Source organism: Meles meles, chromosome 13, assembly GCF_922984935.1.
Source record: "Meles meles chromosome 13, mMelMel3.1 paternal haplotype, whole genome shotgun sequence".
In the NCBI taxonomy this organism is placed as follows: Eukaryota; Metazoa; Chordata; class Mammalia; order Carnivora; family Mustelidae; genus Meles; species Meles meles.
Genome location: NC_060078.1, coordinates 18,829,737 through 18,973,915, shown reverse-complemented (window position 1 = coordinate 18,973,915; position 144,179 = coordinate 18,829,737). Strand labels below are relative to the sequence as shown.

The following is a 144,179-nucleotide window of genomic DNA, read 5'->3' as shown; positions in this document are numbered from 1 at the left end:
CAGTTACCATTAAACTTAGGCACTTAAAGAGAAGCATTCATGAGTGTGCTCCGTGCAGCATATTCTAAGTCCTGGAGGCCTTCCCTTTGTTTGGGGCATTGAAAGAAAAGCTGGTACATGAAGCTGATACTCCATGCATGAGCCGTTCAAGAACTGATAGCCCAGAAGAAGGAATTTATTTCTTTTTGAGGAACAATCAGAAGCTATAAAAGATTTGGATGGGAAAAAAAAAAAACAACTATGACAATTCCTTTGAGAAGAGACTAGATCCAGATAATAGAAAATGCATAGACGTTAGTAGGAAGATATCGCAGTTGGCGAAAAGGAGATGAGGACAGCTACTTGTGAACGGAACAAAGTCTGCAGATTCCACAAGGATTTAGGAGTTAGAATTGACAAGATGCAATGACACTCTTGATATGGATAGACAAGTGAGCGGGAGGATTCAGGAACAATTTCTGGGTTTCTGACTGATGAAGATGTATGGCGGTTCTGCCAACCGAAAACAATAAAACAACATTTAGAAGAGCAAGTGTTCATCTTTGTCCAGGTTATGTGTAGTTGTCTACATCCATGTGGTCTGGCTTGTAGCCTGTGGAAATGTGGACTCTCGTAATCACGCTGTGGAAGCAACCATGACGAGGTTACTTTGGACGGAGGCCAGAGTGAACAGAAGGGAGGAAATCAGAAAAGGCCTAAGGAACTGCAAAATTTTGGATACAGTTCAGGAAGGGTACCTGGACAAAAATAAGACCAAAGTGGTAGAAGCATTTAAAGAAACTTTACAAGGCGTGTTGTTTTAGTTTTAAAAAGAAAAATAGTGGTGCTTAAACAATGAATCTTGGAACACTGAAAAAATAAAATTAAATTTAAAAAAAGAAAAATTTTAAAAAGAAAAATAAAGTACTTTAAATAAGGAAGGATACAAAAGATATTCAAGGGACTAGATAAGCATAAAGGATTAGAATAAAGAAAGGTAAAGGCACTACTGTATTTTTCCTGCTTTTTCTAATAATTTCAGAATACCATATTCCATATCAAATGTCTCCTTTTTAAGACAACTATTAATAATTGGAGCAAGCCCAGAAGATGGAAGAAAATCTGAAAGTCATATACAGATGAAAGTATTAGGAACAGTTAGATTGCAGAATAGATGTATTATAGAAAATATAGGTGATATTTTCAGATGTTAGTAGAGTTGTATTGTGGAAGAAAAATGAGACTTACCCATGCAAACACAAGGAATCTAACCAACACTCAAAAATTGTTATCATGGTGATGTAGCTTTTGACTCATATAAAAGAAGAACATTTTTTACATTTAGCATACTTTGGGTATGTTATTAATTTAAATGTTATGTTAAGATGAATAATGGGATTTCCAAACAAGAAAATCTTTAAGCAAGGGTTTTTCCCCTTTAATAGAATAAGGCATTGGGTTGAAAGACCAGTTCAGCTTTCTTGATTAAAAGTTAACACGTTAATGCATTTTGACATATGATCCAATATGAGTGTCTTTAGAAGGTACCACGCAAAATTATGACAATAACAACAAAATATTAGAGTACAATTTTTGCTGATACTGTTAGTGCCAGAATATGGTGTTAATTCAGAATGGTGAAATCAAATGCTCATATAATTTTGGTGGTGGCGAGCTATTTTTTCTTAGAGAGAGGATTGCCAAACAAAGCATCATTTAGAATGTGTGCCTCTTCTGTAGAAAGGATTCCCATTTTGGCTGGTGGCGATTTCTTCCTTGCCCGTAGCCAACATGGAGATTTCTCCCCCAGTGGCTGTGGCAGAGGCATCTTAATTTGACAGGCAAGCAGCTCCTTGGGTGGCCAGTGCTGTGACATGTCTCTGTTAGTCCCCTCAGGAAGCTCAGCCTAGAGTCTGTGATTCAATTCCGCATGTGATTCTGTAAATCCATTTAGAACCCCAAAGTAAATCCCTGCCTGCTTGTGCTAAACAGAACGAGCTCTCTCTACCTTGTAGATCTTCCCCATTATATTTAATGACACCCAGAAGCAAGGTGTACGTATAAGTCAGCTCTTCCTTAAAGATACATTGTTGAAGACAGTCTCTTCATAAATGGTGCTAGGAAAACTGGAGAGCTATATGTAGAAGAATGAAACTCGACCATTCTCTTACACCATACACAAAGATAAACTCAAAATGGATAAAAGATCTCAACGTGAGACAGGAATCCATCAGAATCCTAGAGGAGAACATAGGTAGTAACCTCTTCGATATCAATCACAGCAACTTCTTTCAAGATGTCTCCAAAGGCAAAGGAAACAAAAGCGAAAATGAACTTTTGGGACTTCATCAAGATCAAAAGCTTCTGCACAGCAAAGTCAACAAAACAAAGAGGCAACCCACGGAATGGGAGAAGATATTTGCAAATGACAGAACAGACAAAAGGTTGATATCCAGGATCTATAAGGAACTCCTCAAACTCAACATACACAAAACAGATAATCATATCAAAAAATGGGCAGAAGAGATGAACAGACACTTCTCCAATGAAGACATACAAATGGCTATCAGACACATGAAAAAATGCTCATCATCACTAGCCATCAGGGAAATTCAAATTAAAACCACATTGAGATACCACCTTACACCAGTTAAAATGGCCAAAATGAGCAAGACAGGAAACAACGTGTGTTGGAGAGGATGTAGAGAAAGGGGAACCCTCTTACACTGTTGATGGGAATGCCAGTTGGTGCAGCCACTTTGGAGAACAGTGTGGAGATTCCTTAAGAAATTAAAAATAGAGCTTCCCTATGACCCTGCAATTGCACTACTGGGCATTTACCCCAAAGATACAGATGTAGTGAAAAGAAGGGCCATCCATACCCCAATGTTTATAGCAGCAATGGCCACGGTCGCCAAACTGCGGAAAGAACCAAGATGCCCTTCAACAGATGAATGGATAAGGAAGATGTGGTCCATATACGCTAGAGTATTATGCCTCCATCAGAAAGGATGAATACCCAACTTTTGTAGCAACATGGACAGGACTGGAAGAGATTATGCTGAGTGAAATAAGTCAAGCAGAGAGAGTCAATTATCATATGGTTTCACTTATTTGTGGAGCATAACAAAGAACATGGAGGACATGGGGAGATGAAGAGGAGACGGGAGTTGAGGGAAATTGGAAGGGGAGGTGAACCATGAGAGACTATGGACTCTGAAAAACAACCCGAGGGTCTTGAAGGGGCGGGGGTGGGAGGTTGGGGAAACAAGGTGGTGGGTATTAGGGAGGGCACGTATTGCATGGAGCACTGGGTGTGGTGCCAAAGCAATGACTACTGTTACGCTGAAAAGAAATTAAAAAAAAAAAAAAACATTGTTGGGACAGACAGATGTTTCCCTTTGATCACTGCACATGAATTTATCTGATTTTTTTTTTAAGTTTTATTTATTTTAGAGAGAAAAAGAGTATGGTCCAGAGCAGGGTTGGGGAGAGGCAGAGGGAGAGGGAGAAAGAGAGAGAATCTCAAGCTGACGCCACACTGAGCAGCACAAGGCCTGATACGGGACTCGATCCCACAACCCTGAGATCACGACCTGAGCCAAAATCAAGAGTCGGACTCTTAACCGACTGAGCCCCCAGGAACCTCAGAATTTATCTCATTTTTGACCTAGAAGAACACATATTTTTTGAAATGCAAACTGTTCAGTGGCTAAACTATGACTAAAAGAAAATCGTCACTGTATGAAAGTAATTAGATTTACTTGCAAAAAGGCATGGTCTTTAAAAATAATATTTATTTATTATTATTATTTAATAATAATATTTATAAAATTTTATAAATAATAGTATTTATTGCCTTTGTATTGTCATAAGAACAGTGTGTGGTCATAGAATATTCAGAGACAGGTGTGTTTGAAAATGCAGGCTCGGTGCTGCCGTCATGTATCCTGCCATGTGTTTCCCTCCGTTTTGCGAAGACTGACTAGTTGCATAAACTGGGGCTTTTGGGGCACCTGGGTGGCTCAGTGGGTTAAGCCTCTGCCTTCGGCTCAGGTCATGATCCCAGGGTCCTGGGATCCAGCCCCGCATCGTGCTCTCTGCTCAGCGGGGAGCCTGCTTCCCCCTATCTCTCTCTGCCTACTTGTGATCTCTGTCAAATAAATGAATAAAATCTTTAAAAAAGAAAACAAAAAACTGGGGCTATTGCCCACAGGCAGGTCAGTTATCTCACACCAGCTGCTTTGTTAACCTTCACTCTCTTCATACTCAAGTCCTTAGTATTTCTACTTTGCACCAAAACTAACTTCTGCATGACAATGTGTACTGTCTCTCAGGTAGAAACTCGGGTATTGTAACTTGCTAGTGGATCACTTATTTCCACAGTGTCAGCAGTAATGTTGCCTTGTCAGTATTCTGATAAGAAAAATTCTGCAGGGAATGCTCTTATTATGCTATAAATTTCAATGTTATTTCAGAATGAATAATTTGATTTCCAAACAAGCTCAAAGCAATGACTTTTTCTTTAGGATGGAATAAGACTTTGGGCGGGGGGGACTGTTTGACTTTCTTGATTAAAGGTTAGCAAATTACTTCAGTCTTGAAATATGATATCCACTGGTTGTCACACAAAATGACAATAAAAAGGTGACAACGTGCTTCTTGCTGATAGTGCCAGTGGTTTGATTCCATTTCAACTGCGGGAGGTTTCTTATCTCTTGGGGCAATGATAGGCTTCTGTTTATCCTGCAGATCCTCAGAAGCTACTTTCTTCATGTTTCTGAGGGACTGTCGGGAGTTTCCCAACCAAAAAATCACAGAAATACTGCATCTTCCGAGAGCTGTTTTGGCAATTCTCTGCTGTATTGAAAGAACTACCTCAAGGGACAAAGTTCTGTCAAAATAGTAATGTCATCCTGGAAATGAACCAAGAGCCTAGATCACTGAGTTAGAGCCATATCTGTGTGACCAGTGTGATGATTGCTGTGTAATTTGGTGGCAATGCTCTAGAAAAGTAGTGAAAATCAACACCATGGAGACTGTGAATGTTTACTCTATGGCTACAGATAAAGGAAATAAATGACTTTTTATCAAATTATTTGGAACATTATCAATAAATGATTGCCCTATCAGTTTAGTGACTACTGATAAGCAATTGGGAAGAGAGGCCACTGTGGTCTCTATCCTTTTTAGTTCACTTGGTTTGTGTCAGCAAATACATTACTCAAACAACACATTTTAAAACCTAAATGGTACTATTGTTACCAACAATGATAATGATAATTATAGCGAAGGAAATCTTGCTTCACAGATGGAGAATATTTTGGAGTCACTCTTGCATGCTTATCTCCTGACCTGATCTTCATGGTGGCTCCACAACTCAGAATAAGGCAAGACGAAGAAACTGAGGTCTAGCGGCATGAGACAAAGTTCTGTCGGCAGAAAAGTGGGAATGATATCTTTCTCCATGGAGAACATAAATCATCTTTCTGCATGACAATCAGTGAAATCTCCTATCAGAGGGATTAAAATGCTGATCCTGTGTTGATGAGATTCACAAATACTTCAGAATATTTTGAGAATATTTTGAGAAGCTGTACATACGCACAAATGTTTATATTGATAAAGAGCTAGAGATACGTATTTTGATAGATAATTTCTAAGGAAGTCGAAAATACAGTTGAATTATATGAATAACATTTTTTGTCTCTGCAGTAGGCATGTGGGTATATATACCATTTTCTTTATATTGACTCAACCAGAGTTACTCAATTAGTATGTTGAAAGTTATTAATAGTTTCTTCATTTATTGAAAAAAGTGGTCTTCAGTTCAGTGATAATTACATGCTGAATTAAATTTTCTCTTTAGTCCCTTTCCCTCACCAGGTTTTAATTAGATCAGTTGGAATATTTGAAATGCAAAGGGATATTGCAAAGGGATATTGTGCCATAAAAGAGGCAAACATTTTTATTCAGCACACACTTCTGCTTTGGGATTCTCTCTGGTGAAGGTTACATAACCTTAGCTTAGCCAAATAAAGATGTTTTCCTTTGGAGAGATGCCATGTAGCTATCTACTAAAGATGATTCACTTTGTATTTTTGTATATCAAAATGCTTCTTTGTTTCAACATTGGCTAGCTGCACAAATGTTAATACTCTGGAATCCCTTGTATTGCTTTAAAAGTAAAGTACTTCCAAGGGCACCAAAAGTTTAGAGTAATAGCAGATAACTACTATTAATTAACCAAAAAATGGGGTTTCACATATTCACTTTATGGAGGAGACTTCGAGCTGATGTCAAACCCGTCACGTTTTCCTCCTGGACACATAAGCCCACCACAATTTAAAGACTTCACTGAAGTTAGGAATGGCTAAGTGAGAGACTCGCACATTAATAATCTCTCATGGGACCTGAGACTCTGCTTACACTCAAATCGCCTGCTTTCAGAAACATCTCTGTGGGCTCAGGCTAGTGAGAAGCGGACTTTCACTCCATCCTGTCCATTGAAATTTCAGTCAGTGTGGTTGTCACTGCTTTAGAGAGCACATGGTCTCACACCTTGTTTGATCATTTATCTCAGGAAGTGGCAATGCTGAGATTCAGTTACTGTCAGTGAATACAGACAAATACAGATTTTCTCGATCAAAATTATTATCATTCTTAGTAGTCTTGTCATTATTATTATTTTGTCATTTGCTGTATTGGCAAGCGTGGTGATCCTACATGGTTTTGGGAAGTCCAGTTCGCAGACCCAGAGAAATCCACATTTACAAGGATTCCAGTCCTTAGCAGCTAGAGGAACTTGGGAACTTTCCTTAATCTTTGCCATTTTTTCCATTGTAAAATGGAACTTATAATTGTTTTCCCCTTTATAATGTTGTAAGGATTATGTGAGATATTTAAGGTGAAGACTTACCAGAGTGCTTCCTATATAATACCCATAAAGAGATTGTCTGATGTTCAGTTGGAAGTTCTCCAAAAATGCATGATTTGGAAACTACCTTCTCTCTCCCAAAGTACAGACTCTTTTTGTCCATCTTCCCTCATTTATGTCAAGCTTTTTGTTTAAATTCCTGGTTTTTAAACTTGGCTACCTATCAGAATAATCTCTTGAGCTTTTCTCCCTTCCTATTAATAACAACAAAGGAAATAGAAAATAAAATGCAACATTAAAAACAGAACATCTTATGTTAAAATATGTGTACATGCAGTAGCTGGTGGCATATAAAAGTTATAAAGTCTTATAAAAGTTACACTGACGTTGGTAGGGCATGACCTGTGGACAAAAGGGGAAATGTAGGGTTTTGAACTGGAAGCGCTGTGGTAGGATGAGAGCGGGCTGCAGACTACCAAAATGTCCAAAGTGCTGCTATGTCATTGCTATGAAGCGCCATGTTTCTTACTCACTCCCAGACCCTGGAAGACACCTGTCCTCTTCTTCACCTCACACGGAGTTAGTTTGATCTCAGTCTGTCTTTCTTGCATTTGGTGGGTGGGGGAAACTATGTTAGGCTCTCCTCCAGTCTTCACACATAACCTTTCCTGGGTGTGTTTCCAGGGTCATTCTGTTGGCATGTCACGTGTTAGATAATTAGAGTGTGTATCAAAGGCAGACTTTAATTCCCAATTCCTCCTTCTTCCTTTCCCCTCTAGTCGTACTCAACTACCTCCAGTCATACTCAACTACTTGGTTCTTCGGTTATGTAACAATTTTCTCCAGTTTCCAGAATTTTGCATTTGCTGTTCCCTCACTTTTGACATAAATTCTTCCAGGAAGTCACGTTAAGCCTCCCAGCTTGGATTAACTTCTCCATGACTGTTGCACTCAGTGCTTACCTTAAGGGGAGGGACTGGATGGTTGTCTTCCACTGCATAATCTTACATTTTTTTCAATGAAATTAATATCTAAAATAATTATGCAAAATTCCATAATTAGATTAATTCAAAGTAAATGTTATACATAACACAGTTTAAAATAAAATAATATATTAAAATATTTACAGAATATTTTAACTAAATCATCTTGTAGATTCTTTTCTAAATAACCTTTCTAAATAAGAAATATAAATTTTCAAAGGACAGTAATCGATATTCATGGGATGTATCTGAGGCTATTGTGCTATGTCAAGCTAGAAGTATTTGCATTATAGAAAGTTCCACATATTTAGTAGCCTACTTGGTAAATGCCATCTAGATATTTCTAATTCTTTAATTGACTGGACCTTATTCCTAAAGACCTACAAATAGAAAACTTTAAAGAAATCGAAAACATTCATTATGTGGTCAAAATCCCTCTTTTTTCCCCCCAAACTGGTTCTTTCAAATACAGTGAAATCAAATTTTAAGCCTTTTCAAGTAATAATAACTGTGGATTCTGCATAAGCAGCAGGTATCAGTAATAGAGGTAATTTTGTTAAACTTCCAGTTTTGAAAACAGAGGCGTCTCACTGACATTATGCATTATGGCAGTTATCAGATTAAGAAAGGCACCAGTTGGGGATTCAGAACTGGTGTCTGGTCTCAAAATAAAGATAGCAGATGATAATGCTAGATACTAGATACTAAGAGCTCCTAATGAGTAATATTTTTAGAATGGAACTTGAATTTCTCTGAGAGAGATATTGAAAGATAATTTGTGGGAATTTTGACATAAACTTTTGATACCATTTGTGATTTCTGACAAAAATCCAAATCCATTCCAAAAGTTTGTTTTATTTAAAACCGTCCTTGAAATAAATGATTTATGGGGGCACTGGCTAAGGATCAGGTTGAAAGGATTTCTTTCCCTAATGGTCTGGTGCTAATTGTATCAGGAGCTACACTCAGGTATCCCCTGACAGCACCCCTCCAAGAAGATGTAATAATTTAGGATTTTTTAGGGGCACCTGGGTGGCTCAGTGGGTTAAGCCTCTGCCTTCGGCTCAGGTCATGATCCAGGGTCCTGGGATCGAGCCCCGCATCAGGCTCTCTGCTCAGCAGGGAGCCTGCTTCCTCCTCTCTCTCTGCCTGCCTCTCTGCCTACTTGTGCTCTCTCTCTGTCAAATAAATAAATAAAATCTTTTAAAAAAATTAAAAATAATTTAGGATTTTTTAGTGAGCAACTATTAACCAAAATATTTGGCATCTAGTTTCTGAAACAAACAAAAATAAACAAATGACTTAAGTTATAAAAGGCAAATTCTTATCAATCTTTGAATTTTGTGCCTACTTATATTAAAAAGGAGTTAATTCAGTTAAAATGGTTGAGATTTTTTAAAGAAAAAGGGCTATTTTAATCATTAAAATCAATGGTAAAAATTCTTGTTTTTTTCTATGTTATATTTTCATTTGATGAACAGTAAAAATTGAGCTCACTACATCAAATAATGATGTGAGAATCATAACAAAGTAGAACCAGTGTCAGTGAAACTATAAAAACTCCTGAGAGAAAGGGATGAGGAAGGACAGCCGTGGGTATATTCATTGTTCCTTTAGAGCATTGTTCTAAAAATAGATTGTTAGGGAAGAAGAATTTCCTATCCCCTTCAAGGTCTTTCTAGCTGGACTAAGAATCAAATTAACGTGAAACAAATCAACAGGGGAAAATCAAATTTAATTTTGTATATATGGGGAATCCACAGAGACACAGAAATTCCAAAAATAGGCAAAATGAGGTGTGTATGTCATTCTGAACAAAGAAGGGGGTACAGGGTCGGGACTTCAAAGGGAAGGAATGCAATTCACAGAAAGATGAGAAAGAGTACATCTTTGGTCAACAAATGTCTGCTGGAAACCCAGAAACAATGGGACAGAGAGGACTTTGTTTCAACAGGCCTTGCTAAGTTCCTCCCTGTCCACTATGCCTAATTCACAGTATAACATAGTTATCTATGGTGCTAGTTCTTTTCTTTACAGGGCAGCTTCTAAACTCATTTCAGAGGAGGAAGTAAAGAGCTTTTCCTGAATCTGCTGGGTTTTGATTGCCTTTTTAAAAAAATTTTTTTAATTTTTTAGACTTTATTTATTTATTTGACAGACAGAGATCACAAGTAGGCAGAGAGGCAGGCGGAGGGAGAGTAGGAAGCAGACTCCCTGCTAAGCAGGGAACCCAATGCAGGGCTCGATCCCAGAATCCTGGGATCATGACTGAGCCGAAGGCAGAGGCTTTAATCCACTGAGCCACCCAGGCACCACCTGATTGCCTTTTAACTCAAAATAATCTTCGAGCCAAGGTGGCCCATCTTTGGGCTGTGTGCCTTTAGCCCCAACAATAAAGATTCAAGACCTTAGTACAGGTCATCTGTTCAAGAAGAGCCTTTCTTTTCAGTAATGACATAGGAAATATTTACTTTCTGCTCTCAATTGGCACATTTATTTATTACACAACCCAAAGGAATTCTCCCCCTCTGAGGTCCAAGTAAAAATGCCATTGCCTACATACTTATATTTTATTTGTAACGACATCAGTGCAGCAATCCTCAGATTATCTAAATAATTTGATACAATATCATAATAATGCATAATATACTCACTGAGGAAACAGACATACTAATGAGAAAATGATATGGGTTAGAACTATATCTAACATTCGGATTCACAGCAAATGAATCTGAAACACTGGATAATTAATTTATAATTGGTCCTGTTTTCCCTTTCTGGCATATGTGGTCAGTTGGTAGAGATTTTTACCCTTTATTAGCCTCTTCCTGGCTGTTAGACTTGGGGAAGTCACAGTATATTAGGAGCTCAAGACTAAAAGCAGCATTTTAGTGATGGGACAAAAGAAACAGAGGCAATGAATGCTTGAATTATTCCTCTTCTGTATGTGCTCCAAGTTGTTTTTCCTGGATATTTTTCAATGACATGGGAAATTCATTGCTACCAATGTGAACACATTGCATTCCAAATCTATTATTATGAATTCCTATAGACTCCAAGATCTCTTTTTTTTCCCATTTTTTTATTATGGTAAAATACACATCACATAAAATTTGCCACCATGACCATTTTTTAGTGTGCAGTCCAGTGGTGTGAAATGCATTAGTATGGCTGTGCCCCTGCCCCACGCAGGATTCTTCTCATCGAGCAAACCTGAAATGGTCCCATTCTCCCGGACCTGAGACCCTGCCAAACAACATTCCCCTTCCTGTTCTGATGATTTTGACTACTTAAAATATTTGATAGAAGTAGAGGGGCGCCTGAGTGGCTCAGTGGGTTAAAGCCTCTGCCTTCCGCTCAGGTCATGATCCCAGGGTCCTGGGATCAAGCCCCACATCGGGCTCTCTGCTTGGCAGGGAGCCTGCTTCCTCCTCTCTCTGCCTGCCTCTCTGCCTGCTTGTGATCTCTGTCAAATAAATAAATAAATCTTTAAAAAAAAAAAAAGAAGTAGAAAAATACAGTATTTGTATTCTTGAGACTGGCTTTTCTCCTTAGCACAATGTCCTCAGGGTTCCTCTGTCATGGCAGATGTAAAAATTTCCTTCTTTTCAAGGCTTAGTGTTATTCTACTCTATGTTTGTAACACATCTTGCATTCCCATTTATCTGTCAATGGACACTCAGGTTGCTTTCTCACTTTAGTTGTTACAAATAATGCTGTTAATGAACTTTGGTGTACAAATATTTCCTGACATGGAAATCATATTTTATGTTCAAGACTCTGTTTACAATTCTTTTGGTTGTATATGTACGTGAGATCACTAGATCATATGATAAGTCTATTTTTCATGTTTTTAAAGACCTGTCTTACTGTTTTCTATGGTGTCCTACCAACAGTGCACAATGGTTCCGATACAAAGAAGAGAGAGATATCTCTATGACCTCATTCTTATTATGTACAGTATGGTAAATAGTATTATTACTCACACGTATTCACTTTCCATCCATATTAGTCTTGACCATGTGCCTTGCCTTAGCCAATAAAATATTGGCATATGTCAATTCTGGACAGAAAATTTAAGAGGCAGCGTGTGGTCCTATTTCCCATTTCTTTCTGTCATCATGATCATTAATATTTAGAAGCTGTGCCAAATGCCTGGGTACTAGAGTAAATATTACATGAAGTAAGATTATTGCCAAACTGCCATTGACTTGTCATATGCGGCAGAGGCAAACCTTTGTTATTGGAAGCCAAAGAGATGTGGGGGCTAATATAATATTTACCATATAAACTAGTCTGTTCTCACTGACATACTTTCTTCTCCCACTGGCAACTTCTTACCATTGCATGATGACTGACATGTTTGTTTTCTTTTTAAAGATTTTATTTATTTATTTCAGAGAGGGAGAGAGAATGCATGCACATGAGCAGGGGGAGGAGGGAGAGAGAGAAGCAGGCTCCCCGCTGAGCAGGGACCCAGTGTGGGGCTCAATCCCAGGACCCCAAGATCATGACCTGGGCCAAAGGCAGATGCTTAACTGACTGAGCCACCCAGGCGTCCCAACATAAGGTTTTGTTATCCTACACTTGCCACAAAAGCAGGAAATACAGGGCCCTTATCTGAACCCGCCTCTGAGAGTTTCAGTTACAATGTGGAGGTAGGACTGACCTTGAACATGTTGACCACCAAACATTATTTCCATGAAATTTTCCCAGGTAGAATCAACTTAATCATTTGCAAATTAGGAACTGTGGTTATTTCCCTCTAGCTGAAGCAGAGACAAGCTAAGTAAATTCAGTTTATCAATATTCATACTAGCATAGGAGATCTCTCGACAAGTGACAGAATTCAGCACAATGAGGTGTTGGGATTAAATACTTTCCTTATAATAAACTAAATAATGTTGGAAGCTAAAACACAATTTTTAAGGTAACAAGAATATTTGCAATTTACAGATATAAAACTGAGTGGGTTCAAACCAGCAGATGCTAGGGGAAAATTCGGTGGAAGTCATATTAGTAACAGAAGAAAAATACTGCTGGTGTTGATTGAGCATTTAGAATATGCCTAGTTTGCCTCTCATCCTATCATCCAGTTCTCTCCATAAGCATTGGAGTTAAATGTTTTTTTTTAATTTAATGTTATAGATAAGGCTTAGAAAAGTTATGGAAGGTGTCTGCGTTTACATAACTAGCTAGTAGAATATTGAGGATCTGTGCCCAAGGCTACCTGACTTCAAAGTCAAGGCCCCTTTATTTACTTGCTTTATTTACTGTCTCTCTAACATAGAACAGTAAGCTAGTCTGAGAATTATCACATTTTTTAGGAAGGATCAGAGAGCCTGGATTACTTTATAAAAGTGTGCCCTTAAGGGTAAAAGCTTATTATGGTTAATCTAAGCCTTGCATTTTTTTGGAAGGTCCTGTTCTGCTATATAAGTATTAAGATAAAGTAACTCCATTTGGTGTGGCAAAGAGGAAGCCCATCATTACATATTTCAGGAGCGGTCTTATGTAATTTATGTGTATTATGTAATATCACTTTAGCTACAGGTATAGATATATGGATTTAGGTGTATGGATAAAACCTGCCCTAATAGTTCCCTCCTCCCTGCCAAGTACACATTGTGTATAGATGAAATGGTGTCAAATGATTCCTTTCCAATTGCTATGCTCCATTTCAAAGTATTCTGATATTTAAAGTATAGTAAACTTAAGTCATCTGAATAAAAATATTAAAGCACATTTTAATTATTCTGTTTTATTTCCTGCTCTAACTTTAATGCTTAGAATAGTACCTGACAAACGGTAGTGTCTGGCATCAATATTTAGTAAATGAATAGGCAAATAAGTAAACAATGTTGATCAATTCAGTTTACATTTACTCAACCATCGGATTTATTGGCTATCTGTATATGTCAAGAGTATCCTTACCATTATTGTAGTCTGGTCAGTATATCTCATTTGCCCAGGAAAATGAGTCCACTGTAGCTCATGATACGCTTTTATGGTTTTGGCTTACACTTGAAAATAAGCATATGTGCTTAAGGTCTAAGTAGAATGTCTCATGGTAGGCCATCTTCTCAGAGAAAGCCATAGATAATCAATCCAATACTGGAGTCCACTATTTTCAAGGGCAAGAGTAGAGGGGTGGGGTGGTTGAAGGTCTACCTCTGGAACAGCTGTGCTGGTCAGCCATTTAATCCCTGTTCGCCTGTCTGCAAGCACACTGGCATTTACCTCAAAATAAAACATTCCATAAGGAAGTGAAGACAACTGCCTTGGGAGACCTACAGAACCCTAGGTATTGCCATCACTGAGTACTTTCGAGTGGTATCTATGTGGGGGAGTCCTGTCCTTCCTACTGGCTTCCTACCCTATCAGTAAAGTACTCCTCCTCTGTGACAAGCTCATCAGACACGAGCAGAGCAGCCAATTAGATTTTCCATCTGGGGAAAGGCCTCTGAGAAAGGGAGCTGCATATACCACTGTGAAGGAACCACATTCAAACTCCCTGGGCAAACCCACCTTTTAAACATGAAAGCAATTTAATACACTCAGGTAAAAGAAACCCAACCACATAAAAAAGAAAGTTAAATAAACAAACTACTCTGGAGAAGGCCATAATTTAAGGCATATGAGAAATTAAACAAAATGAAATAAAAACCCAATTCTTAGCCTTAGAGGAATTTGAGAAAGTATTGTATATATAATAAATAATAATAATCCACGAAAATATAACACAAAAGAGTTATGAAAAATAGAATATACAATTTCATTTTTTTTTAAATTAAGAGGTAGGTTAAAAGCTAGACACTAAGGAATTTCCCTGAACACAGATCAAAATAACAAGTACTTGAAAATATGAACAATCTTCACTAACTTAAAATTATACTAATAATATTTCCAGAAAGAAAGAAGAAAAAAGAGAGGAAAGATGAGAAAAATAACCAAGGATGTTTACAAAACCTAAAGAAAGTCATAGGGTTTTAGATCTAACCAATATAAAAATCACATATGTACCCACTATGATGAAATGTTCAAATGCCAAAGATAAAAAGAAAACCCTCAAAATCTCAAAAAGAGTATAATGATCCTATTATCCACATAGGATATTTAGAATACCATGAGAGTAATATCTTCAATATTTAGTTGAAGGAAACAGAATGGGATAAGATATTCACAAATGACATATCAGATAAAGGGCTAGTATCCAAAATCTAAAAAGAATTTACCAAACTCAACACCCAAAGAACAAATAATCCAATCAAGAAATGGGCAGAGGACATGAACAGACATTTTGGCAAAGAAGACATCCAAATGGCAACAGACACATGAAAAAGTGCTCAACATCACTCAGCATCAGGAAAATACAAATCAAAACCACAGTGAGGCACCACCTCGTTTGAGTCAGAATAGCTAAATTAACCAGTCAGAAAATGACGGGTGTTGGCGAGGATGTGGAAAAAGGGAAACCCTCCTACACTATTGGTGGGAATGCAAGCTGGCGCAGCCACTCTGGAAAACAGTATGGAGGTTCCTCAAAAAGTTGAAAACTGAACTACCCTATAACCCAGCAATCACACCACTGGGTATTTACCCTAAAGATATAAATGCAGTGATCCGAAGGGGCACGTGCACCCAGATGTTTATAGCAGCGAAGCCCACAATAGCCAAACTATGGAAAGAACCTAGATGTCCATCAACAGATGAATGGATAAAGAAGATGCAGTATATATATATATATACATAACACACACACACACACAATGCAGCCATCAAAAGAAATGAAATCTTGCCATTTGTAACTATATGGATGGAACTAGAGGATATTACACTAAGGGAAATAAGTCAATCCGAGAAAGACAATTATCTTATGATCTCTCTGATATGAGGAATTTGAGAGGCAGGGTGGGGGGGGCGTGGGGATAGGGAAGGAAAAAAGTGAAACAAGATGGGATCAGGAGGGAGATAAACCATCAGAGACTCTTAATCTCAAGAAGCAAACTGAGGGTTGCTGGGGGTGGGGGCTTAGGGATAGGGTGGCTGGGTTATGGACACTGGGGAGTGTATGTGCTATGGTGAGTGCTGTGAAATGTGTAAGCGTGATGATTCACAGACCTATACCCTTGGTACAAATAATACATTATATATTAATTTTAAAAAACTTAATTTATATATACACAGACAAATTGCCAATCAAATGTAAAGATAAAATTAAGGGCACACAAAAAATCATAAAACTGATCCTCCAGACACACTTTCTCGGAAGTAACTTGAGAACTTGCTCCAGGAAAGCGCCTGGAGAAAGAAGAGAGAGAAGCTGGATTTCAGAACTGGTCATCCTCACCTGGAACAGAGCAAAGAGAGCTGGGAGGACAGCTGGGCAGACTGCATTAATCCTTATGTTCCACATATGAGTGAAACCATATGATAATTGTCTTTCTTTGCTTGAGTTATTTCACTTAGTGTAATCCCCTCCAGGTCCATCCATGTCATTGCAAATGGTGGGTATTCATCCCTTCTGATGGTTGAGTAATATTAATCTGAATATATGAACCACATCTTCTTTATCCATTCATCTGTTGAAGGACATCTTGGCTCATTCCATAGTTTGGCTATTGTGGACATTGCTGCTTTGAACACTGGGATGCAGGTGACCCTTCTTTTTACTACATCTGTATCTTTGAGGTAATTACCCATTAGTGCAATTGCTGGATCATAGGGTTGCTCTAAAACGTCTTGAGGAACCTCCATACTGTTTTTCAGAGTGGCTGTACCAGTTGCATTCCCACCAACAGATTAAGAGGGTTCCCCTTTCTCCACATCTTTGTCAACATCTGTCATTTCCTAACTTGTTAATTTTAGCCATTCTGACTGGCATAAGGTGGTATCCCATTGTGGTTTTGAATTGTACTTCCCTGATGGCAAGTGATGTGCCTGTTGGTCATTTGGATGTCTTCTTTGGAGAAGTATCTATTCATGTCTTCTGTCCATTCCTTGACTGGATTCTTTGTTTTTGGGGTATTGAGTTTGAGAAGTTCTTTTTAAATCTTGGATATAGCCCTTTATCTGTAATGTCATTTGCAAATATCTTCTCCCATTCCATAGGTTGTCTTTTAATTTTTTTGACTTCACTGTACCCTTTGCTGTGCAGAAGCTTTTTATCTTGAAGAAGTCCCAGTAGTTCATTTTTGCTTTTGCTTCCCTTACCTTTAGAGACGTGTCTTGCAAGAAGTTGCTGCACCCCAGGTTGAAGAGATTACTGCCTGTGTTCTTCTCTAGGATTTTGATGGATTCCTGTATAATATTTAAGTCTCTCATCCATTTTGAGTTTATCTCTGTGTATGCTGTAGGAGAATGGCCCAGTTTCATTCTTCTCCATGTGGCTGTTCAATTTTCTCAACACCATTTGTTGATGAGACTGTCCTTTTTCCATTGGATGTTCTTTCCTGCTTTGTCAAATATTAGTTGATCATAGAGTTGAGGGCTCTCTATTCTGTTCTGTTGTTGTAGGTGTCTGTTTTGTGCCCGTACCATGCTGTCTTGATGATCACAGCTTTGTAATATAGCTTGAAGTGAGGCATTGTGATGCTCCCAGCTTTGGTTTTCTTTTTCAACATTTCCCTATTTGGGGTCTTTTCTGATACCATACAAATTTTAGGATTATTTGTTCTAGCTCTGAGAAAAATGCTGATGATATTTTGATAGGGTTTGCATTGAAAGTGTAGATTGTTTTGGACAGCACAGACATTTTAACAATGGGAAACTTTTCTTTCTATTGTCCTTGAGTTCATGATATTAGCCTCTAAGAAAAGGAAGCACAGTCCCAGCACCATTCACTTCCACAATGATGGATAATGATATAGTCACGTTCATATGCTTCCTTTTTGTTGGTTTTCAAATTTTGGAATCAGTCAGCCAAAAGAAAGTACACGCAGTGAAAATTATGAAAAAAATATATGTATCATTCCCAACACTATAACAAAATGGGTACAGTTGACAAAGTAGGAGGTCAGAGTCAGAAGCTGCAATGAGGAGAGAGAGCAGAGATCCTGTCAACTGACTGTAACACATCAGAGACACAATGCTTATAGTTTTTTAGCAAAATAGATCAAATTTTGGGTTTATTATTCCAATTACCAATGTTACCAATAGAACTAAAAATATCAATATCTCTCAGAAATTAAGGTTAGGGAGAAGGAGGTAAAGTGAATATAATGAGCAGAATCCTCATTCCATAACAGGAGTATCTGAGATTGTCAAAAGAAAGAAAGAAAAGAATAAGCACATCATTTAGTGCATGAAAAGTAATGAGAGGAAAGAAAATATGAATAGTCACTGGCCTCTGAGTAGAGGTTCTAGGGACAGAGGGATGGGCTGGAAAATGGTATTTCTCATTTTAAAATTTGTCCAAATTCTCTTGATGTTCGGACTGCCATGAAATGCATTTTTTTTAATTGATTTATTTATTTTTATTTGCTTATTTACAGCATAACAGTGTTCATTGTTTTGGCATCACACCCAGTGCTCCATGCAGTACGTGCCCTCCCTATTACCCACCACCTGGTTCCTCAACCTCCCACCCCACCCCACCCCCTCCCGCCGCCCCTTCATAACCCTCTGGTTGTTTTTCAGAGTCCATAGTCTCTCATGGTTCATCTCCCCTTCCAGTTTCCCTCAACTCCCTCTCCTCTCCATCTCCCCATGTCAGAGTTCTTTTTATAAAGAGACCATATTTCCTGCTGGCATTTCTATATTTAAACACAATTTTGTTATGTCCTTTGTCTATTTTCCAAGTAGGAAATCCAAAGTCAATGTGCTCAAGCTTTTCCATACCAAACGGTCGTGTCTCTCAATATAAATATTTTTTAAATAAAAAAATGCATTTCATCTCCCCATAACAAATAACATGGAGGACATGGGGAGATGAAATGCATTTTTTATTTAAAAAATATTTATATTGAGAGACATGACCGTTTGGTATGGAAGAGCTTGAGCACATTGACTTTGGATTTCCTACTTGGAAAATAGACAAAGGACATAACAAAATTGTGTTTAAATATAGAAATGCCAGCAGGAAATATGGTCTCTTTATAAAAAGAACTCTGACATGTTCATAAAAACCTCACCTGGACTATTACTGACAGACTGATAATTGACAGAACTATCTCACTCCATAACATTGGACAAGGCCAGTAATAAAACCAGTAAACCAAGAGGACGAAAATTGCTTCTATGTCAGTGGCTTCTAATAGGCATAAAATAAGACTGAAAATGGTTATAACACTCAAGTCAATGCTGTAGAGTGTTTAAAAACAGAAGCCCACACATTTCTAGCTTTAGGACATTTCAGTAACCTTCTGCCCTAAACACAACCCTGTAATTTGAAGGAATCAGTATTCTTAGACAGGTAATTATCAAGCTGTAAAGAGGAATTCCTTCAATGTCTTTGAAAAGTTAGTTACTACAATTTCTGGCCTTATATTTGGGCAAATCATATTTTTATTAGAATTTGTGGGAGGCAACCCCACTCCAAAAAAAAGAAGAAGAAGAAGAAAAGGAAAGAAAAGAAAAAAGCCATGGAAATGAAATCCCAGCTAAAATTGCTCGAAATTGCCTTTCAGTTGGCTGAATAAATTTATTATTGATTTTGCCCTTCTAGAAGAATGAAAGGTTAATGAAAACAATCACACAGCTTTCATTTTTAGGTGCAGAATATGTAATACACAAATGCCTTGATATGTTTCTCCCTTAAAATATGATAGTGTTTATACATCAACTTTATGTGCTATTATGGTTGGGGATATGTCATGCCACAATATCTTTTCTTGCAAGACTTTGACACATTCATAATACTTTTTACTTTGGATCCTAGGTTGCATTATCTAATATGGAGGACTATTTATTTTTAAGGTAAAAAGAGAAAATTTTTTTCCACATCAACTGGGTCAGTTTGGCAGAGGAAGAGATGGAAGTAGTTGTTTTTAATTTTTTTTTAATTAAGGGTAAACAATAAAAACATATGTGGGCAAACTCAAGTTTATTATTAGCTATCATACAGTGATTTTTCTCAAAAAAATCTACTGATAAATGATAGAAAGTCTCATGCATTTTATTATTTGTTACAGGTGTCTAGAACAAAAACACAATTCTTGAGTCATTCTTTCAAGATCATTATCCATATATTTTACTCATATAATCTGTTTCAACAAAGTTGTTCTATATTTTTCAAACAAGATTGTTGTGGATGGAATGAAAAACAGAAGTAATTATTTGAAAACTTCTGTAAACTAAAATAATTTCATCCACGCCCAGATAATTGAGAAAATATGTATTTATTTGTGTATGTATGTACATATTGGTTAGTTGCAGATTATTACAATTCTTCATTTTAGTTTGGAAAAGTCATCTTTCTAACTTAGAGTTAGCCTTGGTTATTTACATACAATTCTCAAAAATCATTAATTTATTGCCTCTTCTTTCATTAAAGAAATGTGCTACAATAGCTCTCTCAAAGTTCAGCCAACTCATAAAGAATGAAATGTAACACTCATCTTTGATTTGTGAACAATTTTTCCCCAGGCTCATGGTAATTTCCTTAAAAAGAGTTAGTGGGGGAGGGATAGGTTCTCTTGGAAAGCTGTGGACCATGGCAGCTTCATAAAATTAATATTATTTCATGAAAACTGTCTCTTCTTGCTATCTCCCCTCTTTTGATGAAATCCACTCTTACTTTTGACTTTTATACAGAGCCATTCCCATGGAGCAGGGGAACCAGTTCAGACTCCCTACAGTCTGGAATTAACCTTTAGGAAGTTCAAAGAGAACTCATTTGCTATAAAATTCCCTTTTCCATCATCGATATTCAATTTCACATAAGAAAATCAATGATCTTGGTCAAGGGCTGCCTGAGTGGCTCAGTCAGTTAGGCATCTGCCTTCTGCTCAGGTCATGATCTTGGGGTCCCAGGATCGAGCCCTCCATCAGTCTCCCTGCTCAGTGGGAAGCTTGCTTCTCCCTCTACCACTCCCCCTGCATGTTTTCCCTCTCTGGCAGTCTCTCTGTCAAATAAATAAAATCTTAAAAAAAAAAAAAAGATCTTGGTCAGATATGTAATTGATGGACACAGAAGCCCATGAATAAAAGTATCTAAACATAATCAAGTAATGAAATATTGAGTAAAGGAAAACAGTTATCTGGATCAATATTGAAAATATCTACCCATACCAATCTTAAATTTACGTTTAACTGAAGTTTTTCATTTAACATTTGAGAAGCAGAGTTCTTGGCAAAATTGGCTATAATATTTGGGTAGACCCTGAAATACAATGTTTGAAGCAAAGAACATTAAGTAATAAAGTCATTTGAGTGCCAAAAATGTGGTGGAGGCTAAATAGGGAAGTTGCAGTCCCTTCTGGTATTTACTAACCGTTTTTGCGTGGAAACATTCACACCCACGAAGGGTATCTGTGGTTAAGTGCAAACAGTTGGACTTGGAAATCAGGAGGTTCCTGCCATCATGGTAGTGAACATCTACTTAATGACAATGATGTGCCCAGTACCTACCTAAGGGTTCTACCCTGCACACATCATCTCACTTAAATTTTACTGTATTTTTTTTCTAATCTGGTGGTTGTGTTATTAACTTGTTTTAGAAGTGACGGAACTAAATTTTATAGAATTTAGCAAATTGTCAAAGACCATGCATTAAGTAGCAGAACGAGAATTTGGACTCATGTTTAGCCAAAGGTCTGCATCCTTAACAGTGTGCTGTTGCTGCCCTTTCCACCCACCCCCAGCCCACCAGACAGGTCAGCTCCCAAGACCTGCTCTTTCTGTGACCTTGATTTGTGACTTTTGGAAAGCACTTTACCTAGGTTCTCAAATGATGATTTTAGACATCCATTTTGGTCCTAAGAGTCTAGATCTGGTGATGCCATCATAGGGCTGCTCTAGTGAGGAAGATTCTAACCCACATGAATGCCCTATATGGGGATGAACTTAATTCAGCCTCTGGCTAGACTGTAGCTCCCAGGCGGCAAGCTCGGTTGCCCTCACATCGCGGTAGCTCTCCTGAGGGTGTGCCTGGCACAGGCAACACCACCATCGATCCTGTGGCTTCATTACCCCACATTCAAGGCCTCGGGCCTCTTGGGGACCCTTGTGGTAGGGTGTTGTATATTTCCTCCAGCATTAAGAGGTTGAAATAGCCGTTAGAAAGAAAAATGATATTTTCCACTCTCCTCAACATGTGCAAGCACCCGGAAATGAGGGCTGGCAGCGTTATGGAATGAGATGGTGGTTGTGATTCATGCGGCGACATGAATCAGGGACGCTTGTGTCCACTGAGTGTCAGGGACAGTGAGAAGAGTGTACTGATAGGTTAATCAATAACTGAACTCGGGAATGGTGTTTTGGATGTTACAGAATGAGAGCACGCCATGGGCCTCTGGCCCTTCCCCATTCTGTGTATCTGAGCAACATGCCTCACCCCTCAGTGCGCCAGCACCCTACAGCTTTTGATTTCTGTCATTGCTTGGACTGAGGCATACGCCTCTGAAACAGAGCATACCAAGTAGAGCATGTTTTTTTTTTCCTTTTTCATCTTAATTTCATTAAAAAAAATGAGATGGATATAAAACTTTCAAGGATTTAGGTTAAGTAAATGCTGTATAATGAACATATGGCAGAGTGGTTTCTGAATAAGCGTCATAGCCTCCCTTCAAGACATGTACGGTATGAATCAGACAAAAGTGAGCTTGGACAGACTGGAGCAGGATGGAAAGCAGGTGACTCCATCCTCTGAGATGATGTCAAGACGAGCAGTGGTATTTGTACCCTCCATGGAAGGGATGATCCTGCATCTGAACCCAGACAGGGCTGGATCTCGGGTGCCGTCTTTGGTGTCAGGAACTTTGCATTGACAGCAGGTTGGCTGGGATTAAAGGAACTCCAATGTTTAAACACATAGAAGACGTAGAGATTCCGTTTAGATATGTGGTCACCAAAGGGATACATGGCAGTAGTTTCACAAGTGGAGAAATGACAGTTATGGCACCCATATACTACAAGCAACTTAAGTTCTCTGGGGCTTCACCAAGTTCAAGGATGAATGTAACTCCTCAAGATCAGAAGATGGGATTCTGTAACTCTGCCTCTGTTCTTTCACATCCATTACTTTTCTCCTATGAAAGATCAATGGAAATCTAATAAAAACACACTGAATACAATTCAAAGATAATTGAGAGCTAGAGTCAAAATGTAAGTATAAATGTGGGATAAAAGAGCTAAGGAAATTCTTACATGGGGTCAAGAGAGGTAGGTACAGTTATCTACAGCTTGGGACATAATAGAAAGTTCTGTGGGACATTACAGGGGTGAAGAGCTCTTGAAGGAATTCTCAGGACTCAGAGAATAACAATGGGCTAGACTTTCAAAACCTGAGCATGAGGGATTGTTGACAAAGCTAAAATTGCATAAACCTAAATGTTTTAAAATGAGCTAGAGACTCTATAAGGCGCTTCTAAAAAGCAAAAAACAAAAAACAAAAAAACCCTATATTGGGAAGCCTGGCTGGCTCAGTCAGTTAAGTGGCTGCCTTTGTCTCGGGCCTGGGATCGAGCTCCACATCGGGCTCCCTGCTCAGTGGGGAGCCTGCTTCTCCCTCTCCCTTTGCCTGCCGCTCTGCCTACTTGTGCCCTCTCTCTCTATCTCTCTGTCAAATAAATGAATAAAATCTTAAAAACAAACAAACAAACCTATAACTCCCAGAATAGTGTTGAGACTATATAGGATGGTTGGAAGTCCAGGAAAGGGCTGTTTTCAGAGCAGACCAAGACGAAAGGCCAGTCCACGGGTCTGCTAAATTAGAGTCAAACAGGGACCATTTAAGAAATAAAAATTTCCCAGGGCGCCTGGGTGGGTCAGTGGGTTAAGCCGCTGCCTTCGGCTCAGGTCATGATCTCGGGGTCCTGGGATCGAGTCCCGCATCGGGCTCTCTGCTCAGCAGGGGCCTGCTTCCCTCTCTCTCTCTCTCTGCCTACTTGTGATCTCTCTCTGTCAAATAAATAAAAATTAAAAAAAAAAAAAAAAGAAAGAAAGAAAAATTTCCCAGCCTACTCCTGCCAGTGCCAGGGCTGAGGTGACACCTGGAGAGCTATCCATAGAAAACATTTCTCAGGCGATTCTGACACTTAGCCAGCCTTGAGGAACATTTGTATACTACTCATAAATACAGAAAGGTCTGTGTTTAGTGATTCTAGTTGGCAAAGTACAGGGGGGACGGGGGTGGCCCCATGAACTGAAGCTCTTCTAGCAGTCGGTTAATTGTCAATCGCTGATTATGGAGACTTTAAAAATGCAGCACAGGAATAGTACTGGGCAGCATTATCTTCATGCCCAGTGTAATTAGGTCACTGCTGTGATGCCTAGGAATTTCTCCAGGAAAAGCTGGCAAATGGATCATGCACTGGTGCTTCTGGGTGCGACCGAAGTGATCAGAATAGAGGAGTTCTGCATAATGTTCATTTGCAGGCCTTAGAGATGGAGTTCTCAGACTGGATGTCATTAAAAGACAAACGCCATGTTTTTCAAAGAGTCTTTTATTGGCAAAAGATGAGCTTTTCAGTATTGTTTGTTACATGCATATTTATAACTACTAACTTGTTTTGAGTACTTTTAATCGCTCGAGTCCTGGTAGAAGGAGGCAGTGGGGGATTCCATGATGAAGTGCCGAAGGCAACGTGAGGACTGAGAAGAAGGCTGGAGATTTGAGATGCAGCTCTGCTGCCTTCGAAGAGGGAGGAAGGGTGCTGAGTGGAGAACTACAGCTCTGAGAGTGGGAGAGGCGAGGAAGGGCTGGTCCCCTCCCCACTGCTGCCTCTGCAGGGAGCCCCACCACTGACACCTGCCCTTGGACCCAGAGAAACTGATCTCAGGCTTCGGATTCCAGAACCACAGAAGAATATATTTGTGTTGTTTTAGGTCACCAAGTTTGTGGTGATTTGTTACGGCTGAAGTAGGAAACAAATAAAAATCCTTGAATATAGTTGACTCTGGAGTAAAGGCCGACGTGTTCTTGATCTCAACACACAGGTCTCCAGAGGTGCCCTCTGACCTGAAATGTAGGGAACTCCCCCTTTCGTAGTTTTCATTCTGTGATCTCAACAGTTAGCGCTTCAATCATTTTTGAGCCGTGTAATTTTGTATAAGTGTATTCCACAAAGTGACTCAATCCTGGATAGGTCAAGTCAGAATTAATGCTATTTTTAGCAATTAGCAATCAGTTACTCAGTACTTACTGAGCTATGTCGTGTGCCAGCAAGAGCATAGGAATCCACATCCCACAGTCACCCTGGCTGTGGAAACAATATCTCCAGTGATAGGGCACTCACTACCTCACGACCTGCATTAGTGTAGTGAGCTCTGATTAGTAATAAAAATCTTCCCACCCACATTTTCCTTCTTACACTTTCCAAAATGTAATCCTGGTTTTGTCTTACGGAATTCTTCAGAAACCTACCACGTTCTGGGTTTGCTCCGTGGAGTATCTGAAGAAGAATTATGCTTGCATTGAACTGTCTCATCTCTTGAGGACAAACTTCAAGTTCCTTTCACCTCTCCTCTCAGCCGTGCCCTGCACTCTGAGAGCCATGGAGGAGGGCTTCGCATCCTGCCCTGGGCCTTTCTCACCTGTTCTGCCATCAGAAAGTCAGACAACAATCCCAAGACATGTATTGTATGATAGGAAGAAATCAGTGTCAGCTAACAGGTGGGCAGGGAAAACCCCTAGTTACCACTTCCTTAGAATGAAAGCCCTTTATACAGAACAAAAATCCAGATTTCTCACTGTGGGGATGATCGGGCATCTCTTCCCCCTTACCTTCTTCATTGCATTTCATGATACTTCCTGCCAACTACTGCATTACTAAATGAGCCTGACCGGCTGATTGCATCACACTCCCTCAAACCAGTATGTTTGGGGCCATACTTCTTCCTAGGCTCGAATCTTTTCTTTTCTTTTTTTTAAAGATTTTATTTACCGAGGCACCTGGGTGGCTCAGTGGGTTAAAGCCTCTGCCTTTGGCTCAGGTCATGATCCCAGGGATCTAGGATCGAGCCCCGCATCAGGCTCTCTGCTCTGCAGGGAACCTGCTTCCTCTTCTCTCTCTCTGCCTTCCTCTCTGCCTACTTGTAATCTCTGTCTGTTTCAAATAAATAAATAAAATCTTGAAAAACAAATTAAAAAAAAGGATTTTATTTACCTATTTATTTGACAGAGAGAGAGATCACAAGTAGGCAGAGCAGCAGGCAGAGAGAGAGGGGGAAGCAGGCTCCCCGCCGAGCAGAGCGCCAGATACGGGACCCGATCTCAGGACCCTGAGACCATGACCCGAGCCAAAGACAAAGGCTCAACCCACTGAGCCACCCAGGCGCCCCAAAATCTTTTCTATCTAAAGATTTTTTTTTTCAAGATTCACAGAAGTGACGACTGTCCAGGGGTTTCTCTGACCTTCCAGGGCAAAAAAGCCTCCTCTTTCTCTTCTCTCAGCCCCATGGGTGTACCTCTGACAAAAGTTTGTGTGTATGTCTGAGTCCTTCCTTAGATTAGTAGTTTCTTTAAGGCAAAGACCACGGCTTTTCTCTTTTCTCTAGACACTCCTAGGATCTGGCACAGGGTGCAAATTCAACAAACTATTGTTCAATAAATAGTCCCCTTTCACTGATCAGGACATCAGAACTGCGGCTGGAGTTTCTCTAGTAATGATTTTCACTTAGCACAATTATAAGAATGAGAACTGAGGACAAGGGTAAGGCTCACTTATGACTTCTATCTTAAGGTCAAAAGTACCAAATCCAGGGTATTGGGACCACCTTGGACTACCTGACAAGATCCTGTCTCTTCATTTCAGTTTATTGCCTTCTTAAAATCAGAAACTTGTGTTTATGTTCTCCCTTGTTCCCTCTGTGATCTGGCCACAGTCCCCTGACTTCTTTAAGACTGCCTGCACCATTGTTCGGATCTGCCGGATGTTGGAATCTGTCTCTGTCTTGATGCTGCCACATGATATATTTTGTTGAATTGTTCAGCCCTCTTCATGCATTTCAAGCATATAGCCTGCTGAGCACGCCGCCCGCCTGATAAATGCATGCTGCCAGCAAGGCTAGGCTAGCCCGGAAATAGGGAGTCAAAGCAGACTTACGGTTCCAGAAACACATGATTAGTCTGAGAGATGAGAACGAAGGTGACACCGAAGTCAGGTGGGCAGGCCAGACTCAGAATCTACAAGAAATTTTGGAGTATGGGATGCCTGGGTGGCTCAGTGGGTTAAAGCCTCTGCCTTCGGCTCGGGTCATGATCTCAGGGTCCTGGGATCGAGCCACACATCAGGCTCTCTGCTTAGCAGGGAGCCTTCTTCCCCGTCTCTCTCTGCCTGCCTCTCTGCCTACTTGTAATCTCTGTCTGTCAAATAAATAAAATCTTAAAAAAGAAAAAAGAAAAAAAGAAAGAAATTTAGGAGTGAGATCCATAGGCGGGTCAAAAGCCGTTAAGAGAGGAGCCACAAGAACCAGACGAGCCTAAATGCTAATGGCGTACAGATGGTTGGATCAGAGCCAGCGAGGACTTGGTTTCATTAGAGAATCTAGAAAGTTCTTGATACTCCGTACATTAACATAAACAAGCAGCATCACTTGGTAGCTTACACAATGCAGACCTTTGGATCTCACCCTGGAACTCAGTCACAATTGATATTTTAACAAGGTCCCTGGATGATTTGCATGAGAGCCACTAAACTAAGATATTTCTCCCAGGTAGATTCTAACAAGTGAAAGTTTCCAGTAAGAGCATCTCATTGCAAAGACATTATAAGGCTTATAAAGGACTTTTGTCTGGCAATCCTTCTCCATTAGAACATTAGAAGTCTGCTTCTGGGCTGATGGGAAACGTGGGGAGAAAACCCCATATCCCGAGAGCATGTATTCTAGTCCAGGTGTTGTGCTGTGTGCTGGGAACACAGCAGTTAACAGGAAAGTCCCAGTTCCTGCCCCATGAAGATTACAGCCAGTTGGAAAAAGATCTTCAATGAGTAACCACAGGCCAGTATGGGCAAAGTCCTGCAGGAAAAACGGGATGCTTTGGGAGCACAGCAATGGCGCCCACGTGTGCTCCCAGCACAGCCCCAGTGCTTTGGCCGCCATTGTGGGCACTTCCATCTGTCTGCACGCTGAAGTCCTTGGCTTGCTTGCCGCTCGTCCAGGACTACTGTGACGATCTCGGTTCCTGATGTATCTGCTCTCTCTGCTATGTAGCAATTCTTCCATTTATTTTACGTTCACTCTTCATTGCATTCGCTCATTGTCTGCCCCAGACCCTCTCACCTCCAGCCTGAGCACTTCTCATTATCTCAGCTGCCTTCAAACATCCCTTCATATTTTCCTATTTGCTTGTTTTCCTCCCATTCTAGGGCCAAAAGGAACTTCCTTCCTTTCCAGAGCTGGCATTCTCACCTGAGCCTCCCCAAAGCTCGGGTGAGCTTTCCTGTTAGCTTCCCTGCCCCCTTTGGTAGTAGCATAAGTCCACTCCTCCATGTTTACTTCTTCCCAGGCTTTCCTGTGCGCAGATGCTGGTCCCACCTATAGATATTTTGACCAGATCTTGAGCTTCCCTCTATTTTTTTATAACACAAAAACTTCCTCACACCAAACTTTTTTTTCCACTGGAAATGCATCTGAAATTTAGGATAGGGGCCACAAAATTTATCTGTGTTTCAATTTCTTCACCAAGATTTATTTCCCTTTTCTTATCTTCTCGTTATTAGCATCAGTATTAGTCACAGAATTGCCATCTGCTCCCCTCTCTCTGCTCTGCCTTTATGGAAAACATCTCCAGACCTTCCTGTGTCTCTTCCAAGAAATGGAGCTTCCCACAATCAAAATCACTTCCACCACATATGAGGTGTGTCAGAGGGGCAACACTTCTAGCCATTCACCCCCAGAGTCTATCCCTGTAATAATAGGGTAATAATTACACTCGCATCATTTGGTCACTGTAAAGGTTAAGTAAGTTAAACTTTTTAAAGAGTTTAGCAGATTAATGTACAAAGTAACTTCACAAAAATGTAAGCTACTAGTAATTTTCAGCCAAACCTTCTCTCTTATTGAGGTAAATTGAAGGTGTGTAGGTAAGTCAAATCATTAATCTTGTGCCCTGAGTGTAAGTCATAATCAGTGGTAGGGATCGGGCTGTCTTCGGGCAGGCTGTACAGATAGTAGGGTCACGATGCTTGTCTCTCTCAGACTATTTCATGGCATGTGAAGTACAGCTATTACCATCTTTTTACAAAGTCACTGTAGGTATTAACTGGGAAGTTGTGTGTCCAGCACTGAGCAGAGGGCATGGTAGGTGGGCGAATGTTGGATGTTGTCATCCTCACCAACCCTGCTGTCATTCCTGACCCCTGGCACCACTGCACAGAAAGCTTTTCTTGTGTGGGACCTCCCAGTAAGCAAAGCAAGTGGCTCATTTTGAGTCAACATCAGTGACTTCCTTTTTGAGAATCACTTAGTATTGCTTTCAACTCCCACTTTCCATTTCCTTCTTTTCTGACTCATCTTCCTCCTTTCATCTCTTATATAATCATTTCCTGCAATTCTTTGAACTTTTTATGTCAAAAATACCACCCATTTCCTAGGCTTTGATATTTCCATATACATTATTCATACTCCTGGCCTTGATCCCTATCCTAGGGACTACACACATTTCTAAATCTATATGGGAATTTTCCTTCAGCGCGTCTCATAAGCTGTCATCATTAAACATGTCTCATTTTACTAAAACACACCCCCCACCTTGAAAACTTCTGTTTACTTTTTCAAGGCCCTCCTTAACACGATGCATCCAGTTTTTCAATATAATCATTTGCTCAATCCCATTGAATACTCCCCTACACCATCTCCTGCATCTCTCCCTTTCCCCAGTCTAACAACAGAGGATCCTGGCCAGTCAGGTGACAGGGAAATGGGGGACATGCACGGGTCCCCAGCCCTCCCTCTGTGCCCCAGTGTGTACTGAGACCACATCCTCTGGTGGGGGCTGCCTGCAGCGGGGAGGAGGGTTCGGTGACCATCATCACCATCGCGGGAGAGGAAACCAGGAGTTTAAAGTCGCACAGGCACAGTTTGCAGTCCTTGCTCCATGTCCCATGCTGCTTCAACATATGCTACTGGGAGAAAGTTATTAATCTTTCTTACTCTTATTTTCTCATCTGGAAATTGGGAATTCTAGTAAGTCTTAACTCATGTAGACATTGTGCATAATAAACAAAATAATAAAGGGTTTGTTGTGTAACATGCTTTCAACAAAAGGTAGCTATTATGGTTACTACTACACTTACTTTATTGATTATTTAAATGATTGATTATGTACGTCACATGTAATGTTTACACATTTGGTTTTTAATTCCCATCGTCACCCAGGTTAGAATAATGGGGCTTTTGCTGCCACGTTTCTGTAGGTGTAAAGTAGAGTGTCCTATATCAGATTTATATTCTGATCTGATAAAATTTCCAAGAGTACCAGATGACAGTCTCTCCTGCCTCTTTTCACAGATAACTGTCCTCATTCCCAGGCATAATCACCCTCCTAAATGCTAGCACAACTCGTGTATAAACCTTGTGGGTGACTTCCATGGGTAGATTCAAGGTAGACCTTGAACATGGTGTTGGTGAAGTGGCAACAGAGATGTCTTTTCTACCTCAACATTGAAGTCTAGAGACTGTCTCAGAGTAGAAAGTCTGTGTCACAGGGCAAGCAGATTTTCCGAAGGCAGACAGATGATAAATATAAAATGTCTTGGCTGGTCTAATAATTTTCAACTCACTAAAACCTATGGTGTTTTGAAGATTTGATGTCAAGCATATGACTGAGTCACTTTTTCAAGTTTCTAGAACTTCATAAATCATCCCATGAGGAGTCTGTGTTCTAGGATCCTCTGGGTTCAAGTATCGATGCATATTGTATGTACGTACCATCCAACTCTGTTTTGAATAAGCTTTTAAGTACTGAGCAGAAGAGTATCTCACTTCACTTAGTCATTTTTTAGACTAGTAGTGATCTTACAGTATCCTATAAATTATGATAAACAGAAAATAGAAGCAATAATAAACATAACTGATTTATCCTAGATACACAACTATGAACAAACATTAATTTATTTTAGGCTATCCACATTCATTCTGGTGGTAGTATAAAATATTACTAATAACTGGTCATCCTGAAGTAAAGTGACAGGAAACAATATATTAAGAATAGCAATACTCTTGTTAAATAAGCAATACTCTTGTTGTTAAATATAACAACAAAACATAGTATGTGGTTAAAAAAAAGCAAGAAGTCAGCAACTTCAGGGAATTTGGTAATTTTATTTCATTTATTTTGGGGAAAGTCATTTAAAGTAGATATATTATTTCATATATTTTTAAAACTGTAAGTAGGTGATCAGATATTGAAATATTTATGGAGTCTATGCTGAGTACATTTTGTAGACCAAGAAGATAACCAACATGCAAACTTTGCCTACAAGGAAATGTTAATCTCTTTATGATATCAGGTATACATAGTCATAAATTTAATAACAACAAAGTTAAATGATAATATTTGGTAATAATTCTATAAATGTCTGCATAATGAAAAAATAAGTGCCTCATGAAAAGTAAAACCCAGTATTATTAGCTTCATGATTTCAGAAAGAGAATGTGTATCCTTCCCTTGGTAGATGGCCCACATGGCAAATGAAATTATATAAAATGCTGGATAAATGAATAAACATCAAATTGCAGAATAATATCTGGAATGCATTTTTCCCACAAATAAACCCAAACCTATATATTTTTAATTATACAAAGTCAGGTATAAGTATGATCATTGTCATGTTTAAATATAGCATGAAGAGTTTTTTTTCCAATTTCCAAGTTCCAAATAATGTTATCCATCCTTAAATAAACCATAAATAGGATGGTTTATTATTAAAGAACACTGAGTCTGTGAAAAATCCCTGTGTGAGTCTGTGAAGATGTGAGGAAAGAGACAGACACATCCCCTATGAACTTGCCGTTTTATAATGGAAGGCAACTGGACACCTGCTTTGAGCAATGTTTGATCTCATGGAGGAAAATAAATGACTTATGTTCACGGATGGTCGGTGTAATGTAGACAGCTTTGTGTGAGGGAAAGGCTCCCCTGAGGCTGAGTGAGAGTCCCCAAGGAAACACAGAAGACGGAGAGGGAAGACCAAGACTAGAGAGCAAGAACATTGTCATCAACTAATGGGATTAGAAAGATAATCAATACTTACAACATTCTTGTATACATGTTGAAAGGAAAATATACATCCTGAAGTAAAGCAAAATTTGATATTTTCCCCTTGTTTACATAAAAATGTTTAAGAGAGCTAAATGGAAGTATCCTTAATTTATTACTGACTGGATGAAAAACTTGCTACAGGCTCTACACGTGCCCCATTTTTCTCAGCTCAACAAGCATTTACTCAGCTACCACGATGAGTCAGACCCAGTGCCTGCTGAGGACACTGAAACACAAAAGACAACAGATGATATGATTTTATTTATATGAAATGTCCAGAATAAGCAAATCCATAGAGACAAAGAGAGTAGTGGTTACCAGTGATGAAGGCATTGAGGAAAAGGAAGTGAGTACTAACTGGTACCTGATTGCTTTCACTTGGCATGTTTCCAAGGTTTATTTGTGTTGTAGCGTGAACCATGTATTATATATAAGCCTCTATCATGTAGAAGGCATAGGGTCAATTCCACCTCTTAGCAACTAGGATAAGGCTGCTATGAACGTTAGGGTACAAGTTTTTGTGTCAACCTATGTTTTCAGTTCTCTTGAGTATGTATGTAGGAGTAGAATCCCTGGGTCACGTGGTGAATGCTTAACTTTCTGAGGAAACTCAGGACTGTTTTCCAAAGAGGCTGCATCATTTTACATTCCCACCAGCAATATATGAGGGCTCTGATTTCTCCACACCCTCACCAATCTTTTACGACTCTAGACATCCAAATGGTTGTGAATTGGTATCTCACTGAATTTCTCTAAGGATGAAGGATGAGATTCTTCTCATGTGCTTATTGGCTGTTAGCATATATTCTTTGGATAAATGTTCACTCTGACCCTTTGCTCATTTTTTTAAAGATTTCATTTATTTATTTATTTGAGAGAGAGAGACAGAGAACATGAACTGAGAGAGGAGAAGCAGACTCCCCACTGAGCAGGGAGCCCAATGTGGGGCTCAATCCCAGGACCCTGAGATCATGACCTAAGCTGAAGGCAGAGGCTTAATTGACTGAGCCTCCTGGGCGCCCCCCTCTGCTCGTTTTTTAATTGAATTACTTGTCTTTTTAATTGTTGAATTGTAAGAGGGCTTTATGTATATTCCAAACTCGAGTTCCTTTTCAGGATATGATTTGCAAGTATTTCCCCCATGCTGTGGGTTGTTATTTCACTTCTTGAATGGGTCCTCTGAAGCACAAGTGTTTTCAGTATTGATGATGTCCCAATTTTTCTAAGTTTTCTGTCATTTCTTGCACTTTCATTATCATATCAAAGAAATTATTTCCTAATCCAAAATTGTGAAGATTTACCCACATGCATTCTTCTGAGAGTTGTAGTTTTAGCTTTCACGTTTAGGTCCACTGGAGTTAATGTTTGCATTTGGTGTGAAGTAGGCATCCAACATCATTATTGTGCATGTGGATTTTTAGTTTTCCAGTGCTATTTGTTGAAAAAAAACATTTTTTTCCATCCTTGAGTTTTCCACTTAAACTTGAAAAAAATAATGAATAGACTTATATCTGAAATCTCATTTCTGTTCTGTCGATGAATATGTCTTCCCTTAACCGGTACAACCCAGTCTTGATTACTATAGCAGGTTGTCAAATTGAGTATTGTAAGTCCTTTCACAGAGTTCTTCTTTTCAAGATGGTTTTGACTATTCTAGGTCCCCTGTCTTTCCCTGTGAGTGTTAAGACTAGCTTGTCTGCTTCTGCAGAAAATGTATTTGATATTCATTAATCATATGTTTTACTTTAGTTACCAGTTTTTTCTCTTGGCTTGTCTTGTTTTTCTTTTTGTGTGTTGGGACCTCAAGAGAGGTCATTGGCACCCACCAATGTTATTCACCTGTGATCCTAGCATAATACCTGGTACATATAGCAGTTATTCAATAGATGCTTTTTGAGTTGAGTTTGTGAAAGGGGGATAATTTGACAGCTGGAATAATAAAGATTTATTACTATATCAGTTTGTGCTGCTATCATTTAAGAAACTAATGGAATTGAGCTACAACTCTGAATATTTTAACAAATTTACTTCAATTCACTTCCAGCATTATTCAACATTATTTAGAAACTGAAGGGTTATGGTCATGCATATGTTGTTTCTGCAGAACTTAAGCCCAAATCAAAGAAGTGGACACTGAAGGGACACAGGTTAAAACAGTCATGGAACTGAGCCTAGAATTCACCATTTTTACTGCACAAACTTCTCTAACTGAAGGGTACAGTTTTATAACATAAGGAATTGTATTTTCCCTGAAAGAAATTTCATCTAAAATTGTTAAAAGCCCCTTTGGAGCAGACTTCCTTTGCTTCTTTTCAGAAATGTGACAGTTCAGTGTTGAACAATTATCACATAGGGTAAATATGGAGCCCCTGCCAGCAGCCACCCTGCCCTCTGTCCTGCTGCTCAGGGAGAAAGGGGCACATCTGATGAGAAACTCTGCCTTGTAATGCACATGTATGTCCATAGTTCTTGTAGGGCAAAGATTTTTTTTTCTTTTTTGCAAGCAATCATTTGAAAAAGCTAACTTTGGATTTCAGAGATTATAATTTATTATTTTTAAATTATTAATAAATACCCAGGGTCTAATTTTCACCTCTGCTAATGAACAAATATATAAGTTTTGCACTATTGAACATGTATTTGCAAAGTACATCTCCAGCTGGAGGCTCTGATTTAAATAATTGCTTTACATTTTACTGAATCCAAAGATTAATCTTATGGAATGAGCTCACTAATATGAAGCTCAAAATACTGGCTCAGCATCTTGAGTGCTTTTTTTTTTTTTTCCCAAAAGATAGTTATGTAGTGCAGAACTGAAAAATGATATGAAGGGGGAGATTACAGCCCTGAGATCTCTCTTCTCTCATAAAAGAAGCATCTAATTTTTATAATCCTAGAATGTTAGTTTGCCATCTCTAAACACACACACTCTTCTATTTTGAAAATGAAAAATTAAGATTTTCAGTGTATGAGCTTATTAGAGTGAACATGAAATTTGTTCCCACCAAGAAAAACCCTGAAAATGAATTTAAGGGGTGCCTGGGTGGCTCAGTGGGTTGAGCCTCTGCCTTCAGCTCGGGTCATGATCTCAGGGTCCTGGGATCCAGCCCTGCATCGGGCTCTCTGCTCAGTGGGGGGGCCTGCTTCCCCCTCTCTCTCTGCCTCTCTGCCTACTTATGATCTCTGCTTGTCAAATAAATAAATAAAATCTAAAAAAAAAAAAAAGTAACTCTATAGGAAGTACAGGCTAGACTATCATCTAGGCTTTGTCTCCACCTGTGGCAGTGGCCCTGTGAGAAATTGCATTGGCTTCTGTTTGTTTGCACGTTCATTCCAGGACTGTGACAGGAAGTTGTCTTAAGAGCCAACTTAAGGCATAAAATTTAGTAACTTCAGGCATAAAATTTAGTAACTTTCCTAACAGTCCAGGATTTATCACCAGAAAAGCGGCGTTGTGAAGTGATAGAAGAAAATGAGTCGCTCAGTCTCCTTCTCTCTAACTCAAGCATGCTAGACCCAAATAGATATGGCTCAGTGCTTCAGAAAGAGCTTGGCGACTCTGGTCAGTGGGGTCTGGAGGTCAGTTATCCTGGCCTCTCTCTCTACCATTGGCTGTCTGGTCACAGGACATCTGTGCTTCTGGGGTCTTCAGAATAGGTGATCTAGTGGCTATCATTTCTTTTGTTTTTTAAAGATTTTTTTTTTTTTTTTTTTTTTTTTTTTTTGAGAGAGAGTGTGAGAGAGAGAGAGAGAACACAGCTGGGGACCAGCAAAGGGAGAGGGAGAAGCATACTCCCCGCTGATCAAGGGCCCAACCCCAGGGCCCTGGGGTCATGACCAGAGCCCAAAGCAGATACTCAACTGATTGAGCCACCCAGGGACCCCAAGGCTATCATTTCTAATTGCACTATTAGAACATTAAAATTAACCTCTATTTGTAACCAGTTCCAATAATTTCTTGTATATAACCTTAGAAAAATTACTGAAATGTTACGTCTCCATTTCTTCTTTTGTTAAATGTGGATGATGAAGTCGCTGGTCTGTGAGAGCAGGTTCAGATTTCCTCTCCCATTGGGGTGCTGACCAGTTCTTACATCCACACGTTGCTTAGGTGCTGTGTGCTCCAGACTATGCAAGAGAGGAGAGTCCAAGTACTTACTCGTAGAGTTGACATAATAATTAAATAAATTGGTGTGCATCAAGCATTCCAAATTCTGTATGAAGTTTGAATAAATAGAGCCTATTGTTACCTATATGGACCAACAAAACAGCTAATAGATACGAAACATCCAGCCCAGTGCCTGGTTCATAATAAACATAAAAAAGTGTAATAAATATTAACTGTCATTATTATCAGCTTTTTTCTGTTGATTATCATAGATATTCTTGATAATATTAAAAACAAAATATTCCATTTGGAAAAAATTACTTTTAACAAATAAAATTCTAAAAGATGATGGTTGAAATAAAATTCCACATTAAGGGTATATTGATGTCTAAATAAGGTTTAACACATCACGTATCACTGTGTGTTTTATGCAACTGATAAATTATTGAACACTGCATCTGAAACTAATGATGTACTATGTGTTGGTTAATTGAATTTAAATAAAAAATTATTTATAAATGATTACGGGATAGTTTATTATCTCCCAGAATCTGTGAGATAATAAACGTTTGTTGTTTCAAGCAGCAAATAAAGAAATAAATAAATAAGGTTTAATATCCATATAAAACCTTGATAAAATTAGATTTTGTTCTCTCCTGTTCAACAATAAAACAATGACATTAAATTCTCTGATTTTTTTTAGATACTGTTAATTCCCATCCCTTTGTTTTCTAATGTTTTATTTACAAAACTATGCCAATATTTTCTATTTTCCTTGAGTAGAGTTAGGACAGCCTATCCCCAAACTGATTTTTCCTTTGAAAGAAAAAAATCTTCATTATTCTATTTTATTAAATAAATTCTTCAAATCTTTGTTATCATTACTTTTATATTCTACTTCTGTTTTTTCTTTCTTACCTAAAACAGTTAACACTAGAATCTTCATTATAGCTCTTACCGTACCTGATTGAGATAGACAGATATGGAGAATACGTTTAAGTGACAGCCATTATAATTAAAACAAAGGGATCCTCCAAGGTCACTTCATCTTTAGTCAAAGAAGTGTCTTTGGAGCTGATTCAAAAGACAGTCCTTTGCCATTCAAGGTCTTCCCTCTTCTGATTCTAAATTCATCTCTTTCTCTATCCTCATTTCAGGAAAACTTCTTGTAACTGTGGCCATTTTAGTGCAGATGTGGTTGACAAAATCTACAGTCTCAAGTGAGTCTGGCACAGCTGGGTCAAGGCAACAGACCCCATCGGTTCTGCCCCAAGTGTGATCCGTGGCCGGCAACTGTAAGGCCCACTGCCACCGTCCAGGATCTCAAGAACAAAAATCAACCACGTCATGAACAACAGGTAAGTCAGTGGACAAGGCTTTCTCAGCGGAGGAAATACTGTGTGGATTTGTGTTATCCACAAAGGTTGTAGAGCAGAGTAGAGAATTACTGATATAGATCACATTCTCTTTGCTATGATCACAAGCTGTTTTGGCCCTGCACTGGAGGGTCAAATTTTTACTATGTTTGGTTTTGTTTCTTGGTTTCGTTCAATGTCCCAGCAGGAGACCCAGGACTTCACATGCATGGGATTAAGTGAACCAACATGAGACAGGGGAACCCCGGGGCTTCCCCAGTGGGGGCAGCTGCTTTCAGTTCTGAGGCCTGAAAAGTCAGGGGCAAGAAGAGCTCAGGCTGGAACCAGGGCCAGAGAAGATAGGCCTCGTCGATTGGGCTAGTGGCTGTGGCAAAGGAGGGAAGCCACTGTTTCCAGCAAGCGAGCAGCCAAGGGCAAGGGAAGTAGTGTCTTTAGTGTTCTCAATGACACTACAGGGACATTTGGGAGATCATAGGTCATCAAGGGGATCTGACTCATAATAAAGTATTTGTCAACAACAGAGAGCTTACCGAACCCCCCCCCCCCACAAATCTGGATGTTTTAATAATGTACATGGAAGATGAAAGTGGGTTTTGAACCAAACATTATCTCCGCACCATTGTAAGTGCAGCAAACACTAGCAGTTAGATATCCCCCAGGACACATTCTTCCCTGTTCCCTTGTGAAAACAGAAATGCCATGTTTTAACGGAGCAAATGGCTACTCATACAGTCTCTAGCTTTGCTGGACCTCCTTGGTAATAGGTGTGTTTCCATGTAGCTGAATTCTGTGCAGGTGCATGTAAACTAGAGCTACATGTGTAAATTTAGACTGATGTCCTTAAAAAAAAAAAAAGGCTTACCTCCCAGTTTCTGTTTTTTCCTTATTAGGACCTGAGTATGAGTGTGGATGTGGGGAGCCAGCTCTTAGAACATGTAGACCAGGAAAACACCCCTAGAGGACTGCAGGACAACAAGATGGCAGGCCTTCTGTCCATGCAGTCCCCCCAGAACAAAAGCCCCATCAGTGTGTATGTGTGTGTATGTGAGAGACAGAGAGAGAGAGAGCCAGTCAGAGAGCCAGACAGATGGAAGGTGGGCACGGGAGACAGGAGAACTTCCATCCTATTTAAGCCACCAGTATCTGGTGATATGATAAGGCAGCCAAACACATAGAAAAACATAGTTTCCAAAGATTGGAATGATTAGAATAAAAACACAGAGTTATGAGACCAAAGAGAATTTCGGAGGCAACATCATTCAGTCAAAATCTTGCACTCTAGGACCACCCAAAAGGTATCTGGAACTTGTTTCTATATCAGCTGTGTTACCTTTGTTTAATGACTTAACCTCTCTGAAACTTCCTTTCTTCCTCTGGTAAATGAGAGGGAAATGTCCCAAAGTGTTGTGATGAAAATTAGGTAATACATGGAAATTGTTTCACAATGACTGACACATTAAAATCTACTAGTGTTGTTTTCATCAACAGGATCAGTGTCATGAACCAAGTACTGTAATTAACTATTATTTATTATGATGAGTGATACCGGCTCCATCCATTTGGCACAGCTAACATGGAATTGCTGTAGATACATTGTGAAATACAGATCTTTTGATCTTCTCAGAAGACACTGAGGAAGAATTTAATAAGGAAAATAAGAAGACAGGCAAACGAGAAGGAAAGAAGCCACATGGCTCACAGCAGTAGAATTTCCCTAGGATGTATTTTCAAAGATAATTTGGGAGGTACAGCATCAGCCAAGTGTCAAGCCCACAGTATTGCAACAGGTGCCAAAGTCACACCAAAGGCCCCAGAGAGAGGGATGCCTCCCGACGGTCATGACCCCAGACAGGGGCCTGAAGTAAAGGACCTTAAACTCTGTGTGCTTTCTGTGTGCCAACAAACCTCCTAAACATAGTTTTGTAAACCAGAGCGGTCCAGTTGTGTTCAGGGATGAAGGGCGATTCCCTAACACCCCACATGAAGGCAGGTCACTATGCATGTGAGGCTTTGAGGACCAGCTGATCCCAGAAGTCACCCCAGCTCTTTGCCGTTCAGTGTACTAGGGCTCCTTGCCTCAAACTTTCTGGAGCTTGAGGGAACCGAAGCAGTTGAGAGTCAGTGAGAGAAAAGTGATAAATTCCAGATCATTGGTACCAGAGCTGGGGAAGCCTGCATGGGGGCTGGGGCTATGGGGCCAGGTACAGTACCAGTAAGCCCAGAGTGAAAGCTGGGAATCTGTGTTTCATAATACATAATGTTTACTTGCCTCCTTTTCTAAGAATTCTTTTTTTTTTTTTTTAAAGATTTTATTTATTCATTTGACAGAGAGAGAGATCACAAAGTAGAGAGGTAGGCAGAGAGAGAGAGAGAGAGAGAAGCAGGCTCCCTGCGGAGCAGAGAGCCCGATGCGGGGCTCGATCCCAGGACCCTGAGATCATGACCTGAGCCGAAGGCAGCGGCTTAATCCACTGAGCCACCCAGGTGCCCCAAGAATTCTTTTAATTCTTAAGAAATTAACTGAGAAATAGATTATGATGCTAAAATCACTATTTCATAATCGGACGACACTTTGAAAACTATACAGAACCCTGCTTTGCCACTTGCCCAAACACAGAAGGGAAGGCTAAGAAGAGATACACGGCTTGTTGGTCCTGTAGCCAGGCCGTCAAATCACCAGGGCTGATGTCCATACATGACAATCTAGCAGGGTTCCGAGTTTGAATTATTGAGCAATAATGAAAATGCATTTTTTTTAAAGATTTTATTTATTTATTTGACAGAGAGAGATCACAGGTAGGCAGAGAGGCAGCCAGAGAGAGAGGAAGGAAAGCAGGCTCCCCACTGAGCAGAGAGCCAGAGACCCTGGGATCATGACCTGAGCCGAAGGCAGAGGCTTTAACCCACTGAGCCACCCAGGTGCCCAGAAAATGCATTTTCAAAGTGATAGTTTCAAATACCAATTTTTATGTCCTAGACTTTTTACTCTTTCCAAGAATAAGATAAAAATGCATTTAGAATTGTACAGCATCATTTGACACAGGACTCTAGATGCACAGATTTTGACAGTGTGGTAACAGCAGTGGTAGTAGTGATGGAAGGGAGCTTAGTACTAACAATATAAGGATAATTGTGCGTTTTGAAGTTAGGACCACTGGAAATGCTTATTGGAAGGCACTGGGAATGGGAATTGTGTAAATATTTAAAACTTAAAAGGCCAGGAAATACATTTTTTTCCTTGATAAAAATCATTAAAAGGTAATATTGAAATCCTCTGTGGTAGTTTTATGAAGAAACATGGTAAGTTGGCTCCATATAGAACTGCCTTTAGGGGCGCCTGGGTGGCTCAGTGGTTTAAGCTGCTGCCTTCAGCTCAGGTCATGATCTCGGGGTCCTGGGATCGAGTCCCGCGTCGGGCTCTCTGCTTGGCGGGGAGCCTGCTTCCTCCTCTCTCTCTCTCTCTCTCTCTCTCTGCCTGCCTCTCTCCCTACTTGTGATCTCTATCTGTCAAATAAATAAATAAAATCTTTGAAAAAAAAAAAAAAAAGAACTGCCTTTACTCTGGGAAGTTTCCAGGTGGGAAACAGTCATATTTAGAAGGCTTGTGAAGAGAGAAGAAAACAGATCAAAATATAACCTAGACCCTCGTGGAAGAGTTTGTACATGTTGTAATACATACAGAGAGAGTCAAAGAAGTTTTAATCATTTTGGATGTTAAGATGTTGAGTGAGACATACCCAGAAAGTAGTTGACCTGAATCTTCCACACATTAAGCACTGTTTTAGGGTCCCACTGAGTTTGGGAAAAGTTATGAATGTGTAAGTGTTCTCCACCCTCCTTCTCTCCTATTAGCAGAGATAATTCATTCATTGCCTGCTGAGCTTCTTCCTCTTCCTTAGGATATGCAAATCTTTCTCACTTGGAGGGTGAATGATAATCACACAATGGGTAACAAAGAGAAAACTCTCTTCCTCTTTCTCTTCATTTTTCTTTCTCTTTCTTCTTTTGTGTCCTTCCATTCTCATCTCCCTGAGCAATGTAAGTCACTGGATAGGGCCAGCCAAGGCAGACGATGCACAGAAGCAGAGAGGAGATTCAGTGCCCCAGCACGCAGGGATGACCCACAGAGGGTTGGATCCCGGATGGAGCTTAACACTCAAGGAAGGAAGAGCATCGGGTAGGAGGGCTATCTGACTCTATAGTGTTGAATCTCAAGCAAAATGAAGAGGACACCAAGACACAGATGAGTATAGCCCAGGACAGAGGTGCGGGCATGTGTAAGAGGAGGGGTAACTGTGCAGAAGGTGAGAGCAGTGGGAGAAGCCCACTTGTGGTGAAGAGGCCACCTCAGTGGAGGAGGAAGTGTAGCCCCCACAGGAGATGGGTTTTATGTCAAATACAGATACTAAGGACAGAGGAAGCCATAGTCTCACCATCAGAGAATGAATGCACATATGTGGAAAGGAAGGAAACTAGGGCAAACTCTGTTTGAATTGGAAGTGTCAGTATGAGCTCATAACATTCAATAGATAAGACAGATGATAGATCGATCCAGATATCCATATACCAGTTCTCTGTATGGCTGGACCTATATATCTAGATATTCTTGTAATGGTACATAAAGTATTATATTCTTATTCTCAAAGGATGGCAAAAGAAAGAGCAAATCTCAAGTTAATAACTTACAGGCAATTGTCCTCCAAGCATTTTGCAGAGTCCAGTGCTTCTCATTCAGTTAATTTTCACACCCCTCAGGTCAGAAATTGATGGACTCCATTTAAAGGAAAATGGTAGGAAGATAAACGATCTTCCCAGCTACCCCAGGCTTTATAGTCCATGGCAGTCTTGAATTACTAGATACTCATAGAACCTCATGACATTAGATTGATAGGAGGGTATAAAGTCAGCTGCAAAGATACTGATTAAAGCTAACAAAATGGATAAAAGAGTGCCCAAATGTATTTAAAGAGCAAGATCCTCTTGAGAAATAATATGAGACTCCTTAATAGTTAGAAATTTTCATCTCACTTTAAAGTTAGAATTCAAATCGGCAACAGAAGATCTTATACAATAACTCAAAAATAGAAAATTTGGGGGATAATATACTAGAAAAAATTTCAACATAAATCAGTCAGCTTCTTTTCAGGAGAAATTCATGAAGCACTTACAATTCCTTTGGAGCCTTTCAGGAGGCCGCACATGAGAATGACGCTGTGGGGAGGCTGACATGGAAGGTCTGAAGGTTGAAGGAAACATCTTGCTATCAGCCCACGTCCTCATGTGGAGGAGCCAAGGACACTGAGACAAGCCAGTGCTGGAATCAGAGAAATGGGTTCCAGCGAGCTTCCTCAGTATCTCTCCTTGTGTCTTTCTCCCAAAGTCTGTGTTTTCCAAAAATAACAGCAAAATCATTTTTCCTCCACTGTAGCTCCATTCCTGTGACCCTCCACTGAGCAGGTTTTGGTGGGAAGCCCAGGGAGCATGAGCTGTCCTAGGGATGGTCTCTTTTAGAGCTTATGATGGTTCTTGAACTTACAGTGTTTATCCAGGGTCCATCGTGACGGTGGCAACTGATTTAATAAGACTTACAAGCATATAATCCCACTTTTTCTTCCCCATTCCAAACCTAAATAAGAATGAATGATAGCTTATTGGGAGCAAATGCTTTTCTCATAATCCTCAAAAGTTCTAGATCCCAGTTGTTACTAAATATCCATATGTCAGTTGGCCAGAAGAGATGAAAAAGAGTTCTCTTGCAGTGTTCACAGTTCACATGCTACTTAGTATATATCTTCTAGGCAATCCAATGTATGTAGCCAAACAGAATTCAGGAGTGAGGATGTATGCTAACCATACTTTAAGAAAGCCCTCTGTCTTTTTCTGTAGGTATGAGGAGGTTCCTATTAGGCCAATTATTTATTTTGAGACATAAATCCTGAAAAAGAATAGCTACATGGACGTAGCTCTAAAAGCAAATGGGACGAAATGAACAAAGAACAAAATGCATACTGACTCTGATGAAAGTAATGCATGAGCAGGGAGAGCTGTTAAGGATGTCAGGCTGATTTCTGAAGGAATTGATGAAAGCCCTCTCCTTCGCAGCTGTGAGACAAAGGGGACCTTACGGGATGCTGCATGGGGGTGGCCTGGGGCTCTTCGGTGTTCAGTAAGTGAATGATTGTCCTCCAAGTACTAGGGATATAAAAATCCTGATAAATAGTAAGCTCTAAAAATTACCTATGGGATCCTAATGCTTGTAATCAAGGTGTGGGAAGCAAATGACCAGAGATTTAACAGATACACAGAACAGTGATCCTAATACTTACAGTACTTTAGGGACGGGTTAGGCTGGTATCATCCATTTAAGCATCCCAAGGACCGAGCTGGTGCCATCAACCCCTTCGTTTCCTAGACCAGGGAATTTAAGCACCAAGACTGTGTGATCTCCCTGAAGTCACAGAAATGGTGGAGTTCGTATCACAATCCTGAACATCTGTCTCCTAATGTGGTCTTTTCCTGCCATATCATGCATCAGGGTGTTCTTTCTCTTCTTTTCTTTGTAAGAAAATCTAATGATCCATTTACAGCTGGCACAAATTCTTTGACAATGACTATATGGAATCTTCTGGAAATCAGTCCTACTAGAAGCCTCATGTGAAGAGATTTACTCAGCTAGCTTTAATGACTGCACAAAAGAAATGGATTCAGTGCTTTATGTTCTCAAACTTTACACTCGAGCCTGTTTAACTAATCGATAATTCCAAAACTAGAATGATTCTTCCTTAAATGTTCTGGGAAGGAGATTAGGTTTCTCATGATTTTCCTGTTGATTGCTTGTCTGTTAGGGTCCCTCTTCTTAGGAAACAGCCAAAGCCTAAACGTCCACACAGGAGGACCTTGATATTTGCTTATGGGTCTCCACCCTTTCCCAGCCCACCATCTTCCCCATCTTCAGTAAAGCACCCTGGAGGCAGAGAAAGACAAATCTTTACTATGGCCTACTGTCCTCCTCTTCATGAGATAACGAGTTTAAATTAGGTAATGAGACTCTGTGTAAAAACAGTTTTCCAGGGGAGCCTGGGTGACTCAGTGGGTTAAAGCCTCTGTCTTCAGCTCAGGTCATGATCCCAGGATCCTGGGATCGAGCCCTGCATCAGGCTCTCTGCTGGGCGGGGAGCCTGCTTCCCCCTCTCTCTCTGCCTGCCTCTCTGCCTACTTGTGATCTCTGTCTGTTAATAAATAAATAGATAGATAATCTTAAAAACAAACAAACAACAACAACAACAAAACACACCAGTTTTCCATACAACTCAGGATAGAATCAGGGAAACCAGTTAGAAAACCATTACCTCTTAGAGGTGAGAAATAGGACATTTCTTTGGACCAAAAAAAGGGAAAAGGATATAGTAAGAAGTCAAATCCTAGGTATAGTCTGATAATAGAATGGAAAGAATTCGCCAGTGAATTGGCTATGAGGTATGAGAAAGGGAGCACAGAGGGTGTTACCATTTGTTTGAATCAGGTAAATGAGAAATTGGCTTCATAATAATCTTACTTTGACCCCATTGCTTAGAGAAATTTCTATTAATAAAAAAATTAATAAAAAAGAAAGTTTTATTGATAAAAACCCCCAAATATAGGGTTTCATGACTTTTCAAACATTTTTTTAAAATTGGGAACTATAATATAAAAAGAAAAAAAAAACCTATGTAAAAACAGACATTAGTTAATGTATATAATGTATACATTTTGTGCATATTTTTCATATTATATCAATCTCAAAAATTATTTTTATTATTTTTTAAAGATTTCATTTATTTATTTGACAGAGACAGACACAGAGGGAACACAAGCAGGGGGAGTGGGAGAGGGAGAAGCAGGCTTCCCGCAGAGCAGAGAGCCCGATGTGGGGCTTGATCCCAGGACCCTGGGATCATGACCTGAGCCAAAGGCATATGCTTAAAGACTGAGCCACCCAGGCACCCCTCTTAAAAATTATTTTAACATGTTTATTATGATTGTGACAGATACGAAAATTTTAATCAAAACAAGAATGTGAAATAAAAAATGAAAATCCACTTCCCATTCTTCCATCCTTTTCTCTGCTACTCTTTGGAGGTAGTCAGAGTTATTTGCTTCTGTAAGGTCTTCTGGAAAATGTTTATGGGCATGTAAACACATGCAAAAGTGTTCACTGATATGCACTTTGGTGTCTGGTATTCAGTTATTTAAGTAGATGGTTTTGTATTGTGCATACTTTGGTCCTTGATTTTGTTTAAGTGGGGATATTTTCATTATGTAACTTTCACATGTGGCTTCTGGAGTACCTCTTTCTTTAGTCATTTTTTTCCAGCCTGGTTAGATGTTCCATTTCAGATTATTTTATTGATTTCTTCCTAATTTATGAGTAATTATTGAATCAGTGCTGGGTTCAAATGCTTAAATCACTTCTGTCTTTGACCAGAACTCCTTCTAAGCATTGTCCTACAGTCTCTTGATTAAATGTTATCCGTAGAATGATTTTTTCCAAATTAATATTTCCAGACTTGCTATGCCCACTGAACTCTAGATTCACAAGTGCCATGAAGTAGTTGGACTTTCCCCCATGATACCGAAATGGACTCTCCAATTTAACATATTCCACACAGCCTTCTTGGTTCCCAATCTCAAACCTGCTCACGGTAGAATTCACATTAGCTAATAAATGGCAGCTCGAATCTTCTAGGGGTTTAAACACTCTTCAGCAGAGGGTAGCAGACCTTCTACTGTGTCTCCTCCTCAGTGTGCCATAGGATATGACTGACGGGCAAGGGGGCAGGAGATGGACCCATAAGATAAAGAGTCCAAGGAAGGGAGCCTGGCATGGCTATCGCAGTTAGCAGGAGACTCGGATCTGCCCTCTGTGGGCAGGGATGACAGACATCTGAGTTTGAAAGTGGTTCCCCAGCAGTCGTGGTTCAGCCTCTCCACCTGGAAACTGCTGATGCAGACTGATGTTTGCTACACCCCGGGCTGCTACTTTCTCACCTCACTCTTCCAGGGCTCTGCGTGGAGCTCTGCGTGATCTCTGACAAACTCTCTTCACGGCTTGTGAACTTCACCTCCAAGGTCCTGCTTGTGTGTTCTTTCTTGTCAAGTGTCCAGTTCATTTGTTTCCTGAACCCACACAAAGTGGCGTGACCCCAGACTCTACTCACCCGCTCACAGAGGTCACCTACCTTGCAGCTGGCTTCTTTTGGTCCGTGGCATGAAAGGGAGCTCTTTCTTCCATATCTTTACATCTTCCCAGCAGCTTTCAGACAACAGTGAATAAAAGGTCAGCACATGATGCACCACAGAGATTTAGGACAAATATTTTTTGAAAAAGGGAACTCAGAAGAAATATGACCAGAAGTTACATCCTGGGACCAGAGAAATGTCCGGTGACTTTTGTGACGTCTGGACCATTTGGTGGAGACAGGACAGAAGCAGATACTGCTGAGTGGGTAAACAGCTTCATCTCCTTCTCCTGTGTCATTCACTTTTTCAGCATCAATGTATGTGAAACACTGGTAGCTGCCACCGTGATGAAAAGTAAATAAACTCTGTTCTTCGGAAACGTATAATATCACAAACAGAAAAGATCCTATTTTCTTAACTGCGTTGATTAATCTAGTAGAGAGTATTTGGGGCCATGTTCTCACTCCCTTCATTGTAAGGAACAGGGGCCGCTCAGGCCTTGTCCTTCATGTTGTCTTAGGATCAAAGATGGTGGGAACAGGACAGCTAAACCCATGGGAACCATATTCATGGAAACCAGCAAACTGCCAGGAACTGAGGCAGAGAAATGGGGAGATTAGGAGATGAGGCTGGGCAGAAGGTGCGCAGTGTGGCCTAGGCCCTGGTGAGGATTATATATGTTATACTGCATGCTTTGTTTGGGGGATTTTTGATTCCCCAATAAATTACGTGATTTCCCCTTTGTATCTAGTGTAAGATACAGAGTCTAGTGCATAAGGTCTAGCAGAAGGTGGGCCCCACCTTCTCCTGACAACTCTTGTTTGACTCTCTTGCTCAACAGGCAGCCATGGTGCTCTGTCCATCTCAAGGAAGAACCCAGTGTCCGTTAATCAGAGCTGACTTACTGAGTCTTACTATATAAAAGGGGGTGACATGCCCTCTTGCTTCAAAACAGGATTGCGGTTGCTAACATTGGCTGTTACTTGCCCAGCAACTACACCGAGCCCAGCACAGAGAAACATGCCTTTGGGCACCGGTTGAGGGACCAGTTGAAGGGAAAACATTACCAAGTTAGCATTTCTTCCTCACCCAAAACACCAGACAACATCCTGGGGTCCCTTGTCCCCGTGCCTCTAGTACCAGGACCCACCTCAGTGGGGCCGACCCTGTCCCCCACTCATTCTCTCAACCTGACAGTTACCTCCAATTCATCCACCCTGTGTTCTTTCACCAAAGGCCACGGTTTCTTTACCAAGACCACTTTTTTCTCCCTCTTTTTCCAAGGCAACAGCTGTCCAATTTCTTCTTATTTCTTTTTCTTCTCTCCTAGAAAAGTTGATCTTTGTGTAGAGATGCTACATTTTCTACAAAATATATTTTCTTCTGAGTAAAGAAGGAAACTTTAAAGCCAGGGGTCCAGGTTTCCAGGAAGACTGGAGATTCTATAATACTATCAAGTAAATCGATCGCAATTTGTGCTATTTTAAAAAATAATGGGACATCTGTCTGGGAAAGCAGTCAGTTACACAAAATGTACACTAAATTACATCTGTCCACCCATTCTATCCATCCCTTTAATGGACATTCTACTACTGATAGGTAGTTTACTATTCAATCACTTTAATCGAGGTCCCATGATAAACACTACCCAGTGTAGACGCCGGCAATATGAAGAACACAGTGTTGCATCCAGTCTGCTGTATATTCTGCACATGTGGTATATGATATCATAGTTGGAAGAAGATAATTATACTATATAAATATGCCAGTATAAATTCACTTATGATTCTATTAATAAGTAAATTAGAGGGACACCTGGATGGCTCAGTCAGTTAAGCACCTGCCTTGGCTCAGGTCATGATCCTGGAGTTGTGAGATCAGGTCCCATGTTGGGTTCCCTGCTCAGCGGAGAGCCTGCTTCTCCCTCTCCCTCTGTTCCCCCCCATTTGTGTACTCACTCTCGCTCTCTCTTACACTCTCTCAAATAAATAAATAAAATCTTTTAAAAATTAGTAAATTAGAGGACACCTATGTATGACACTGATTCTAACTACAATAATAACAGAATCTCTATGATGAGAGAAATCAGTTGTAGACCCCAGTAATTAAAGAAGTGTTGGGAGGGTGCCTGGTGGCTCAGTTTGTTAAGCAACTTCCTTCTACTCAGGTCACGATCCCGGAGTTCCAGAATGGAGTCCCGCATTGGGCTCCCAGCCTCACAGGGAGTCTGCTTCTCCCTCTGACCTTCTTGCCTCTCATGCTCTCTCTCATTGTCTCTCTCTCAAATAAATAAATAAAATCTTAAAAAAAAAAAAAAGAAGGGTTAGGAGCTGGGATTTTATGTGAGTTTCAAGGGATGATTACTAATTTAGCAAATGGAGGGAAAGTGAGACATCGTCCTACACAGGACAAAGAGGAGAACAAATAACACTTTTCCCAGTGTCAAGGCGAGTGTTCCTGTTCGTGAATTTAGGCTATGGGCTGAATAGCGCCCACCCAGAATTCCTACACTGAAGCCCTAACCCCGAGGGTGATGCCTTCTGGAGGTGGAGCTATGGGAGGTCATTAGATGCGGTGGGGTCACGAGGGCATGGCCACATGATGGGACTGGGGCTTTGCAGAGAAACCGGGGAGTTTGGTCTCCTTTCCCCCCATGTGAGGACAGAGAGAAGGTGGACTTCTCCTTCTCCCTGTCTTCCCCAGCGGGGTGGCTTTGTTGGACATGCTCCAGACGGTGTAGCCACAAGTTGGAGGAGGGGTATCTGCCCTGCCTTTAGACTTTACCAGAGTGACAAATGAATAGTGTGGGACACTATCGATATTGTTGGGTTTGTCTGTTTAGCAGTTCACAGCATCTACCTCTCCTGTAAAAACATTGATTCAAGATATTCAAGATATGTCTTCATCCTAGAGTGCTTACCTCCCTGCCTCTGGGAAATCTACGTGTTCTTCAAAGTCTCCCCAGCCTTGTCCTGTCACCGGGCAAGACCCCCCTGTTTTCCTTCTCATAACCTCCTATGTGTCCAGACTGCCACACCTTCTTGGCATTTACTGCCGAGAGCCTGGATTACAGTTGGATAATTACTTACCTCTGAATGTGTGTGCTGCCGTTCTCCCCAGTACATTCAGGCAGATGTTTTCCTCAGATAATTTTTTAATAAGTCATGTTTCTTTCTAAAGTTATCTTTATTACACTTTCAGCCTCCCAGTTAAAGTGAATTGAAACTGATGTGCCACTGCCTAACGGCTCACGGGAGAAGAATGAGGAACAAACAAGTCAGCTGTAACAGAAAGGGAGCTGGGGACAACAGCTGAAAGGACTGTTGCCCTGAACAACTCCTCAGTCGCTTATTTATTAGATACAAGATAACAACCAACAGAGGAGGAGAAGAAGAAGGTTATACATTAGTCATAGGTCTTGTAGGTAAACAAGAAGAAGAGTAGGGTGTGCCAGGTCAAGCAGCATGGAATTTGTAGTTGAGCCAGGGCACTTAAAGAGATCATTCTAAGGGCAGGCTTTCTCTGAGGCTGGGGAGACAGCGGAAAATGGAAGCAGGCCGCGTTCCACCCTGGGCGGGCCCGGCATTCCCAGCTGCTGGGCTTCAAGGATGTGTATCATTCCCTCCATCAGAGGCCTGCTGCTAGCACGTGTTTTTCTCAAGGTCATCTTGAAGCATGCTTGTGTGACCAGCACAATTCCTCATTAGTTATATTTTAAGCAGTATATTCTGAGGGATGGTTACACTGATGCAAGTGTGCTAAATAGTTATAAGTGGGGACAGCCGTGGGTCCTCCTCAGTGTGGTTTGGTGACATGTCAATGGTCATCTCATGACAGTCTTGAGGAAAAAAATAAATAGTCAGCATTGCGCTCAGCATTAGTATAATTAATAGCCCATCTCGTTGATCTTGGACATCTGAGTGGAGGGTGTAGGTGGGCAATGTCACACTCACCACTGCATGTTTGAAAGCAGTTTCCTGTGAACCATCCACCCAGGCTTGTAGACTCCCCAATTTAGTTCTACCCATCTTCACCTCAAATGTTACTCTGATCATTCCACATGCAGAGTCTGTGGTTTTATAGGGATTGGGATTATCCAAAAATCCTAGAACAAGTTTGTCTCTGAAGTTATGGGTATTATATAATAATAGATGAATAGCTTTTAAGTTACTAACATTATGATGAGTTATTTGCCCTCGATTCAAATCTGGGTCTAGTAAATCCCTTTGAATACACCAATTTCTCTTTATGAAATTAGTGTGTTGCTCTCAGTCTCCCCTAGATTTTCATGCTCATTGAACTAATTATTTTTTTTTTAATCTTCTCTTTTGAAAAGTCAGAAGTCTTATAACTGACCCAAAAGAAAGCCTCTCTATCTGGTCCTGCACACAGGTGACTAGTTTAAAAGGAAGAGAGTTGCTGTGAGGTCACCTTTGGAGTTTAGGTTTCTGGTATTTCAGTATTCAGTATTCAGTATTTTTCTCCTACCCACTACATTTTGATTTTGCTATAATGAAGCAGACAGAATACCCGCGGAATTCCACAGCAACCTTCCCAAGGTGACTTTGTCTGAGGCTGGTCAGTGTAGGAACCTCACCCAGAGAATATTTGAAAATGTAAGTCTTTTTCCAAGCTGAATTGTAGAAACTAAGTTAACTGAAGTTTCACCTGGTTTTATTCCTTTGATCTGAATGGTCAAATATATTTGAAATGTGCTAGGCAACTAATCTGTGTAAGAAAGATCCTGGGCTGATGTTTTCGAAGACGGTCTACTTATCATCATTGCCAATGAGAACTTTGTAAATTGCCTTTTCAGAACACAAGGGCTGTCTAGAGCGAGTTGCCAAGAGGTCTATGGCAATCCTAGGTCTTTCTGGAACATAGTCTAGTATCCACAGAATCATGCATCGACTCAACAATAAATAATAAATAAGTGCATTATTTTTATATTCCCAGGCTTATGATTAATTATCATTAATCCAACAAAAAATCATTAAGTTATTTTAATAATGGTATTCACTTTTGAGAAATATTCTGACATTCTGGATCAATTACAAGGGGTTTTTAAACAAAAATGCTAGATTGCAGTCATGAATGCAGATGACAACCTTGCCATGAGACTCTAAATGCATTTCCATTTAAACAAAACAGTATTAAGTAAGACTGAAGATTGTTTTAAAATGAACTAGTGATTATTCCCAGATCATCTTCTTAAGCAGTTATAATTCCTTAGTCATTTTTTGTGGCTTCAGATTTCTTGAATCCTATGATTTCCATAGAGTGATTCCACTCAGGATTTTATGTTTCATTGTGAACACTGAGCCCAAACTTTGTGCTACTCCCCCCTCTCAGAGCATTATTGTTCTTCCCCTTGAAAGAGGGGAAAAGAGTGGGTGTCCTTAACCTTTAGGATGGCAGCAAAACTGTCTCAAAGGCATTGATTTGGGATTTTTTGCTTTTTTTGCTTTTGGTTGGATGCAGTAAATCGCGTTCCAGTTAAATCAGGGTGATTACTAATGTTGCAGGCACCAAACGACCCACAATTCCCACGTAAAAATGTCCCACATAACAACCTCCTGTCCTGTTAAGATTTCTTTTCCCAGTATGCATTTCTCCTTCAAGGGCAGCATCTAGATGATTCTAGATCTTTCTGTGCCAAATCGATCAGAAAACTTACCCACACTGGGATACTTTTGTGAGTTTAGTGGGGCACAATTAATAATTATACCAAGAAAGCAAGTCACCTTAGCCTGTGGAGAATCTCTCTTCTATTTCCTGTTCTCAAACCTCCAGGAGTGCCCTGGGGACTGTTCCTTACGCTGGCTCACCTGATTTTCTTTCTATTAAAGTAACCTGAGGTATAGCTCCTTCCTATTACCTTCGTGAGAGTGAATTAGTGAGGCTATTCAAACGTTTTTCAAAAATTCCTGACCATTCACTCATTTATCCAGTTAAATATTACAAGCTTTGTGATTTGTGCAGGGATCCAATTCCGAACAAGTAAACAAGTTCAATCCCTGCCTTAAGGCCCTCATGAGGCAGGATTTTTTAAAAAGCCATGATTCCACGAGATGATTGATGTGGAAGTGATACACCATGGAAACCGAGGGGAAAGCAAGTGACCCTCATCGCAGAGGCCAAGTTGGCTTCCTAGAGGGGATGTTTCTGTATAATTAAAGAAGAGTAAGAATTGGCCAGAAAGAGGGTGTTCTAAACAACAGAAACAAATACTGTCCATTCAAGATTAAAGTCATGAAGGCTGAAGACCGCAAAGCTGTTTTGCAGTTTGCTGCACTAATTGTGTCCATCTCAAGTCAGGAAAGTCTAAGGTTGTATTGGCTTCCTTCCCGCAATTTGGCAGTGCTAGAGCACGTTAGAACCGTGGCCCCTCGGTTCATGCACAGGATGAGGATCGACCAGCGTGCATGTCATAGCCTTTATACAAAAGACTAGCCAGAATGACGTGGCTTTTTTTCTCCCAAACAGTGGCCAGTGCTCTTCCAAACAAGGCAAAGTGATAAAAACAATCCAGAAAACCCTCCAGTTCTGTCTTCATGATGATGATGATGACGATGACAAGGGCACCACCATCTATAGGGTGACTTCTTTACCAGACACTGTTGGAACATGTCAGACATTGAATTTTCCCAGAATGAGACCCTAAGGAGAGACCATAGTAGATGATCCTAGAAACACAAAGCAGTAGGAAGAGAAGAAGCCCAAATGAGTGTAAACGAGTGGTCATTTCTGTAAGCTCAGCCCTTCCTGGGACCCTCTGAGAAGCTTAGTGGTGCACAGTCCAGAGACCTCCCCAGCCCACCAGCCATTTGGAGGCCGGGCCATTTCCCCACAGGCTCCAGACCACAGTGGCTGAATGCTGCGGTGGAGACCAGCATTACTGACCTGGGCTGAGCTGGAGTGAACAATAGCTTCTCCAGTGTATGTAGGCTCTCTAGAAACTGAAATCTTTCACCACGACACACAGGGACTGCGTAAAGAATGCCTTGAAACTCAAGCAATTCCAAGCAACAGCTCTGAGTCATCAGTTTGTTCATGAAGCAGCTCCATATAGATATAATACAGAAAGTCCCAGAAAGTGTCAGCTAATTGGGCATGAGGGGAGATGCTCATTCTGTAGGAATGGCACAACTGTCCCAGCTGTATGCAGCCTTCATAGCCCTTCCTCTCCAACAGATACTTGGCTAAAACTCCTGAAGAACCTGCCACTATTAGTTAAATAACAGACCTGTCCCCTCCCCATTTTTTGTTGTTCTTCTTATCTTTTCTAATAGATCCCCAAGTACGTGAGTGGAAAAACAACAGACCTGTCCCCTCCCCATTTTTTGTTGTTCTTCTTATCTTTTCTAATAGATCCCCGAGTACGTGAGTGGAAAAACAAGGTTTCTTGCCCTGTGCCCGCACACCACTTAGCAAGAGCCGAAATGCTGTATTTAAGTCAGGAATCAAGGAAGAAAGGAAACGGCAGAGAAAGCCAAAGAGAAAATAATATTTAATGACAATGTCTTACATTTACTGAAGGCTTTATACCTGTCAGGCAATGTATATGCATTTTCTAATTTCATCCTATTAATCATTCTATCACTACGCAAGCTTTGTGAGCCCCATCTTGTAGGTGAGATAATGCAGACTCGAATAGGATAAATGATGGGCTTGCATTTTCACAGGTAGAAGTCTGCACTTCAAATTGTGTCTATTTACTTTAAAAATCCAAACCTTCACCCCAAATTTTATGCTACCTCTAAGAAAAGGAAGGGAGGGGGGAAGAAAACAGATGGAAAATCAGGAAATGAAGAAAAGAGAGGAAAGCAAGGTGAAAGGAGACTTGGACGGAGGGAGGGATTAAAGGATCAATTCTGAACTGGCTGAGGCTCAGGACGAGGTTTGCTCTCTGTGGGAAGGGGTCACAAACCTCACTGGTGATTTTTACCTGTGAGCAAGAAGGGTCCCAGAAGAAATCGTGCAGAAATGAGAATGGCTTCCTGAAATGTTGTCTTGGAGTTATTTAGTTTAGAGGCGTTTCGTGACTTGTCTATCACTAGGATAGAATATGCTATCTATATTTGATACAATTAAAATTAGAATTCCATGTACATTTAATTAGGTGAGGACTGTGAGATTGCACAGGAAAATAAATAAACTAACCAACCATGGGATTAAATTAGAAACAATGATTTCAGATTTCTGTCTCTCTGGTTATTTAGCTCCAGGATTGTTTTGGTAAATTTCTGGATTTAGAACAAAGATTTAGAACAATGATTTAGATTTAGAACAGAGAATTCCAAATGCTCAATTCATTTCCAGAGTCTGAAAGTGCTGTTTCACATTGTTTCCTGTCATAGCATGATTTATTGCTTTAATTTTCAACACAAATTTTAAGGTTTTCAGGAAAGAACCATCAGCAGGACCTACATTTGGGATTTATTCTCCAAACCTCAATGTGGCTTGGGGATATTTACTTTATCAGAGAGATAAAGCAAAGCCAATGCATTTCAGAGTGGATAACAGTTTCAAATGTCATCCTAGCTTTAATACAGCTGTGATAACTGTATGTGTCCGCTGCCTGAGATAATTTGGAGTATAAGACCTTAACTCGTTAGAAATTGTTTCCACTCGTGAATAAAATAACTTGTAAGGTATGGTTATACCTTACAAATAATTCTCTGGATATCAGAGTCACTTCCCAATGAAGATAAGACATTGAGAAAAGTTTTCCACTCAGTCCAATAACTATCACTGAAATAAAACCACCTTACGAATTCCTATAGTGAGGGAAAGGAAAAGTAAGTGAACTGAAGAGGTAGAGGAATAAAGAAATATATTGATAAAGATGTTAAAAACAGCTTTTTGGTGATAGTTTCACTCATTTAGAAGAAGACAATAAAATATCCTCCTAAGTGTTCACAAAGACAGTTCCTTCTCCTTTGGTGTTACCCTAAACCTTTGCTTTGGAGAATGGCAGATTCTCAGTCATGGGTGATGGGTTTCTCAATAATGATGTGAGCTGTTGACATTTGCTCATACCATAAACACTTATTGGGTGCCGACAGGAGAAAAGAGTGAGTCTATAAAATACACTCTCAGTCCTGTGAGGCAGGTAATCATCTTGTGTAGAAGGCAAAGTCTAGAAAAGTCATGGAACTTTTTTGAAACCACACACTGAGTGAACGATAGGACACATGCAGGTGTTTTCTTGGTATATATTTGTTTATTGAACCCTGCTTTGACAATGTTTTTGTATAAAAGATGTTCAGTGCATGCTTGCCCGTCAGGTCGAAGGTCCTGCCTCTCTTTAACAGGTGTGACTGGGGAGGTCAGCTGTTGGCAGTAAAAGTGCCTTCCGTGTATCTGGTCAGCCCTGCTGATAGGTATTATGCCCTTGATTCCTCCCACCCTTGGTAATAATAAAATAATACCAGAGCCATGAAACCCTTAACAGTAGCTCACAGTTAATAGCTTCGCAAGTTTCTTAGAATCCTCACTGAGATGGGTCGAGAGCATGGACAGTCAAAGAGGCAATTAGGACTTAAAGATTAAAATATGATACCAGAACTCAGGACAGACTTTTCTCTGCTGGTAGAGTTAGTGATAACTCAGAAGTGAAGGTGGCAGAGGAAGTAAAAAAGTATGTTTGGTGGTAATAGAAGAAAGGATACATTTTGCTATTTAATACTTAAGGAACTGCAGTGCCCTGATGCACAAACTATACAAGAAATTACTCCCTAAGGATTATTTAAAGGGGACACATGGCTGAGAAGTCACAGGAAGAAAAATATTCTAAATTAACTTAATCTGTGCTTTGGGAAAAAAAATTCAAAACTAATACGCAACGTTGATATGAATTGAATCCCTATGCGATGTTTCCTTGTGATCTTAATTTCTTAATCAGTCAGAAATATTAAGAAATTTTTAATATTCCTTTAGAAAAAGCTTTCCAATGATCTACCTAATCAGAAAGACAAGTATCAGGAAGGCTACAACCACACAAAGTACTAACTATGATGTATGTGCATTATACAAGTTGCATCTAAGAACAGTATCTTTTTAAAGAAACTTTCATGCTAATTTATAATGGGACAATTTCATTTGAGGGGAAAGAACACATATTAATATCAGGAAGGACATGTTTCAGAAACAGAATGATAATCTTAGAGTTTGTGCTTCATGCCTTTATTTAACTAAAGAAAAGCTTTTTCTGAGAGGATAGACTATGAATTGGAAAGAAGAGCAATTTTAATGAAAATAAATACCATGAACTAATCTGATAACCTCTGGGTCAACAAATAAATGTTTTAGGGGTTATTGAAGTTAAAAAAAGCGGGGGTGGGGGGGCTCCGGAGGCAGGCTGCCTTGATTTGGAATTATTTCTGCCAACTATAAATCGTATGACTTTGGGCAAGTGACTTAATCTCTCATTGCCTCATTGTGTCCCCTGTAAAATAGGGAAATCACAACATTAATTTCATACAGTGATACCTATGCACTCAGAACAACTGTCAGCATAAGACAAATCCTATATAAGAGGCTCTTGTTGAGTATGTGTGTGTTGGAGGGGTGGGTGCAGCCAAGACAAATGAGGGAGGATCACTGGAAAACTGAGACTGGAGGTAATAAAAAGAGCTGAACGTGATGGAATATCTGCTTCTGGGATAGGCACGTGATAAAACCACTTGCAAGTTCAGTTCATTTGTGAAAAACACAAATCCACAGACATATACTTATATCAGTACTTTTTTAAGATAGTAAGAGAAAAATAGAAATATATATTATAACAGAATTAATTTTAAAAGGCAAAATAAATTTTCCTGAATGGAAAATTAGAAATCAAAAAGCATGGGGCAAAACCATGTCAGTTTTACAATGTGTAGATATGCGTTGAAAGTTTAATTCTCTGTTGACTTTGATATAGTGTTTGTGTTTAAGGCACAAGGATACGTGCCTCTGCTTCTTTTTTTTTTTTTTCACACTACCCACTATTATTATCTTCCTAAAAATGGAAGACTTCTCAGACAAGTTGTTTTCAGAACCCTACTTGAAACTATTCAAAAGGATATTTTCTCTTCCTTCCTAAGTAAAAATACTTGATATAAGAAGAATAATATCAGCTTCATGAGAATATAAGATTTCCTTTGTTTTTATCCCCCCTGTATGCATAAAATTTGGCACTCATCCATGAACAAAAGTGCCCTTGGGAACTATGGGATGCAGCAACGTAGGCCAAGGGGCCTTGCAGGGCTCTCATCCACTCCCATTGGGCAACAGACACACCTCAGGATAAGCTGTGGAACCCACAGAAGTCTGTGAACTGGCCCAACACAGCTCAGTACAGTATGGGAGCACCTGGGAAACACCACCTGCACAGATGTACACAGAGGATGGAGCCTTTGTAGAATTCAGGTTTCCAGAAAAGTTCTAGCACTCCATTTGAGCAATGAAAAGAAAGAAAGAAAGAAAGAAAGAAAGAAAGAAAGAAAGAAAGAGAAATGCATTGGCATGGGTAAGAAGGACTTTGTCAGCATTAGCCTTCCCCTCCAGGTGACACAGCTTGGAACAGAGGAGGCCAGAGTCTTCCTGGCAATGGAAAGGGAGACTACTGAGTGATCCCTGGTTTCCCACCTGTGCAGAGGCTGCTAAAGAAACCCATTTCTCACCCACAGTTACCTAGAGTATTAAATTGAGAGCTTTGTGAATGGGTGAGGGAAGGTCTGGAAAGAAACAGCTAAGAATATTGGAGGGCACTAAAGGGAGACAGTTCCTGTTGACCGATTCCTCACCTCCAGCAGGCAGCTGACCCATGAACCACAGGGAAAATATCACTCAGACATTCCCCCCCAGCTAGTCCCTGGACAACCACAATGATTTGAGTGCGAACACACACCTTGCTCATCCTGCAGCTGCCTCCTAGTGTTTGTTCCTAAGGGAAGTGGCTACTGTGAGCAGCAGTGGACCATGAGTATGGATAGAAAACAGGTCAGAGTCTATGGGCAAGGCAGGAACCACAATCTTGAACTGTAGAAACTTTGGGAAAACAAGAGAGAGATTACCAGCTGCTTGGTACATTATAAGATCAAAAGAAGACATATAAGCTTGAGATTTCAGCCACAAGAAAGAACAAGAAGTGTGGAGGGCAGGTGTAGCCATACAAGGTCAGAGACAGTCTCGGAATATGGAGCAAAACAATGAAAATATTTCTTACCTAAATGCAGCTAGTAAAGATTGGAAGAAGCAGCTGCTGTTTCAAATGTGAAAACAGTTATGCAAAGCTCCTAGGAATGTGAAGACTGAAGGAAACATGATATCACAAAAAGACCACAATAACCCCCCAGTGACCAAATCCAACAGTATGGAAATCTGTGGTTTACCTGATGTAGAATTCAAAATAACTATTTTGAGGAAATTCTAAGAGCTACTAGAAAACACAGGACAATTCAACAAAATCAGGAAAACAGTACACAAAATGATCAATTTAACAAACATTAGAAGTCATAAAAAAAGAACCAAATAGAAATCCAAGAACTGAATAATTCAATGAATGAAAGAAAGAAATGCCCTCTATATGTGATGTGGAGGGCATCTCTATCAGAACAGATCAAGGAATAGAAAGAACTTTTGAGTTAGAGGATAGGAACTTTGAAATAATCCAGAAGGAGGATAACAAAGGAAAAAGAATAAAAAAGAGCAACAAAAACCTATGTGATCTATGGAATCCCATCAAAATAGCTAAAAATCAGGATCACTAGGGTTCCAGAAGGAGAGGAAAGAGAGAGAAGGAGGCAGAAAGCTTATTTAAAGACATAATGGCTGAGAACTTCCCAGGCTTAGAAAGCACATCGGATGTCTCATTCATAAAGCTAACAAGTCACCCCATTATTTTAGTCCAAAATGTTCTTTTGCAAGACACTCTAAAATGAAACTGTCAAAAATCAAAGACAAAGAAAGAATCCTAAAAGCAGCAAGAGGAAAAAACAATTATAACCTACAAAGGGACCCTCATTAGGCTATCAGTGGATTTCTCAGCAGAAACCATGTAAGCCAGTAGAGTAAGACTATATATTCAAAGTGCTAAAAGGAAAACAAAACACAACAACAACAACAAAAAAAACGAAAACAACAACAACAACAAAAAACCTCAGCCAAGAATATTCTACATGGCAAAATTAACCTCCGAATAAGAAAAGGAAAGATGTCCAAGAAAACGTCAGAGGGAGTTCATCACCTCTAGATCTGCTTTATAAGAAAAGAAGTTTTTCAAGCTAAAATGAAAAGTGCTAATCAGTAATAAGAAACAATTCACAAATACACAATATATTGAAAAAGGTAAATATATAGTCAGATTCAGAAAACTAATTCTTTAATATAATACTATGTTAACCACTAAACTATAATATGAAAGTTAAAGGAAAAGAATGTTAAAAATAACTATACTTCAGCAACAGAGAGATCATCCAGACAGAAACTCAGCAAGTAAATGTGAGACTTGATCCACACTTTAGACTCAGTGGACCTCCCAGACATATATAGAACATTCCATCCAACAGCAGTAGAATACACATTCTTCTCAAATCCACATGGATTGTGGATTTGATCATATGGTAGGACACAAAACAAATAATATTGAAACCATACCATGTTCTCTGACAATGGTATGAAGCAAGAACTCAGCAAGGGAAAAGCTGAAAAACTTACAAATATGTAGAAAATAAACCACACACTCCTTAACAACCAATGGATCAAAGAAGAAATCAATAGGAAAATAAAAAAATACCTTGAAACACATAAAAATGAAAACACAACACACCAAAACATATGGGATGCTGCCAAAGCAGCTCCTGGGGACCTCTCTAATAATGCATGCCTGTATTAATAAAGTCTCAAATATAGAAACTTTACATTCATGAAACTAGAAAAAATAGGGAAAAAAACTAAGGCCAAAGTTAGCATACATAAGGAAATAACAAAAATCAGAGCAGAAATAAGTGAAATCAAGACCTAATGCATGCCTGTATTAATAAAGTCTCAAATATAGAAACTTTACATTCATGAAACTAGAAAAAATAGGGAAAAAAACTAAGGCCAAAGTTAGCATACATAAGGAAATAACAAAAATCAGAGCAGAAATAAGTGAAATCAAGACCAGAAATCAATAGAAAAGATCAACTAAACTAAGAGCTGGTGTTTTGGAAAGATAAACAAAATTTGCAAAACTTCCACTGGAGTAAGAAGAAAAGAGAGGAGACTCAAAGAAATCAAAACTGAAACGAAAGAGGAGACATTACAATTAATACCACAGAAATATAAAAGATCATAAGGAACTCCTGTGAAGAATAATATGCCAACAGATTGGGTAATTTGGAAGGAATAGATAAATTCCTCGAAATGTGCATCTGAATCATTAAGAAATAGAATATTTGAACAGGCCAGTAATGAGTTAGGATATTAAATTATTAATCAAATTTGCCCCCCCCACAGAAATGATCATATAATGATCTCAATAAATGCAGAAAAGGCATTTGACAAAATACAACCTTCTTTATGATAAAAACCTTCAAAAACTTGGCTTATAAGGAACATACCTCAATATAATAAAGACCATATAGGACAAACCTACAATTAACATCATGTTTAATGAGGAAAGCTTAAGAACTCCTCCTCCAACATTAGGAACAGGACAAGGGTGCCCGCTCTCACCACTCCTATTCAACATAACACTGGAAGGACTAGCCAGATTAATGAGAAAAGATCAAAGAAAAAATGCATTCACATTGCAAAGGAAGTAGTAAATTGTGTTTTATTTGCAGATGAAGTGATCTTCTATACAGAAAATCCTAGAGACTCAAGACTCAATCAAAAACTATTAGAGTTGATTAAAAAATTCTGTAAAGTTGCAGAATATAAAATCAACAGACAGAAATCAGTTGTGCTTCTATACACTAACAGCTTAATATCTGGAAAAAAGCAGTAAAGAAAACAATTACATTCACAGCAAAAATAATGAAATACTTAGTGATAAATTTAATCAAGAAAGTGAGAGATATATACACTAAAACTATAATACATTGATGGAAGAAACTGAAAACACAAATAAATGGAAAGATATTCCATATTCATGGATCAGAAGAATTAAAACTTTAAGAAAGTCCATAATACCCAAAGTGATCTACAAATTCAATTCAATCCCTATTGAAATCCCAATAACATTTTTCACAGAAATTTAAAAAAGAAAAACCCCATAATTTGTATGGAACCATAAAATACCATGAATAGCCAAAGCAATCCTGAGACAGAAGAACAAAGCTAGAGGCATCACACTTTCTGATTTTAAACCCTACTACAAAGCTATAGAATCCCACCAGTATGGTACTGATATAAAAACAGACATATAGACTAATAGAGCAGAGGAGAAGCCCAGAAAAACAAAAAACAAACAAACAAAAAACCTATGCAGTCAGCTAACATTTGACGGAGTCAAGAATATCAGTGAAAAAAGGATAGTCTTTTCAACAAATGGTAATGGGAAAACTGGATAAACACACACACAAATGAAATTGGACACACACACAAATGAAACATCACAGAAATTCCCTCAAAATGGATCAAAGATTTAAACTAAGATCTGAAATTCTAAAGCTCCTAGAGGAAAACACAACAACGAAAAAAACTCTTTGACATTGGTCTTGGCAGTAATTTCCTGGAAATGACAGCAAAAGCACAAGCAACAAAAGCAAAAATAAACAAGAAGGACTCATCAAACTAAAAGCTTCTGCACAGCAAAAGAAACAATCAACAAAATGAAAAGGCAACCACAGAGTGAGAAAAAATATTTACAAATCATCTGATAAGCAGTTAATATTCAAAATATATAAGGCATTCATACAACTCAGTAGCAAACAACCTGATTTAAAAATGGTCAGAGGAACTAAATAAACAGTTTTCTAAAGAAGGCATCCAAATGGCCAACAACTACGTGAAAAGATCCTCAACCTCACTAATCCTCAGGGAAATGCAAATCAAAACCACAAAGAGATATTACGCCTGTCAGGATGACTATTACCAAGAAGAGATAAGAAGCGTTAGCGAGGTTGTGGAGAAAAGGGAATCCACTTGCACTGTTGGTGGGAATGCAGACTGTCCAGCTACTGCGGAAAACAGTGTGAAAGTTCTTCATAATTTAAACAAAATTACCCTATGACCCAGCAATTGCACTACTAGTATATATTCAAAGGAAATGAAAATAGGATATAAAAATATCTGCACAGCCCTGTTTAGTGCAGCATTACTCACCATCTACGTGTCCATCAACAAATGAATGGATTTTTAAAAATGTAGTATATATCTACAATGGAATACCTCTCAGGTACATAGAGAGAGAAGGAAACCCTGCCGTTTGGGACAACCTGGGTAGACCTTGAAAGCACTGTGCTAAGTAAGATAGGGCAGGCAGAACAGACCAATTCTCTATATTACAGATCTGTGGCAGCTCTAAAGCCAAACTTGTAGAAACAGAGTAAAATGGTGTTTAACAGGGTGGGTGGGGGAATTGGGGAGACGTCAGTCAAAGGGTACAAACTTGTAGTCAGAATATGAATAAGTTCTCAGGATCTAACACACAACCTTGTGATTATAGTTAACAGGATTGTGTGATATATGTGAAAGTTGCCAGTAGAGTATATTTACATGTTCTCATAACAAAAAGGAAGTGATAATTATGTGGAATTAGCAGGTGTTGGCTGTGCAATGCAGTGCCTAAGTATATCAAATCAAGATGCTGGACCCTTAAATTTTCCTGATGTTGTATCTCAATTATATCTCAATAAATAAACAATAGAGACAATAATATTATAAAAATACATTGTATATAAAATTGTTACCAAAAAAAAAAAAAAAAAGGTTGAGAAGGAATGTAAAGGATGGTGGGAAGAAAAGGACTGGGGGGACAAGGTGACTTTAGGCAAAATGGTGGGATACACATGTTGCAGCAGAAGCAACCCAGAGACCGCCAGTGGACCCAGAATAGCAGAGACCAAAATATCTGGGAAGTTAGCAGGCCACTGGATAAAATAAATGCTGATGTTATCGATCAAAGAGCAACAGAATTATTCAGCAGGCAAATGAGATTTTCCCCAAATGAAAGCTTTGCAGGGTAATTAACAGGAAATGAAGACTCACTGTCTAAACAATAGCAGTGGCCTTTGCCATGTGTGAATCTTTTAAAATTTTAAATATTAATCACTTGATTTGAGATCTACTTCGATTTTAGCATGATCTTTGTTAGGGGCATTCAAAATGGTATCACATGGGATGTAATGATGATGAGGTTGAAAGCAGAGTGGCAAGCAAGATGCTGGCCTGCTGCGTGGGGTCTTTGGACAAGCAGAACCAGGACCCACGTTGCTTCCAGAGGACTGATGTCTGTTTCTTTGTTTCCTAGGCTTACCTTGTATCCGTACCTCATGGGTATCTGAATGGCTAAGGGAATCATTGTTAATTGCTTTGTGAAAAAGTTAATTTCAAGTGGGTCTTTGGTCTTGACTTTAATGGAAACATGTTTACTATTCATTTTAAAAAGAATTTGGGGATTGTCTGGCTGGCTCAGTCAGAATGTGTGACTCTTGATCTCAAGGCTGTGAATTCAAGCCCCACACTGGGGAAAGAAATTACTTAAAAATAAAATCTTTATTAACTATCATATGATCTCCCTGATATGAGGAAGTAGAGATGCAACATGCGGGGTTTGGGGGGGTAGGAAAAGAAAAAATGAAAGAAGATGGGATCGGGAGGGAGACAAACCATAAAAGACTCAATCTCAAAAAATACACTGAGGGTTGCTGCGGGGAGTGGGGACGGGATAGGGTGGTGGGGATATGGACATTAGGGAGGGTATATACTATGATGAGTACTGTGAAATGTGTAAACCCAGCAAGTCACAGACCTGTACCCCTGGGGATAAAAACACATTATATGTTTATTTAAAAATTTAAAAATAAAATCTTTAAAAAAAATTGGGAAAAACATACATTTGGAAACACAGGACTATAGTGTTCCTCAAATGTTCACCCACCCAATGATGGATGGAATTTCTTAAGAACATCTATCTCCAAGGTCAGAACCCAAGAGAGGTTGAATAAAGTCCATGGGACATTTGAAAGCTTTTAAAATGTCACTTATACACACTATACCTAGATCTATGAAGAACACACACATATGCATTCATAAAGATACATCTATGTATATTTCCTATGTATATAAAATCAGCATATCTATAACAACATATTTAGTTTGACTTACTAGCAAGGCTTCACTATAGTGTTTTGGTAAACCAGTCACTACAGTTTGGTTGTTAAAATGTGCTGTCACAAGGCCAGTGGATCAGGTGGATATATGCAAAATTGTAGATCTTCCATGGGATAGGGTAAGTATATTCTGAATTTCCCTGACAAACTTAATCAAAACATAGCACATTTTAATAAATATTTACTTAAAGTGTACCTGTATTCCTCCTAAAAGTGCTTGAGGCTGGGTCAAAGAAAATACCAAAGAATTAAGTGAAATAAACACACATCAATTAAACTGGGAAAAAAGAACAAAAAATACAGATAATATTCTAAATGTCCAGAATTACTTACTCAGGCCGGTCTGTACAGTATAGATGATTTCTCCTCCTTTTCCTTCTTCATCTTCCTCAGGAAAACTAAAGGAAAAATGGTATTAGCACTTCTTTATTGAAAGAGAATTTTGTGGATATGCCAATCCTCAACTCTTTAAAACCTCTACCGTTTAGCATGGTATGATGGACTAGAACTCCATCACAGTGTACCAAGCTCTATGGAAATTGGGGCTCAAGTTATATAACAGTTAATATTTGCTCAATACTTACACATGCCGGGTGCCATTCCAAGAACTGTACCTGATGAAACTCATCATTCTTCCTACTGCCCCGTGTAATAAATACTATTCTTGTTATCACTCTGTCAATCTTGGGGTCCTGAAGTTTTAGGACATAACCCTACATGGGACATGAGCCAGAACCCGGGGCCTTAACCACCATGTTACCCGTGAGTGTATCGCGGATTGAGATATTTCTCCAAAACCTGGTAACTACCAATAATAAACTAAAAATATAATACAGTACTTGTTACTAAGTCAGGCAATAATCACTTATTGAGTAACTATTATTCCCTTAGAAACATACTAACTTATATGATAAAATGTCCTCTCATGCTTACATTAAAAGATGCTGCTCCATATTATTATTATTATTATTATTATTATTATTTATATTGGTTGTTTTGAATATTTCTGAGAAGTCATTTTTTTTTTAAAGATTTTATTTATTTATTTGACAGAGAGAGATCACAAGTAGGCAGAGAGGCAGGCAGAGAGAGAGGAGGAAGCAGGCTCCCCACGGAGCAGAGAGCCTGATGCGGGGCTCAATCCCAGGACCCTGAGATCATGACCTGAGCCGAAGACAGCGGCTTAATCCACTGAGCCACCCAGGCGCCCCTGAGAAGTCATTTTTATTTCAATGGATGCAAAGAAAAATTCTATACTAAATATTTATTTATTATTTTCATATTTTAATACGGCAGGATTATAGTCTTGTCCAGAACATTAGCGGAGTCTGTACAATTTCCACCCTAGATCTCAGGCAATTTCCCCAGATAACTTAATCAGGTGATACAAGTTTCTGTGTCATTTCTAATCCACCTTGGCCATGGCTTTGACCAGTGGAGGCTGGGCAGACCCAGGGCCAGACCGAGCTACCCCGTTTCCACACCACTGGCACACCAGTGAGAGCATGAGCTCAAGGGGAGGCTTTCATGAGGCTGCATGTGTAGAGCACTGTCATCAGCATATGGTGGTTTTTAACAAGTCATTGTAATGAGTTTTCTAAACCATATTGGACATTGCACATATCTCTCTTTTGACTGTGTCTGTAGCCAGTTCTCCAATACTGGCCTCCTTCATTACTTGCGTCTGTGTTGTGCCAACATCGAGAACTTCGCTGTGCTCCGGGCACCTGTACAAAGAGTTGACTATACAAAACTCTTGTCTGGCCCCATCACACCACTGCAAAAGATTTCCAAAGGAAAGCATAATGCAAGTTAGACCACAGGACCACAGACCTTCTCGAGTCAAGTGTTACAGAAAGGGAGAACAGGACTCCCTCTCTCTCTGTGCATTTTCTCTCTAGGGACAGTGATGAGCGGAGTGACACCTCATTGGCTAATGAGATAATTCCCTGAACACTGTCTTCCCATTCTAGCGACACAAATATGTCAGTTATAGGTTTTTACTAAGTACTTTTAATGCAACATGCTTCCCTCTCTTGTCTGAGTTGTCTACTGTCTGAATTGGCCAGTTTTATAGGCTTCTCTGTTCATTCTCATTTGGATTTTTTGTTTGTTGTGGTTGTTGTTTCCGGAATGAACATGAAGCAATACCTAACAAAAGACAGGTGCAAAGTATTTGAACACTCATGAGATGGGGTTTTGATGAATTCAGTTGAAGAAAACCCCAACGACTTGGATCTGGGAGATTCTGGCATCTGTTTTGGGCGGCAGGACTGCTGAGCTAGTTCAGGTAAACACACATACACAGAAACAGTTTGCAGAAGAAGCTGTCTAGGTGGGAAAAAAAGCTTCTATAAGTGAAGGCAATAGGCTTTATTCGGGCATGTTCTGTTTGACTGCTTTCTAAATTTCCCATTACGCTGGATATAAGCGTAAATTTGAGCTGTAAAATTGAGAGAAATCATGGAGTATTTCCAAATTCCTAAATATATGCATATTCACAGATATGGGTGAGAGACTTGGAAACCATGAGGGAAAAAGTCTTTGCCTCAAGTTCCTTGATAACTACATTCCTTTTCCACTTAAAATCCAATGTTGCAAACAATCAGCTGTGACATAACTTGAAGCAGAGGTTATGCATTTTTTTGGCAACTACTTGGATCTGAACTAGCACCTGGCTCGATTTCTCTCCTTCTTGTGGAAGGGCTACGGACACCGAAGGCAGGAGACCATGAGCAGGAAAAAGCAATCAAAATGTAAATTCTTCCTTCAGAAATGCATGAGTTAATGGCAAATATGTGAACAGTACAGTCATTAGCTTAAAGTAAACACTAAATATTAGTAATTATTATAGTAACCCAGGTATTGGTCCCTGCGTCTTGAGAAATAAGTAAAATGCTTGGAATGCCCCAAATTTCATAGATTTAGGATGTCCAAAAGTATTGAAAGGATTTCAAATTCCACATGGGACTATATGACAAAATTGCATTTATACTTGAGGTTGGAGGCCATTTTATTTTTCTTCGGTATCCTCCCCACCTCCTCTTTCAGAGCAGATAGGAAGTATTCAATTAAATTGCAACTCATCATAATACATCGGGTTAAAAGCATAATGTCTTGGGCATGTAGCATTTAAGTCAACACTGTTTAAATTAAATTGAATGTAATCTTTAAGAAAAAAAGACTGTTATTTGGAGCAATAAATTCCGTAATTAAACTTAATTGTAAATTATCAAGGCAGTAATATTGTTATCAACTAACAAGGATTAAGCTAAGAAAGGCAAGAACACGGATTTCATTCTGGTTCTGCATCTAATGTAAATCATGCAGGGACTCATAATAGAGTGCCTAGAAAATGTGACCATTTGAAAGCAGGAAGGCCTTGGATTTTGTTTGGCATTTGAGGGGAGCTGGTCAAACCAGAAAGGGAGAACAGAGATTAGTTGAAGTGGAAGAAGTCAACTCTCAGAAAACAGAAACTCCACAGCCTGTGAGCCTACCCAAACTGCTTCCTGATCTTAAGGAAGATCTGAGGAGGAACAGCCATCTCTGTCCCCTGCTGGTCTGTCTGCTGCTCCGATTATCCCTGACACGAGCAGGTGGCGAATCTTGATTTTCTGTTGGGTGGTGTGAGCAGAAGGCAGAGGGGCAGCAGACAGCCTTGAGGTCTGGTGTCAGAGACCACTTAGACTCTGCACTCCCATCCTGCCTTATTATTTTAGAGAAGCATCATTCGGCTAAAGGAGAGACAACTGCTAGGATACTGCACTTGTTCATGTGACGTATAAGAGAGCCCAAGGCGCTGCATATCTGACCTTTGGCAGGACACACAGGGAAGAGAGCGGTGGGGGGGCCCGCCTCACGACTGTGATGTCTTTAGAGCCTTTACTACTGACTTTCCCCCTTGGTTCTCAATTGACACAAAAATGATAATCAATTTTGTGTTGGTTTCAGGTGTACAACATATGGTCCAATATTTGTACACATTACAAAATGGTCACCAGTGTAAGTAGCGTCCCCTCTGTCTCCACACAAAGTCGTTACAGGATTGACTATATTCTTCGTGCTGCCATGACATCCCTGTGACATATTCACTTTATAACTGGGAGACTGGACCTCGTAATCCTCCCCTTCCATCCGACCCCCCACCCCCTCCCTCACCGCTGTGTTCTCTCCATGAGTCTGTTCCTTTTGTTTCTTTGTTTTGGATATCCCACATATAAGTTAGAAAATATGGTATTTTTCTTGCTCTGTGTAACTTATTTCTCTAGCGCCATCCATGTCCTTGCAAATGGCAAGATTTCATTCTTTCTGTGGCTGAGTAATATTCCGTCCTGTATCTACCACCTCTTCTTCATCCATTCTTCTCTCAATGGACACTTGAGCCGCTTCCATTTCTAGGCTGTTGTAAATAATGCTGCACTAAACATAGGGGTGCATGTATCTTTCCAACTTAGTGTTTTCATTTTCTTTGGATATACACCCAATAGTGCAATTGCTGGGTCATACAGTAGGTCTATTTTTAACTTTTTGCAGAACTTCCATACTGTTTTCCAGAGTGGCTGCACCAGTTTGCATTCCCACCAGCAGAGCAAGAGGGTTCCTTTTTCTCCACATCCTCGCCAACACCTCTTGTTTCTCATGTAGTTAATTGTAGCCTTTCTGACAGGTGTGGGGTAATATCTCATTTTGGTTTTGATATGCATTTTCCTGATGCAAATGTCTTCCCCAGTACAGTGATAAATTTTGAGAGTTTACTTTTGCATTTCTTAACTCCATTCCTGTCACTTCAGATGAGTGTATTTTGAACCTACCATCTGCATTTGTAGGCAATACTCACTTCAATAAACTCAATAAAATGTCACACTGGTATCTTTCTGACTCTGCCAGTATCCCAAATAAGCTATTTTCCCCCTTAAATGTGTTTCAGTTTCTCCAATGTGAAATATATCAGCGTGCTTCTTACCAAGTGAGAGTGATGCTATGAGTATAGAACATTCTGCTAAAGGTCAAAAGGAGGATATAAGTCAGAAATTTGTCCAGTTGAATTTCAGAAGTTTAGACAGAGACATATTTTAATTGGGTCAAATAGGTTATAGTACTAGGAAATCCATTTAGGATCCTTCATGAACATGCTGATATGGTGACCAGCACAATCTATCAGTGAAACAACACCGTGTACAGGTGAACTCTAAAGTCATCCCAAAATAAGGACAGAAGATTTATTTGTATTTGCTTACCTACAGTTCATCTACTTTATTTCTTGTTGTTGTTCTTCTTCACAAGACTGAGTATTTGCTAAAGTAAAAGCATTGAACAAAAAAATCATAGTTTGGAAGAATTTACCAGATAGCAACAGGGAAGGATCTCTTCCCGGGATGTTTTTATGTTTCCTTTCAATCTACTTTTAGGACATCTTGCAATTTCAGTTTTATTGTGTGGTGAGGAGAATAATAACTCTAAAACACTCTGATCCCCAGAACGTATGAATATGTTACCTTCTGTGGCAACAAGGGCTTTGCAGGGCTGATTAGCTGAAGGACTTGAGATGGGGAAATTGTCCTGTTTCAGGGATGAGACCCAGGGCAATTGCAAGGGTCCCAGGTAGATGAAGAAGGATTGGCATTAGAGGCCATGGGAGGCAGAAGGAAGGCGGCTGGAGTGACATGATCACAGGCGTTACCAGTGGTGCGGTTACCCCCAGCAGTGGGAAAAGAAAGGCCGGGAGGCTCCCATAGAGCCTCCAGGAGGCAGCCCTACTCACACATCGATTTTCACCCCATAATACTCACTTCCCACTTCTGAGCCTCAGAACCATAGGAAACTAAATTTGTGCTGCTTTAAGCCACTAAATTTATGGTAGATTTTTACAGCAGCAATAGGGATCTAATACAATTGGTAATTCATTCTGAGCTCTAGAGTGGACCATATTAGTCTTAATAAAAAATTGTGTAGTTCACGTGAGAGTGTCTACATAATGGATAAAAAGTATAGACAGAGGAATATTGTCCTCTTATAGAGAAAATCAAATACTGTCCACCTAGGTTCTGGGAGGAATCTCTTTACCTTCTGACACAATCTGTAAGTTACTATTCCCCATTCCTTAATTTTTTTTTTCTAATTTTTATAGTGATGCAGTTTTGAAATATATGTGAGGTTGGGTTGAGTGAGGTCCAGAGCTGATGACTGAGAAAGAATTCTTGAGACATGTTTGGTGCAAAATGTGGGTTTCTTAAAGTACTGAGACATGAACTGAGGGCAGAAAGAGCTGCTGCCCGGGGTTGTGGTGGGTGGGTGATCCTATACTAAAGAGTTGTAGAACCTAAGGGAAAGGGAGGTTTCAAAAGGATTTTCATATGTTAAAGAGGACCTAAGAAACTAGAGGCCTTAAGATTGTCAAGTTAAGGTTCTTTTCCCCTCTAGCAAGGTATTAACATAAAGATAGTTGGGAGATTACTGGAAGAATGTCACACCTGTCCCACCCAGTGGGGGTGGGGGAAGGTTGCAGGGTGTTAGCTGCTGCTTTGTGCTCAGCTAGCCTTCTGTTCCCTCATCAGTAGTAGGGGACAGAAAATCAGATCAACCTGAGAGACTTTGGTGTCTCTAAGAGAGATGCTAGTTAGCAGAACGCTTATCAGTATAGCACACGGGCTTTCTCCGGTGCGCACCTGGTGGCTGTCATTGCAGAGGTGCCCCGGGATACTGGGCCTGGGAGCTGTACTTGCCATCTGACTTCAGAGCAGCAGATAAAAACTCTTAATTCCTAAGTAAGGCCCTTTCATAAGAAAGTTCGTTTCCAGTGCTGGTTGCCCTGGGCCAGGACAAGGGCAGGACCCTAAAGCAATCAGAGAACCTTAGACAGGCCTGGAAGAGATACCCATCTCAGCTGGAGCTGGACAGACACTCTTTTTCGCACCTGGTTTGAGATTTTTACCAGTTTCGTTGTTAGAGAATGGAGTTTAAAACCAGGCTCCTTAGTTTTATCATGGACCTTGGTGTGGATTTCTAATTTTATTCCATGGATTTAATCCTTTACTATTGATGAGGGAGCAGGAGGCTGGCTGAGGACAAAGCAAAAGCTGGCACCTTGCACCCTCCCCTCGGTAATATGTGTGACATTCCTCAGGTACCCCTGACTACCATAAACAAGAAACAAAGAGTTAACTTGCAGAGATCACAATCCTGCAAGACAGGAGTCTCCCTTGGTTTACAAATGTCCTAGAGATCTACAAACAAAGAAGTTACCTTGTGCTATTGATAATTTCCAGAGGCAAACAACTCAGTTCCTCAAGCCCTAAGGTCGCCCTCCCCTCCACAAACAAAACTGAAGGAGGCAGAGGTAGAAGGAAATGTAAATATAGTTAAATCTCTTCTGAACCTAAATCTCACTAACAAAGACAGAAATTTGACATTCCACCAGGAATCTCCCAATTATCTTGATGTTAATGGCGTGCCAAAAGACAACATTGATCAGGCAGGAAGGCCTCCGGTATCCCTGAACCTTGTGGGCCCTCTTTAGCAAATGAAAGCTCCGTTGAAACCTCCCTTTCCCTCACCTTGCCCCAACCGCAGGGTACATAACCTGCCATCCCTCACAACCCGGGGCAGCAGCTCTTTCTGCCCACAGGTCCTGTCCCCATGCTTTAATAAACCACCATTTTGCACTAGAGATGTCTCAAGAATTCTTTCTTGGTCATCGGCTCCAGACCTCACCCCACTGGACCTCACCCCACCGAACCTCACCTAGGTTCTAGAACTTCATCACTATCATAATTTCTTTACATATGTAAGTGATCCCAGATTTAGGACAGACCAACTATGTGCCTTTGGCAAAGTAAGTGACTTGGAACCTTTTAAATGTCACTGTACTGAAGCCAAAAGAATAAAGAGACATGGCATCTCAATACATTGGCAGTTACTAGCTCTGAGTCAGATCACTAGAGGGAAATAGGACTGAACCTGAGGAAGAATGAAGGGGGAAACTGATGCTCAGGACAGATAACTGACACCATGTTCCAAAGAGGAAAAAAAAAAAAACCCTCCCCATCTCTCCTCTCTCTCCTGCCATGGGCCTTACTTTAGTGGCAAACAAAATGCAGAAATAAATGAGTCATTTAGAAAAAATTTTATAGCAAAATTCGCACCTATTTTTGCACACCAATTATGTAAGGTTAGTGACTAAAAATACAAAAAGTCAAGATGAACTTGAATTTCATTCAGCCACAAAAGTGAGTGACATACTGACTTGTGATTCAAAACAGATAAAATTTGCAAATATTATGCTAAGTGAAAGTGTTACAGAACCTGGACTGAGTCCTGACAGAAGAACCACGTGGCACTGGGAGGCTTTAGAGGTTCGGAGGTTTCTTTAACACCAGCAGGCTCCGAAAAAAGTGATCTCCAAAAGTCTGAGCATCGAGCGCAAACGGGGCATCATTTATACCCTTCTACTTCCGCATACTTGGTACTTTTGGTGTGGGTGGGAAGCAGAGCAGTGAGAAGAACCGGGAGGAGCCTTTGGGTGGGGGCGGGGCTCCTTTGCTGACTCAGTCGGCCATCTTAGAACAGATTTTCCTTATCAAAAGAAGCCAGAAATAAGACTTCTGAGGAGATGGCCGAGTAGGAGGATCTTGAGCTCACCTCATCTCCCTGGACATACCTAGCAAGTAGTCACTTCTGTGTAAGTAACCCAGAAAAGGACCCAAAGATGGGCAGAACAGACTTTTCCAGTTAATCATAGAGAGGAGACCACATTGAAAAGGGTGGGAAGACAGAGAGAGGCATGGCTGGGAATGAACCTCCTGACAAGAATTATCACAAAAAGGAGAGACACCCCAAGCACAGAGAAGGGAGAGGAACAGAAATGTTCCAGCCATCCCAGATCCCGGACTCAGAGGCTCTGCACTGGGTAGATGAGTCCCCATTAACTTGTAGCTTTGAAAACAAGTGGGGCTTAACCTCGTAAGTTCTTAGAATCAGCAGGTTTAACACCTGGCACTTTAGAAATCAGTGACTTAGGTATGGAAGAGGGCATTAGGAAACTGAGGCCGGACCCACATGACAGACCACCCTGCAGATAGTCAACAGAGAAGCAATTGCTTGAAAAGCCCCTGAGGTATTTTGGAAGGAGACTTATTTACTAATCTCAGTGTGCCCTGGAGGGCAGCTTGGAAGGCATCAAGTAACACTCTCCACCTAGCTGCTTTTCTATGCCTGTAAGTCAAAATAACATTGAATTCTAGATCATATTTTTTTTCTTCTTTAGTCTTGATGGGGTCTGTGATCAAGGGAGCGACACTGATACAAAGCGAAGGTCAAGCAAAGCTTTATTTCGCACCAGCACCAAGAATCACACCGACCAGTCGGACCGTCTCTTATGGAGAGAGTGACCCCTCCCAGCCTCACAGACTAACTTTTATAGAGCAAAGGCCATGTGATTGAGCCTGGCCACACACAGGTGGCCAATGAGATTGTAACACACAGAGAAAGTTGTATAGTCATGCTAGGTCACACACAGGTGGCCAATTGACTTACAATTCACCCTATAGTAGCTATTTCCTTGGTCAGAATTGGTGCCCAAGTTTGGTGCCCAAAAGGCGGGGCCCACATGCTTTGGTAGTTAGGGAGATAGTATGTGCGCTTTATGATTGGATGTCTCCACCTGACCTGACTCCTCCTTGTATTCTGGGCTCTGTTATCAGGGACTGGTCGACCATATTTTACTAGTTTCCCAGACTTGCTTTTAAGTAAGTTCCTCTGGGGCGGGGTGGGGGGGAGCTGGGAGCAGGGTCAGTTTAAGTTTTACTGCACAAACAACAAAATGGCTGTTTAACTGAGATGGAGTTGCTCTGGCTAAGTAGGCCCCTACAGTATAAATATCCTGCATGTAATATTTGGAACATATTTATAATAAACATTTATATATTTTTATCTTCAATTTAAATTTAATTGAATTTCTTGCATGTGATCTGGTGACCCCACTAGTGTGTTTATTGAAAAAAAATTTTTTTTCAACCAAAAGGTTAATGTTTCTGGAATATGAGTTTATAATAACCTTTGTTGAATCTTATAATGATGCACATAACAATACAATTAATTAACCATTCTTCCGGTGCTATGGAAATCCTTGTCATAGCTTGCTTAATAAATGATCAACTTGAAAAACTGAATGCCCTGCTAAAATTTAGTTTTGAAATTATTTTCCTGTGTAAATATAGATACTTCTAACCTCAAAATTTTAGGCATATGCTTCACTTTTTAATCACAAATACTAATAAAAATGCTTGGCAGACATATATTAAGTTACTCTCTACAGCTGGGACGTCTGATACAACACTGAGCATTCACTTTCGCCAGCGCAAAACTCCAGATGAGACAGTAATTAATCACTAACTTCATTAATGTAGATTCCTCTTTGCACTTTATTTCTCAAAAACTTAATTAACGGAGTGAAAAAATATTGAAGTAATATATAATGTAAATGCAGTTTCTGTCTTAGGAGGTTTAGGCCACTACAATCTTTTTACCTTAGGGAAATGGGTGATGGAATTTCACAAGCGAGGATATGAATCAGTAGCCTTGTCATTTCTCTGAAAGACTCCTGCACTAATGACAGCAATTATTTTTAAAAGACTATTTTGAAATGTGTGGAATTGAGCCTCAGTAATTAAGCTTTCTCTTAATAAATGTGCTCTCCCTCATCTATGAGAGTGAATTCAGATCTCCAGCCTCATCGGCAGTGATGTGTCTCGTACTAATTCATCCCTGCCGACTGTCCATCTGGGGCTCCTCGGCTGAACAGCAGGCAGGGTACACAGGAGTGTTGGGGGATGGCTATGCACGTTTAATCCTCCTCCCCCCAATAAATAAAAGGATATAAAAGGGTTAGAATCACAATATTCCTTTCTGCTCACAGATTCACCAATTTCTTTCATGTTGTCAGAAGTCTTATCTTATCTTAGAGACTTAGCAAATAAATTGAAATAGGGACACATGGATGTGTGTTGATCTTGTGATCCCAGTCATAAAGTCAACCCAAAAGGTTTGCACGGTTCAAGCTTGGAGATGAAGCTTTTCTTTGGCTTTGAGTCCTATACCTGTTACTGAAGACTGCATCCTCTCTTGTGTTCGTTTGGGAGTGGCTCTCTGCCCAAAGCAACAATATTTTCTCTTGTCACTTGGTGTGGTCTGTGGTGTGTTACTGAGAAATAATTGCTAGTCAGAAAAAAATGTATATACTTTGTGGTCCTGCTCCAGAGCCTCAGATATTATCATAATTTCCTCCTATAGTTTAAGGCGGGGTGGGTAAGTTTTTGCTGTAGCACGTGAATTAGTAATTATCTTCAGATTTGTGGGTCTGATGTACCAGTTACAAAAACTGAAATCTGGCATTGTAGGATTAAAGAAGCCATGGCGAATGTATAACTAAGATGGAGCATGGCTATGATTGTGTTCCTATAAAGTTTTATTTACAAATACAGGGAATGAGACAGGTTTGACATGGGTTGTTTGTTGTGTATGTCAGTATAAAGCATTACCTCTTTAGAATGTAGGTCTTGGTAATTTTTTTTTAATATTTTATTTGTTTATTTGACAGACAGAAATCACAAATAGGTGGCGGGGGGGGGGGTAGCGGGGAAGCAAGCTCCTTGCGGAGCAGAGAGCCAAATGTGGGGCTGGATCCCAGGACCCTAGGGTCGTGACCAGAACTGAAGGCAGAGGCTTTAACCCACTGAGCCACCCAGGTGCCCCAGTCTTGGTAAATTTTAAAACCCTTTGGAAAAGAACCATATCAAGTCACGACCTATCTTCCACAATTTATTGTGAATTTTATCAAATTTTAAACCAATTGTCTGAAGACTGGAAAAAAATACAGAATATTTTTGATAGAAGAAAAAGTAAGTTCAAGGACAAAGCAGTATTATATAAAATATGATCCTATAGAATGCTAATTAATGTAGGAAATTAAATATAATAAAAAGGTCAATTATGATTATAAGTTTGTGATTTTGAGAAGTTAATTAGCTTTTTTGTTTTAAGATTTATCAGTCTTTAATATGCTAATATATCACAGATAATCCAATCCAAGATTGAATTATGATATAAATGTTTCCAAAATAGTGCCTTTATTTTGCAGTGCACCTGCAACACTTAGAGATATTGATCATTAGCAAATAAACATAGCTCACATGGGCAACCTTGCTTAGAGCATGCTTAGGTAGCCAGGACATGTAATGTATTCTTGGGTTTAAACTCCAAAAGAGCCAAAGGAAGAATGTCACATATCTAATGAACCATTTGCCTCAGAGTGAAATGTGGTTTCTCCCTCAAAACGTCTTACTATTCACCCTTCTTACAATGATGTGAAATAATAAAATGCCCGTGTGATGAGATGAACTGGGTGAGTGTTGCAGGCATGTGACCCAGCGCTACCTTATTACTGACTTTCTGCCACTAGGTGAATGACACAGATGTTGTCAACGTAGTGAGGCTGTTATTGACCTCCTGACTGTATGTCCAAAGAAGGATCACCAGCTTCTAGACCCAACCGAGAATGACCTGGGGGACTAAAAACCACAGGGAGCAAAACTACAGGTAAGGGAGGACTACCATAGAACTCACATTTAATATATATTAGAAATATGTTTCTGATGTATTGTACAAGAAACTGCTTACTTTTTTACTTTTTTGTCTGTCAAGAACATCATCAACCCTTTTTAAAAAAAAATATTTATTTATTTGAGAGAGATCACAAGTAGGCAGAGAGGCAGATGGGGCGGGGGGGGGGGGGGGGGGGAAGCAGGCTCCCCGCTGAGCAGAGAGCCCGATGCGGGGCTCGATCCCAGGACCCTGAGATCATGACCTGAGCCAAAGGCAGAGGCTTTAACCCACTGAGCCACCCAGGCGCCCCTCATCAGCCCTTTTTATTCTGGAAAGAATCTTTGCAATAATATTCCTGTAGCAAGAGAATGAACCCTTCGTTTAATGAGAAAGAAGTACTTCTCTACTTTAATTTCAGAATAGCATTTCTCTTACTAAACCCCTTTCTAGTATTTATAGAGAAATTGCACTATACAGGTAAAAATATCAGAAAATGAAATGCCTCATAAAGATGAATAGCATACAATGGCACTCAATTTTAACACGTTTGTCATAATGAAAATTACGGCAATGTAAAGGAGAAAATCGTAATTGGCATCCATAGTTTCGAATGCTCATCTCTAAAAAGCCATAAGTAAGCCATGGAATCCTGAAAATTGCCTTTGGAAAATGAAAGTTACACAACGCTAACTTCAAGTCTTTATCTACCTGTATGTTTTTTTATTTTTGTAATTACAATGTTTATGATACCGGTAAGAAATCCTTTACTGTTGTGCTGCTCCCACAGTTTTCCACTCCTCGAGGATTTGTCTGGGTTTTGTCAGGCACTGCATGAGGTTCAAGATCAGGAACAGGATACATTCTTCTTGTAAGTGCTTTCTGGTTTTGGGGGGCCTCTCACATTACCTCTACTTGTTAGACATGGTTGATAAAAGACAAATTCTTAAGCACTGAATCATCTTTTACTGTTTCTTATCTTTCTCTGCCTTGTGTGATGATGTGTTCTCTATTCCAAGTCTGTGGAGGAAAATAACCTAATTCCTACCCATGTATGTAACTAAATGTCAAATTCTCCATGGATATATTTTCATTTAAAAAGTTACGTGAGGGGCGCCTGGGTGGCTTAGTGGGTTAAGCTTCTGCCTTCTGCTCAGGTCATGATCCCAGGGTCCTGGGATCAAACCCCGCATCGGGCCCTCAGCTCAGCAGGGAGCCTGCTTCCCCCTCTCTCTCTGCCTGCCTCCCTGCCTACTTGTGATCTCTGTCAATAAATAAATAAAATCTTAAAAAAGAAAGTTACATGAAAGTAAGTTATCTAAATTCCTAGTCCCATTTTAATTTAGAGCAATATGCTCCACATTTTACAGATTCCTCATTGATCTGTATGTTCCTCCATCTGCCTACTCTCTGGTCTCTGTTATTTCTGTTTCTGCTATTCCTCGCGTTTCAAACGTCTGTGTCCAAACTTCAATATCTATCTCAATGATGCAAAAATACTGTTGTTGTTTGTTGAAAAGAGTTGTCCACATATTCAGTCATAAAATTATAATTTCAGGGTAATTGTTACAATTGTAGAGACATTATTTTACCTACATCTATTCATTGCAATCAGGAAAAAGTTCAGGTCTGGAGAGCAACAGCCTAGAGGCCATTCCAAAACCTGTTGTTATAGTCCAGGCAGAACAGTGTTAGCAGTGGGTGGGATAACTTTCAACTTATTCCTATGTACTCAGTGTCTTTCTAAAAATACATTATTCTATTTATTTATTTATTTATTTATTTATTTATTTATTTATTTTAGAAAAAGAGAGAGCAGGAGGGGGAGGGGCAAAGGAAGAATCTCAAACAGATGCCACACTCAGTGCAGAGCCCATCCTAGGGCTCTATCTCATGACCCTGAGATCATGACCTGAGCCAAAATCAGGAGTCCATTGCTTAACCAACTGCACCACCCAGGCATTCCCTATGTATTCTACATTTTAAAAAATTATTTTAGGGTACATGGGTGGCTCAGTTGGTTTGGCGATTGCCTTTGGTTCAGACCATGATCTGGGAGTTCTAGGATTGAGTCCTGCTTTGGGCTCCCTGCTTCTTCCTCCAGGCCTCCACTCTCTCACATGCGCTTTCTCTTATTCTCTCTCTCTCAAATAAATAGGTGGAATATTTAAAAAGTAACAATAATTTAAAAAAATTAAAAATAAATGAAAAATTATTTTACATTTTATTTTCTAATTTCCTGATACTAACATAGAGAAATACACTATGGGTTTTATGTTGACCTAGCAACTGGCAATATCGCTACACTGACTTACTTGTTCTAATAGATTGTGTATTAATTCCTTGGTGTACTTTACATATACTGTGATGTCATCCTGCCAACAGCGGCAGTTTTCATTTTCCTTTCAGTCTTCATAACTTTTTCTGTCCTTTGCTGTGTTGCTCTGGCATTAGCACTTTCTTGAAGAGAGTGGAGAGATTGGACATGTTTGTCTTATGACTTACGGGGAAGACAGTCAATGTTTCACCATTCAGAATGGTTTTAGCGGTGCTTTTTTTTTTTTTTGTAAATTCTTTCAGATTAAGCGGTGCTTTTTTTTTTTGTAAATTCTTTCAGATTAAGGAAGCTCTCATCAATTGCTAGTTTGTTGAGAGGTTTTATCATGAAAGCATGGTGAATTTTGTCAAATTAACCTATTCAGATAATCCTAGGGTTTCTCTTTTGTTTAACTAATATGGAAAATCATAGTAAATATTTTTCAGAGGTTAATCCAACTGTACACTTCCAGAATGAATTCCAGAATCATGACGTATGTGTATGGTGTTTTAACTTGCCAATACCTAATTTAGATGCTGGTTTGCATTCCTGTTGATGACAGGCACTGATTTGCCTTTCAGTTTCTGTCATGTACGTTTCAGACTGTGATGTCCTGGCAGTGTTAGTCTCATTCCGTCAGTGGAGGTGCGCTCCCTTTTCCTCCAGTCTCTGTGATGTGTATTCCTTCTTCTGTACCTGATGGTTGTACTCCTCAGTAAAACCGTCTTGTCCTGGGATTATCTCTGTGGCAGTTCTGTTTTGTTTTGCATTAGTGTTCTTTTTTCTGGTTTACAAAACTAACTTTTAAACCTTTCCACTGCTATACAAGCTATAGGTGTTGATTGCTGAGAAACAACGCTTTAGTGGCATGCTTCTAATCTGAATTAAAATCTGTATTAATTAAATTTTCAGATAGTTGCCGTGGGAACACAGAAAAATGTAATCCTTATGTCCTTGTCTTCATATGGCTGCATCTGTACCAAGCTTATTCTTCTAAAGACCTTGCAAAAGTATCAAGAATTAAGTGATCTCTATACATCCTCCGAACTCAGGTTAGATTTCCATTAGCAATGACAAGAAATGGTATCTATAAATGCTACCAGAAATGCTGATATGGTTTCCCTCCATCCCTTGTGATGACACTGTGACTTATATTTTGTGTGCCTCAGGCATCACAGCCCCTAACATAACAAAGTCAGCCTCAGGAATGCACTGACTCTTCATATCAGCTTTGTTCTCTTTTCTTTTGTCTTTTGTATCCTATATGTTCTTGTATCTTTTTACTTTCAGTTAGGGTCTTGATAATAAAAATATGTGTACTATAAACTGCATACAGTAGTCCCATGGTAGGTTGTTTTTTTTTTTAATCCAATTTTATAATTTTTTCCTTCAATACACAGTAAGCATTTAGGGAAGAATGGCTTAAGATAGCCTCTCAACCCAGAAGTATATAAAGTTTCGAAAAGGGATACCTTCAGTAACATTAAAACAATTAGAATGACATAAAGTTCAAACACAAAGAAGGCGCTAGATATTTTGCTTATTTCCACGGCTATGCTTTTATAACAAAGGAGACAAAATTGTAACAAAAGTTTGAAAGAACAAACAAACTGCTTTTATTCCCTCTTGCCTGGAGCAATCATTTAAAAGCCAGGATTTGAAGCAGATGCTTTATAAAGCATTTATATTTAAAAAGAAAAGTATGTAATAGAATTTCTTTCTAATTGCAGTACATTTCTTTTATAAAAATGTCCTACTTCACAAGATAAACTTAAAAGTCAGATGAGCTCCCCGTAAATTTGAATTGAAGGCCTTGGTTTTCCTACCTAATTTTAATACATAATAACAAGTTAGCCATAAAATCTTCAAAGGTGATTTCTAAAGGAACGATTTGCTTTGAATTGTGGTAATGATAAAAGTGGCCTTTATTCGCCTCCAGTAAACCCAGAGGCAAATGTTACCAATGCACAGCAGCCTCTGAACACCCCTGGAAGGCAGAAATGACAGGTCCTTGGTGCTTACCTGTAGGGCACAGAGTCGATGGGACAGTGGTAGATCTGGGACACCCTCCACTCTGTGGTGACTGGAAGCCAGTGAGACAGAGCAGGGAGGCCAAGCAGGGAAAGGCCTCTGGCTGACGCTCATCTCAGCTTTCCCAGGCTTCCTGACGGGCTAACCCTTTAGAACAAATTAGATCATTTCCAAGGACTCTTCTAGACAATAAAGCTAACACGTGATTTCTTTAGGAAGTGTTCAAGCTTTGTACTCAACTATGAGATAGATAGATGTGTGTGTGTGTGTATAAAACTTCAAAGTTTTCTGTATCGAACTTAATATTTTACGGCTCTTCTGTTCGATGGGACATCCTGGGTAGGTTCCAGGTGAGAAAAGTTCAGGTTAAGGTTAAATGCACTTTTTGAAGGATTTCCTCTTCCCTTGCCCACTGCTGCTTGCGGCGCACTTGTCCTGTTCTCAGATTTGCTGTGCTGTCCACGTGTCTGTCCACGTCTCCCGAGGTGTGAACAGCCTCCAGCCTGGGTTCTGCCGTGGCCGCCCTCCACACCGATACCCGCTTGTTACACACCTACAGTTTGTTTCTTCTGATAGCTGTAAACATCTGGGGCAAAGCACAGAGCTTTGCATGGATCTTTTAAGAATATGAGGGCTGAGGGGCAGCTGGATGGTTCAGTCAGTGAAGCAACCAACCCTCAATTTTGACTCAAGTCACGATCTCAGGGTTGTGAAGTTGGGACTCAGTGCAAAGTCTACTTGTCCCTCTCCCTTGGTCCCTTGGCCCACTCGCACACACAATCTTTCTCTCTCTCAAATAAACAAATAAATCGAAAAAAAAAAAAAAAGAATACAAGGGCTGAGAAATTCTAAGGGTACTTAGCTCTCTCCATATATAATATGGAGAATGTAATATGGAATATAATGTTCCATATCTACAGCCCAGGAAGCGAGAGAAGGAAGATGGAAATTGGATGGATTAAAGTATATTCAACTTCGTGAAATAGCCTTGCCATCAATTTCTCCCTTCAGGAAAACAGTGATGATTTGGGCCTGAAATGTTAATTCTCAACAAGCAATGTCAAAATTAACTCACGGCATTTCTTTATAACCCAGATGTTTACCAATAAGTTTGTACATGAGTCTACAAATACTAAGTATTTCTGAAGCATACCTAAAGCAGCATAGGAGACAGAGAACAGTGCAGTCAAGGCAGGGAGGGGAGTCTCAGAGAAAGGAAAAAATGTCATCAAATCACAACACAGGCCATAAATTAGTTTTACACCATCAAACAGCAAGTCTGGGATGTTATTCAATCACTAGAAAGATTTTTTTTTCTTAAGGACTTTATTTATTTTTTTGATAGACAGAGATCACAAGTAGTCAGAGAAGCAGGCAGGGAGAGAGGAGGAAGCAGGCTCCCCGCTGAGCAGAGTCTGATGCAGGGCTAGATTCCAGGACCCTGAGACCATGACCTGAGTTGAAGGCAGAGGCTTTAACCCACTGAGCCACCCAGGCACCCCTAGAAAGATTTTAATATAGGACAAAGTCCCATTCTGCTTTGTAGTTGCATTTTTGTTTTATTATGTTTCATTGTGTTGGTTTATTGTCAGCGCTAGGAGATGGTTATCCTCTAAAGAGATCATCTTTCACCAATGACTGGGAATTAGAAATGATTAGAAGTACAATGTAATAGAATAAACAAATTCATCATTAAGGATTTTGGTTTTCTGCAAGTAAGTCTTCATCTTTTGCTATAGCTGATCAGGTAGAAGTTTCCATAACATCATCCCAGTATTTCTTTTTTTTTTTTTAGATTTTATTTATTTATTTGATAGATAGAGATCACAAGTAGAGAGAGAGGCAGGCAGAGAGAGAGAGAGGAGGAAGCAGGCTCCCTGCCCAGCAGAGAGCCCGATACGGGGCTCGATCTCAGGACCCTGGGATCATGACCTGAGCGAAAGGCAGAGGCTTTAGCCCACTGAGCCACCCAGGTGCCCGCATCCCAGTATTTCTGAAGACAGCATTGTATACATGGTCGTCATCAGTGGGAGACGTGATTGATTTAACATGTTATCGCATTAGAACTAACAAGTTAAATGAGGCACACATGAATACTAATCTGTGTTAACTCTAACTTTGTTATATTTGAAACAGAAGAAATAAAACAGCATACATGTTATAAACAGGAACAGCACACTTTTATAAATTATCATAATTTAAATGTTTTTCAAATGGTAATTTCTTGAAGAAATGAAAAATAAGATAGTTTCCATTTGCTTTCTCAATACTGTAAGTAAAAACAAGTGGTACAATTGAAAGAGAACACACCCCCAAAGTGTATATGCACGCATATGTGCATGTGTGTGTGTGTCTTAATTTTTTTTTAATTTTTAAAGATTTTATTTATTTGACAGAGATCACAAGTAGGCAGAGAGTCAGGCAGTGAGAGGTGGGGAAGCAGGCTCCCTGCTGAGCAGAGAGCCCCATGCAGGGCTTGATCCCAGGACCATAAGATCATGACCTCAGCCGAAGGCAGGGGCATAACCCACTGAACCACCCAGGTGCCCCCACGTGTGTGTGTGTGTGTGTGTGTGTGTGTGTGTGTGTGTGTGTGTGTGTTTGCTAAAAGAGCCAACCTGTCCTACTGAAGATCTGAAATGTAGCTTCATTTTCCAAAATCACTGGCTGTCATGGACAGTGCAAATCTAGAATATTCCATCATTGCTAAAAGTGCGATCAGACAGAGCTACCTTCGGTAATTCGAAACCTTGTTTATGGATACATAACATCCCATGTTGTGGTACAGTAATCACTGAATTATTTCTACATCATTGTATATTTGCAGGGCTCACTGGGTGACTTCTTGTGTTTCTTTGGACTGATGTTGCAGTTGTTTTTTTTTTATTAGAAACGATGCTATAATGAATTATACATAACTTTCCTTATGTTTTTATTTTGGAAATGTTCATATATTCACAATTTTTTTTCTTCTGTGGCCATAACCAAAGATCATATGGTAGAATTATTGGCTAGAATACAGAACTTTAGGAAACTATAACTCTTAAGTATAGAGAAAGATTATTTGGTATTATTTTGAATTTTAAATCAATTTAGTGGGAGATTTTTAAGCAGTTGTACACTGGGGTTTTTAAAATATTAACTCTTTGGAGCCTGAGGTAGTTGTAAACTCAGTTTATTATGCACTAAGGGAACTAGTAAGATTTAAATAGTTTCAGGCTTGTGGCTTCATGCAGCATGGGCCTTAGAGGAAAAAAGAAATATCCCAAATAACCAACTTTTGTCTAGATAATTGTTCTGAATAAATATTTTCTTTTAACTATCTGGGCACTAAAAATATTTAATGTTCAGTAAACTCAACTGTTCAATGTTTTGCTCCATTATATGGTTTATTAACAGAGTGATATCTTACTTTTCTTTATACATTTCATATGCAAGAAGAATCAGGATAGCAGAGTGGTTGCTTACACATTTTTCTGAGTATACCAGCGGCAAGTAAAGGTTGTGCAATGTAATTATGTGAGAGGGTACACATGGATCGATCAGCCTTATTATTACCAAGTTCCTATAAAGCGTTTTCTTTGTCATTTTGATTTTTCAAAGAATTCCTAAAGCTCCTATTTTCTCTTAACTTATAATTTTAAAAAATGCTTCTGTTTTCCTTCTGGTTGGGAGAAGTTGTCCAGACAATAGACTATAGGGTCAGACGGGACTTCACTCCATTGTGTGTATTGAGAGATTGGGGAGAGTTTTCGGACTATCTCTGAATATCATCCTGCAGATTCCCGTGTACAGCACAGCGCCGGCAACACACCAGGTAGTTACACAGACCCAGTCTCAAACCCACACTTCAGGACATACTAATTGGGTGACTTGGGGGAAATTGTTTTATGTGATTTATAGTGCTCCTTCCTGAGGTGTTCATGAGAAAATGAGTAGTCAACACTCAAAAATGACACGTGGCTCCTAGCAAACTCTGCTGTTGTCATTGAAGGTGCTGAATCAAATTCACCCTTGAGGAAACCCCTTCTCACTTCTAATTTTAAAATGTAAAAAACATGGGTGCCTGGGTGGCTCAGTTGGTCAGATGTCTGCTTTCAGCTCTGGTTGTGATCCCAGGGTTCTGGGATGGAGTCCCACATTGGACTCCTTACTCATTGGGGAGCTCGCTTCTTCTTCTCCCTCTGCTGCTCTCCCTGCTTGTGCTCTCTCTTGCTCCCTCTCTGTCAAATAAATAAATAAAATCCTTAAAAAAGAAGAGAGTGAGCACAAGCAGTGGGAGGAGCAGTGGAGAGGGAGAAGCAGACTCCCCACTTAGCAGGGAGCCCAATGTGGGACTCCATCCCAGGATCCCGGGATCATGACCTGAGCTGAAGGCAGATGTTTAACCCACTGAGCCACCTAGGTGCCCCTGAGAGATGTCTTTTAACAATATTCTGTCATAAGAATCTTTCATCTTTAAAAATGATGCAATTCTGGAGTTTAGAACTCTACGGCTTTCCGTTACCTGGAGATGACATCAATGCAACCACAATCATGAACACAGAGCTATGCTGTAATTATTTGGAAAATGGGTTTGAGAATGTTCAGAAAACTATTTTCCCTGTCACCAGATAAATGTCACTCACTTTCCTGAGTTCAGAAACCAATTTCCATTTTTTTTCTGAAAACTTTAAGGCATTGGAAAAACAACTTTTTTTTCTTTTTTTAATTTGAGAGAGAAAGAAAGTGAGCAGGGTTGAGGGGCAGAGGGACAGACCCAAGCATACTCCGAGTTGAGCATGGAGCCCAATGCAGACCAATGCTTGATCCCATGACCCTGAGGTCATTACATGAGCCAAAACCAAGAGTTGGATGCTCAAGCCACTGAGCCCCCATGCACTCCAGAATAAATTCTTAAATACAGTTTCTTTCTCAAATCATATTTGGGTATCTAAATGCCTTTACTTAAAAACTGTATTAGTTATACTTTCATTAGTTTCAGCTGAATCTTAATCATCTTGGTTTTACAACTTAACCTCAGTTTGCAAAATGGAAGAACAAATCAAAAGAAAAAACATGTAAAATACTACTAAGAATTAATTTCCTTGCCCAAACCAGAGTGGTTATCATTAAAGCATTAGGTTTTTTTGTTGTTTTTTTTTTAAGATTTTATTTATTTATTTGATAGAGAGATCACAAGTAGGCAGAGAGGCAGGCAGAGACAGAGGGGAAGCAGGCTCCCCACCGAGCAGAGAGCCCGATGTGGGGCTCCATCCCAGGACCCTGAGATCATGACCTGGGCCGAAGGCAGAGGCTTAACCCACTGAGCCACCCAGGTGCCCCAAAGCATTAGGTTTTAAAGGGGAGTTTATCTTGTTCCTAATGTCACTGCAGGAAATCATTTGTGCACATGACTGTTCAGTAGACTTTTTGTTTCAAAATGGATGAATGTAGGTATGGACAGATGGCTAGGTTAATAGAATCCTTATTCTCCATTCTAAAGGGTAAGAACTGTCTGGAATCCCACCACATGAAAATCCCTATATCTAGATAACATAAAGTAGGCTCATGCTGTAGGGACGCCACAAAAATGTTAGAGATCTTCAAACATTTTTGTAGGAATGCTAACATGTTTTGATATTGTATTCATAATTAAAGAACACTTTATAATATTTACATGTATATACTGATGCCTTTGCTTATAAATCATTCCTGTGAACATTTTAAGTAGAATTTTTTCATCAGTCATGGAATTAGCACAGTTACGATGCTTCCATTTTCAGATGAAAAAATCTAGTGAAGCCATTAAACAACATCACGTGCTCACATAGCTGGGGAATTACAGCTCTGTTCCTTATACCCAACATACCCGATCTTCACTTGGAATCTCTTTTTCAAACTAGCAACTCAGTAGTCGTTAAACTCTCTCAGTAGTTAAATGCCTATGCCCTAATCAGTTAAAAGCACATTGTTTGGGTCATTGCAGAATGAGAAGCTGAGGATAAAAATATGTTCCCAGTTATTGTTTTAATAGAATAAACCATCCTATGCAATTAAAAGTTGTAAAATATTGTATTATTTTATGTCGAACTTTTATATCTCATTGTTTTTTACCCTCCCTTCTTCCTCTGAGCATTTAATTGATAATAAATAATATTTTATTGAATATATAAGTAGTAGCAACAGAGTAATTAAATGCATGTAGATAAGCAATGTTAGGAAATCCTAAAATAAACATGAGGATAACGTATGGCCAGTATGTGTAGAGTATCTTTGACAGTCCCAGATGAGTTATTCTGTGATTAGCTTTAGAAGGAGTCATTAATGAATTAATGTACCAGGTGAATCCCAGACACAGGGAGTGAAAAATACCTGTACTAATCAATATTTGTGGAAGTAGAAAAAATTCATAATCTTCATTAAATTCAGATTAATCCTTTATAAATTAGAAATAAAGAAATACTTTATTTCAGGTTAGAAGCTCTAAGTCACAGGATAATATAAGTTATGAACTCAAAGTAATCACAAAGAGCAGCCAACAAAGAGGCCTTTCCCTTATGAAATTTCATTATTGAGAACACAAGGGCTCGTACTTTGAGTGCATATCCTTCACAGTAAGACAATGAATTTTTTGTTTTGATCCAAGGCTCCGTTTTCCATAGCATTCACTCAAATATGCATGTCAAGAGAGAAATCTGAATTCCAAAACTATGGAGTGAAATAAATAAATGGGTGCAAATAATGGCAACGATGCTTGGATGAAATTTTAAATTTATGTAATAAAATTGGTATGGATTCCAGAATATCTTTCAGTCTTGCTTGGGAGATACATAAAGAACAGTATACACACAGACAAGAAGAAAGTGAAAAGAACAAACAGAAGGATGTATTTACCTCCCACTTTCTGATTCTAAGAAGGTAAACCTTGGGACCAAAGTGCCCCTCTTGGCTGAGATCCAGTTGCGGGTCCTTGGAGCAGTTTTTAAAGCTGCTGTTGAGCACATGGCTGTCTACAGAAGAGCAAACCAACCCACCAGCTAAGAAAGGTCCCCTCATACAGGAGTCCACACTTGACTGAAATGCATGAAGACCACAGTACCCATCCTTCGGGTCCACAGAGGTGGGCATCTTTCTTCAGCCCAGGGAGCGGGGGATGGCTGGGGAAGTTATGAGGAGGTGCGCAGCGGCTCCCAGGACAGCCTGTGGAGAAGAGCAGCTGTAATCCAGATCATGCTGCCATAATCCGCAGGGAGGGAACGCATTCACTCGAGGGGGAGGAGAGCACGCACTGAGTTAGAGACTTAAGATCAGAGTTTGAGCTCTGCGTTGGCTGTGTGAACATCGGTATTTCCTGGGAGCTGATTAGAAATAAACAGTTCCCGACTCCATCCCAGGCCTGTTCTAGCAGATCATGTGTTTTAACAGAATGCTCGGGTAATTCATATGCTCATGAAGTTGGACAAAACACCCAGGGTATCCTGGTGGTTCCCAGTCAGGACTGTACTCTACAATCATCCTGCGAACTTGTTTTAAAAACCCCTAGAGGTTCTAATGTGATCTGCTTGCCCTCATTCTTCCGCCTTCTTTGCGGGTGTGCTTGTTAACACTGCACTGATGGCGAGGTACATGGGGCCAGGGGCCAGGTAGGTCAGGGCTGTGGTTGTGAGGGCTGTGGAAATCATCTGCGGATGAGCTTAGGGGCTGGAGACCCTGTGCTGATGGTGGGAATGAAAAGTCAAGTGGGAAGGTGGCAAGGAAGAGGTCAGGATAAAGGAGCTGAGCTGTGGGGTGGGTTGCTGCGTCTAATGCTTCTCAGCTGAGAGACCTCAGTGCTTTCCTCTGCCTCCACTTGACCTCAGGGGAAGAGTCAACCTGGGAAGCTCCGTGACTGTCACTTTCTAGCCGTCTAGTGCCAGCCTGCGGCCACCTCCCACCTATGGACCCTCAAATCTCAGTTCCTTGCAGCTCAGGCCCCATCTAGTTTTATTGGCAGAATTCACTTGACCAAAATCCAGTTCTGTGACTTGACAATTTTTCCCAAAGACCAATTAGCTAAATGTGCTTGGGTTTTTTGTTTTGTTTTGTTTTGTTTTGTTTCAGTTTTTTCAATACAACTTTAGGCAATTCAAATTAGATTGCCTGGTTTTAACAGCTTTTGAGGTTTCTATATTCTTTTAGTTGCTGAACATTCATTTAAAATTGTAAATAGATTTTAGAGATTTTCTTCAGTTTGTGTCTTTACCGTGGCCTTGCTGATAAATCTGGTGGGAGCTGAGGAGATACAGAGAGCTTTCATCAGGAGAAGAAAAAAACAAAACAAACAAGAGTTCATTCAGAAAACTGTCTTTTTGATAATTTAGCCATTGGGGTAATTGGCTTTTGGCAAATTAACTCAAAGGATTGGCCTGCTTTCTGCAACCTTAGGCAATAAAGCTGAAAGTTTGCCTACCAACTTTCAAAGCGACAAAAGACAAAGTCTTTTTTTTTTTCCTTTGACTTTTATGTCAGTTTTCTAGAAAACTTTGGAATAAAATCTTGCCAAAGAAAGGAGCTACACACAGCAGAAGTCGCTGTATATTTTGCATGCTTACTTAAAATATTGCAATATGCATCAACATAAAAAATTCATTTGTTAAATTAAATAAAATGAGACCAAATTCTTAAGGAGACCGCATAATGGGATCTTGGATATAAATGAAATGGAAATTTGCTGGAAAAATAAGAATTCTTCGACAACAATCCTTCAAACCCCGGCAGGGACAGAAATGGTTGGAGAGCTTAGTTAAAAGCAGAATCTTTCGGGGCGCCTGGGTGGCTCAGTGGGTTAAAGCCTCTGCCTTCGGCTCAGGTCATGATCCCAGAGTCCTGGGATCGAGCCCCACATCAGGCTCTCTGCTCTGCAGGGAGCCTGCTTCCACCTCTCTCTCTCTGCCTGCCTCTCTGCCTAGTTGTGATTTCTCTCTGTCAAATAAATAAAAAATATTAAAAAAAAAAAAAAAGCAGAATCTTTCCTGTTGAAAAGGATAATTTCTCTTTAGCTTGCAAGACAAAATCCTGATGGAGAAGTGGTAGTGCTGAGACTGTCAGAACGCAGCCACTGTCAGCCCCAGCAGGAGGAATTTTTTTTTTTCTAAGATTTTATTTCTTTATTTGAGAGAGAGCATGAGCGGAGAAGGCAGACTCCCCACCCAGTAGGGAGCACCATGGGGGACTCCATTCAGGACCCTATCAGCTTTGAATCTGAGGATAGAATACAGGATAATCCACTCTTATTTCACTTACTGTAAATAAGAAATCAATATAGGTTGGGAATCTCCTCCTAAACATTTACAGTCATAATTTTCTAAATTCTTGGGGTTTTTTTTCCTGTTTAAGAAAAAAAAATGATCACAAATACTTTCTCCTCTTTTCACTCCTAACTTACATTTACTCACCATCTAGCACTTGGAAATTTATGATCTATTTATGCTTTGCTTTCTTCTGTCTCCCGAAGAGTGTCTCCTGAATAGTAATGGATATTGTCACAATATCCAATAGAGATACGTGTGTCACATGCATTTATTTTTCAATCTCTAGCCATGTAAAATGTATAAAATAAACTATATTTCTGCAGATTTTGACTACTCTAGTGGAAATGATGAGAAGCACAAGAGTCATTCAGGCACAGATATTGAAAGAGCCACTTGAGAACAGTCTCTTTTATACGAAACTGTTTCTTCTCAAAGGATAAGATAATTCGCTAAATTCAAAAATTAATCATAATACATGCTAAGTCATCAGGCATGATAATAGCTGAATTTATGGCTTCTGATAATTAGTTTGGGGAAGTAGAGGGTATAACTAAGTAGATCTGTAACAGGAACTTAGAACTAGGATTATATTATTTTCAGATTCCTTAGTCAAGGCAGATGCTTAGGAAAAAAAAAGTCAGCTAGATTTATTCAAAAGTTATAAAATCCTCTGTTCTGAGTCATGGGCCTGAGAATGATATGGGAATGGGTGTGCCACCTAGAAGATAAGCAAATTACTGAGCAAACAAGCCAAAAGAACTTGGCTTTTGTCTTTCTTCTATGCATTTTCCTGATCATCACCCCAGTTCCTAGTGACTCAATGTCTTTTCTGGTCTCCTGGCCACCCCTTACAGGAGGATTCAGAGTAATAGCTTAAACACTCTGAGTTCCCAGCTCACCACCCTCAGACAAAATTAGCCAGAAATGTCAGAATCACATTTGTCCTTCGAAATTCGAGGATGTAGCCGATGTCACATGTGCTTGCAGGTGGCTTGTGTGTTTGCCACTTCTTCCTACACTCACAGTGGGGTCCACCCACCGTCTGCAAAGAGACTTTGACTGAGGTGGCTTCTGGCACCACTCTGGGCAATATTGGGGCTTCACTGTCTCTGGCCTTGGAAGAACTACTCTTTGCCCCAGTTCTAGACATGATGTTGCTAAGAAGGGAAGTATCTTCCCTTATCATGTGTGCCCTTCGATGTAGAGACCTAAAGACTCAGTTCTTTGATACCTCTTTCCCCGATCTTCTCACACCCAGGACTTTCTCACAAGTCTCTGGGTGGTGTTCCACAGGACAAGCTGAGTGACACAGAGGACAGCTCCTCCAGCCCTGTGGTGCAGTCTCTACATCAGGCCTGGGGCACCTCCTCGCTCACCCCGGTTCCTGCTTTATCAAGGACATCTTTGGGGGAATGGATGTAAATGGCAGCCCTTACTGACTTCTGAATTAGGGGTATTTTTTATGATGAACCAATCTTTAGCCCCAGTGAATCTGGTGGTTTCTGTGGGACAGCTCAATACATCATGAAAAAGAAAACAAAACAAGGAGCAAACTAACAGAAAGAAAGCTTTCTTCCCTTTATTTAATTCCATGATAAGATCTGTTATCAGGAACAGTACTGGATATGTCTGATTGTGCTATGGCTACAAAGCTTGGAGCATCACTGTGTGAGGTCCCAAATCACAAACCAACCACATTGCCTCCTCCTGCAGTATGTCCAAGAGCTTTATGTAAAGCCAATAGATGGACATCTCCCCTTTTAAATTACTATCCACCTTCTTAAGTGAAAAAGAAATAGACTGATAATGTAAGTAGAAAAACATACTATTGCATTTAGCCATTAACATTTGGACTGTGTTAGACTTTTAAAAATAACTCTAGGCCAGTCTCACTATTCCTCCTTTTGCTGATACAAAAATGTGTGATACAGAAAGTTTAAGTGAGTGACCTCAGATTACATGAAAAGTCAGCGGCAGAACCAGAATAGAAACGAATGTTACTGAATCCCTAGTGTCCTTTCTACAGAGGACTGCTTTCTCTTATTTCAAAGGATAACCGTGGTTACCCATTCATAAGCCTTATTTCAAAGGATAACCGTGGTTACCCATTCATAAGCCTGATAGGACTTTGTCACATCCTAACAGATTCAGTTTGGCATTAGCCATTGATTGAATGATTTTCAAGTTATTTAAATATAATGTAAATTATTTATCAATGACTTTGAAGGTGTTGCTCTTCAAGGTCACAAAGCAAACCCCTTGTAAAACCAGTGAGTCAAGATCACAGGTGTTTTGATGATTCTGGGTGTCAGTAGGCAGATCTTGGCAGTTATTTTATTTATTATTTTTGTAAATAATGAATTTATATAACTTTAATGGCTCTCTAAATTCGGTCTTTTGTGAAATGATTACTGAGCACCTACTATGACATGGACGCATTCCAGGTGCTTCTACTACCTAGTACAGAAAACATCCCTGCTTTGTGCAGGAGCAAGGGAGATAGATGATGAACAAGATAGGCAGTTAAAATGGATAGTGTGTTACCTGGTTACAAAGAGCATGGGCATAGAGCAGGGAAAGGAGATTGGAATTATTGGAAGTCAGAGTTGAGAGAACCACAGAGGACCACATGGAGAAGACGATGAGGGTCAGGAAGAGTGTAAAGGGGAAGCCGTTGTGGGATGTCGGTGGGAAGTGAATTCCAGGCAAAGGAAGCATCAGATGTCAAGGTGTGAGCATGAGAGTGTGTCTTATGTGCACAGGTCACAGCCTGGAATCTTGGGCGCTGGACTAAGAAGAAGGCAGGCTCATTTGGGAGAGATGAGAGAGGAAAGAGAATGTATAATCTCATGGGTATAACAAGGACTTAAGGTTTAAGAAAACTCTGGGTGAGAAGGGAGTACGAGAGTGGCTTGAGGGTTTAAAAAGTTATCTCTAGCTTCAGGGTTGAGAAAAACTGATGACACCCTGTCGGAAGCAGGGAATTTGGTTTCTTACCACTGTGCAAACACACATTCCTGCCATTGGATGGTTTACTTGGAAATGAAGCACTATGTACAGTGAGAGTGCATGGTTATTACAGACTGACGGCATCTGTGCTGGAGAAGTGCTTGGTCTGCGGAGAGAGGTACCAGGTGGTTCCGGTGCTTTTGGCTTTGGAGGCCTGTTGGCCACTTATTGGTAAGTGATGCTAGGATTGCAGTGAGGTGGGGGGATGTGCTTGGCCAGTACAGGCATGGAGGAATTGAGGTAAATTCATTCCCTTGCAAATCAAACTGAGTACCAGGTACTGGGAACTATTGGGTTGTCGTGACTGCAGTATAGACAGAGTCTGTCCAGGCAGGAAGCTAGAGGTGGGTGTTAAACCAGACAAGTCACAAGTATTCACATAGTCCAAGCACGCCTTTTGAGAGAAGTCCAAATTATGCTAGAATCACTGCCAAACCATTTGGAAGTAACAAAAGAGTTCTTGTCTGATACTTACATCCACATCTTTGCAGAATAACTGTTCAAAAAATGACCCAATCCTGTACTCGAGAGAACCCTTAAAAAACAAACATTCCTACTCATACAGTGAGTGACGTAGAATGAACAGTCATGATCACTAACTGGGTGATAAGTACAAATGATCAAAAGTATTTTCAAAATGGAAAATGTGAACTAAAACATTTCTATTGCCACAGAATATTGGCAGAAAAGGGAGTTCTGAGTGCATTTCAAAAACCAGTTTTGCATGAGTTACATTATTCCATTTTTTAGGTTCCTTTTGATACTGCTTTCTCATTTTAAGCTCATTTTAAGAAGATTGATTAAAATTCTGCCTGCTTCTCATCTAAGTACTCCCTTTTTCACCAAGATATAAAAGCTGTGAAGTTATTTTTTTTCCAGGTTTGTATCTCAATTGTCAATCTCCCCTTACTTGATTCTTCTAGCTCTTTTAATTTTAATTTTCCTTTTGATTAGCTTTGCGATGATATATTTCTTTATCTCTATTTTTCTCCCCTCTCCTTTTTTGGATGAATACTTTTGGGGAAGTCCCTGTGGACAAGGCAGTAATACTTAATTTTGACAGAACAAAGATTAGTTACAAATGTTCTTTAATTTTGAGAAGTATCAATTCTAGAAAGTGTTGCTCATATAAACATCTGTTATTTTATTTTGAGCTACAGTCTGCTTTGGAATTAGGTAAATTGGCTGTAACCAATCCCAAATATGTCAGAGGTCGGTGGAAAACAATCTGTGATCTATTTAGTGGAAAACAATCTGTGATCTATTTAATGCCGTCGTGATATTATTGTCACAGTCTTTTTATAAATTGAAAAGATGATCTCATAACTGCAACAGTGTATAACAATTAGCAGAAACAAATGCAATTGTAAAAAATTGATTTAACAGATAAAAGGCCATCTTTGAGAAAACGGCTAAGGAGCATATGATCAGGCTTCCAATGTTACAAAATAAAATTAATTAATTGAATCAGCAGACATTCATTTAGAACCCAAGCCAAGGGTACTGATGAGACAGAGCAGGGACAGTGTGGAGTTCACATTGGTACCAGAGAGGAAGAGAAGAAGTGACTCTTGAATGGAGGCGTAAAGATCTATGAATGGCATCCTGCCAGAGGGATAAGTGCTTTAGAAGAATGTTAAAATACCCAACATTTAATGCGCCTTATTTATTTCTTATGTTAAGTTGAGACCTTTCCCCCCTCCCAAACCATGTTATTTTCAAGTCACCTTAAGCTGAGTGGAATCAGCTAAAGACAAGAAATTAGAGAAGGTGCCTGGGTGGAAAATGCACAGTGGGGATAGTGAATCAGAAAGAGGATGAATTTCCATGCTTTGCTCTACAGGACTTCTAATACAGAGAATACTTTAAAAATTATTTTATGAAATACTGTCTATGTTTTTTACTTTTTGTAGGGTAACCTAAGTCACACTTCTCTCTTAAAATATGATTCAAAAGTTTCTTCCTCTTAAGATGTTCCTAATGGCTGCCTTATGTGCTATGAGAAGATTTCTATTCTGCCATTTAATGTTTGGGCTGGGTTTGTGTGGACCTTTGCTTGGACACAGGCAGTGACAGCCTCCAGTTCCACCTGCAAGGGACCACACTCAGAGTCACCTCCATGCGTGTACATCCTGGGCATTCACGAGGGCGTCACACATGGGAGGGCCCTGCACTGGGCTCCATGCTCTGTACTTAGTGCCTGGATGGTTTTAGTCATTTCATTCTGAACTTGTGTGGTGAGCACCGTGTGACAGGGCAAGGGGGTGCTGTGCGAGCAGAGCACATTTGTATAGAATGTGCACCCACAAGAAGACATCCAGATGGCCAACAGACACATGAAAAAGTGCTCCACATCACTCGGCATCAGGGAAATACAAATCAAAACCACAATGAGATATCACCTCACACCAGTCAGAATGGCTAAAATTAACAAGTCAAGAAATGACAGATGCTGGAGAGGATGTGGAGAAAGGGGAACCCTCCTACACTGTTGGTGGGAATGCAAGCTGGTGCAACCACTCTGGAAAACAGCATGGAGGTTCCTCAAAATGTTGAAAATAGAACTACCCTATGACCCAGCAATTGCACTACTGGGTATTTACCCTAAAGATACAAACATAGTGATCCGAAGGGGCACGTGCACCCGAATGTTTATAGCAGCAATGTCTACAATAGCCAAACTATGTTAAGAACCTAGATGTCCATCAACAGATGAATGGATAAAGAAGATGTGGTATATATACACAATGGAATACTATGCAGCCATCAAAAGAAATGAAATCTTGCCATTTGTGACGACGTGGATGGAACTAGAGGGTATCAGGCTTAGTGAAATAAGTCAGTCAGAGAAAGACAACTATCATATGATCTCCCTGATATGAGGATGTGGAGATGCAACATGGGGGGGTTACGGGGATAGGAGAAGAATAAATGAAACAAGATGGGATTGGGAGGGAGACAAACCATAAGTGACTCTTAATCACACAAAACAAACTGGGGGCTGCTGGAGGGAGGTGGGGTTGGGAGAGGGGGCGGGGGGTTATGGACATTGGGGAGGGTATGTGCTATGGTGAGTGCTGTGAAGTGTGTAAACCTGGTGATTCACAGACCTGTACCCCTGGGGATAAAAATACATTATATGTTTATTTAAAAATAACAAATAAATAAAAAATTTTAAAAAAGAAAAGAAAAGAAAAAAAAAAAATGTGTACCCACAGCCCCTTGTGACTCCATGTCCACCGAGCCCAGGTGCTCGTGACACGTGGAGCTCAGTGACACTCAGAGGCGTACAAAGTAGGCATGGATCTTGTTTTGGGCTGCCATCATAAAATACTAGAGATTGGGTGGCTTATGCCATGTAAGTCTAAAGTTGGGTGCCCCCATGGTTGGGTTCTGTTGACAATGTTCTTCCTGGCTTCTCGCTGTGTCCTCACACAGCAGAGAAAGAGGGCCTTCCTAGAAGGACACTAATCCCATCATAAGGACCCCACCCTCACAACTTCATCCAACTATAATTGCCTCCTTGAGGCCCCATCTCCAAATACGGTCACATTGGGGGTTAAGGTTTCACAGGTGAATCTGGGGAAGACACCATACAGCACGGTACACCCATGACAGACTGTGAGAGGGTGCTCACCGCCCTGATAGACCTGGGCCTTGAACCAGGACTTCCTTTAAATTCAGAAAAGTTCTGATGCTCTAAGAAAACAGACGACCAAAGAGCGCAATCATAACGTCTTACTCACATTACTTCCCTGCATCAGCCAACTTCGGCTGAGAGTGTTGACTTAGAAGAAAAGAGAAAGACAAGGCAACCTTGTTCATTTCCCTTTCATTTGTTTCTCAGTGAGCCAGTGGTCATGGGGGAGTGTGGCTTCAGGAAAAGGAATGAACACTTTGAATTAGTTTCATGTAACATTTCTGTTGGCTTCATAAGATAGATCTACCTATAGTTCATAGTCTGCAGCTCGTATATGCTTGTATATGTGTATGTACATCAGACGACAAACTCATCTCAGTGATTGTGTATGTGCATGTGCAGTAAACACTCAGACACTTGCATTTAAAGCTGAGATTGGTCAACAAAAAGATGAATGAAATTCATGTTACTAACCTCATATTTTAATTTTTCTCAGAATGACATTAAAGAGCAAATGAAAAGCATCATGAGAGGTCACAGATGTTATGTGTTAGAATGTCAAGGTCATGTTTCATTTCATGACTAGAAGTAGAAGACTGGGGGCAGTGGGGCAACATTTAACTGCAAAGAAGTGATTCTGAGTTAGACCCGCTAGGAAGGAAGGGAACTGATTCACAAGCAGATGCCCCAAGGTACTGGTGAAGGCTGGTTGATGAAGGAGTAATGTCTGTATTCATTAACGCAGACCTATCTGCAGATGACCTTGGTCTCCACAGCACTGTTTCCTTTACAGTGGTGGAGTTAAGATAAACCGTGTGGGTCTGTTTCTCTCAGCTGTGTGGAATGCAGCTGGGTGGGGGGGGGGTTGTGAGATGGTGTGCTGGCCTTGGGTTTGCATGACAGAGGTGGCATAAGAGATTGGTGGACACAGGGACTCTGACATCTAATGCTCGGGGGGCCAGACCCTGATTCCACATGGACCAATCCCTATGGTGCAGCAGTAGGGACAGTGATGGGAGGGGATGAGGGGCAAGTCCATGCTTTCTGGCCAGCCAGCTTCCTGTGGCTTGACATAATGAAATCCTCGAGACAATAACAGGAGACAAGCACTGCTTGTGAAATCTGGATGACTTCATCTCATCCCTTTGAGAACTTGGAAATTGCTCAAGGAGAAAGCAAGAGATAACAGTAAAGATATTATTTTTTGTTTCTTCCTTCATGAGACAAGGTGTTTGGGAAAGAAAGAGAAAAACAGAAGCAGCAATGTGTCCAGTGTTTGACACAAAATATCCCCACCTCTTAAACCCAGAGTCCTGTTGAGGATCTGAGAAACATTATCAATCGTTACGGCACTGTGTTATGTCTACTCATCATGAAAATGGCTCTGGGGCCGGATGATGAAGTTTATTTTACCCCAGAAACCAGAGGCTACAGTATCACTTCACTGAGGAGATCCTGGAAATGCTGGAAAGTCCATTTTCCTTGAACTTGAGATGAAATTTCTAGGGGCTAATATTTATATACAGACACAGCAGAGTGGGAAGGAATATTTGCTATCAATAATAACTCCCAACTTGCTGCAGTGTTTGAACTTCAGAAATTATCATCAGTGATGTGAGCAGTCCTCTATTTGGTTGAAGGACACAAAGATGGAATGACGTTAATCTTTGCAAAAGAGGAAAATTGGCCTCTTCCTCCTTGGTTGTGAAGTAGTGTCATTCACAAGAGTTGTAAGAATAAAGATAATACTTACATTTTGTCATTAATGTCAAGTTGTTTGAGTTACCACCTACTTCCTTGTACATCTGATGTTCATTAACATCTCCTTTTCCCTGCACAAAATTTAGTTTCCATAATAAAGCGGAGCCTGCCACACACAAGTGTGAATGTTTCAAGTCCTAGTTCAATGGTTCCACCCATAGTTTGAGGCAAAACAGTCACTGAAATGAAGAGCTTAGGATGGAGTGTGACTGCTTCCCCAACCCTCTCTCATTTGCCTGAGCATGGAGGTCTGAAATACACAAGAGCTTCCACGAGGAAAATAAAGGCCTGGCAATTTCTCCTGTAAGTAAAAATACGGTTTGTCGTTTAAGGGCAGTAAGAACTTGAGTGTCCTGTTTATATCCTGGGTTTATTTATTAGTGCAACGGCAGGACAGCAGAGTCCAGACAGGACAGACTTTTTAAAGCCCTGACAAAACGTAGACTAAATTGAAAAATTGCTGGTCCATCATAAGGTTGTATAGAAGAGATGAGCTTGCTTTCCCCAGCAGGCTTCGAACCTTCCATTAGAGCCCTACGGTTAGTATTTAATCCAACAACATGACTCAGAGGTGGGGCATTTAGGGGCCAGGGTTCTACCCTCAAAACTTAAAGGTTGGGGTTTACTGAATGGTTACCATTTGGGGTTTGGTGTTAAAGAGCCTGGATTTGAATCTAGTTCTAGAATATTTCCTATGCCGTCGGATAAGTGACTTACTCTCTAACCCTCAGTTTCCTTGTCTATAAACATTAATAAATTATTGGTAATTGCCTCACATACCATGACTGGGTTACATGACACAGTGTTGGAAACAGCCCATCAGAACTCTGAGCATGTGGGGAGGGCTTACTACCATTAGCTCCACATCCCTGATCTCTCCTACTATATTTCTTTACTTATCTTAGGAGGGATGTATAGACATGAAGAAAAATCAAGAGAAAAGGAAAATTAGTCGCTCAATAGCACCTTTCTGCAATAGGAGAGTGAAATTTTGTAAACGTATTGAAATTATCCTGTCGCTCAAATTCTTATCAACATAGTAGCTCCGTTTCACTATTTTAATTGAACATTTATGATATGTGGGATCCTCATTTGTGATTCTTGCATGTGACTTAAAATATAGACAGATTTAATGTATTAAAGTATTTAAGTAGGAGAATATGACCAAAAGTGTGAGACCATGTAAAACGATATCTTCTGCTCACCTGATATTTGGTCGATAGGACTTTCCCTCCTTTGCAAGCGCATCCGTGGAGATTTTAATGGCACTACATGGAACGATATAGTAATAATAATGGCTAATGTTTATTGAATGTTTATAATATTTTAAATATTCTTCTCAGTAATTTTTAATGTATTGGCTCCCTTATTTTTCACTGCAGTTTTTTATGAAATTTACACTATTACCATCCTCAGTTCACAAAGGAGGAATGTAGGGACCAAGGAAGTGAGGCCACCTGCTAAATGCAGAGACCCTCAGTTGCTCTGTGGATTCTGTACTTGGACCCAGGCCGTCTTGCTTCAAGATACCCATTGCCCTATAGTCAGTTCACATTGTTTTATGTGGGAGCCACAGATATGTGTGTGTATGAGAGAGAGAGAGAAAGAAAGAGAGATGGTGAGAAGGAGGGAAGTGAGGAGGGAAGGGGAGCAGGAGAGAGGAAGAAGGAAAGGAAAACAGAAAATTAGAAGTCAGAGAAGAAATCTCAATCCAGAATGCTCTATGGAGGAGCTGCCCTTTAAAGGGACAGTAAGATTTGTAAGTGTGAAAACAGTAACTGCAATAATTTAATCATAATACAAATATGATTTGTATTAAAATCATATTTTAAAAATCTGAAAGTCGCACAGGGTGGTTAGACATTTATGCAGTTTCCCCTGCAGATTGTTTTAAAATGACAATGCTGATTTGGTTTATTTAAGTTATACTATTTTAAAACTTCTATATTATAAGAATTTCACATGAAGATTAGTCATTTATGGTTAAATACAAATTTTGATACCAATATTCACTTACAAAATAGGCACTGAATGGTTCTCTTTTCCATCTTTTGTGACTGTTATAATCCTTCTTTTCCCATCATCATTCCACAATTTGGAATCCTTAGAAAAAGTCTCGTCTAACAAAACAGTTCAGAAATGAGAGATTCAGGCAAGAAGGGGCCCAGAAAGGATGATTGGTTAGTTCCTGATCTCAGTCTCTCCTCTCTGACCCGCATCTGTTTACCCCCAGGGTTTCTCTCCCTGACTTGTGTTATTTTCAAAGACTTTCGTCAACCGAACCCCAAGAAACTTCCCAGTGCTTGTCTATGACAGTTGAGCTCCTGGACAATCAGAGCTTTCCCTGTCTGACGGGTCATCTGCTGAAGACCCCTGTCTCAGCAGAGATGTTAGGTCTCAGGTCTGTTTAGAAGGCTTCTTTGCCTGCCTGCCTTTTTCTTAATGCTTACACTGGGGTTATGGGATTTTCAGAGAAAGATCGTAGAGCATAAGTGCCATTTTGATCACATAATTTCAAAATCAATGCAATTGATCCTGTTGACCTTGGCCATGTTGCTGAGGTAATGTGGTCACATTACTCTGTGTTTCATGATACATGCACCAGTACAAAAATAGAGAAGTACAGACTAGTATCTCTTATGAGCATAAATGTAACATTTTTTTTTATTTTGTTAGTCACCATACAGTACTTCATTAGTTTTTGATGTAGTGTTCCATGATTCATTGTTTGTATATAACACCCACTGCTACATGCAATCTTTGCCCTCCTTAATACCCATCACCAGGCTCACCAGTCCCCCCAATCCCCTTTGCTTTGAAACCCTCAGTTTGTTTCCTGGAGTCCATAGTCTCTCATGATTTGTCTTCCTCTCTGATTTCCTTCGCTTCAGTTTTTCCTCCCTTCCCCTGTGGTCCTCTGTGCTATTCCTTACATTCCACATATGAGTGAAACCATATGATACTTGTCTTTGTCTGCTTGACTTCACTTAACATAATCCTTTCCACTTGCATCCATGTTGATGCAAATGGTGGGTGTTCATCCTCTCTAACAGCTGGGTAATATTCCATTGTATGTATGTACCACATCTTCCTTATCTTCATCTGTTGAAAGACATCTTGGCTCCTTACACAGTTTGGCTATTGTGGCCATTACTGCTATGAACATTGGGGTGCAGTGCACCTTCTTTTCACTACATCTGTATCTTTGGGGTAAATACCCAGTAATGCAATTGCTGATTCGTAGGGTAGCTCTGTAATATCTTGAGGAACCTCCATACTGCTTGCAGAGTGACTGCACCAGCTTGCATTCCCACCAACAGTATAAGAGGGTTCCCCTTTCTCCACATCCCCTCCAACATTTGTTATTTTCTGCCATTTTAATTTTTGCCATTCTAACTTGTGTAAGGTGGCATCTCATTGTGGTTTTGATTTGAATCTCTCTGATGGCTAAAGATGTTGAACATTTTTTTCATGTGCCTGTTGGCCATATGGATGTCTTCTTTGGAGAAGTGTCTGTTCATGTCTTCTGCCCATTTTTTGACTTGACTTGATTATTTATTTTTGGGTGTTGAGTTTGAGAAGTCCTTTATAGATTTTGGATACCAACCCTTTACTTGTAATGTCATTTGCAAATATCTTCTCCCATACCATGGGTTGCCTCTTAGTTTTGTTGACTTTGCTGTGCAGAAGCTTTTTATCTTGATGAAGTCCCAAAAGTTCATTTTCTCTTTTTTTTCCCTCACCTATGGAGATGTGTCTTGAAAGAAGTTGCTGTGGCTGATGTCAAAGAGGTTACTGCCTATGTTCTCCTCTAGGATTTTGATGGTAACAGTCTTAACAAAATATTGCCAAATAGAATTCAGCAGCATGTTAAAAAATATCTGTATAAATCCTGCCTAAGTCTGCCATGCCAAAGATACAAAACTGTTCTGTATTTGGTAACACATCATATTAAGAGGTTAAAGAAGAAAACTCACATCATCTTAGCAACTGATGGAGAGAAGCACTTCACAAATAAACACTATTCATGATGTAAGCTCTCAGAAAAATGGAACTTGACAAGGAAATCTACAAAATATCCATAGTTAATTCTACATTTAATTGTAAAAGACTGAATATTTTCTCCCAAGACCAGACATAAGGCAAGGATGTCTGCCCACACAACTCCTATTCATGATAGTGCTGCAGGCTCTAGCCATCGCAGTAAAGTAAGAAAGAGCAATAAAAGGCTAACAGATTAGAAAGGAGGACATACTCTGTTTGTAGGTGATGGGATTGTCTCTATAGAGAATCCTTAGGAATATACAAAAAATTCTTATGAATAATATTTTAGCAGTGTTGTAGATAAATTTTCAGGAGCAATTAAACATATAAAAAGCAAAAACACATGGATGTCAAATATATATATTAATATATACATAACTTAATGGGTACAAATTATATGTATACATATATATGTATATAAATATATTTTTTAAATCTCTTCCCTCTGCCAAGAAATATTAATATGTAAAGCTACCAAAACATGCATAGGACTTGAATACCAAAAGCTACAAAAACTGATGAATGAAATAAAAAAAAGCGTAAAATAAATAGATACATTTCGTTCATGGATTAGAATACTCAGTATGGTAAAGATGACAATTTTCTTCAAACTGACACAGAAGTTTAATGCAATTCTTATTAAAATCCCAGCATGAATTTCTTTGTAGCTATAGACATGATTATTCTAACATTTAACTTGAAATGTTGGAGAGTTAGATGACTTGAAAATGTTTTTTGAAAGATGGGGAAATGAAAGAAATAAATTGACCTCATCTTAAGGCAATCTACAGCAATGGCTACTCTCTAGCAGTTGCAGAAGGATGGACACATGTCAAAGGAACAGATTAAGAATCCTCAAAACTGACCCACCCATAGGTGCAATAAATAATTTTATAAAATTGCAAAAACAAATTTTTAAAAATACTCCTGGGCAAATGGACATCTACTGGCAAGATAAAGAGTAAAAGAATTTTGACATAAGAAACTCGTGCCTTCATATAAAAATTAATATGGGTCATGGACTTACATGAAAAACTATAAAATTTTAACAATCAACAGAAGAAAGTCTTTGGGATCTAGAGCTAGGGAAAATCTTTTTAGATTTGACACAAATACATGATCCCATAAACAGAAAAATTGATGAGTAGGACTTCATCAAATTAAAATATTTTGTTCTACTAAATATCCTATTGAGAGGATAAAATACAGGCTCCAGACTAGGGAAATAATTTGGAAACCACATATGCAAGAAAAGTAGTATCTAAAATATGTAAAGAACTTCCAGAACTCAACAGTCTTCTTAAAGCACGTTACAATCCACTTAGGAAGCATATTTTACTGGAGAGGATATGAGAGATAAGTGCACAAAAAGATATTTGACACTATTCACTGTCAGGGAAACGCAAATTAAAACCAAAGGAGTTATCTCTACACACATAGGAGATGACTAAAATTTAAAAAGAAAAAAATAGTAGGAACACCAGAAGTCGGCAAAGAAATGCGGACTCTGCATCGCTCAGAGATCACTGCTTAGCATTTCGGCAAGAAGTCACCGTGAGGAATGATAAAGACAGGATGGCTTCCAACACGTGGGTTCGGGTTCCAGGTCAGTGCCAGAGTTTAGATGCAGAGAGTGGGAGCAGCCACTCAGAGTCCTCACCTGTTCCCCGAAGATGTGCCCTGACCTCAGCAGGTGGGGCACAGCGGCCTGGTGGCCCAATGGTTGCAGCTTCTCAGCAGCAGCCAGCGGATCTTGCCTTCCTGCTGCACATGAGGGGTCCTGAAATCCTCCAGCTGTGAACCAGGTTCCCTTCCACCATGGTGATAGAGACCCTCCTGAGCTAACCTCCCCCATGGACACACCAAACCTATGCCTGGAGCAATTTCCTTGGAAGGAATCTGAAACTGGCTGTATGCTTCCTGCATATCAGGCAAACGGGAAAACACCCACATCATCCACTTCTGAATGGTAGGAAAGGCTGACACACTCTTGCCATTACTGCACCCCCCGCTTGGCACCAGACAGTCCGGACAGAACTCCCAGAGCCCAGCTTCTCCCCGAGGAGTGAACAGTTTGGACACCTGCCTCGGTTTTCAGGAGGGCAGGCTCCCCCAAATGCCTAGCTCTGAGAGCAAACAGGGCTTGCCTTCCTGAGACCTTACAGGATTTGCTGCTTCTCCCCCATGGGTTCAGGGCAGGAGACCAGTCCAAAAGCTCATTGCCAGTCTCTCCTTCAGAAAGGCCTATTGCTTCTTCAAAAGCTGCAGCTTGGGGTAATGCTTCTGCCTTTCACGTTAGCACCTGCAGGGGCTCACCGCCATCCTCTGTGGAGATGGGGGAAGCCGGAAGACACGACCTTCACCTCCTTGCTTGAGCCCACATGTCTCCCTGGAAGGAGCTTGACGACACTCGGACACCCCAGCTTCTGCAGGTGTCCCCCACTGGAGAAGTGCCCACGAGGGGGTTGCATTTGCAGGTGCCACAGAATTGTGGCAAATAAAGAAGCAGCTAGGTGCAGATGCAGGAGCCCATTCAGCAGCATACCCCACCCAGTGCAGAGAAAGCAGGCAACACAGCCCATCTCCCAGTTGTCCCCGGGGAGGGCCCAAAGTGCACACCCTCCCAGCCGCTGTGAGCTCTGCCTCCCCTTCAGCCCACACCAAGCCTGCAATGCTCCCCTTTCAGACACAGCAGATCCTGGTGCAGCCTCAGCCACTGGGTGTCGTGGATAACAGAGAAGGCAGGCTGGACAACCGCCAAGCTGAGAGACACCGGCAAAAGAGCCAGGCAGGCTGATGGATCAGGCTCCCATCCTAGGACCACCCCTCCATCAAGATGGAGCGAGGGGGCTGTCTCATCTAATGCACAGAAATGAACACAGAGCCAAGGAGAATGAATGGACAGAGAAGAAGATTCCAAACAAAAGAACAAGATAAAACCCTAGAAACAGACGTTAGTGAACGAAATAGTGATTTACTTGACAAAGAGTTCAGAAGAACAGTCCTAAAGATGCTCCACAAGGTTAGTAGGACAATGCATGAGCAAAGGGAGAATTTCAGCCAAGGTAGGAAATGCGAGACAGTACCAAACAGACCTCTTTCACCCAAATATTTCAAAATTCTCCTGCTTGGATGCCTGTTAAGAAAGGAGAGACTTGGGCACCTAGGTGGCTCAGTGGGTTAAGGCCTCTGCCTTAGGCTCAGGTCATGATCCCAGGGTCCTGGGATGAAGCCCCACATCGAGCTCTCTGCTCCGCAGGGAGCCTGCTTCCTCCTCTCTCTCTGCCTGCCTCTCTGCCTAGTTGTGATTTCTCTCTGTCAAATAAATAAAATATTAAAAAAAAAAAAAAAAGAAAAGAAAGGAGAGACTTGGGGCACCTGGGTGGCTCAGTGGGTTAAGGCCTCTGCCTTAGGCTCAGGTCATGATCCCAGGGTCCTGGGATGGAGCCCCACATCGAGCTCTCTGCTCAGCAGGGAGCCTGCTTCCCCCTCTCTCTCTGCCTGCCTCTCTCCAACTTATGATCTCTCTCTCTGTGTCAAATTAATAAATACAAGATTTAAAAATCTTTAAAAAAAAAAAGAAAAAGAAAGAAAAGAAGGAAGGAAGGAAGGAAGGAAAGACTTCCAGAGGTCAAGTGTTGTCTGGTGAACTTGGATTCAGGTGTCCCTGGATGAGCCGGTGGGGCCAGGGACCCACAGACAGAGGCTTGCTCTGAGGGATAACGAATCACCCCCACAGTGGACTGCGGGGGAGGGGGTGGTGGAAGGGGGCACAGGAAGTATGGCCAAATCGTGTTCTCTTTGGATTTTGTTTTCCTTCTGTCTAATTTGAGGTGGCAATGACCAGTGTGGGTGAGGTGATTTCCAGAGTTTCATTTAATACACAAAATAAATGAACTTTGCATCATTTTTGTATGATTCAACCTTATAGGAATGTCTCTTTAAAAGAGCAAGCAGACAAAACAGGTGCTCTTTTGGAGACAAGGCAGCTGGAGCCCATGGATAGTCTGCTGAGCTGGGCACAGACTGTCCCTGGCTGTGCTGGACCAGCGGCCAGCTCCTCATTCCAGTTCCAAAGGCCGTGCGCTAGAGACGTCTCCTAACTGTAATATTAGTAGCTTGGTAGGAAGGCCATTGCTTAAATGCAACTGTTGAAACAAGTTCCTCGGGTTTTATATGGAGATATTAATATTTTTACCGTCAAAATGTAATGCAACTTTTTGACAGTTTTATTAACCAACCACAAGCCAATCATTTGAACATTTTGTTCCTCAATCCCTTACGTGCCTTTTGGTAAATGTCTCCCATTGTTTCAAGCTTTTTGCCAATGTTGCCTCATTTAATTCTCATAAAAACTCCATATTAGAGGACTTATTTTTATGCCCATTTTTCATTTAGGGAAACGAAAGAGCAGAGAGTTTAAATAATGTATTGGTAAGTCACTCTTTGCCCGAGGTCACAGGCATGGTGGGTGAAGGAACCAGACCCAAATGAGCCAGACTGGTTCCAGAGGTCACCTTGTGCAGGACGCTAGCAAGGTCACAGGGAAACATTATTTAAATAATTCCAAACCTTCATTTAAAAAATGAATTTAAAATCATTTCATTTTCCTATGCCCCTAGGGATATGTGTGGGCAATACTGTACATGACAAATATGACATTTATGTCAAAAATAAGATATGTGTAGGCACCCAGATTCCACTGTTACTATCACGTTTGGTGTTGAGAGTGCCAGACATCTTGATGGCAGTTTCCTGTAGAGACTCAATAAAATGGGAGAGAGAAAAAGATAGAAGTCTTTACAGGGTAAAGTCACCTACAAAGGGGGAGAAACTGCGGGGGGTGGGGGGGGGGACTTTCTCTCCTTCTGCCAATTTCTTTTTGATATTTTTTCCAACCTGGCACTCTGCTAATTTTTCCAGACCTTTAGGACTTAAGCTCTAAAGTGCTTTAAAATCAGGCAGCTTGAATTAGAGTATGCGTCAGTGGTCCTGATTCAGTTCTTTCCCGCTTTGGCTCGTATGGAAGGGATAACGGGGGCCCATTTCTGGGCCTGTTTGGCTGCCCTGGTCCAAACAATGAACGTGCTTTTGGATGAGTTTTAGAACATACTCAAATTCCGTCCCTGCAGAGAGTTCCTCCTCCCACCCTCCATATGCAGTTTCGTGTTTACTCTGTCGGTTCACTGGTAAATGCCTCAGTTCACTACCATATTCACCAAGAACACTTGAGCGTAGATAAAAGTGAATGTGATTCTGGAGAGAGCAGTGATTCTGAGAGCTGGAGGTAGATTTTGTAAAGACTGCGCAGGACAGGGATAATAGAATAAGGTCTTTATTAGGACCACAGCTGAAGTGTTTCATATGCATAAATATATTTCTTCACAAAAGTAGCTGTATGCTAGTTTTGATGGGGTAGAAAGAATTTTCGTGGGTCTCCCAATGTCCACATTTTAGATTGTCTAGATGTGGAATGTTTCTGGGAGACAGAAGCAAAGGGAGCATTCTATGTTAGGTATCAGTCTTCGTGGACTACATGTTGGACTCCCCCTACCCTGCACACCCACTGCCCAATACCACCTGCTGCACCCTCACACAGCCAAACACCCAAACACCTACACATCTCTACATCTAGTCACACACACACACGACGACATCTACCAAAAACGTGCCCACCAGCCACAGATCTCTCCAGACTGCAACACGATAAAGGGGAATGACTCATCATTCCTGTTAATAACTGAGAGACTAGGGAAGGAAATGAATGGAATACAGATGCTACTGTTAAACCCTCAACCCGATATGAATTCAGCTATGGTTTGAAAAATATGGAAAAACCAGCTGCAAAAGCCCATTTGCACATATTCCTAAACTATGTGTGCGTATGTGTGTGTGCATTTTTTAGCTGATGATGAAGTGAACCCAGTCTTTCTACCTGTCCACTCAAAGTGCTGACATTAATCTATATTAATCAGATATTAATCTAAGGTTTGGACTCTGAGTCTGTCTGTGGAAACCCCTAATCTTGGTGTCTGAGAAGAGTGTCACAAAGGCACAGGAACAACTTTGCCTTTCTCACTGATGTTTTAGGACAAAAGCAGTCTCCTTTCTCTGCAGGTCCCTTCTCTGTTCTTGACCTGGAGTGAATTTTATTACAATCCTGAGATGTTGTTTTCAAGACATTGGAAAGCCAGGTCTCCAGAGAAAGAGACAATGCTTTGCTCCCAGCTGTTGACATTCTTCAGTATGTCAGTGATGGTTTGGTTGTGCACTTGACCCTTCAGACTGATTGGATAAGACTTCTGGCCCTACCCCTGGGCATTCATCTGTAGTGAATAGACAGCCTTCCCTTGAATTTGGTCATCTCTGTTGTTATAAAAATTGCTTGGCAAAGAAGTTTTAACACTGTGCTATTATGTATCTATTCTTTTAAATGGGATTTCAGCTCCTGGACAGTTGAAGATATTCACAATTGACTCTGAATTCTCTTTCTTCCTGGATCTCTTCATTTGGTCAGTCTTACTTCCACGAACTTATCTAAAAGCTGTTATTCCTTCTCTAGCATTATGTCCTTAACTGAAAGTTGAAAACTCTAAATAATACCACTTCTCCCCCATTGTAAATGTGACTCTTAAGAGGGTCGTTCCAATTCTGAATTTCTTTCCTGAGTTTAAAGCATTTCAACATTCCACTGAGTATAAAGAACTTTGGTGTGATGCTCATAAGAGATGCATTAAGTCACTGATAATATGATTCTATTAGTGTAGTTAATGCTTTCATTAAAGACGATAAATCTTGCACTCTGACTTTGGTGTGCTTTGTAGTTTTTCCAAAATGCTATTACTTTTTTATGATCTTATGAAGAAGCTATTTAAAAAAATACATGTTCTTGGTAGAAAATTAAAGATAATAAATGCTAAAGAGATGTAAATATCTCTTAAATGACTTATCTTTTTTTCACAGTTTTAAATGATCTTGTAAAATGAGACTTTTCTGAAGGAGCCTCAATACCCAAGTATAATGTCAAGAGCGTTACTATCCCACATTTTAAAATCTGACAGACCCAAGAGCTGCTCCTCGAAAAAACCTCTGACCTTCCAGCATAGGGAAGAAATACTTTATATTAGGCAGTGACTGAACATTCATTGGGTCATTTATCCATGTTTGGCATAGTCAGATTATTAAGAAAACAGTAATTTCAAAAATTTGGAAATAAGACAAAGGAGGAATTTATGCCCTTTTCCAGGATCTTGATGTGTGGGCCCAATGGCCCCACTCAAAGCTTAGTTCATGTAATTCTCTAGGAGTGTGCACTGTTCTCTGACTGTTTAGGACTGGGTAGAATATTTTGCAATTCTTTGAAGGCTCATCTTTAACCTTTAGAAAAGTGAGAATTGTGCAAATCATCTTTGTAAATAACAAGTCAAGTGGATTTTGACCTGTAGAGAACCATGATTTATGCCAGGACGAAAGATACTTCCAAAGATCACAGGTCAATCCCCCTGTAGGACACTAACCAGTTTTGAATGCATGTATCAATCTCATTCCAGTGTCTTTCTTTCAGTGTCTATAAGGAATTTTATTTCTCCTATACTCCTTTGAACCAGTATTTTCTTCTAGCTGATTCCCTCATTAATGATTTAAATAAATCTTTGGCACATATCTATATTTATAAGCGAATCATGTTCTTTACCTTTTGAAAGTCATATTCTTCTCATCTGACTCTTACCTCTTGAAATGCTAGATATATACGGGATCTAAGTTGCAGAAAGTTGGCCACACATTTCCACAATACTGCTTCTGGGCTTACCCCTTTCAATTACTTGTTAGGTTTCCTAATTTTATTCCTCAATACCACTTATCTTCCATTACCTTCCGTATCTTCAATTTCCTCAAAAATCTTAAATTCTAAACTTTTTTCCTGTTAGCTTTACCCCTAAACATGGGCTCCTGCTACCTGCCACTATTTTAGGGTTGAGGACCTAGTTTGGGCCCCTAATCAAAGACATAAGTCTTCCTCAGAATATTTGTATTTTTAGGCATACTTAAAGTGTTTCAGCACTTCCAGTTTATATAGGTTTCCCCTTACGTTTTCTGCTTCTTCATGCCAGCTTCATTTTATTACAGTCCTGGTGTGGGTTTTTATTTATTTATTTATTTATTTTGTTTTGCCCCCCCCCCCCACACTTTTTTAACGAAAATCTCTAAATCCATTTGGAATTTATTTTTGTCATGGTGACAGAAAAATAGGTACATTCATGTCATTTTCTTGTTTTTCTTCCTTGGTCCCAACACTAATGGCTGGCAGCACCCCCTGCCACACACACTGTCACAGCGGACAGCTGTGGACCCCATAGGGTGGCGCTTCCCTTACCCCAACATCAGAGCCTCCTCCTCCCACACGAGAACCTGGGGTGGATTTGCAGACATGGCTGCATAATGTGTGTTTATAGTCATTCTGGCTTCCTTTTCTATAGAGGAGGATATAGGTTTAATGCTCCCTGGCATCCTTCCTACCTTGGACTCAGGATGGCCATGGCATTTATTAGTCCTCGGGAAGTTTTCTGACAAGAATGGAGGGAGAGCGGAGAAAAACGGAGTCCAGAGAGATGCTTAGCACAGGGCTGGAGAAGCCTGAAGAAATGAGAAATGCCTCCGTCACATATGTGATTTCACACTCTGGACACCAGTCTGATCGCAGGGCCCACAATCGGCATCCCCCCCGAGCCGCTGCTGTCCTCTGTGCGGTCCAGCCCACAATGCTTACACTGCTTCCTTAGAGAAATCAATCTCATAGACGGAGCTGTAACTGTCCCTGCTATTCCCACCCCACTCACTATCTTGATTTAATTGGGTGAACTCATGGACACCAGTATTTTTTCCATGAAGGCATCTCATAGGCTGCCCTGTTCTGCCTGCTATGGGCACAGAAAATAAACTCCTGCATTGGAAAGTGAATTCTCAGAGACAGCTATTAACAGCTGGATTCAGGAAGCCCTGGTCAAAACCCTGTATCTTCATTTTTAATAAGTCCTATGCATCACTGTGCTTCCTCTTGGTACGTCAAACTTTCTCCTATCTTCCATGATTTCAGCTCTGAACCATTTCTGCAATTTACCGAATTATCTGATTATCACTGCAGCTAAGGCAACAGCAGCTCTGATGTGCTCATAAACTTATCAGAACCCGCTTATGTCCCAAGTTTAAGGACAGTCACGTGTTTATTTATTTATTTATTTTTTAATTATTTATTTATTTATTTGACAGAGAGAGATCACAAGCAGGCAGAGAGAGAGTGAGAGGGAAGCAGGCTCCCTGCGGAGCAGGGAGCCTGATGTGGGACTCGATTCCAGGACCCTGAGATCATGACCTGAGCCGAAGGCAGCGGCCTAAACCACTGAGCCACCCAGGCGCCCCAAACGTGTTTAGACCACACTTTTGGACAAGGGCAAATTTTTCCATCTAACTGGAGGACTGACTGGTTTTTGTTCTCATGTGTCCACCATTCTCACGGGGCTGAAACTGTGAGCAGCAACTGGGTCCCGCTTCCAGGCTCAGACGAAACCCCCTGAGAGTCCACGTGGGAGGGCAGGGTCTTAGGACACAGACCCACAGGAGTAGTCAGATTGAACAGGAGAAACAGAACATTTCGGACCTGGAAGGGACCGCTGGATCATTGAGCAGGAAACAGACAGGCATTCCTCTGTGTCCCAACTTCAGCGGCCACATCTCATGGCTGGAGGGACCCCTGTGAGCTGGCTCTCCTCCCTGTGGTAAGGCCAGGGCCTCTGGGTGAGGAGGGCACCTTCTCTGGCACAGCCTCCCAGATAAGGCTGGCTGTTTGGCTTTCTCTCCCAGTCGCTGGCATGTTTTCAACAGGCCAGTGTTTAGCAGCAGTTTGTGTCATGCGGGGAAGCAGAAGCAATAAAACACCACCTCGTCAATAACTAATAATGTCTCATATAGGTCATTTCGTGTATGACATAGATCTAATTCTCTAAATTCTCTAAAATTAGCTTCTCCTCTGAATATGTAACACAACTTTTATGAAAAATATTACATGAAAATCATTACTACCTTGACCTTAGACTACAAACCTCGATTATTCTTTTGGAAGAGAGCCATGAAAATATGCGGTGCTGCTGAGAGGCAGGAGTAGAAGCTTCTAGAGATTGGGAAAGAATGCCTGACAACCTGCCCGAACTCAGAGAGAAAGCATTTGATCCTGAGACCAAGAGCTATCAAATGAACATGGGCTGAATGAGTTTTTCTTTTGCTCAAAGATTTCAGGATTTCAGGATTTAGGATTGAATTATTTTATTTATATTCTCCTACCTTTTTAGAATGCTGTATTTTTCATCCCTATATACACCTTACCAAAGCGGGACCAGATAAGGTGTTTGGTCTCCTTTCTTTTTCTACATCTCTTATTGACCAGATAATTCAATCAGGGAAAACAACATGCCTTTGTTTTCAGCTATGCTATTTTCTTCTTGATTACTCTGGTCCTGCAGACCTGAAACAAATCTTCTCTGGTTCCTACCAGTGGTTTCGCTTTCCTTCTGTTTGCTTCATTACGTTCTTGAATTGATTTCTTTTATCTGTTGGGTACATTCTGCTCCGATGTTCTATTTCTCAGAAATAGTTAAGTGGGTGACAACTGTAAAAGGAAGAAGATAATTTATACCTATTTCCTTTGTTTCAGAGTTTACCACCAACCTTTCTCCCAGAGCATCAGACAGTCCCGATTATTCACTTTGACTTCTGTGTCAGTATTGGGGGTATTTACGGAAGTGGTGGTTTTCCTGAAGGTCTCTTGTTTGGGCTGAACATTAGTTATCAATCAGTTTTCACTGCTCATTTTGTCCTCTTGTTGATGACACCATGAGGGTGAAGCTGAAATTCAAATTCTAACAAAGACAATACATTTTCTGACTTTGAGTCAAACCCACCACCTTTCTAGCCAGATAGTCTGTCCTTAACATGAAAGTATTCTGGGGCGAAGGCCTCAACGCAGATATCAACCTTCCAGCAGATTTCTGATCACCACGAAGTTTTTAGTGACTGGGAGTATGCTATGGGACTTAGTGATACTTAGAGCTTGGTGTTCTGGGATCTGGTGCCGAATTGTGTGAGTCTAAAACCTGCGCTGTCACTCAGCTAGCTTTGGACCTTGAGCTGCTGACTTCAGCTACCTCAGGGTTTTACTACGTAAAAAATCCAGTGTCACTGGGCTAACTAGGGTAACGCACGTACGTTATTTAGGATGGTTTCTTTCCAATTTTAGGATATGTGTTGCCGAAGCGAACACTAGGATGGTTTATAACACACGCTGATTATAAAATAAAAGTTAGTTATTGAGTTACACACTAAAGAACGTGCTATGTGAGAACCCAGAAGTTCCTGCAAACATGATCTCTCTCAAGTATTACAGCTTAAGAAAAACAAGCTTACTTGAACATCGTATGTAGCATCACTCTCATGGGTGGTCTTAGATTTTTGCCCAAATCCCACCTTTCTCTGAATGTTGCTGAAGCTCCTCCGCTTCTCTCTCTCAGGAATTGCAAATTATGTGAATTTTGTTAAAATGTACATGGGACACAAAACAACTTAAGCCTCCCAGATTAGCTGTTTGTCCTCTCTAAGATTCTCTTCTGGTTGCATAGTAAGTCTTTTTTTTTTTTTTTTAACTTATTTTATTTAAATTCAACTAGTAAACCTGCAGCGTATCATTAGTTTCAGATGCAGAGTTCAGTTATTCATTAACTTTTTTTTAAAGATTTAAAGATTTACTTTATACTTTGCTTAAATTTACCTTACTTAAAATTGTACTTAGGGAAATTTTTACACAGCTTGCAAGCAACAAGGAAATCAGAATAAATTCTCTGTCCAGGAACAAACTGTCTGGAATCTGCAGTTTAGTTCTGGAGAATTGGATAAGTTGGGAGAGCTACACACAGCTTGGAGTGACAGCCTCACCATCCAGCCAGAACTTCCTGCCACAAATAAGGACTCATCGGACAGTTTCTAAGTGTACTGTAGGAAGAGGAACTTCTTTAACCAGCCTTATCTTTAAATTTTCTCCATTAAAGGAAGTGATTCTGTTTTCAGAAATACATACTTCCCCTTTTTAGTGGATTTTTAAAAAGATTTTATTTATTTATTTGACAGAGATCATAAGTAGGCAGAGAGTCAGGCAGGGTGGGGGCAGGGGAAGCAGGCTCCCGGCTGAGCAGAGAGCCCGATGCGGGACTTGATCCCAGGACCCTGAGATCATGACCTGAGCCGAAGGCAGAGGCTTTAACCCATTGAGCCACCCAGGCACCCAATTTAGTGGATATTTTTTATCACTTACACAACACAACTCGAAGTCCATCACGATCACAAATGTCTGTACCAGTGACTGCCAAGCAGGTACCCCATGTGCACAGAAGAGCTGCCACCTCACCACACATTGCTGCAGCCTGGCACCAGGAAGCACGTTTGCACAACTATGGGAAGCAGTGAAGCAGGGTGGTGAAGAGGATGACGGAGATGAAAGCTCTGAGCTAGCAAAGCCAAATTCATTAATCTTCCTGTGTTAGTACGGTAGGAGAGATCACCTCAGCAGTATCCCAGAAAGAAAACATATGGGAGGGATATTTATGAAATTGCAGAGCCAGACATTGGTGATGTTCAGGAGGGTGTTTTAAGACAGAGAATGGATTAGGACTGCATCATTTATGTACTTTTGGATTAGTTGGCACCATGAGCAAGTGTTTTGAAGCCGTTCTTGATAAGCAACCAATTAGTCCTAGCAAATAAACTGTTTCAGTTAGTCTCAGTCTTATCTTTCCGGAACAAGTATCGGCTGGGTCTGGTAGCTTACTCAATTTTTGTTATTTTCAATATCATTTAAATATATATAGGAAAGTGTACCCTGCCCATGTATTGTCCAACACACAGACAGGAAATTATGTTGACTTCAGTTTTCAAGTTGTACCATTAAAAAGGGCAAGTTTTAAGTTCAGATTTTTCTTCCTACAAACTCTTTAAGGAGTTACAATTTTTCCTGAGGAATGAACTGTTATATCTATTTACTGAATCCTAGGACAATTTTTACCTTTGTTATTACATTGCTTAATGAGTTCTGTGGTAAAATATTTATTGGAAAATCAGTCTAGTGAACCATCTACTCTGTGTGGGCAGATAAACCAGGATGTAAGAAAAAGAAAATCGTGATATAAATATTCAGTCAGAAAGCATGCACTTGAAAAAAGAGAATGAAATCATAAACTATGATGAACTACTATCTATCTGCAAGTGAGGAAAACGAGTAAGAATCACTTGCCTCACTTGATATTCCAATACTAACAGATGTTATTTCCATGTCTATTTGCTTTCAGTCTGGCAGAGTGAATGGAACGAAATTAAGTGAATAAATATCCACTCCCCAAAAGTTTTCTTTTTTTGTGAGTGTTAGCCTAGTGTTCTGTAATTCAAGCAAGCTATTCGTGCTTTTGTCTGCAGTGTTCGCGGCAAAATATTCTTGTAGATGCACGGCTTTATTTAAAAAAAAAAGATAAAAAAGAAGAAAGCTTTACCTGCTTCTTGGTAAACACATGGTATTCATATACTGAATAGTGCTTGATGGTCTATATTGCATCCACAAGGCTATAATTCAAAGTTTTTTGCTGAAATTTATAAATAACAAGAACATCTTTTGAGGGCTCTCATACTGGCTTTAAAGTCCTGAAGGTAAATTCAGAACACTGGAATATTTGCATATATACATCTGTTTGTTCCCCCCAAATGTAAGGATTAAAATGCTGTATGTATACATAAAAGTTGTCATTCAAGTATTTAAATATTTGTACTAAAAGGAAGGAAAGGAATTTCTAGTATAAATTTTAGAAACTATATAATCACATTTCTGTGTCTTAAAAAGAGGAACAATGAAGAAAATTATCCTTTACATGCTTGGAATTATATTTGTGGTTTCAAATAATGGAAACTTAACTCCAGAGTGAGGATCATTTCCTTCTGTCCCTGTGGGGAATGGCGACATCACTAGACCTCAGGGAGTAGAGAGACAGGCCTGATTCCCCCATGCCCCTCCCACGCCCAGGTTTGTGCCCAGCTTTGTGTCTGTTCACTTTACTGGGCAGTCTCAACTATGTTCTGGAAATATCCTTATCAGGGCTCTCAAGAGTCACACCTCACATCCTCCATGGCCATTAACTTTCTTTCTTTATTAAAAAAAAAAAAGAAGAAGAAGAAAGAAAGAAAGAGGGGCACCCGGGTGGGACAGTCAGTTAAGCATCCCACTCTTGATTTCGGCTGTGTCCTGATCTCAGTGTTGTGAGATTGAGCCCCACATTATGCTCCACGGTCAGCATGAAGTCTGCTTGGGATTCTCTCTCCCTCTCCTGCTGCTCCTCACCCCATGCTCACTCACTCTCTAACTCTCTCTAAAATAAATAAATAAATCTTAAACAATAAAAACAACAGCAACAACAACAAAAGGCTGGGATGCATTGGCCTTGCTCAGGGACTCTCCCAGGACAGGTATCTGTGGCCAAGGGAAGGAACCCATGAAGGTGGGCAGCTTCCAGTCAGCCAATACAAATGTGAATAGTAGAGGGTAATTTTTGGAGAAGGGACAGATGCTGGTCGCAATATCAGAGCCATTGTTCTCGTCTCATCTGAGAAAGGTAATCAGCATTGTTCTTCGGAGACTTGACTCAGACTGGCTTATACGGTATGGACAGAATTAAGAAAAGACATGACATACAGGAACGACTCGGCAGTATCTTTGGCAGGAACCAGTGATTCAGTGATGCTCTTGAGAGCCCCGCTGCTCTGCGACCCTCTGCTGCACCTCTGTGATGTCCGTTTCAGCCAAGGGAAGGCTGAGCCGGGACACATCGCTCGCTGGGAGCCAGGGAAGTGACTCTGTAAGTTCTCCAGGACACAGAAATCTTTGCACCAGTATTCCCACCAAAAGTCCCACTATTCACCCTTGTTTGAACAATTTAGACTTGTATCTTCTCTGGGAGAGAGTCCATTGAGGAAAGAGACGATGTTCCCACAAACTATCATTGTATCACGTCTTCCAGTAAAATTCCTGTAGGGTAGGAGCCACAGTCATATATGGAGAAACCTTGCCCTTTCATCCCCTGTGAGAGCTGTGTGTCCACATTTACCAGGAACTTCATCCTTCAGAGACTGAACTAGAATGCAGGAAATGGGAGGAGAGAAAACATACCAATAGCAGTTCATGGAAATGGGACCTTTCCTGGAGCTGGGGGTCGGAAGAAGGAAAAACAGGCGGAAACAAATTCTTCAACCAGTTTATGTACTGTATTAATTATAGCATGATAAGCATGTGCTCATCTTCATTATGGACAGTTATTCCTAAGCCTTGGAAATTGTTCCACTTGAGAATGGAAACTGGCTAACTCTCCCTCCTCATCCTCCACACCTCCTCCTCCCCCTCCTCTCCCTCCTCCCCCTCCTCGTCTTCCCCATCTCCCCCTCCTCCCCCTCCTCGTCTTCCCCATCTCCCCCTCCTCCACCTCCTCATCCTCCTCACCACCTCCCCCTCCCCCTCTTCTCCCTCCTTCTTCCCACTCCTTCCCCTCCTCCTCCTTCCCCTTCTCTCCCTCCCCCTCCCCCTCTTCCCCTTCTTCCTCCTCCTCTTCTTTGTCTTTGGTCTTTTGCAGATGTAATCCATCAATACAACTCATTTTATGTGCAGTGGGATCATGGTGCTTGGAAAAGAAATAAACAGAGAATAAAACCTTGACCCAATTCCTAAAAATACAACTGAACTCCTTTTCACCACTTCTACCATTATTTAGAATTGAGTGATTGATAAAGAGGCATCACTCATCGTCAGGGGGCAAGGAAGCTAGTCTCACACCAGTCAGCAGTCATTGTATAAATCAGGACTGATCCCTGGAGACTTTATAAAAACATATTCTTTTTTATGCTCTCCCTTAGTGGGATTTACTTACTATGGTATTTCATCTTAGAGATTTCTGATGGAAACAAGGAAGCAAGGACACGAAGGATGCATGGTAGCCTTCCTAGGTTTTGTCTCTTGTGTTGCTTTTTGACTCTAGCACTTAGAGTCAAAATGTTAAAAAGAAAAGACACACGAGGAAGCTCAGCTTTTTAGATGTAGAAAGGTTGGTGGAGAATAAAAGGCCAAGTGGTAGGCAGTTCCAGTTAGCAATCTGTGAAGCTTTAAAGGGAACCAAAGGTCTTCATCAGATGTCGGAAGTATCATCACAAGACCTGTTTCCACACAGCACTGAGGGACCTCTCAGTTTTGCCCCCTTCCCCTGCCATGTTGTTTTCCACATTCCAGAGAAACTCTGCTAAGGGCAGTATTTCTCTTTCTCTAACTATGTGGTCAGGAGCTATCTCATGGGCCTGTCCCATAGGTCCTTAATTATCCTCGAAGGTGACCCTCACCAGATCTGTCATAGAAGCCTGAGGCTTTGTTATTATTATTATTTACTTACTTATTTCGAAAAAGAGAGACCAAGTTGGGGGAGGAGCTAAGGGAGAGGGAGAATCCCAAGCAGGCTCCATGCCCAGCAGAGAGCCTGATGCAAGGCTTGATCTGACAACCTACGAGATCATAACTTGAGCCAAAACCAAGAATCAGACACTCAACCAGCTGAGCCACCCAGGCTCCCCAAAGCTTGAGACTGCAGCCTGGATGATTTTTTTTTCTTGTCAAGTTCACTAGTGCACATGACTGGACTCAGGTTTCAAGTGTTCCCATGTAGAGTCCATCACACTTAAAGTAAGTTGATATCGACTGCTTAAAGAGGATATTATAGTTTTCCTTTAAGGAAAGTAGTATCAGTGGTCCCTGTGTTAATTTCTTCTTTTTTAAGGGTAAAGGAAAGTAAGATTTTGGGATTTGATTTCTGACAAGACTCCACAACTTGTCACCCCAGGTGAGCAAATTAAATGACCCCCCGCCTATGTTTTCTATCACTGTATTTATTTTGTCTCATAGATATCTGTGTTAGCCAGTCACTGTATAGTAATGATTCTAATTATCATGTATACTCTGAGTATAAATCTCATTACTTGTTCATCACAGTAAATCTAGGTACCTTTATATTGATAAAGGTGTGCCAATTCAGACCCATGCAGTTATGTTTGCAGTGTTCTTAAATATTAATGGTCCTATATAAATCTCATTCTAAAATAGAATTGGAAGTGAACTCAAGCAGAAAAGTCAGTATCTGCTACCTTTCCTCTGATTCCTCTAATTCCTGTTCAAGTTTATTAATGGATGATGGCGCTGAATAGATGTTATGTTTGCACAACAACATTGTGTCCTTGTTGCCCCCCGATGGCTGTGCTAGGATGGGCATGTTAAACCAAAGCATCTTTGGATGCTTGGTTTGCATGGGGAGTGTTTGTGGAGCTTGGTATCTGAGTAGACAGATGGGTCGCTAGCCGGTTACACTGATGCTCCCCATCTTGGCCTACAGGACCATGTGCCACTCCATCTTGAAGCTGGGCTGAGCCTATGACTCGCCTGAATGACTCGGGTTTGGGGGAAGCAACACTGTCCAGAACAGTGTTGGTGGCCTAGAAGTCCCCACTTTTGTTGTTGGCTACCCTGCTGCTGGGGACCCCGTGTGGACAGATAACTGGGAGAAGGGAGGCCCTGGTGCCACTTCAGGGTTCCCATGGAACTCAGCCCCTACTCAACCCCCATGTGTCTTAGTTTCAATGGCTTTACCTGACATCTACACAAGAACTGTGAGTGTGTGCACATGTGTGTGCACAACGGGACACAACCCTTTGCAAAGGCCATGATGACTACAATATGCTCTCTGGTTGCTTATTGAACTCTGTGTATTTTTATCTGAACCAATACAGGCTAACTTCACCATTTCATTTCAAAATGAGTGGTTTTGCTGAGAATATTGAGGACTCCTGCTAGAATAAATTTTTTTTCATTTTCTCCTATTTTATTTCTTTTCAGTGTTCCAGAATTCATTGTTTATGCACCACACCCAGTGCTCCATGCAATATGGGCCCTCCCTAATACCCACCACCAGACTCACCCAACCTCCCACCTCCTCCTCTCCAAAACCCTCAGTTTGTTTCTCAGAGTTCACAGTTCTCATGGTTTGTCTCCTCCTCCAATTTCCCCCAGTTCACTTCTCCTCTCCTTCACCCAATGTTCTCTGTGTTATTCCTTATGCTCCATAAGTAAGTGAAACCATATAATAACTGACTCTCTCTGCGTGACTTATTTCACTCAGCATAATCTCCTCTAGTCCCATCCATGTTGATATAAAAGTTGGGTATTCATCCTTTCTGATGGAGGCGTATCTTCTTTATCCATTTGTCCATAACTTCTTTATGGACCATATCTTCTTTACCCATTCGTTTGTTGAAGGACATCTTGGTTCTTTCCACAGTTTGGCAACTGTGGCCATTGCTGCTATGAACCTTGGGGTACAGATGGCCCTTCTTTTCACTACATCTATATCTTTGGTGTAAATACCAAGTAGTGCAATTGTAGGGTCATAGGAAAGCTCTATTTTGTATATGTGCTGCCGAAGCGAGCACAGGAAAGCTCTATTTTGAATTTCTTAAGGAATCTCCACACTGTTTTCCAAAGTGGCTGTACAAACTTGCGTTCCCACCAACAGCGTAAGAGGGTTCCCCTTTCTCCAAATCCTCTCTAACACTTGTTGTTTACTATCTTGTTAATTTTGGCCATTCTAACTGGTGTTAAGGTGGTATCTCAATGTGGTTTTGACTTGAATCTCCCTGATGGCCAATGATAATGAACGTTTTTTCATGTGCCTGTTAGCCATTTGTATGTCTTCTTTGGAGAAGTATCTGTTCATGTCTTCTGCCCATTTTTTTTTAAAGATTTTATTTATTTATTTGACAGACAAATCACAAGTGGGCAGAGGCAGACAGAGAGAGAGAGGAGGAAACAGGCTCCCGCTGAGCAGAGAGCCAGATGTGGGGCTCGATCCCAGGACCTTGAGATCACAACCTGAGCCGAAGGCAGAGGCTTTAACCCACTGAGCCACCCAGGTGCCCCTTCTGCCCATTTTTTGATGTGATTATCTGTTTTGTGTATGTTGAGTCTGAGGAGTTCTTTATAGATCTTGGATATCACCCCTTTGTCTATAGTGTCATTTGCAAATATCTTCTCCCATTCCATGGGTTGCCTCTTTGTTTTGTTAACTGTTTCCTTTGCTATGCAGAAGCTTGATGAAGTCCCAAAAGTTCATTTTCGCTTTTGTTTCCTTTGCCTTTGGAGACATGTCTTGAAAGAAATTGATGTGGCCGATATCGAAGAGGTTACTGCCTATGTTCTACTCTAGGATTCTGATGGATTCCTGCTTCATGTTGAAAAGGAATCTGTCAAAATCCTAGATTAACTTTTTAAAACATAATTTATAGATACACCAAAAACATGTTGGTTCCCATTATATTTAGTATAAATTAACTCTTTTTTTTAAAAGATTTTATTTATTTATTTGATAGCAATCACAAGTAGACAGAGAGGCAGGCAGAAAGAGAGATGGAGAAGCAGGCTCCCTGTGGAGAAGAGAGCCCAATGTGGGGCTTGATCCTAGAAACCTGAGATCATGACCTGATCTGAAAGCAGAGGCTTAACCCACTGAGCTACCCAGGCGGCACATAAATTAACACTTTATGAGACTAATGTGTAAGATTAATGCTATGCCTATAATGAGCTCAGGATTTTTGAATTTCAACTAGAAATACTTAGGTATTAAATTAGAAATAAAATACTAATTCAGTGTTTTTTTCAAAGTTTAGTATATCAAAATCACGTGGCAGAGTGGTTGAAAATGAATCCTTCTAGCTTCTGATGAATAACATACATTTCTATTTCCTAATTACTTAGCAAGTGAATTAGTAAGGATAATTAAAATATGATATGAATAAATTATAAGAACTATCTGATTAGAATTCTCAGGGACTTGTTCAGTAAGCAATCTGGTTGCAACAAAATGCTGTTGGGACTTTCTATCTGTGTATTTGCAACCTCTGCACTTTTGCCCTCGATGTCTTGTTTTTGTTGCATTATTTTTTTTTAAGATTTTATTTATTTACTTGACAGACAAAGATCACAGGTAGGCAGAGAGACAGGCAGATAGAGAGGAGGAAGCAGGCTTCCCACTGAGCAGAGAGCCTGATGTGGTGCTTGATCCCAGGACCTTGGGATCATGACCTGAGTCAAAGGCAAAGGCTATAACCCACTGAGCCACCTGGTGCCCCATTTTTATTGCATTATTAAAGTTGACTTGTGTTAGTCTTGGGTTCAGTTGCTGTTTTTCTGTTTTAAAAAACACAAATAATTGTTATGTTTAATTAATACACTTACCATGTGGGTTCTTGCTTAACAGTGTGTAGGGATGGCATGTTTTCAGCAACATCATTTTTCTCCTTGTTTCTTTTTTTTTTTTTTTAAGATTTTATTTATTTATTTGACAGAGAGAGAGATCACAAGTAGGCAGAGAGGCAGGCAGAGAGAACGAGAGAGGAAAGCAGGCTCCCTGCTGAGCAGAGAGCCCGATGCGGGACTTGATCCCAGGACTGTGAGACCATGACCTGAGCCGAAGGCAGCGGCTTAACCCACTGAGCCACCCAGATGCCCCAGCAACATCATTTTTAAGCTGCAAATTTTATTAACTAGATTTTTACTCTGATACTAAAGTAGATATAAACAAAATGCTTTTAAAATTATTAAACTGTGAGACATCATTAATGATGTGCTAATGAATTTTTGGTGTCTTAAAAAGGCAGAGTATAGTATCAGAGAAACAATATTACAATTATTATTTTTTAATTTATAGGGAACATATTGGTAATATAAATAATGTGTTAAGCTTATATCCATTATTAAGTGCATGTTGAGTAATTTGTTTATTAAAATGTTACAGCTGTCAGTGGAAAACGAAGATTTTTTTTTTTTTTTTAATGTTAAAGAGAAGGGAAAAGAGTGTTACTGGAGCCCCAGTGAGGATGGCTGTCTGCAGTGCACAGTCTTCACAAAGAAGAGAGTGTCCAGGGAAGGAGCATTTGGTGTAGGGTTGTATGTGGTTTTTACATAAAGAAGTTACAAATCGTCATAAGGAAGGACATTCCAGAAGGTTACAGACTGTATCCTATGTTTTTGTTTTTATTTTTTAAAAGTTTTATTTAGTTACTTGAGAGAGAGGGGATAGAGGCAGAGGGAGAAGCAGACTCTCTGCTGAGCAGACAGCCGGATGCAGAGTTCTATCCCAGGACGCTGGGATCAAGACCTGAGCCGAAGGCAAACACTTAACCAACAGAACCACCCAGGCACCCCTGTTTTTTTTGTTCTTTTAATGAAGTAGATGTACAATGTGTGCTCCAGGCAGAAATAGAGCAGGTGCTTTGAGGTTTTGCCAGTCATTCTGACCTTGGTAACTGTTACAGTGTAGCCTCCCTGCAGTAGGGGGCAGGGGCAGAGCCCACAAACACTGAGAGTTGAAAATTTCCTTTATCACTATTAGTACTTATATCATTGTGAACTTATTTTATCATGGGACACTGGGCACGTCTAAGTAACAGTATTCTGGAAGGAAACAGTACCCTCAGTGAAGCATCACAGCAGAGTTCATTAACGGCCAACTGGGGAAACCAGGATGTATGCAGGCCTTGTCCTAGCAATACTGGAAGCATTGACGAACACGTGGGACCCAGGCTGGTGGGATCATCAGAGCTCAGAGAGGACAATGCATAGAAATGTCCTCCTGCCAGAGGCTTGGACAGGGAGAGCAAATCAGCAAGGAGGGAGTGAGGAGAGTAACTCCTCCCCCCCCCACCCCCATCGCTCTTAGGCTGGTGTCCAGCTCTTTCTACTAATCCATGCCAGACTTTAGGGGGCCTGCTGTGTGCTCCACAGAGGTCAGCCCCCAGGCCTGAGAGGCTTACAAAGAAGGGTGGGGGTGGACTTACAAGAACCCGTGGAAATACTCAGCATGTGACTGAAACATCTTGGGGAACCACTGTCTTGATAATTGGATGTTCACATAAAAAATAAAGTATGGAGAGGAGAGGGAGTTGAGGGAAACTGGAAGGGGAGATGAACCATGAGAGACTATGGACTCTGAAAAACAACTAGAGGGTTATGAAGGGGCGGCGGGGGAGTGGGGGGGTTGGGAGGTTGAGGGACCAGGTGGTGGGTAATGAGGAGGGCACGTACTGCATGGAGCACTGGGTGTGATGCCAAAACAATGAACACTGTTATGCTGTAAATAAACAAATAAAAATAAAAAAAAAAAAAAAGAAAAACATAAAAAAAAAAAATAAAGTATGATGCCATTAATCTGTTACATTTTGTTGCAAGAACCCCACAGGATTGACTTCACTGTGAAATGTTGACATCCATCTTTCTAAAAGCTGGCTATTGGTCCCATAGCCTCTTGGATAACTTCTAACTAAAGAACTCTTCTAAATCTTGCCAGTATTTTTAAGGAGTTTCTCTCATTTTTCAAGGTCACTTTATAATGATTGTATATCTTGAAGGAATGAACAACTCTATACACTTAAGAGCTAAATGGAAATTTACCAGCACTGTTATTCCTTTCAAGAATTACAGATGAAAGAATGACATTTTAAAAACTCACATCTTTGTAACTTTCAGAAGTATTCGTTCATGATACTAATGAAGCATGATTGTGATGTAACTGAAAAATCACAAAATAATGATTTTGTTTGCATACTCTGAGGATTTATTTTACAAGAACAAAAGTAAAAAGCAATGAATTTTCCCATAGTTGTGATACAGTAGTTCATAGGTTTCCTTATTGGTAACCTTTATTTTGTGATCTTTATTTGAGCAGTATAAGTGGTCTTAATCTGAGTGACAGCTTAACTTAAATTGGTATACAATAACTAACTTTATAAATAGTTTTAAAAGAGTAAGAGAATGAAAAAATAGGAAGCTCAAATTTCACATAAGTTGGATTTAAAAATGTATGGAGTAATGGGAGTCTCCGCATTAAGCAGTGGGGTTGGTAAAACTACCTTAGATCGTGAGGGTTCATAGACCATCATAAAGTCAGTTGAAAACTCTACAAGGAGTCAAAAAAAAACCAAAAACCTGAAAATTTATTTCTTTGTACAACCCAGGGATCTGGCCAGATAATATAGACTTATGTCCCCCCCCCCCCTTTTTTTTTCTCTCCCTCTCTCTTCTTAAAATGATGGCGTTTATAGTACTGTCTCTTCTGGTTTAAAATACTTCATTTCCCCCCTGGTGTGACTCCCTCCAGCATGGTTGTTCTCTGCATTACGTTTATCTCTATCCGTCTTCTGTCCCACCCAAGTGTTTGCCACCACCCCATGGAGGAGTTGATGGACGTGGACATGAGACCCAGAACTATCTTTGCGGTTGTGAACAAAGGCTGACAAAGAAGATCACGTTGAGGTAGATAATGATGAAATGAGCTCCGGTTATCTTCAAGAAGGGTCAGTGCAGGGTGTGAAGAATGAATCACACATTGTTGAAGCAGAAGCAATGGATCACCACGGAAATCAGTTCAAGGCACACCAGCAACTTTTGAAAATGTCCGTCCCCCCAGCGGTTTCCCTTGGGGGTTTGAAGTAACACCACCTGTGGTCTTACGGTGGGAATGTGGCTCAGGGCCTGTGCATGCTGGTGGGCGATGGGAGGTGCACAGTCAGAAGATGAAGAAGAAGAGGATGTGAACTCCTTGGGATGTCCGGAAAGCATGCTGCCCATGGAAGTGGTAGCAGTTTTCCACAGAAAGAAGTAGAACTTGCTGCTGATGAAAATGATGAAGAAGAAGATAATGATGATGATGGTGAGGAGGAGGAAGCTGAAGACAAGCCTCCAGTAAAGAAATCTATACAAGTTACTCCAGCCAAAAGTGTACAGAAATTAAACCAGAATGGAAAAGACTCAAAACCATCAGCACCAAGATCAAAAGGTCAGGAATCCTTCCAAAAACAGGAAAAAAACTGCCAAAACACGGAAAAGACCTAGTTCTGTAGAATTCATGAAAGAGAAAATGCAAGCAAGTATAGAAAAAGGTGGTTCTCTTCCCAAAGTGAAAGCCAAGTCCATGAGGAGACTGATGAGGAGGCTATGCAGTCTCTCCGGCAGGGGAGGAAATCTCTTCCACAAAGTAGTTTGAATGGTTTGTTACAGTTTTTCATCTATTTCCTCTCTACCAGCAGCTGCTATCTGGCTGTCCTTTTCATAATGCAGACTGAGAACTTTCCCTCCCACATCTGATAAATGTCCAGGTTTCATTGTTATGAATGTACTGTTCAGAATGCCTGCTCGGTTTTTAAAGATGGAACTCCATCCTTGCTTGGTTTTTCAGGCATGTGTGGACTGTTAGGATAAGACACAGTTGTGGTGGTCAGACAAATGGAAATGCTGGGGAGACAAAAATACACAAGACATGTATATGTGTCTTGATAAAGTACAAAGAAATTCATTTAGAAGTTTAAAATATTAACACTACTATCCCCAGTTAACATCACGTTTCTCTGTGCAAAAACTATAAACTAAATATATGTTTTCTAAGAAACATCTCAAATAGCATGAGTTCTCCATCAATTAGGGAACAAGTCATAAATTTACATCAATTTTAGCCAATCTTTAATCCAACATACTGGGCTGAGAAGATGTACCTTCTTTCCATTCAGTCCTGCTTTCCATTTCTTAGATTCTTTTTTTTTTTTCTAAGATTTTATTTATTTATTTGACACACAGAGATCACAAGTAGGCAGAGAGGCAGGCAGAGAGAGAGGGGGAAGCAGGCTCCCCGCTGAGCAGAGAGCCCGATGCAGGGCTTGATACCAGGACCCTGAGATCATGACCCGAGCTGAAAGCAGAGGTTTTAACCCACTGAGCCACCCAGGCTCCCTGATTTCTTAGATTCCTGATGGTCTCTTTCTTTCCTTTTTATGAAAAGAATATTACTGTTTCACTGTCATATTCCTTCCAACTCAACATGGGGATCTATATTTTCTCCTCAAAACCCATGGTTCTCGGGCGCCTGGGTGGCTCAGTGGGTTAGGCCACTGCCTTCGGCTCAGGTCATGATCAGGGGATCCTGGGATCGAGTCCCACAACAGGCTCTCTGCTCAGCAGGGAGCCTGCTTCCCTCTCTCTCTCTCTCTCTCTCTGCCTGCCTCTCTGTGTACTTGTGATCTCTCTGTCAAATAAATAAATAAAATCTTTAAAAAAAAAATTAAAAAAAAAACACAAAACCATGGTTCTCGTTGACTGGCAATATCACCATCACCTGGGAAACTTGTTAGAAACCCAGGTTGTCAACACAGAACAATTAATCATAAAATCTGGAAGCAGAGCTCATATTAGTTTGTGGTTTTTTTTTAATTCCTAGGAATGGCCATTTCCCTCTTGTCCACTTAACAAATTCTTTCCTTTTTTTTTTTTTAATGATTTGGTTCAGATTCTGTCCATTCATAACATGACTGTAACTTCTTCCCCTGGAGGAGAATTTTGTCCTAGTGATGTATTCATCCCTAGTGCCAGGCATGGTCCCCAAGCACAGGACAATCCATTCATAATCCATAGGGTTAAAACTTTATTATGCCTTTGAATTACCCACAAAGACCCAAAAATCTGAACGAACGTAGTAATTCAGGTCAGTGCACAGAGCATCTTATGTTTCAAGCCCCAGTTCAGGGTCACGGGGCGAATGGGAGGTGGATCGGCATGGGTTGTGGGACAGCATCGGAGCGTTGGTGCTTGGTCTGAAGGCTCAGGGGAAATTGGCGGCAGCACAGAATGTTAGGCTGGGGTCTCACAGCAGGGCTGAGGTGGGGAAGAGCCTGCAGCAGCTGAAGAATCTGACAGGTTTGCAGAGAAGCATAGGGGCCTTGCAGCCAGAAAAGAGAGTTGTTTAGCTTCTTTCATCTTCCCCTTGGTCATGGGGAAGGTTGCTGAGCAGCGGCAGCTGTCCTTTGGCTTATGTTCCAATACTTTTAAATTTAGAGGAGGGAAATTTACCCAGGGAAGGCAGAAACAGCAAGAGAGAAAATATTTCTGAGAACACAGAGTCAGGCTGGGACACGTGTAAGAATTACAGAGACAAAAATACTGCGACCGTCTCTGAGCAGGACAGAAAATACTGACCAGGAGAAGGAAGTTCAAACATGAGAGCATGTGGTGCGCAAACCCCCAGGTGCCTTTATCTTGACTCAGTCACCTCCTTATGGGGAACAGGCCTGGCTGGCTTCCGTGACAGGAGCAGTACTGAAGAAACATTGGAATAGAGGCTCTGAATTAGAAAAAATAATAATAAAAATAAGTGAGGTGTCAGGGTGGCTTGGTGTGTTAAGCAACTGCCTTCGGCTCAAGTCATGATCCTGGAGTCCCAAGATCGAGTCCCGCATTGGCCTCCCTTCTCAGCAGGCAGTCTGCTTCTCCCTCTGACCCTCTTCCCTCTTGTGCCCTCTCTCTCTCAAATGAATAAATAAAATTTAAAAAACAAGTGAAGCATGTATATGCGATTTTAAAAATTGACATATTCATGACGCACTATCACGGACAGCGTGTGACGCACATCAATATTCATAAACTCAGGAAATACCACAATACCCATTCCTTCCAGTAAGACTCCTCAGAACAGCATGGCCAGACTAGTGATTGCCTATTTAATTGCCTCAATCATGAGAGGATCTTAATGCAAGCCGGCTCTGTAGCACGGACCACGTGTCTGCCGAAGGCTTGAAGAGGTCTGATGAAGCATCCACTCCACTGTGACACCACTGAATGGAAAGTGAAGCCAGTGTATTCTCATTTCCCATTTAGCAGCAGAATATAAAAACAGTTTTTGACAGCGTGCCTGTGAATGATCAGCCCAGTGAGCTATGTGTAACCACATCATAATGACACCTTCCGTTTCACGGTGTCTTTCAAATGGATTTCCTCTGGCGGTATCACTACCTGCAGCTTACAGATCAGAGGGACCTGCACACACAGATCTTGTGACGCGCCCGAGCAGTCATCACTTCAGTGGTTTTGAAGCCTAAGTTCCTACAGATTGTCCTCAGCCTTTTCTTAGCTTCCTTTTCTTGCTGCTGGCATGTTCCTCTTATTTCTGAGCTGGAAAGGCCAGGAAACCCTTTGCACCCCTCAGCATCTGCACTGGACCACCGGCTGCACACAGAGGGGAGCTCTCCTCTCTGTGCTCCTGCTGATTCTTAAGGGCATCTCACAGTGCTCAGTAGTTAGTTTGAGATCACCTTTCATCATTTCTGGTCCTACAACAGAAGTAAAGGAAATAAACATAGAAAAAAGAAATCAACAATGATGATGAGTATGATAATAATGATCCAGAATGGGCGAGGAGCTTTAAAAATGATCCCCCGGTTTGAACATTACAGCATCCCTAGTGTGGAGGTATGATTTGGGGTGGATATTAGGAACGGCGTCTCAGAAGAAATAGGTAACTTGTCTGAGATCAAACAGTAAGTGGCATAGCCAAGATTTGAACCAACGTCCGTCTGACACTAAAGATCCTCTCCAACTGTATCAAAGAATTGACTACATGGTATCACAAGTCACTTTTCCAAATTTGCTTGTCAAATGTTTCATGTAACATAATGACTTACGACTTCATTCATGAACAGTGTCCATGTTTTATCCAGCTGATCTTTCAGTGTCCGCTTTGAAGGCTCACTTTTTCTCTCTTTGGCTATACCTCATGCTATCCAAAATATTTCACTTGATTCAGATTTGGTTTCCATTAAAAAAAGAGGGGGTGCTTTCTTAGAGGGCAGCATCTTTAGCCAAGAAAAGGGAAAGGAGACACGCTGAGCAGATGTGGAGGACCATTTCTGCTCAAGGTGTGAAGGGTTGGGTGGACATTCGTGGTCTGGGGGGAAGCAGTCTCCGTTTCTCTAATGCACCCATTGCCATTTCCTGGAAGCAAAAAGGGCATGTGTTAATGACTAGCATCACAATATTATCGCAGCGCTGTCCTGGCTTCTCCGCGCAACGTCACAGAGCACTTCTTTTTACCCTTAAAAATGTGTCTATTCCAAGTTATCCTCAGTACCATTTCTCTTGGGTCTCCAAAAGAGGAAACATAGGCCAATCCTCTGACTTGGGTTGTCTGCATCTTTTTCTCTCTTCTTGAAACTTATTTATAATTTGCTCTCCTCCAAAACTCATTCCCATTTCTAGATTTCTCTGCTGAACATTTTCTCTCTTCCTCCTCAATCTCTCTCCCTCTCTTCCTCCCCACTCTCTCACTGTCATGGATTAAAAAGGCTGCCATGGCTCAGAATGTGGTCATCTTTGCTAAATAGAATCATAGCAGAATTATAAATATGAAGAGCATATTTAGTTCAAGAATAACAGCTTTGCTCCATCGCTTCAAGTTTTATGTGACAATATATGATTAATTTTGGATTTAAATAATACTAGAAGAGGGGGAGATTTTTATCAAGTGAAGTCAGGTTCTAAGTGATGGTGAAGCCCTGCCCCGGTAGGACTCAGAGCCAGAGAGATGCGTCATATTTTAGCACCTTCATTTCCTCCATATGCCCATCATACTTACATTATTTTCCTAAGGTCTTTCTCTAGATGGGAGATTGGAACAACTTTAGTGATATCGGATGATGAAGATTCAATTTTCAGTTTTCCATCAGACATTTCAGTGTTTGTTCTACGCTAACATTTAGGGGGGCAGAAATCAACTTATCTTGATTTGTCTTGATGGGATGTAATAGTGTCCTAAATGATTTATGTTCTCATACTGTTCCCCTCTTGGAAAGGAAGCAGCTTTTGAAAAGAATCACATATACTTTTTAATCTCTAAGTGGAATCTATAAGGTTTATTTTTTCAATTTGGACTCAAGAAATAGAGGTTTCAGACACAAAGCACTGGGTCATTATACTTAGGTGGTTCATTGAATACACACACAATTGGTGTTTTGTCCAATTGAAAATTAAATGTCTTAAGTTCTGTCACCCCACCACCAACATCTGCTATATAGTCAACATGTCATTAAATCAAATACCCACAAATGCAGGCATACCTTGACTGTAGATGACAAGTCTGAGGATACCTCTGTGAGCAGGCATAGCAAAGGAGGACACATAGAGCTAATCATGCATATCCTCAGAGTCCTGATAAGTCTGAGCATGTGTGGAGGGTGCCTGAGGGATCTAGCTACAAGAAGTTTATGACAAGCTGTTTATCTGTATGGAAGGAAAAGCACATTAACGAGATTGAATGATAACAATTCCATGTAACAGAAAAAGCAACAATTTAGGGACTACACGAATGACCTCATGCCAAGGACCTCATACCCCATGCCACCAAGGAGAGGCGATGGTGAGACCACCCTGCAGCCCAGCCGCCAAGGTCCTGGGGCTGAGCAAGGGCTGGGCTCCTCTCAGGAGGGAGGCGGATGGCGCTGCTGCTGTTGTCTCCCGGATACTCATTCGGTGGGTTCTGTAACGTATCCAGAGCTTCAGCTGATCTCTAATGTGGTGTGTTTCTCTGTCCAGGTTCCTGTGTCTGTTGGTTAGATAGCCTGGAAGCCTGAGGTAGAGAATCTCTAGAGGAATGCTGTTGCGTGAGCGTTAGCTTGAGATCGAAGGTCTTCCCATCCTGGGACCACTTCTCTTAGTCTTTCAACTTTTCCTTCATTCCCTTGTCTCTGGTGTTCTAATCTTTCTTCATCCACGGACCATCCACCCAAACTACCCATGGTTCCTGTGAGTCAGACTGTATTCCTACCTTGGCTATTCTCTCTACATAAGATGAGTGAAATAGTGTCACTGGGTCGCTACTTTTCGCCCTGTTGATCTTCAGGACCACTCCTCATGCTGGCTTCAATGAGACCCACCTCCCATATTAGCTTGCATGCTCTACTGTCCATGCACCTAGTAAGCGAGCTTTGCCTTTCTCCTCCTCAGCTGCAAGTAATAGGACAACCCAGCATGGGCATAAGTTTGAGCTGAGGAAGAAACTGCCGTGGAGCAATACTGGGTAACAGGGAGGTAGCTGATCAGGAAGCTGATTTGAGTCCTCTCATTCTGTTTGTTCCTGATCTGGAATGTGCCATCTCTACCTCATGACAGATGTCTGCTGGGTCACCCTCATCTTTGACTTGTTGTCTTTCTAGAAACTGGATTATGAAAGACCAGTTCTGCTCTCATGGTCTCTTGAGGGAGGCGTCTGGATGTCAGACTCTCAGGTCTATAGCTCTCAAGAGCTATTTTTTTTATCATGTACAACGATGTGCTGCCAGTGTCCCAAACTGGGTCCATCGGCCTAGAGTTCTTTGTGGTTTTCATGCTGGGGATGCCCGGGTATTTTCCAACCTCATAGAGACCTCTAATGTCCATAAGAATTGTGTTGTTCCAGTGGTAGGGCTGCTTGAATTGTCCCCTGGACCTCAGAGCCCTTTCAGATTCTGAATCCCACTCAGAACTGATGGTCTTTGCTGTCTCAGTCAGCTCAGGCTGCTCTAGCAAAATTCCATAAACTGGGTCTGTGTCGAACAGCAGACATTTATTTCTCACAGTTTTGGAGGCAGCCAAAAATCTTTCTGGGATTATTTATGAGTCTTGAGTTTGTCTGCTTATTTGTGTTGTCAGTTGTTTACAAAGGTTTTTATTATCATGATCAAATTAACATAATGAATGTGTGATGCATGAAGCTGAGTTTGACCATTTTTGGGGTTCGTCATCTAAGGGTTCAATTTCCTTAACAAATTAAACAAGTGTTACCATTTTTATTTCATATAATTTGGTGCAAGGAAGTGGAGTTAAATCAACTAAATATATGCGGGGCAATATTTGTTTTAAATTATGTATTTGAAGTCCGGAATTGTGATGCCACCAACTTTGGCTTTGTTCTTCAATATTCCTTTGGCTATTCGAGGTCTTTTCTGGTTCCATATAAATTTTAGGATGATTTGTTCCATTTCTTTGAAAAAAATGGATGGTATTTTGATAGGGATTGCATTAAATGTGTAGATTGCTTTAGGTAGCATAGACATTTTCACAATATTTATTCTTCCAATCCAGGAGCATGGAACATTTTTCCATTTTTTTGTGTCTTCCTCAATTTCTTTCATGAGTACTTTATAATTTTCTGTGTATAGATTCTTAGTCTCTTTGGTTAGGTTTATTCCTAGGTATCTTATAGTTTTGGGTACAATTGTGAATGGGATTGACTCCTTAATTTCTCTTTCTTCAGTCTTGTTGTTGGTGTACAGAAATGCAACTGATTTCTGTGCATTGATTTTATATCCTGACACTTTACTGAATTCCTGTACAAGTTCTAGCAGTTTTGGAGTGGAGTCTTTTGGGTTTTCCACATATAGTATCATATCATCTGCGAAGAGTGATAGTTTGACTTCTTCTTTACCAATTTGGATGCCTTTAATTTCTTTTTGTTGTCTGATTGCTGAGGCTAGGACTTCTAGTACTATGTTGAATAGCAGTGGTGATAATGGACATCCCTGCCGTGTTCCTGACCTTAACGGAAAAGCTTTCAGTTTTTCTCCATTGAGAATGATATTTGCGGTGGGTTTTTCATAGATGGCTTTGATAATATTGAGGTATGTGCCCTCTATCCCTACACTTTGAAGAGTTTTGATCAGGAAGGGATGCTGTACTTTGTCAAATGCTTTTTCAGCATCTATTTAGAGTATCATATGGTTCTTGTTCTTTCTTTTATTAATGTGTTCTATCACATTGATTGATTTGCGGATGTTGAACCAACCCTGCAGCCCTGGAATAAATCCCACTTGATCGTGGTGAATAATCCTTTTAATGTACTGTTGAATCCTATTGGCTAGTATTTTGGCGAGAATTTTTGCGTCTGTGTTCATCAAGGATATTGGTCTGTAGTTCTCTTTTTTGGTGGGATCCTTGTCTGGTTTTGGGATCAAGGTGATGCTGGCCTCATAGAATGAGTTTGGAAGTTTTCCTTCCATTTCTATTTTTTGGAACAGTTTCAGGAGAATAGGAATGAGTTCTTCTTTAAATGTTTGGTAGAATTCCCCTGGGAAGCCGTCTGGCCCTGGGCTTTTGTTTGTTTGGAGATTTTTGATGACTGTTTCAATCTCCTTACTGGTTATGGGCCTGTTCAGGTTTTCTATTTCTTCCTGGTTCAGTTGTGGTAGTTTATATGTCTCTAGGAATGCATCCATTTCTTCCAGATTGGCCAATTTGTTGGCGTAGAGTTGCTCATAGTATGTTCTTATAATTGTCTAGCTGTCATCATCAAGACAGCATGGTACTGGCACAAAAACAGACACATAGACCAGTGGAACAGAATAGAGAGCCCAGAAATCGACCCTCAACTCTATGGTCAACTAATCTTCGACAAAGCAGGAAAGAATGTCCAATGGAAAAAAGACAGCCTCTTCAATAAATGGTGCTGGGAAAATTGGACAGCCACATGCAGAAAAATGAAATTGGACCACTTCCTTACACCACACACGAAAATAGACTCCAAATGGATGAAGGACCTCAATGTGAGAAAGGAATCCATCAAAATCCTTGAGGAGAACGCAGGCAGCAACCTCTTCGACCTCAGCTGCAGCAACATCTTCCTAGGAACAACGGCAAAGGCAAGGGAAGCAAGGGCGAAAATGAACTATTGGGATTTCATCAAGATCAAAAGCTTTTGCACAGCAAAGGAAACAGTTAACAAAACCAAAAGACAGCTGACAGAATGGGAGAAGATATTTGCAAACGACATATCAGATAAAGGGCTAGTATCCAAAATCTATAAGGAACTTAGCAAACTCAACACCCAAAGAACAAACAATCCAATCAAGAAATGGGCAGAGGACATGAACAGACATTTCTGCAAAGAAGACATCCAGATGGCCAACAGACACATGAAAAAGTGCTCCACGTCACTCAGCATCAGGGAAATACAAATCAAAACCACAATGAGATATCACCTCACACCAGTCAGAATGGCTAAAATGAACAAGTCAGGAAATGACAGATGCTGGCGAGGATGTGGAGAAAGGGGAACCCTCCTCCACTGTTGGTGGGAATGCAAGCTGGTCCAACCACTCTGGAAAACAGCATGGAGGTTCCTCAAAATGTTGAAAATAGAACTACCCTATGACCCAGCAATTGCACTACTGGGTATTTACCCTAAAGATACAAACATAGTGATCCGAAGGGGCACGTGTACCCGAATGTTTATAGCAGCAATGTCTACAATAGCCAGACTATGGAAAGAACCTAGATGTCCATCAACAGATGAATGGATAAAGAAGAAGTGGTATATATACACAATGGAATACTATGCAGCCATCAAAAGAAATGAAATCTTGCCATTTGCGACGACGTGGATGGAACTAGAGCGTATCATGCTTAGTGAAATAAGTCAATCGGAGAAAGACAACTATCATATGATCTCCCTGATATGAGGACATGGAGAAGCAACATGGGGGGGGTAGGGGGATAGGAGAAGAATAAATGAAACAAGATGGGATTGGGAGGGAGACAAACCATAAATGACTCTTAATCTCACAAAACAAACTGGGGGTTGCTGGGGGGAGGTGGGATTGGGAGAGGGGGAGCGGGCTATGGACATTGGGGAGGGGAGGCGAACCATAAGAGACTATGGACTCTGAAAAACAACCTGAGGGTTTTGAAGGGTCAGGGGTGGGAGGTTGGGGGAACAGGTGGTGGGTGATGGGGAGGGCACGTTTTGCATGGAGCACTGGGTGTTGTGCAAAAAGAATGAATACTGTTACGCTGAAAAAAAAAATAAATAAATAAAAAGGGAAAAAAAAATTATGTCTTTGAAAACAAAATCAAAATTGATATAAGTAAATTTGCATTAGTAATAGCACAAGATCTATCATTCTCTATAGAGCCTTATCTCAGCATCTTCTGGGTGTCTGTGAAATATAAATCTATTCTGAAAGACTGTACTCTTTTCATTTTTCCCCAGATTGTTGGCACTGAGACATATCAGAACACCAATTGGGCTTACTTTGGTAAATCATATATTAAATATGATCTCTCGCTAATAAGCACTTGGATAGTATTATGCAAAATTATATTTCATTTAATTGAAATGTTTCAATTTATGTGGTTGACATAATCCTGTAGCTTCACATGTATAGCTAGGACAAAACCATTCTGTATTCAAGGATTGTTTTTCAGCAGAATGGATTGCATTTATATATAAATTCAATTTTATGAAGCTTAGGAAATATGTTTTTTTGACACGGAGAAATTTGAAAAAGATGATGAAATGAACTGATGTAACACAGACCAAGAATAATCCCTCAAATCTCAATCAGCTAAAGAGGGGATATAGTTTCATAAAAAAAAAAAAAAAAGCTATATTAAAGTCAGAAGTAATTTAAATGTGATAAAGAAAAATAAAGAAAAATTATATCATTATATTTATGTGAAAAGAAGGAATTGGCTGACTCTAAATTATTATAGTAAATCATCTGCTGGAATTTTCTGAAGCTTTTTATAGTAATATTTTCAATTTTTACACATACCTTTTTTGTGGTCTAAGCCTATACTTTTTGTGTTTTTATTATTAAAAATGATAATATATTGCTGCTAGAAACTGGGTATGTCATGTGCACTTAAGTGCAATAAATTTTCTTAGGGACAGGTGCTATCTTGCTATATGTCCATAGATGAGAAACAATAAGAATAATGCTTAGCAGTACTTGGAGATAGCAGAGTAAGAAACCATCAGAATAAAACATAATAATTCTCATTTTGATTAAGGATAAATTCAATTGAGTGATACTCTGAAATGTTTAAAAGCCTGCTCACTTCTATAGTTGCAGTAGGTTACATAACTTCCAAAGAATACTTTTACATTTATAGATCATGTAACATATGAATATTTGATTCTTTTACCTGTTAAGTGGAATAAAATACCTGTATTTCACCTTTGTGTTCCAAGGAAAAGAAAGAAGGATCCTACTGAACCCATTCCATGATTAGCTTCCATAGTCACACTGAAGGTTCTTAGATCACATGGAATTAATGTCAGGGTTATTAACACCAATGGTGAGTTTCAGGCTTTCAGTTTATGGGGATTTCCCACTTTTGCAACTGTGTCTAACTTATGAAAGCTGTGGAAATAGTGTTACCTAGCAACATTTTTATTTCTATTGTTTATTTTCTTTATTTCACAGACGGTCACTCTAACAGTGTAGAACCTATCACAAAGAGCAAGAACTACAGGACGCCTCGACTGCATTAGTGTTTTTACTGGGAATACAGTTCGTCAGTAGGTAGCAGAGAAAAGTGTAATTTGAAATATCTGACATGTGTAGTCTAGGGATTCGACAAGTAAGTTATGCTGTCTTAAAATCAGAACATTGAACTAAAAAAAAAAAAATAGTTTTTATTTAAATGCCAAACAACTAAAAGCCAGCTTCACATTTTCCTTCCTGTGGCAAGAAAACTTAGCTGTACAGTGTTTTAGAATCTAAAATGCATACCTTCAAAACATTTATATGGACCAAGTCATCAAGTTATTAGAGAAATTTGTGTCAAACATAATTCACAGAAAGTGTCTGAGTACACTGCATAAGTAATAACCAGAACTCATGTAAATTTATTCAGTGATGGTTCTGCTCTACTTTTGGAAGCATTTCCTACGGCAGGGATATTAATGTACACTCTTCCATTTGTTAGGGGAAAAAAAAACTGGAGTCAATAGCTGGGGCCCCATAAGGTCCATTTTCAAGTAATGATATAAATGGTATAGCATTTAATCACCGCTCCTATGACTGAGATTTTTCCTCTCTATTGAGCTTACTCATTTTGGTATGAAAAGCCCTATGTTCTCTTTGTTTTTACTAGGGGTTCTGGGAAACCTACAGATTAACAGATAGATCCTACTAATAGGGTTTCAGTGGAAGGCACACATCTTGAGCTGATCACATTTTCTCATCTCATTTTATCTTAACGCTGTGGTAAATGCAGGGGTGCAGATCTAATGTCTTTCTGAGGCACACTGTTATAATATCAAGAGTGTAAACCCTCTGAAATTCTTTTTTAATGTCATGTGTGTTGTTGCCCTTGCTGGGGTCAGATTTCTACATAAATATGGTGGGTTGATTAGACACTTTCACTTCCACTTCCACTGAATACCACTAGTGACAGGAAAGGACTTTTCAAAAGACATAGGATCTCAGGAAAAAAAGAGAACAGAAGAGGAAAAATAAAATGTGAAGACTGAAAGACAGATGACTAGTCCAGAATCCTAAGTTAGCAGTGGATAGAGTAAAACAGGTTATCCTACTGCATCTTCCAGAAGGCACAGAATAGCAGCATCTAGGACAAACTGATGGCCAAAATTGGGGATAAAACTGAATGCTTACATTAAGTTCTTTTTTTTTTTTTAATGTTAATTTGATTTGAGAATCAAATTACCCTCTACCTTCCAGATTTGAGAATCTGGACGGTTACTCCTCTCTCATGGGACAGAATATTCGAAGTATGTTTTCTAAAAAACATAAAGCAGAATGGGGAACAGAAGGCACAGAAGCAGTGTAATTAAAACAGGGCCATGGGGCCATGGATTGAAATTTACTTTGTGAGTACTGAGTTCCCACCCTTTTCTCCCACTTGGTTCCTAAAATGATGGCAGCCGGATCGACAGCCGTTGTATTGTGGATTGGGTGTACAGATGTAATATCACCATCCAAAAGGAAAAACAGTTAAATGTAGTAAGATTCTCCCCATGAACAAACAATGACAATGAATCCCACAGTCAACAACAGCCCACCGTGGACACCAAACCTCCAATCAGCTTTTACCTAGCCGTTTCTTAATAGAGGAGCATATACTGGATGAAACCGCTATGTCAAAATCAAAGACTAAACAAACAAACACAAAACCAATTTGGAGGAAAGAGAAGAAACTAAAAATGTATTTCAGTAATATCACTAGAGGAGAAAAGCATCATTAAGTAGGAAAGACAACACTGGGCCACCTCACATGGGAATAGGTGGCTTCTCCTTGCCTGCCCCTTACTGGCCCTGGAGGGAGAAGACAACAGCCTGCCCAGCCGAGCAAGCCAAGAAGAAGCCACTGACAAGGGCTCCACAGATTGCTCTCTTGGTCGGGGTACCACCATCCACAACAGCTCTGCCAGGAACATACCATTTACCCTTCTCCCAGGGAACTCACGATAGTACCACGTTTCTCCCTCAACCGTTTCCAGTTTGGAAGAACACTTTGATGGTCATCTTACTCAGAGTGCGGTCCACATATCTGAGCTCACTGTTAGCTCAGGAGTCTGAGACCAGAGAGCAAAGTTCACCAGGGATTCCTCTGGTCATTACTGAATCCGAGCTGTTGAAGGATCTGGACCATGGCTCCCACCATAGGATGGCCAGCAGGGTCTCTTCTGAGCCTTTGCCTGCCAGGTGTGAGCTCTCTGCAGGCTCTGCTCTGTAGCCAGGACCGGGAGGCACTGGGTTGTCCCAAATCCAGCCTGTACCTGCCACGTGCAGTCATCAAGGACTGGCAGTGGGCCCAGGACTGTGGACTTTGAGAATAGAGTTTTTAGCTACATTGATTCCTTTCTTCTGAAAATCTTCTAGTAAGGAATCTTTGAAAGGGCATCTTTAAATTGCTGAATAGAGAATTAACATAAATGAGTTCTCCATTTCTGCATTGGCTTTGTTAGTTGGAAAGAAATTGTTTTACTAATGAGCCAAAACACACCATTAAATGATGTGAATTCACCTTCTCTGGGTGCCTGGGGCTCCAGTACAGAAGAATTTGATTCTTTGGACTTGAGTAGGCTAACAGTGTTTCTGTCTTCCCTAAAATGATTCAATCCTGGGACCGAAGGAGCCGATAAATCCCATTGACCACAGTGCAGGGTGACTAGAGATCAGAAGCACTCTGTTTTCTCCTAGAGGAAATCCCTCATGGCATTATCATTCCTTAAGAACAATGGGATTTATCCTTCCTTTCAAAACCTAAAGCTCCAGAGGGAAGAGTCAGCTCTGATATACAGTCAACCCAGTGGGGACTGTTGAATGAGTGACTCTCCTTTGGCACCTGTTGGAAGAGCCGAGTTCTAGGCAAGGTGTGCTCTTGGCCATGAAGAGGAGCCAGTGGACACACACACAGCCCATTGCACAGGGCTGCACATAGAGTCCCAACAGGCATCCGTGTGGGGAGGCTTTCTGGAAGCCTGGTACCTGAAGCCAGGATGGATGGCTCTGACATGCCTTGCATGTGGGGGTGCTTGTTAGTGCTAACTTGAGGCACCTGAGCAAATGCTGAGTCAGTCATACCTGCTGAAATGAATAGCATCCTCTGCTTTCCTTGTGGTGTTACCATCATCACTCTACATTTCAAAAGTCCACATGTATGAAATCACACCTCATTTTGTTTCTTCAGAACTTAAAAAATGATAAAAAATAAAGCGATAAAGTAAAAGATCCTGGCTCATATTTTCTGTTTCACATCAAAGCACCAAATGAATTTTCTAAATTAATGTTTTGTCAGAACTTAAAAAAAAAGGATATGTGGAGCAAAGGTGAGTTGTCCAGATTATGGTATCTGTGGCTTCTTTAGACCAGCTGCTGGTCAACCAACCCACATAAGCCGTAACTGGCTGCAAGACGGCGAATGAGCCAGAAAGCCCACCCACACTGACAGCGATACCCCACAAATTCACGAACCAAATAAGGATTTCCTATTTTATGCCACCGATGTTTTGAGTTATTTGTCATGCAACGTTATCATGGCAGTAGATCACAGATACAACTGCATGTACTTAAACATTGGAATTGTCGCCAGACCCAAAACCGATCTAAACAGATTTGAGAACAGATGAGAAGGACTGATGCGAGCAGAGTTGTGAGCAACTGCTAGGGACGAGTCTGCAAGTGAAACACGCGGACAGGGCATCGATTGTGCGATCTCTGGGGAAGTAGAGTATATACTATGCTTATAAAATATATTAACACATATTTGGGGTGCCTGGATGGCTCTGTGGGTTAAAGCCTCTGCCTTCAGCTCAGGTCATGATCCCAGGGTCCTGGGATCGAGCCCTGCATAGGGCTCTCTGCTCACTGGGGAGCTTGCTTCCCTTCCTCTCTCTCTGCCTACCTCTCTGCCTGCTTGTGATCTCCATCTGTCAAATAAATAAATAAAAATTAAAAAAATATATATAACACATATTCATATTTTACATACCATCTTATATACTTATGTAATTTCTATATAATACAGATTATATTCATATTCATATTACATACAACACATAAATCTATAATATACTGGCCAATATACTACTGTACGTTGACTACCTAATATTTACATTTGTTGTTGAATGAGGGAATGCATTTCCACTTAATAGGGATCGAGCTGGGGCTTTTAGGGGTTAAATAGTGGGGCTGATGTCAAATTAGCAAGAAGAACCAAAACCCCAAAATACACCTGATTCCAAAGTCTGCATTTCTTTGTCTCTGCATTGTATTGATGGCATATCCTGGGCCCAGGACTGTGCTGGGTTTTGAGGATAGAGTTTTTAGCTACATTGATTCCTTTCCCTCACATTATCCACAAACATGAATTGGTTTGGGTATTTTTAAGGGGAAAACATTTTGTTTTTGTTTGTTTGTTTTATCTATTTCAAGAAGGACACATTCCCAAGCTCTGGCCCTCTTGGGAAACACACGTCCTCATGTAGCTGACTGTTAATCCGGAGACCCCTAGACACCTTTATATTGAGGTTCACGGTCAGATGTCAGAGTTAACGTGAAATGGAAAACTGTGGTAAAAGGGAAAAAGGTGGGGGTGTTGGGTTGAGGAGTCAGGAACTGCATTCAGAGTTAGAAACAAAGAGTCCAGGAAAGAAACGTTCTCATGTCTCACAATGGACAGGCAGTTGGGCTCCCACACAACGAGTTCTCAAGCAATACACTTGTTTTACTGGTTACTATCAAAATACACACCACACACTCACATCCACGGACACACTATAGGTCTAAACTACGTAATCCTATTTAGTAGGGAAGGCACATGTTCTTCATGTAACCTATGCTATCAAACACAGAATTACAATTAAACAAATGTGTTTTGGAAAATTATCTTCTGCTGCAGTCATGCACTTGAAAGCTTTCTTATTTACAGCCTAATGTGGGTGGCTGTTAAAGAAAATTGTAGCACAGCATTAAATATTTATAGCACTGCTCAAGTCCCCAGAAAAGAGGTTTAGCAAAATTCTTTTGTTTTCGCTGA

General features: G+C 40.4%; 1 pseudogene; it reads left to right on the top strand.

The window, feature by feature from the left end:
* Positions 1-127,270: 127,270 nt before the first annotated feature.
* Positions 127,271-128,186, top strand: LOC123955021 (annotated as a pseudogene).
* Positions 128,187-144,179: the final 15,993 nt, after the last annotated feature.